At 46.9% G+C, this 140,212-nt stretch overlaps 7 protein-coding genes and 1 non-coding gene across 12 annotated transcripts; 4 read left to right on the top strand and 4 right to left on the bottom strand.

The window, feature by feature from the left end:
• The first annotated feature begins 22,683 nt into the window (after positions 1–22,683).
• CNR2 (cannabinoid receptor 2) lies at positions 22,684–23,757 on the top strand. Its single transcript, XM_069479156.1, has one exon. It carries the CDS (start codon positions 22,684–22,686, stop codon positions 23,755–23,757), a length of 1,074 nt encoding a protein of 357 aa, XP_069335257.1.
• A 9,445-nt stretch (positions 23,758–33,202) lies between these two features.
• FUCA1 (alpha-L-fucosidase 1) lies at positions 33,203–48,078 on the top strand. The gene is made up of 9 exons (XM_069477467.1): positions 33,203–33,598; positions 35,797–35,931; positions 37,855–37,992; positions 41,360–41,465; positions 43,751–43,951; positions 45,046–45,236; positions 46,560–46,659; positions 46,878–47,163; positions 47,521–48,078. The coding sequence occupies exons 1-8, from the start codon at positions 33,216–33,218 to the stop codon at positions 47,016–47,018; spliced, it is 1,395 nt and encodes a 464-aa protein (XP_069333568.1). The 5' UTR covers positions 33,203–33,215; the 3' UTR covers positions 47,019–47,163; positions 47,521–48,078.
• Positions 47,474–47,618, bottom strand: LOC138390986 (U4 spliceosomal RNA). The gene has a single exon (XR_011234635.1). It is a non-coding gene; the product is annotated as a U4 spliceosomal RNA (small nuclear RNA).
• A 6,844-nt stretch (positions 48,079–54,922) lies between the features above and the next one.
• HMGCL (3-hydroxy-3-methylglutaryl-CoA lyase) lies at positions 54,923–77,818 on the top strand. Of its 2 annotated transcripts, XM_069479535.1 has the most exons (9): positions 54,926–55,027; positions 62,302–62,385; positions 64,902–65,009; positions 65,717–65,812; positions 67,887–68,035; positions 70,585–70,648; positions 72,074–72,262; positions 75,873–75,998; positions 76,967–77,818. In XM_069479535.1, exons 1-9 carry the CDS (start codon positions 54,968–54,970, stop codon positions 77,066–77,068), a joined length of 978 nt encoding a protein of 325 aa, XP_069335636.1. In that variant the 5' UTR covers positions 54,926–54,967; the 3' UTR covers positions 77,069–77,818. The 2 variants fall into 2 exon arrangements, with proteins under 2 accessions (XP_069335637.1, XP_069335636.1); XM_069479536.1 differs by lacking the exons at positions 67,887–68,035; positions 70,585–70,648 and having other exon boundaries at positions 54,923–55,027.
• Positions 77,819–79,553: 1,735 nt separating this feature from the next.
• Positions 79,554–84,167, top strand: GALE (UDP-galactose-4-epimerase). 4 transcript variants are annotated; one of them, XM_069477464.1, is made up of 12 exons: positions 79,599–79,615; positions 79,882–79,915; positions 81,279–81,404; positions 81,581–81,696; positions 81,784–81,897; positions 82,149–82,325; positions 82,626–82,739; positions 82,832–82,898; positions 82,991–83,076; positions 83,186–83,263; positions 83,511–83,625; positions 83,769–84,167. In XM_069477464.1, the coding sequence occupies exons 3-12, from the start codon at positions 81,284–81,286 to the stop codon at positions 83,825–83,827; spliced, it is 1,047 nt and encodes a 348-aa protein (XP_069333565.1). In that variant the 5' UTR covers positions 79,599–79,615; positions 79,882–79,915; positions 81,279–81,283; the 3' UTR covers positions 83,828–84,167. The 4 variants fall into 4 exon arrangements, with proteins under 4 accessions (XP_069333564.1, XP_069333565.1, XP_069333567.1 ...); XM_069477463.1 differs by lacking the exon at positions 79,882–79,915 and having other exon boundaries at positions 79,554–79,615; XM_069477466.1 differs by lacking the exons at positions 79,599–79,615; positions 79,882–79,915 and adding an exon at positions 79,927–79,995.
• Positions 84,168–84,232: 65 nt separating this feature from the next.
• LYPLA2 (lysophospholipase 2) lies at positions 84,233–88,605 on the bottom strand. Its single transcript, XM_069477462.1, has 10 exons — positions 88,496–88,605; positions 87,004–87,107; positions 86,731–86,762; positions 86,538–86,603; positions 86,005–86,052; positions 85,837–85,907; positions 85,635–85,708; positions 85,459–85,560; positions 85,182–85,355; positions 84,233–85,096 (listed from the first exon to the last, which is right to left on the bottom strand). Exons 2-10 carry the CDS (start codon positions 87,079–87,081, stop codon positions 85,046–85,048), a joined length of 696 nt encoding a protein of 231 aa, XP_069333563.1. The 5' UTR covers positions 87,082–87,107; positions 88,496–88,605; the 3' UTR covers positions 84,233–85,045.
• A 2,170-nt stretch (positions 88,606–90,775) lies between these two features.
• PITHD1 (PITH domain containing 1) lies at positions 90,776–97,657 on the bottom strand. The gene is made up of 6 exons (XM_069477461.1): positions 97,356–97,657; positions 96,566–96,609; positions 96,100–96,177; positions 93,075–93,179; positions 92,266–92,374; positions 90,776–91,720 (listed from the first exon to the last, which is right to left on the bottom strand). The coding sequence occupies exons 1-6, from the start codon at positions 97,551–97,553 to the stop codon at positions 91,619–91,621; spliced, it is 636 nt and encodes a 211-aa protein (XP_069333562.1). The 5' UTR covers positions 97,554–97,657; the 3' UTR covers positions 90,776–91,618.
• Positions 97,658–108,113: 10,456 nt separating this feature from the next.
• ELOA (elongin A) lies at positions 108,114–125,708 on the bottom strand. Its single transcript, XM_069479534.1, has 11 exons — positions 125,309–125,708; positions 120,669–120,725; positions 119,816–119,922; positions 117,253–118,447; positions 116,527–116,638; positions 115,246–115,401; positions 115,041–115,138; positions 113,670–113,850; positions 113,124–113,235; positions 112,381–112,562; positions 108,114–110,672 (listed from the first exon to the last, which is right to left on the bottom strand). The coding sequence occupies exons 1-11, from the start codon at positions 125,381–125,383 to the stop codon at positions 110,611–110,613; spliced, it is 2,337 nt and encodes a 778-aa protein (XP_069335635.1). The 5' UTR covers positions 125,384–125,708; the 3' UTR covers positions 108,114–110,610.
• Positions 125,709–140,212: the final 14,504 nt, after the last annotated feature.

Below are 140,212 nucleotides of genomic sequence, written 5' to 3'. Positions count from 1 at the left end.
TGGCAGAGAGACATTGGAATGGAAGATTCTTTTAGGTGATCTGTTTATTGCAAGGCTGGTGCGTTATCCCCATTTTACAGATAAAGAAACGAAGCTTTAGGGAGGTCAAGTGAATTGCTCACCATCATAACATCTAGGCTGGATTAGAACCCATGTCCCTTGACTCTAGAGCCTGGGCCCATGCCCCACCCTGGCCAGAGGTCCTCGTGAGAAAGAACTCAACTGCAGGGGCAAGAACATTGTGGCACTGGGGACCCGGAGGGGAAGTGGTGACAGGGACGGAAGGCCAGACCTCCTCACACTCACTCATCTGTGAGAAAGTGAGAGAAAGCTGGCGAGAGGGCAGCAGCTTGTCAGGAACTCCGCGTGGGACCCAGGGCCAGGCCTCCGGAGCAGACGCAGGACAACCAGGAGTCCTCAGCCCACGGCAGCTCCCCGTGCCCAGCCACAGCCAACCGTGAGTAGCTTTTTCTGTTGTTTTGTTTTAGGCTTCTTCCTCATTCCAGAAAACCTGTGTTCTTACCTTATCCCTTCCCTCAAAGCATGTAAGAAGCTAAAGGGGCCAGTCTGGAGCAGGGGATTGATGTCACATCAGGACACCTGAGGTTTGGGAGGACCAGTCGCAGGAACGCCCAGCGCTGGTGGGGTCCTCCTCCTTAGACAGGACCAGAATCAGGTCTTGGCTTTCATTTCATCACAGAGACAATAATCACGAACACACGGTAGCCTTACTGCGTGCCAGACACCACTCTAAGGGCCTTTCGTGGTTTGATTTATTTAATCCTCACGACAACTGTATGCAGCAAGTGCCATCACTATTGCCCACTTTACAGATGGGGAAACCGGGTGACTTACCTGAAGTCATGCAGGCATTGAATGAGAGCGTTGGCTGGAGCCTAGGCCCACCCACCCTCCAACCACCAGGCCGTCCTGCCTTACGAGGTGCAGGCTGCAACAGCAGATGGGGGCCAGGAAAAGACCCCAAAAGACCAGGGCTGGCAGAGGCCTTAGAGATCACCTGGTGAATCCAGCGCCCTCGTTTTCTGGAAGGGGAAACTGCTAGGTGGTGTTAGGGGCACACTAGACCCAGGAGGACAAGGGTCCATTTCTGTGGAGGTTCCCTGGGTGGAACAGCAGTGTTTACAAGTGCACCCTGGGGTCGGTGCCCGGGTTTGAATCCCAGCTCTGCCACCAGGAACTCTATGGCCTAAGGCGAGGCACTGTACTTCTCTCCTGCTCAGCATCGTCTTCTGAGATATAGGGACCCTAGGCCCGCCATGAGGGTCAACTGAATGATGTGGCACAGGGACGGGTCCTGGCGCTGGGCCCAGTGAATGGCTGTGAAAGAGCTTGATCCTCACCCCATCTGCCCTTGCTGTGCACAGAGCTGGGGATGAAATGGGGCGTGGACTCTTCTTCCCTACAGTGAGTGGCATATAGACACTTCGGGGGCGTGAAGGCCAGGACTGAAGCCGAGGAGGGGCTGGGGAGGCATCCGGGGAGGCCCAGGGAGGTGGTACCCCAGTGACCCTGGCCCCAGCTCTGTAACCACCTGTGGCTCACAGGAGGTGGCCCCCAACCTGCCCTGGGCCCAGTGAAGCCCATCCTATATGCTTTGACCACCTGCAGCCAGGCTAAGGCAGTGGCGGTGGGCGCAAAGGCAGCTGGGCTCAGCTGAGCAGATCCCTCCAGCGCCAGCCTCTTCTCTTCCCTCCTCCTCTCGCCGCGCCTGCTACCCTTACTGCACACCCTTGCCTGGGCACGGTGTTCTTCTACTTATTCTGATTTAGTCACCTTCAGCAGGACTCTGAGCCCTCATCCTACTGGGCTCATGGGAAATTGAATCTCCATGTGCACTGAGCTTCCCCCACTCCCACCCCCTCCTCCCAGCACCCTACATAGCCCCTGGGTTCACACACCGAGCATGAGCTTGAGGGAGGCCGCTTGCCCTCGGGCCACCCTGCTCCTACTACGATGGATGCCCATTGTCCAAACAGGCATGATCCCCCAAAGGCCAGCCTTGTCCACTCCCCTGGCATGCCAGAGTCCAGATTCTTTGCCACGACTTGAAACCACTGTGCCTTGCGTGCCACCCAGAGACTTCCCCTAGAGGTCCTGCCATCTCCCCAGGGAACACAGCCCAGGCCCCTGTGATCTCTGGTCCCCTCCCAGTCTGGGGCAATGTCTCCTCTGTCCTTGGCTGTGGATGCCAGATGCACGCTCCCCTCCTCCTACCCACCTGGTCTAACCTCACTCACTGAGCTCAGGTTCTCACAAAGAACAGGAAGAAGGGTTGTCTTCGACTAGCTCGGCTTCCTACCCGCACCCCTGCAAAAAGTCCCCGAGCCAGGAGACACAAAGAGCACCCTTTGAAGGGAGACAGGCAGCTCTATCTCACAGATAAGGAAAACCAAGGCTCTGCGGCAATACTGACTTGCTCAGCATCACGTGACCAAGGAATAGTTAAGCCCGTCCGAGGTGAGCTTGGAGCTGGTGTCACAATGCCAATCATGTGGAATCCCGTGGAAGCCCCGGGTCTCCCTCACCAACTAGTCAGGTGACCTTGGGCGAGTCACATCACTTTTCCAGACCTCAGATTCTTCAACTCTAAAAATGAAGCTATAATCGCATCCCCAACCTGCCTCAAAGGGTGCTTGTTTTTTTCTTAAGTTAACATTGCTGGAGCATTTACTAAGCACTCAAGCTCTGTGAACTTCCCTCGTTCAATCCCCACAACAGCCCACAGGGAGATGCTATCACTGCCCACATTTGTGAGGTGGGAAACTGAAGCTCACACAGGCTTACCACCGTGCCCAAGGTCACAAGACTGGTGGCACGTGGCAAAGCCCCCAAACCCGGGTCGGTCTGTGTCTAACCCCATGCTCTAGCGTGGTGAGAACCAAACAGGGGAAGGGTGTGCAGAGTGTCTCGCCGGCCCCAAAGTGCAATGCAGGCTCGAGGAACTGTCACCGCTGTTGTTGTCCTTACTGTGTCACTCGCAGTGCTGTGTTTCAGATGCCACAGCACGGACAGCCTGAGAACGTGTGCTGGGGGTGAGAAAGGGGCACAGAAAATGAATCTGGCTGGCTTCACTCCCCTCCCCAAACTGGACCATCCAATCCAACAGTCCTTCCATTTGTCTCCTGTGCCAAGCCCTGAGTCTCCAACCCTTCGGCCAGGAGACTCCCCGTTTCCACCGTTAACTCTGGCAGATCTTCCCGGCCTGTGCTCAGAGCTGTCACCGGTATAATCTTATTTAATCCTCACCTCCGTCCTGTAAAGGCATTTCTCTTTCTCTGTTCAAGCTATAAACAAGGCAGCTGAGGTCTAGGGAGAGTAACCGCCTCGCTGAGGCTGAAGAGCACGGGGACAGAGTGGGAACCCAGGCACTGCGGGGGTTCTCAGCTCCCAGCGAGGCTGTGGGGATCACCCTGAGGAGCAACCCCGCTGAGGCCAGGTCTCAGCCCTCTTCCAGCAGAGCCCAGGAGAGGACAAAACCGCTCCTTCTTCCTTCCATCTCCTGGGGAGAAAAAGGGTATATCCTGCCCCTACCCCATGCAGCGAAGACCCCAGATACCAAGGAGAGAAAATGACAGACAAGGGCAGACAGTGGGGTACATCACAGGGGCAGGAACTGCACGGCAGGGCTAGGGCCAGGCAGGGAGGGAGGATTCCCCAGCAGCCGAGGGATCCCATCCAAACAGGGAGCATGTGTTATCTTTACTGTGTCACCTCCGCAGAAGTGACTCTGTGGGTGGGCATCCGGTGAGCTTTGTGGCTTCTCTTGTCCTCCCTGCCTGCTCCCCCTGCCTAGAGGGGAGGCCTCTGATCTTCTGCTCACACAGTGAGTCAGAGGCACCCCCTCCCAGCATCCCACTTCAGTGGCTCCCCCACCTCCCAGGGGGTTGAGGCCACCCCTAAGTTCCTCTTTGAGAACCACAGCTGCATTCACGTTCATGGTGTTGGCTCTGCCAAAATGCAATGAGTCCTGCTGCATGTGGGTCCTGGCAATCTGATGGAGCTGGAATCAGAGGGATGGGGCCTGCTGAGAACAAGGGAGGCCAGGAGAGAGCTGCACCCCCATTCTCTAGTCCTCCCTCCATCCAGTGGGCCAACCTTAATACACCCATTTGACAGATGAGGCCACTGAGGCTCAGACACAACAGGTAAATGACAGAGGCAGGAGTCAAGCCCAAGTCTGTCTCCCCTATTTACCGGCTTTTCCCACCAGGGAGGGAGATATTCCAGAAGGTTGGCATCATTACAAGGTCATGGCACCTGTTTCCATTTTTTAAATTAGTGAATAATTATTTTATTTATTTAATAAAACGTTTAATATGAAAATGTACCTGACCTGATTTTGACATCATAGTAAAACTGGCCCTTTGGAGAAGGGACGTGGATTTCTCTGCTGGGCTTTGCTCATGGTATCTACACTGCAGAATCAGGGACGACTAGAGTCGATCATTATTTTAATATTTAAAAGGTATTTTTCTCAACGTGAGAGCTTCCTAGGATACATGGAAGACTCGAAAGCAGCAGTGAGTGGTAATCAAACAAACAATTATCTCATGACTGACAACCAGGCTACTTATTCATCATTTGGCCACTGGAGTGGCTCTGGCTGCATACGGCTTCCCATGGTTTTTATTCTTAACCTTACATTGTTTACTTTAATGAACCAATGATTAATTACCTTAATGAACCAATGATTAAAGACAGGAAGCATAAGGAACTCTGATGTCAAACATACAAGGAAATAAGGAGAATGAAAATGATAACTCCTTTGAAAATTTGCCTTAGGATTCATAAATTGCATTTGTCTGATCAAATTTCTTATATAACATATCAGAGAAATTCTAGTACTTCACAAAATTTCCAAGATTGTTAACAATAGAAAATAATATGTAGTCTTCCTTTTCCTGCGTTGGGCACACAGGAGCTCTGTGCCGGCAGGGCGGCTGCAGAGAGGTGCTTGCGCGTAGGGACCTGAGACCTGTTTTATCTCACTGCATAACAAATATAAAATGGTCTCTCTTTTTTTTTTGAGACAGAGTCTCACTCTGTTGGCTGGGCTAGAGTGCCGTGGCGTCAGCCTAGCTCACAGCAACCTCAAATTCCTGGGCTCAAGCGATCCTCCTGCCTCAGCCTCCCGAGTAGCTGGGACTACAGGCATGCACCACCATGCCCAGCTAATTATATATTTTTTTAGTTGTCCAAATCATTTCTTTCTATTTTTAGTAGAGATGGGGTCTTGCTCTTGCTCAGGCTGGTCTTGAACTCCTGACCTTGAGCGATCTTCCTGCCTCAGCCTCCCAGAGTGCTAGGAATATAGGCGTGAGCCACCGCGCCCGGCCTAAAATCCTCTCTAAAACAGAGGTCCCCAACCTATGGTGCGTTGTGTAATTATTTCATCATATATTACAATGTAATAATAATAAAAATAAAGTGCACAATAAATGTAATGTGCTTAAATCATCCTGAAGCCATCGCCCCACCCACCCTGGTCTGTGGAAAAACTGTCTTCCATGAAAACGGTTCTCGGTGCCAAAAAGGTTGGAGATCGCTGTTCTAAAAGGTTTAAATTGACTTTTTAGGCACCAACACGAGAAGTCAAACCCTCAGTTCATGGAAGAAGTTTCTGTCCTCTTGCCACATTTCAGCACATTTTAATGTACTTTAATGTACGTTTAGCCCGCAATAAAGCATCACCTTAAAATTTTTTAAGCAACCATGCATTTTCTTCTGTCAAGAATTTAAAGTAATCAAGCCCATAGGCCACATGTCAAGTGGAGAGAAGCCACTGTTTTCATATATCATGCCTATAATCTAAGGGTTTAAAATAAATGTTAGAGCAATTTTTTAAATGATACACCTATTGAAAATAGTGCACTTGACTTAAAATCACTTCCTTTTTTATAGACCGTAGAAAATTATGAAATGGCTCAAGTAATTCCCACTGGGGTTTGTAAAATTACATACTACTGTGAAACGTGTTCCTGGGTCAAAAGAGATTGGAAATGGTCTAGTCCAACCCCTCCATTTTATTTTATTTTACTGTTTAAATTTTGGATATGACAAGTTAGTGATCTGACAGGGAAGGGCACACACAGGCAATTAACATAAACGCGTAGCATTTACTGACCAGTAAGCTCCTGCCAGGCACTGTGCTGGGCATGTCCTAAGTGCCATCGATTCCATTTAATCCTCAAAAGACCCGAGTGCAGGTACTTTGGTTATTCCCATTTCACAGGCGAGGATACTGAGGCTCCAGGAGACAGGGTAATTTGCCCAAGAGACCACAGTTTTAATAAGGGGCAGAATCAGAACTCACAACTGTGACCGGGGCTGCCTTTTAAACCTCTGTCTACGTATTTCCTTCTTAATCTCAGTTGGTTCTGAGACTAAGTTCAGAATAATAGAAATAAAGTGCAGTTTTTTGGTTAGTTCTGAGAATAAGTTCAGAACCAACTGAGAATCTGTGTGTTCTACACAGAAGAGGAACAGGAAATGGACATCCAGTCACCTTGCAAGTTAGTGGTACTGCTGCGCCTCATCCTGGGCCAGAGATCGTCACACACTTTCTTCTTTGTGGTCCCAGGGACCAAGAGCCTAATGGACCTGCAAATATACATTCATTAATTCTATTATAAAGAAGTAGATGAAACAGGAGGATCAACTCCCCGGATGGCTGGCCCATCGCTGGCCTTTCTCCTCATCTCTCCACGGCCCGAGTGTCCACACACCAGGTTTAATTCATCCATCAGCCTCTGCCCGGCCATCCCTGTGTCCCCTCCAGCCCCTCTGCCACCACTCACAGATCTCAGCAGCCCCAAGTCCTATGGAGTCAGCCTCTCTGCTCGTGCCAGTTTCCTCAGTTATAAAAAGGGGGTGATACTTATCCTCCTCGTTGGCCCGTTGTGTGGAATATGTGAGTTAGTGTGTAACGTGCAAAGAGTACTGCCTGGCACACGGTATACAGTAGACACTCATTCAGTGGCAGTTGCTGCTCTTGTCATAATCACCAGGGTATTTCACGAGCCGAGCCTCCACCGCTCTCCACATGCCTCACCACTTCCCCTCTCTGTTTCAGGAACAAGCCTGAGTTGCAAGCCCCCTCCCCACTCCTGCAACCCTCTAAGCAAACCAGAATGACCACTAGGGCAGGGAGCCCTCCCACACTTTGGGCCCTCGCCAAGCCACAAAGAGGCAGCGTGATTCAGAATGCCCACCGCATGGTTAGCCCTGAACTACTCCTGCTGTTTAGAGAAGCCACTTGGTTATAATGCCTTGCTTTGCATCAGCGAGATCACTGCATGGACGGAAGGGGCAACCAGCCAGTTCCAGGTGTGATCTCAACAATGCTCCCCAGCCCTCCTGCACGCCCACCCCCACCACACACTTCCCAACGGCTGGTTGAGATTTCACCAGTAGGGAGCTACCCCCAGGGTGAGGGAGACCCACACCGAGTATCAAATAATTCTCTGTAGCCGGCTTCCTTTGAAAGAGGGAAATAGGCCGTTTAGTTCCTATTACAAAGATGAAGGGCAGCAGATGCGAGCGACATTCCCTGGATCACAAGAGCCAGAGCTAAGATGTGTGTCTTCAGACAGGGCGTCAAGGTGCCCTCGGAGACCCTGAACCCTGGGATCTGGTGAAGCAGGAAATGGGGAGACTTATGCTACTTATAATGTGTCAAAAGGCCTCCTAGCAAGAGTAGAGAAGCTGCAGGAGCCCCCTGAGCAGACGGGAAGCAGGACCTGGGCTCTGCCCTTTGTACGACCTCAGGCAAGTCACTGCTTGTCTTTGTGCCTAGGTCTCCTTGTCTGTAAATAGATACTAGTGCCACCCTCCCTGACTTGCTGGGAGGATGAATTGAGCTTACACAACGAGCTGGTGTTGTTGAGGTGTAGCCCCCCACAACCCCACTCTCACCCGTGCATTTAGGGCCCGGCAGGTTAGGCTCTGTGAGGCTGTTCCTGAGTCCTCTCGCCACAGATCCTTTGAGGGGCATTTTTGAAATGTTAAACCAGGCACACCCTTCTTGCTTTTTGCACATTCTATCAGCCAACTTCCACCTCCCCCAAATAGGTCAGCGATACCCACTTTGAAAATCTTTTTCTTTTTTTTTTTTTTGCCCATGAGTTGAGAGAAGGCAGACTTTGAAAATCTTGAAGAAAGTAAGCCTCCTTGGGGATTTTCACACGTGTCAGAGAGAACACCTTCAATCCATTCAGTCAATAAACGTTTATTGAGCAGCTACAATGTGCCAGGCAGCTGCACATAAGATACAGCACCTAAAGCACTTTGGGTACGGCGGTGAATGAAACCGTGAGTCACTACTTTCTTGGAGTGGACATTCTAATGCCCCAGCAGCTGATGGTGGTGCTGCAGGCACTGGTTAGATTAAATGGTCCAAGGAGGGAAGGATGAAAAGAAGAGACCCCCTGCGCCTCCTTCTAGGCCGGCCTGCCTTCCGTGGACAGGGCCTGGCACCAGGTACACCTGAGCAGCCTGGGTTTGAATTGTGACTCCGCCACTTACACACCCTGTGGCCTTGGGCAAACCCATTCTGGCTGAGCCTCGGGTTTCTCATCAATAAGATGGTGAGAATAAGACCATCCACCTCCAAGGGCAGACTGTGCATTTCTTTGTGGTGAGAACGTTTAAAATCTACTCTTTTCGCGATTGTGATACATGTAGCATCATAGCATATTGTACTCCATAAATATTAATATATGCAATTATTATTTATCATTTAAAAATAACATTAAAACAAATTTCAAAGCCAGGCATGGTGGTGCACCTGCCTGTAGTCCCAGCTACTTCTGAGCCCGGGAGTTCGAGGCTACAGTGAGCTGTGATCACGTCTGTGAACAAGCTAGTGAGACCGTGCCTTAAAAAAAAAAGAAAGACTATACAATGTGGCTTGGAAGCCCCCCAAAAGAAGACAGTGCTTGTGAAAAGCTCTCACAGTGCCTGCCACAAAGGAAGCACTCAGGGAGAGCGGCCAAGTCATTTTCTTTCTGAATTTAACCGCAGGCCGAGCGCGGACGCGGATACAAGAATCCACTACCTTCTGCTAACACAGACAGTGAAGAGGTTTGCCACAAGAAAAGGTTCTTTTCATCTAAAAATATGTTATTTTTATTAACATATAAGAGGCTTATTCATATTTTTAAGTTCTCGGTTTTATTTTCTAATACAGTGAAGTGTTGATAGGTGTAACCTACAGCCGCAGAAACTCTTCAGGGTCCAGGTGACTTTTAAGACGGTAAAGGGGCGCTGAGACCACGAAGCTTGAGAACCGCCACCCCAGGCTGTCCCAAATGGCCTTTCTCACCCCAGCTCACTTGCAGCCTGACGGCACCCCCAGCCCCTGCCGCGTGTGGCTGATTGCACAACTCCCCAGTTGGAAGGAACTTTTGAGATCTCATCACAAAACCCTTCCTGAGAAGGGGGCCGTTGTGCCTGAGGTCAGTCACATAACCATCAGTTCCATGCAGGACTAGAACCAGCGTCCAGATGCCTGTCTCCTTGGCCCAGGGCTCTTGGCAGGGGCTGACTTCTTTACCCCTAGCCTGGTTAGTCATCACGCAGGCCCCCGGCACACTCAGCTTCCTGTCCCCGCAACTCCAAAAGAGCCTGGGACAGGCCCTTCTTCCTCTGTTCTTGTACCACCTGCCCTCCTGCCTCTCACCTCCCACTTTGGCCCTCCCCCCAGCAGCCCAAGGGCACAACAGAGATGACACTGTCTCTCTCATTCATTGCCAAGAACTTGAGAAAGTGAGGGGAAAGCTATGATATGTACATGTATTATCTACGATATATACAAGCTGCCGTTAATGGAGGGCTTAGCGTGTGGCAGGCACCGTATTAGGCATGATGGTACCTCAGTGAATCCCCACAGCTCTCCACCACTGATGAGACAACTACTATAATATTTATTGTTCCCATTTTACAGATGAGGAAACTGAGGGGAAGTGATGAATAAAGGGAAGGACTTTACTCAAGGGCACGAAACCAATAATACTTGGCTAAGCCAAGACTGGAGCTTGCATCTGTCTGACTCTAAAGCCCAACAGCCTGACCCGCAAGGTTTGTGGGGGGAGGTGAGAAGGTCAGGACTTCACCAGGCTGGTGGGGACAAGACCAAAATCTAGTGCCAGCTAATCGTAGCAGTGGAGGTATTATTGAGAAAAATGGGTCAGAAGAAGAAAACGTCAAAAAGAGAGACAAAAGAGATGTGATTTGCCCCTGGGAATAAAGAGGAAAGATTGTCTGTGTCCATCTGGGCAGGGTCAGGCGCTCCATCCTGCCCCTTTACCAACCCGACCTTGTCATAACACAAGGACGCAAGTCCTAGTTTTGCCTGCCACTTGCTGTGGATTTTGGGGCAAGTGACTTGCCCGCTCTGAATCTGTGTGTTTGAGGGATGCTGTACCTGCCTTACGTAATAGCCGTGAGCCTTCCCAGGCTGTGTGAGTTGTCAAGTACGTTACGAATGTGGGCACTATCAGTCCACTCTCTAAAAGGGAAGTTGCTAAAGTATGAGATAGTTTTACGAGGAAGAAGATAGTTGAAAAAGACTCAGCCAAACTGTCCTGCGAGCAGATTTCAAATTAATTTTAGTTAATTTACCAAGTATGTCTTTGACGGCGGGTAGGGGAGAATGCAGAGCCATAGGATGGAATCCTGTGTCTTCAGACGGCTGGACAAGAGCTCGGATTCCCAATGTCCCCAGCAAGTTTCTTAACAGCTCTGGGCCCCATTTGCCTCATCTATAAAATATGGAAAATAATAATAATGCCAGTCTTGCCGAGTTGTTTTGAGGTTTAAATGAGATAACATGTAGAACATGCTAGCACTAACGCCAAGCACCCATCGTCATCGTCCTCTAGTCTTCTTTTCAGATGGCAACACTTGGACAAGAGAAAGTAAGTGGCTTCTCCATGGAGCCCGCTGGGGCCAGAGCTGGGGCTCAAACCCTGAGCACCTGACTCCTAACTTGGGACCCTTTTCTTTCCTCCACATCACACACTCTCTGGGGACTGAATTTCTTTGATAACCAATAGCCGTTTGAGAAAGGAAATATAGAGGACACGTTACTAATGCTCCTTTGCTCTTGTCCTATAAATTACAAATTCTTTCCTAAAAGGACTGGAGGTGGCTATATTATAAACTGGGGCCAGTTAAAATAAAAGCAAAGCATTAGAAACCACCAGAAGAAGCAGTAAATGAACCAGGAACCAACCTCGACGGGCCCTGGGACTGCGGTTCCACGTTGCCCTTAGCTCTGAGCTTGCCGGCAGCCGAGGGATAAGGAAGCACAAAAGTCAGTCTGAACAAGAAGCTTTTTTTCTAATAGGCATTTGTTTGTTCTTTTGTTCAATAAGTTAATTTAAAAACATTTAAGTGCTTTCTTTGTGCCAGGCCTAGCCCCAGCTCAGGTGCCAGGAATCCCAGGAGGGATGTGTTAAAGGAGTTGATTCAGGAGACAACCCCTTTGGCAGCCCTTTCTGCCTCCCCTCTGGGAGTCTCTTCTGTTCGTCCTGCATCAGTGAACTTCTCCGGGGACTTACATCACTGGAGAGATTTTAAGTTCCTTCTCCCCACAGTGCTGTCCCACCTCCTCTGCCAAACCCACTCTAGGAGTGACTGCCCTGCTGGTCTGCCCACAAGGTCAAGAGCATGGACAGGTGCCAACCTTCCAGTTCACCTTCTGCTTTGGAGCTGCTACTTGTGGTTCTCGTGTTTCTGCGAGTCTGGTTCCCAGGCCGGGAGCACTGAGGGGAGAGGCACAGTGAGGCTCGGGGTGCACGAGGACTGGGATTGGTGAGCAGTGTCGGCCACGGGCTTGGGATAGCGGAGAAGGAGCTTGGGGGCCACCAGCTTGCCTGGCCTGGCTGGGCTGAGTTCCATCCCCACGAGATGGCTCTGCTTGCCTCTGGCCGCTCATCAAAAGACCCCCACCAAGAGTCTACTCCAGGCCTGACATTGTGCTAGGAGACACCTTTTTTGGGTGAGGGGTAGTGCAATACAAAGATAACTCCGCTCCCAGACCCAGATCCTACTCTCAAGATTAGAAGTTCACAATCCAGAAAGCAAGATGCAGAATGGACACAAATAATACAAGGTGGACAGTGATCCACGTGGTAGGACTCAATGCGTTTTATCCAACAGGAGGGGAGATCAGAGAATGCTTCTGGAGGAGGTAGCTTTTGATATAGAAATAGATATAAAAATAAATACAATTTGGGCAAAGGAATACAGTCTACAGCCCAAAACTCCAGAAAACTTTATTGCAACTACAATCAAGGGCTACCAAGAACAGAGGGGGAGTAGGAGAATAAATGTGGTAGGAAGGTCCCATGACACCCTTTTTACGGCTGGACACAGGGCCCAGCCAGCTGGGGACCAGGTCCAGAGCGTCCCCTTGTTCTATTTGAGTTTCTATATGGGCTATTCTTGCAGGTCCAACAGCTTTTCAAAAATGTGATGCTTTGGCCTCAATGGTGGTAAAGTGTCAGCTGAGAGTAAGTGGGGATCTTTCTGTCTGCGTCGGCTCTCAGACCAATGTCGGGCACGACTTGAACTCAGAATCCTGTAAGAATCCTATAAACTAATTCTATTGAGCATTTTCTGCCTTTCAGTAGGCACCTACTGTAAACCAGGCACAGCACCATGAATTTAGGAAATAACTATCATTAATCTGCACAATAATGTGCTATGGGTAGTATATCCCGCACTTTACATATGCATGAAACAGAGACTCAGAGAGGTGCAGTAACTTGCCCGAGGTCACACAGCCCATAAGTTGCAGAGTTGGATTTCAAATCCAGGGAGGTCTGGTTCTAAAACCTGTGAAATTGGGATCCAACGTGCTAAGTTTCTTGGAGGAGACCATGGGAATCTCCCCATCAACCTACCCACTTTGAAGATGAGGAGAGAAAGGCCAGAGGGAGAAGGCATCTGCCCAAAGTCATTCCATGGCAGGACAGGGACTCGAACCCAGGCCTCCCACTCCCCATCAGGCATCAAATCTCAGCTTCCCACTGCAGGTGCAGTAGCTACAGGCAAAGAGTCATCCTCCTCCGCGCCTTCAGCTCCGAGGACGACTTTAAACACAGTGGCCATGGTGGCGCCAGCTGCGACTGTGCCATTCTTTCACTTCACATTTTCACTTCGGGTCAGAAAAACCCCCAGGCACACCTTTTCCTGAGCAGTTTCCCAGGCCTCAGGTTCCCTTCTCAGATGCTCAGCATGAGTTAGGTTCCCGGCTGCAGCCCCCGACACCAACCCCAGCATGGACACCAACCCCAGCGTGGACACGCTCCCTGTGGAAAGAGTGTCAGGTGGTTTCTGAGCTTTGGCATTTTTGTTAGGAGGAGAAAGCACTTGGTTGGTTGGTTCTCTTCTTATCTTACATTTGTACAGCGTCAGATCACAAAATGCTTTTGTATGCATGAGTGATTTTTAATATGTGGAACGCTATTGACACACTGATAAAAAAAAAAGTATGAATCCTTTCCCCTAAAATACGCACAGACATAAAGTCGTATATACACGTTGAAAGGACTGATACCCCATCAGAGCCCACCCGTGACCCTGGTTAAAAAGCCATGATGGAAGTCATCAGCCCAGATACCCATTTGGTATCACAAGCAGAACGGGACAGGTATTGTTATTGTCATCTCACAGATGAGAAAAGGGGCTCAGAAAGTCGAAGGGACTTGCCCAAAGTCACATGACAAGCCATGGCAGAGGTGGAACTAGAGTAACCGCTCAGTGTGGCAAGTACCGGGTCTCTCTGTGCCGGGCATTCAGACATAGCCCTCGCCCTGGAAGAAGGCCCCATCTAGAAGCCAGAAGTTCTGACTCCAAAAGGGATTTCTGCCTCCCCAGAGAGAAGACAGAGAGCTGGGCTTCCTGCTGCTCTGTGCTTCCTGTTGTCGGATGTCGTGTTGTCGGGACCTCTGTCCTAACGCCTGCATTTCCTGCCCTTACCTACTTTGGACAATAACCACGTTTTGGTGACCACGCCAGGCTCGAGTGAGGCACAAATGCCAGCCGCCACCACCCCCAGCATCTCTCTTCTAGGCTGGAGTCTACATGGGGTAAGCCATTCCCTGCCCGGAGGGGGCTGTTTTCCAAGAGCAATAAGGGAAGAGAGTTCTTGGAGGGGGCTAGGGCAGCCAGGGTGCAGGGAGCCTCTTAGCCCCCTGAGGTGGAAAGAAGCTTCCAGAAGAAGTAGGGTGGGGACATGGGGGCTGAGAAAGGCTTGTACTGTCACTCGTGACCAAGGTGGAGAGGTGGGCTGGCCCTGCTTTCCATCTCAGCTCAGACGTGACCTTGACAGCACTCGGCAAGGGGCGTCCGTCTCAGGGAAACACCCTGCCCAGCTTCTCTGCGTAGGGTCACCTCCGCGCCTGCCACACAAGGCTTCTGCCTTGTGACTCGGGGATGTGGAATCTAGTTTCAGCTCTGTCACTCAATATGTTGGGCGACCTTAGGCAAATTACATCCCCATACTTGGTCTGTTTTCTTGATGGTAAAAATGATGAAATTAGATGAGAGGTTTTCAGTCTGTTCCTAGCGGAACGTGGGCTGCCTTGAGGAGAGGATACAGATGATATGAACTCAGATTTTACCTGCTTTATAAGTGAATTCATTGATGTAACACACATTTGCTCTCTTAAAAATTTTGAAACTGCTAGTTTGTAATAAGGACTGCTACTTTTTAAGCTCTCGTGATGGGCCACGCGTGTTATCCTTAACAACCTCACAGGATAGGTAGAGCATCCTCCATTTGAAGCTACTCCTAATAACAACAGCAACAATGGCAACACCTCCATGTAGTATATTCATTTACTTAAATCCTTGCAAAAAATCCATTTTACAGATGAGAAATGAGAAGACTGAAGCATTGGGTATTTTGAGCGAGGCCACCCAGCTGGGATTTAAACCTACATGGTCTGCTCTCATCTCCCTCCCACTCTTACTTGGGGTCTACTCCATCCGAGATAGTCCCTTTCCATCCAAGTGGATTTCATTCATTCATTAATTTATTTTATTTTATTTTTTTAGAGACAGGGGTCTCGCTAGATTGCCCAGTCTGGCCTAGAACTCCTGGGCTCATGCGATCATCCCGCCTTAGCCTACCCAGTAGCTGGGACTGCATGTGTACTCCACTGTGCCCAGCTTGGTTTTTACTAATTAAATAATTTTTGAGCACCTGCTACGACGTAGCAGGCATTGTGCTGAGACACTGAAGATCCCGAAATAACAAAGGCTCAGTTCCCGACCTTCACGAGCCAAGTGGTGTAACCTCGTTGAGCTTCCATTATCTGTGAAATAGTAACAACCATAATTCTTACATCACGGAGTTGTGTGGATTCCATTAGATGATGGCTGCGAGAAATAGTTCGTAGAGTTGAAATGCCACACAAATGTTGGTTCGTGCGGTTATTGATCTAGTGGAGGGGAAAGATGAGCGCAGAACCGGTCACCATCTACACAGGGTAAGGCTGGGCGCCCCACGTGTGACCGTGGGGTGGGGTCGGCTTCACGGGCCGGGAGATGAGCCCAGAAGGAAGGTCAGGAGGGAAGAGAGGCCAGGGAAAGGGCCCAGGGGCAGAGGTGCGGAGGCCAGGAAGCGGGACGACCTGGGGAATGACCTGGCCGCAGCAGGCAGCACAGCACGCTCGGGGCTAGCGCGGCCCCCCAGAGACAGAACAGGAGGCCCGTATGTCCTTTAAAATTTTCCCACAGCCACATTCAATAAATAACTAAATGAAAAGAAGCAGGTGAAATAAATTTTTATTTAAGCCAATATATTCAAAATAGAATCATTTCAACTTGTCACCGATATAAAAAATTATTGAGATGTTACACATTCTTCTTTCCACACAGTCTTTCGTACAGTCCGGTGTGTCTCTGACACGGCATCTCTCAGTTCAGACAAGCCACGTTCACACCGCGGATGTCGACAGAACTGGGGTGGAATCCCAGTTCCCATACTTAAAAAACTAGGTCATCTTGGCCAAGTTCCAAAGTAGGGTGTGGTTGCCCCCTCACCCCCGTGTCAAGCTCTCTTCTAAATGCATTTTACATATGGATTCCCTCAACCCTCATAGCAGGAATTATCTATACAGGTGGATGACCATTGTCATCCCCATTTTACAGAGAAGGAAACTGAGGCACAGAGAGGCCAGGGAGCTGACCGTTCCTAAGCCTCTGCTTCTTCCTCTGAAAAGGAGCACACATAAGGGAGGTTTGAAAATGCTGGAAAGATCTTCTTACCAGACACACCAAGAAGCCACTGCTCAGGAAGCCACAGACCTCTCTTTGCCCCAACTCCCAATCCCTAGGAGCCTCTAGCAGGGCCAGGAGTAGAGTAAGGACAGTGAGGCACTCGCTGCGGGCACAAAATTTAAATGAGTGCCAAGAAATGATAATTATTTCTGTTTCAAATATAAATAAAATATTTAAACTTTATAAAATAATAGTATGAGTTTTAATATACCTGCCTTTTAACTTTTCAATAGTAATTAGTGTTTTAATGTTTAATATTTTGAATAAAAATAACCTCTAAAAAATACACAAAGACATCTGTAGAGAGGCGCACATGTCTCCCTTGGCCTCGGGCAAGGCACCGGCTTCCAGTCTAGTCTGGGGAAAGGCCGCTCTCCCTCCTTCTTCTCTAAGATGTTCCACTGAGGCCTGCGACTTCTCTTCGATTTTATCTACTCACAAGTCCTCTAAACTCCCCTAAGGGATGAAGCCTTTGGCTCAATGTTGTGTTTTCACTATTGATCGTTTTTGGTACATATCATTCTAGTTCATGTTCACTACTTCACAGTATTCCTTTGTACGGATGGACTACAATGTATTTATCCATTTTCCAATTGGTGGACATTTAGATTATTTCCTTTTGTTTTTCTTTGCTATTTCAAAAATGCTGAAGCCTGCACAGTGGCATGCGCCTAGAGTTCTAGTTACTCTGGAGGCTGAGGCAGGAGAATTGCTTGAGGACAAGAGTTCAAGACCTGCCTGCTGGGCAACATAGCAAGACCCTATCTCTAAAAAAAAAAAAAAAATCCCAAACATGCCAAAATGAACATTCTTGTACATGTCCCCTTGGGCACCCGTGCATTTCTCTGGAGCATATTCCCAGGAGCGCAACCGATGAATGCAAGGGAAGCAGGCACATCTTCAGCTTCACTGGATTTTGCAAAACTGCTCTCCAGTGTGGTTGTGCCAACTTATACCCCCATCTCAGTGAGAGTTCTTGTTCCACATCTGCTCCAACACTCAGGATTGTCAGACTTATTTTTTATTTTTGCCAATCTCATGGGAAACTTGTATTTCTCTGTCTACTACTGAGGATAAGCAACTTTTCAAAGGATTGTTGGCCACTTCTCTTTCATTCCCACCCTTTTTTCTGCATTGAGGTTTCTCTTCTTTTTCTTAAGCAACCTTGCCTGTGATCATCTGTTTTATTATCTTTTCAAAGAACTAGCTTTGGTCTTTGTCAGCTCTTTCTAGTCTCTGTTGCTTTGCTGTGTCATTAGTTTCTGTTCTTATTATTTCTAGCTTCTGCCTTCTTTGGATTTATGCTGTGGCCCTTCTTATAATGTCATGGGTTGGATGTTGGTTTATGGTCTCTTTTCTTTTGTAATAGGACTGTTGAGAGCTATAAATTTCCCTTTCCCTACCACTCAGTTGCATCCCACACATTTTCATGTGTCACAATTTTATAATCATTCAATTCTAAGTATTTGCTATTTCCTTTATGACTTTTTGACCCAGGAATAATTCAGACCTGTGACTTTATTTTATTTTTATTTTTTGAGATTTTTTTTTTTTTTTTTTTTTTTTTGAGACAGAGTCTTGCTCTGTCACCCAGGCTAGAGTGCCGTGGTGTCAGCCTAGCTCATAGGAACCTCAAACTCCTGGGCTCAAGTAATCCTCCTACCTCAGCCTCCCAAGTAACTGGGACTACAGGTGCAGGCCATGACACCTCACTAATTTTTCTATTTGCAGTAGAGACAGGGTCTCGCTCTTGCTCAGGCTGGTCTCGAATTCCTGAGCTCAAGTGATCCTCCTGCCTCGGCCTCCCAGAGTGCTAGCATTATAGGCGTGAGCCACCATGCCCACCCCATATGTGTGATTTTAAATTCCCATACCTATGAAGTTCGTTAGTCATATTTTTTTTTAATTCTTAATTTCTAAATAAATTGCATGTGTTCAGAACATGGTTTGTATATTACAGATCATTTTAAGTTTTTTGAAATTTACTTTTCACCTAGGACTTAGACAATTTTGGTAAATGTCCACATTTCCTTCAAAATAATGTGTATTTCCCAATTATTGGGTGCTAAGTTCCATATATGACTATTACTAGATCAAGCTTGTTAATCACGTGTTCAAATATTATATATCCTTAATTGTAATATGTTATCTGCTTAATCTATCAATTTCTGAAAAAGAGATGTTAAAAATTTCTCACTATTCAATTTGGATTAAATTCAATTCCACAAATATTTATTGAGTACCTATTATGTACCAAGACACTATTCTAAGCCATCATGATATATCAGTGAACAAAACAGTCAAAGGTCAGCCAGGCGTGGTGGCTCACTACTGTAATCCAAGCACTCTGGAAAGCGGAGGCAGGAGGATCACTCAAGGTCCGGAGTTCAAGACCAGCCTGAGCAAGAGTGAGATCCCCTTCTCTACTAAAAATAGAAAAAAAAGTTAGCCTGGTGTAGTGGCACGTGCCTGTAGTCCCATCTACTTGGGAGGCTGAGGCAAGAGGATCGCTTGGGCCCAGGAGTTTGGGGTTGCAGTGAGCTATGATGATACCACTGCACTCTAGCTGGGGCAACAGCATGAGACTCTGTCTCAAAAAGAAAAAAAAAAAAAACAAATAGTCAAAGGTCCTGGACCTCATAGAGCTTATATTCTAGTGGAACAGATAATAAATGATGAAACATAATAAATAAGTAAATTATGTAGAATAAATTAAATGTTAGGAGATGATGAGTGATATGGAAAAAACAAAGACTAGATCAGTGCAAGGGGAAACAAAAGGGCTGGAGGTTGGGGTGAGCTATGGTGTGAGATGGAGAGGTCAGGGTAGGTTATCACTGAAAATGTAAAATCTGAGCAAAGACTTGAAAAGGCAAGAGAGCAAGCCAAGCAGGTATCTGGGGAAAGGGTGTTCCAAGCAGAGGGAGCAGCCAGTGCACAGGCCCTGAGGCACGAGGGAAGACTGATCAAGAAGCTGATGTGACTAAGGCTGGGTGACAAGGGAAGCATGATGGAAGGGAGGTCAGGAAGGTGATGGGACCAGAACACATAGGCCTTTTAGGCCATTGTGAGGTCTTTGGCTTTTACAGTGAATGAAATGAGGAGCTATACAGGGTTTAGGTCTGAGCAGTGATATGAGCTGACTTATATTTTAAGAGGATCTGGCCAGGCACTGTGGCTCATGCCTGTAATCCTAGCACTCTGGGAGGCCGAGGTGGGAGGATTGTTTGAGCTCAGGAGTTCGAGACCAGCCTGAACAAGAGCGAGACCCCATCTCTACTAAAAATAGAAACAAATTAGCCAGACAACCAAAAATATATGGAAAAAAGTTAGCCAGGCATGGTGGTGCACACCTGTAGTCCCAGCTACTGGGAAGGCTGAGGCAGGAGGATCTCTTGAGCCCAGGAGTTTGAGGTTGCTGTGAGCTAGGCTGACACCACACCACTCTAGCCTGGGCAACACAGAGAGACTCTGTCTCAAAAAAAATAAAAAATAAAAAAAATAAAAAGAGGATCACTCTGGCTGCCTGGCTGCTATGTTGAAATTAGACTAGAAATGGGCCTTGATAAAAGCAGGGAGCCCAGTTAGGAAGCTATTGCAGTAAACCAGGTAAGAGATGATGCCTGAGTTTTTTTTAAACCTAAAAGTTAATCACTGTCTTTGCCTACTTCCTAAATAAAGCTTTACCTCTATTCAACTCTTGTCTTGAATTATCATTCACAATTTTATTTCCACTTTGTTTTATACGCTCTAAATTACTTACTATTGTTGTTTTATACAGATGTGTGCTTTTATTTACTTACATATTCATCAACTTACTTGCTCACTATTCCTTCTTACCTTTCTTTCTTCCCTCTAGGTTGAATTTCCTTCTAAAAACTACATCCTTTTGATGTTCCTTCAGTAAAGGTCTGGTAGTGAATAATTTTCTTTGTTTTCTTTTCTTTTTTTTTGACCTCATTCTTGAGTGATAGTTTAGGTAGGTATAAAACTCTAGGCTGACATTTTCTTTACCTTCTGGCTTCTATTGTTGCTACTGGGAAATCTGCTTTTAAAATTAATTATGGTTCTCTTGCTGATAATTTGTCTTTTCACTCTTATTGCCTTAAATTTTTCTCTTTGTCTTTGTGGCATTGTGATATGTATGATATATGATATATGTGAATGTGGAATGTGTTTTTTTAAAGTCTTCTTGGGGTTCTCTGTGATTTCTAAATCTGAATAGTCAATGTTCTCATGAATTTTTGACAATTCTTTCCTATTATCTCTATGACTATTGCCTCCCCAATGCCCACCACCAATTTTTTCTATTTGTTCTAATACTCAGATATAAATTTTTTCATGCAATCATTTATGTCTCTTAACCCCTCTTTCATATTTTCTATCTTTTCCTCTCCTTTGTTGTGAGAAATTTCTTCAGATCTAGTTTCTAAATCAATGCTTTTGCTCTTTAGCCCATCCTTTAAGGGCATCTTTTTTCAATGATTTTATTTTTTATTTCCAGAAATTCTACTTGATTCTTTATCAAATCTACCCAGACAGTCTCTCATTCTGCACTCATGTTTTTTATTATTTATTGTTTAATCAGATTAAACATTTTTATAAGATATACCCAAGAATTATATTATATGAAGTTCTTGGAAGTATAATTCTACTGTCTGACATTTCTACGAACTCTTGCTCATGTTTACTTAGACATTTTGTAATTTTGCATTGTGAGCTCAAATTTTACTGGCCTTTATATGTGGTGATCCTGTGCAACCTCTTTAGAAAGTGGACCCTTCTAGAGAAATATTTAGTTTCCTTTCTAATAATGTCTAACAATGAACAGTACAATATTTAGGTTCCTGAGATTTTTCTTCAATATTTGGGACATACTTATACCAAAAAAATTATTTAGTATCTGACATTCAAATTTAACTGGACTCCTATATTTTATCTAGCACAAAAAAATTTATCTTCACACCACTTGATATGAAGCCAAAATCTTATCTCCTATCCCCAAATAATTGTTAAAACTTCAGTACTATGGATAAAGAAAATGTGGTATATGTGTACACCATGGAGTACTGCTCAGCTATAAGAAAGAAGAAAATAACGTCTTTTGCAGAAACTTGGATGGAACTGGAGACTATTATCCTAAGTGAAGTAACTCAGGAACAGAAAAATAAATGCCACATGTTCTCACTTATAAGTGGAGCTAAACTGTGGCTACACAAGGTCACTCAGAATAGTATAATGGACATTTGAGACTCACAAAGGGAGAGGATGGGAGGGGTGAGAGATAAAAATTAGCTATGGGGGCTGGGCATGGTGGCTCCAATTGTAATCCCAGCACTTTGGGAAGCTGAGGACAGAGGATCACTTAAGGCCAGGAGTCCAAGACCAGCAGCAACAGAGCGAGACTTCATCTCTACAAAAAATTTTAAAATTAGCCAAGTGTGGTGGCATGCACCCGTAGTACTAGCTACTAGGGAGGCTGAGGCAGGAGGATCACTTGAGCCCAGGCGTTGGAGGTTGCAGTGAGCTGTGATGATGCCACTGCACTCCAGCCTGGGCAACAGAGCAAGACCCTGTCTCAGAAAAATTTTTTAAAAATAGTTACCCATGAGGTACAATGTACACTGTTTGGGTGACAGGTGCACCAAAAGCCCAGACTCCACCACTATATAATATATACATGTAATGGAATTCAACTTGTACCCTCTAAATTTATTAAAATTTTTAAAAAGAGGAAAAACAAACCCGAAAAACAAATCATTTCATGATTAAAAAAAATTTCAGCACTTTACTTACTAAAACTGTCAAACAAACAAACCAAAAATAAAAACAAAACAACAAAAAAAGCTCTCTCAACCTTATCACTGCAGATTCCATTTCTTCTTGTCTTTGATTTTCACTTTGTTTTTTGACCTTTGGGGATTTCCCTTGCTTTCAAAGGGAAGTCCTGGGATCAGCCTTCTGGAAAACAAAAGGCCCAAAATCATACAGATCATTTCTGCCTGTTGCATTCCCACACACCTTCCCTGAAGCAGTCACTGGGATGGAGCAAGGGCAAAATACAGGGGAATAAAATATAAATTGATGTATACCCTGCTACACCAATTTCTGTGAATTTGGAAGTATTGCATGGGGAAAATACTATAAAGTCATGTAATCACTATTAAAAATATTTTATATAAAAAATAAAAACAGGCAAAAATATAAACTGACTTTCCAACATATGCTCCATCTACAGGTAGAGGTTGTGGCTAGAGTCAGTTATCAGATGAGATCATTAATGTGCTGACTACAAAAGACTCTTTTCTTCTCATTGTACTGCAGCAAAGCCTTCTTGGCAAGCCCAGCGGAAGCCAAAGGACCCACCCCATGGAGGATTGCTGGGTGATGGAGATAACCAATGGCTCCAAGGATGGCTTGAATTTCAACCCCATGAAGGATTACATGATCCTGAGTGGCCCCCAAAAGATAGCCGTTGCGGTGTTGTGCACATTTCTGGGCCTACTAACCGCCCTGGAGAACCTGGTTGTGCTCTATCTGATTCTGTCCTCCCACCGGCTCCGCAAGAAGCCCTCATACCTATTCATTGGCAGCTTGGCTGGAGCTGACTTCCTGGCTAGTGTGGTCTTTGCATGCAGCTTTGTAAATTTCCATGTCTTCCATGGTGTGGACTCCAAGGCCATCTTCCTGCTGAAGATTGGCAGTGTGACCATGACCTTCACAGCCTCTGTGGGCAGCCTACTGCTGACCGCCATTGATCGCTACCTCTGTCTGCGCTACCCACCTGCATACAAAGCTCTCCTCACCCGTGGGAGGGCACTGGTGACCCTGGGCATCACATGGGTCATCTCAGCACTGGTCTCCTACCTGCCCCTCATGGGATGGACTTGCTGTCCCAGTCCCTGCTCTGAGCTTTTCCCACTGATCCCCAATGACTACCTGCTGGGCTGGCTCCTGTTCATCGCCTTCCTCTTCTCTGGCATCTTCTACACCTACGGGCACGTCCTTTGGAAGGCCCATCAGCACGTAGCCAGCCTGGCTGAGCACCGGCACAGGCAGGTGCCAGGAATGGCCCGGATGAGGCTGGACGTGAGGTTGGCCAAGACCCTGGGGCTGGTGCTGGCTGTGCTGCTCGTGTGCTGGTTCCCGGTACTGGCGCTCATGGTCCACAGCCTGACCACCACGCTCAGCGACCAGGTCAAGAAGGTCTTTGCCTTCTGCTCCATGCTGTGCCTTGTCAACTCCATGGTCAACCCTGTCATCTACGCCCTGCGGAGTTGGGAGATCCGCTCCTCCGCCCATCGTTGCCTGGCCCGCTGGAGGAGGTGTCTGAGGGACATTGGGCCTGAAGGAAAAAATGAAGCCCCAAGGTCCTCAGTCACCGAGACAGAGGCCGATGTGAAAATCACCCCATGGGCAGATTCCGGAGACCTGTACTGCTGATTGCTGATGCAGCTTCTTTCACAGCTTAAACAACTCAAGTCAGAAATCATTTCACTCCTTGGAGGAGAGAGAGGGGTCTCGGCCCTCTCATCCTACTCAAACCAGGCCAGAGGTCTGGACACTTCCCTATTTTTCCTGATGAGTGTTGGGGTGACTCCGGGAGAGTGGCCTGCCCATGCCCACCTGCGCACAGCTGCGGGGTAGCTAGGGCCTGCGGGAATGGCAAGGTGGGCAGCAGGCAAAGGCCTGGCACAGGCTCAGTTTGTGGGACCTTCCCAGCAAGACGGCTTAGTGCCCGCGTCCTCCAGAGACCACAAGAGCCAGAGGGAGCCTTCAGTCCCAGTGATGAGAAACTTGGAGGACATCTGAGAAAAGAATGGATTTTTCTCTTGGGAACTCAGGGTATCAGAAGGGATGGCTGGCCAGCCCTTGCTCCTGCTCAACTGCCGGGGCCTCCTTGGTTCTGGACCTATGAAAGGCCCCACTTGCAGGTCACCCTTGCCGCTGAGGACCGAGAACTGTGATGGGATGAGGATCAAGGGTGTCGACCTGGCTCTTTCAGAAATAAATAACAAGACTTCAGTTGAGGGCCTCTTGTTATTAGGGCAAGCGCCCTGCCTGACATCCTGAAAATCCTCACTCACAGCCACTGTGACCTCTTAGGAGGTCCCTGGGGAATGCGGAGGAAGCTGGGATCACATGAGACACAGACTCTTCAGAGAATTTTATTGACCCTGTGAGGTCCTGCCTGGCGGTGCTGCTGGAAGCAGATGGCATCCCAGTCTAACCTGACTCTGAGAAAAAGGGCAATATTCATGAAGATTTTATAAACCCCCGAATTGTTCCCCATCCCCCCTCAGTCCATCCCCTTTGCCTTTTCCATGCCCCTATAACACATAGTAAGCAGAACAGGTGGGAGGAGGGGCAGTTCCCATCCCATCTGCCAGGCACAGGCTGACATTCCACAGTCCGTGATCCCCAGCCAGAGCACAGCTGCGTGCTTTTGAAGGTGTCCGTGTTTTACATATCAGGGAGGCTGGGTTCCCGCTGCAGGGGCTTGAAACAGTAGACAAGAGAAATTATTGGTGGCATGGAGGATTGCAGAGGAATTCTAATGCAATTATTTGATTACACAGATGGAATAAAAGGAATGATATTGATTAAACATGTCTTCGTTTAATACTCTCAAGACAAAGTATCCACTATCCGTTCACTTGTCTATCCGTCTCGTAAATACATGCCGGGCTCTGTGCTAGGTCCTGAATATTCACCCATAAATGAGACTCTGCCCCTGTCCTGTGGGGCTTACAATCTACAATCTGGTAGGAAGAGAGCCAATAAGTAAATAAAGAAGATAATCACAGGTGATACAATGAAGGAAATCGGCAGGGTCATCTGACAGGGATTTGAACTAAGACAACTTCAGGTAGGGTAGACCTACTGGGTGCTCTGGTCCTACATGCTGGCTGGCTTTTATCGAGCTTTTACTATGTGCATTTTATCGCCCAAGCCACACTTGACATTAGACACAAACTTAAAAAATTAGAGGATGGTCCTCAAACCCCGCAAAGAGATCTGTTACAAACCGCCTTTAAGGTATTTAATAATAGGGATGAGGAGCAACAACTTCAAAAACAAAAGAGGGACCAGGCTAAATAGCAGATGTTGGCAGCTGTCATCAACTGACCCCCGGAACGTCCTCAGTCTGACTGGGGAAAGGGGCAAGTGACGCCACCAGGCCCGTGTTTTAAATGTAAACAAACAGGCCACTGGGTGAGACAATGTCCTAGTCCTCAACCACCCCCAGGACCTTGTCCCCTCTGTGGAATGAGGGACCACTGGAAGGTGACTGCAGCTTAGCCCCTCAAGACAGAGCCACCTCCCTTCCTCCCAACAAACCAGACAGTCCTGATCTCGCACTACCGAACCTCTCAGGCCTGGCCGCAGAAGACCGACGGTGCCCGGGCCTGACAGCCCCCAAGCCGATCACCACATCAGATCCCCGGGGAACTCTGTGGGTGGCAGGGTTTCCTCATCAACACTGGGGCAACCTTCTCAGCCCTGCCAGAATTCCATGGACCTACGCGCCTCTCCTCACTCTCTATTGTGGGAGTTGACCGCCTTGTCACCCATCCTCTAATAACCCTCCCTTTGACCTGCCATCTAGGCTGAAACATCTTCGCTCATTCATTTCTAGCTCTCCCTCGATGCCCAACCCCACTACTAGGAAGAGATATTCTCTCAGAATTACATGTTACTATTTACCTACCTGTTGATCATGGGCCACAGGCAAACACTGCCCTTCTCCTCACAAATTCCCCCCCATCTCCTATACCTTTTTCTAAATCTGAAGTCAACCCCAAAGTCTGGGATATTTCAACCCCCTCAAAAGCCACTCACCACTCCCCCATCCAAATACATTTAAAAGACCCTTCCCGGCCGGGCGTGGTGGCTCACACCTGTAATCTAGCACTCTGGGAGGCCGAGGCGGGAGGATTGCTCGAGGTCAGGAGTTTGAGACCAGCCTGAGCAAGAGCGAGATCCTGTCTCTACTAAAAATAGAAAGAAATGATCTGGACAGCTAAAAAATATAGAAAAAATTAGCCGGGCATGGTGGCACATGTCTGTAGTCCCAGCTACTCAGGAGGCTGAGGCAGGATTGCTTGAGTCCAGGAGTTTGAGGTTGCTGTGAGCTAGGCTGACACCAGAACACTCTAGCCCGGGCAACAGAGCGAGACTCTGTCTCAAAATAAATAACCCTTCCCAGTTTCCTCGCCAAGCCCAATACCCAATTCCTTCACAAGGTTTTCAGGGATTGAAACCTATCATTCTCATCTTTCCTCCAAAGGCTTACTTTGCCCTGCTAACTCCCCATATAACACCCCTACTCTGCCAGTAAAAAAGCCAGATGGATCATACAGGCTAGTCCAAGATCTAAGACTCATTAAGCAGGTGGTGAGACCCATCCACCCAGTAGTCCCTAACCCTTACACTATCCTATCTCTTATCCCACCCTCCACCAAACACCATACAGTACTAGATTTAAAAGATGCCTTTTTCATGATCCCACGACATCCTAATTCCCAAGACATCTTTGCTTTCCCGTGGATGGACCCAGATTCTGGTCACAACAACCTATTTGGACAGTCCTTCCCCAAGGATTTAGGGACAGCCCCCACCTCTTTGGACAGGCACTAGCCTCCAACCTAATCCAACTAAATCTTTCCACATCTGTCCTCTTACAACACGTAGATGATTTATTATTATGCAGTTCCTCTGAGACTATTTCTCGCCAACATACTATACAACTCCTCAATTTCTTGGCAGAGAAAGGCTATAGGGTATCTCCCAAAAAGGCACAAATTTCCTTACCTCAAGTAACCTATCTAGGATTAACCCACTCCCCTGGAAAGAGAGAAATGATGGTAGATAGAAAAAAGTCTTATTACCTCCCTACCTCTTCCCACCATTAAGAGAGAGCTCCTCTCTTTTCTGGGATCAGCTGGATATTTCTGTATTTGGGCCCCTAATTTCAGCATCCTAGCTTGACCTGTATATCAAACAACCAAAGGGGATCTCAATGAGCCATTAGATCCTACTATAAATATTCATCCCTCTTTTGAAGCCTTAAAGAAATGCCCTGACCTCTGCTCTGACACACTTCCCAACCTTACCCAACCTTTCCTACTAAATACTGATGAAAGACAGGGTGTAGCAGTGGGAATGTTAACACAAAATAATGGCCCAGACACTCAGACAATAGCGTACTTGTCCAAACAGCTGGATTTAGCTGTCAGGGGCTGGCCAGCCTGCCTGAGAGCCTCAGCTGCGGCTGCTCTTCTCACAGAGGAGAGTCAGGAACTCACTGTGGACAGCCCATTGCTGTCTACTCCTCTCATTCCCTTGCCGATCTTCTTTCACACCGGGCCCTACAAACTCTGACATCTCGTGTTCAACAGTTTCATTACTTTTCATAGAAACTCCACATATATCCCTGGCCAAAAGCCCTCCTTTAAACCCAGCCACTCTCTTACCTATCTGATCATTCCATGCATTCTTGCACAGAAAGCCTATATTATAAAATTCCCCACTTCCCCAACATTTCTCAATAGCCCATACCTAGTTCCACCTTCACCTGGTTCACAGATGGCAGTTCCTACCTACATGAGAAACAGAGGAGAGCTGGGTGTGCTATGGCATCCCGAGAGAACATTATTGAAAGCAGGCCACTGCCCATAGGGACATCTTCTCAAAAAGCTGAACTGGTGGCACTAATCAGGGCACTAACACTCTCAGAGAAAGCAACAATTATCATTTATACAGACTCCAAATATGCCTTTCACAGCCTACACTCACATGCCTCTATATGGGAGGAGCGAGGCTTTCTCACTACTAAGGGCTCCCCCATAGTCAACGCACCTCCCATTCTTAAATTCTTACAAGCGGCTCAGCTCGCCTACCAAAGGCAGCATCTGTAATATATTGCAAAGGACACCAACAGGGCCATGGCGCCATTACAACTGGCAATAACTTAGAAGATCAAGAGGCAAAAAGGAGCTTTGCGAAATCCTCCCGCTCCTGCCAACCAAATGATAGCTACCTCTCACGACTCCATTAACTCTTCCCCTGAAGAAAAACATTCCCTACTAGAAGCTGGGGCCGCTCAATTTGGCCCCTGGCTGGTAAACCAAGGAAAATGCCTCCTCCCACGAGAACAAACATACACTATACTGAGAGATATACATAATCCACTACATGTAGGATTTAAACCTCTACTCCGACTCCTAAAACGTCTCATCACTGTCCAAACCGATCTTCTCTTCTACAAGACATAACCCGCAAATGCTACATTTGTTCTTCAGTCTCCCCTCAGGGGGTAGCTAGGCCGCCCTCCTTTCCTACTCATCAAACGCGGGATGATAGTCCTGCCAAGATGGGCAGATGGACTTTACTCACCTGCCCCCTGTCAAAAGAACCAGGTATCTTCTCACCATAATTGACACACTTTCTGGATGGGCAGAGGCATTCCCCACAGCTTCAGAAAAGAACTCAGAGGTCTCACATGCCCTTTTAGGACATATTATTCCCCGATTTGGACTCCCCACCTCAATTTAGTCAGACAACGGGCCGGCCTTTGTCTCCCAAGTCACACAACAGGTCATACAAACCCTAGACACACACCGGGTCCTTCATCCCCCAGAGACCCCCGTCCTCGGGAAAGGTAGACAAAATGAACTCCAGCCTCAAGGCTCACTTAATGAAACTCACCTCAGAAGCGACAGAACCATGGGCTTCCCGGTTACCAATAGCCCTCAGGCGAATCCGGGCAGCGTCGAGGGCCCCCACTTTCCTGGGCCCTTTTACACTAACTCAGCTGCCACACTCAGACCCCTGCCCCTGGAAAGTACCCTGGGGTTGGTTAGACAGCTACGTAGAGACTTTGCTAACGAAGCTTTACCACAATCACAGAGTCCTACTGCACACAATCTGACCGTACAACCTGGAGATTGGGCTTTATTAAGAACCCCACATCCCAAACCACTCCAACCAAAATGGGGGGGGGGGCATATCTTGTTCTGTTGACTACACCAACAGCAGCAAAACTCCAAGGTCTCCCAACCTGGATCCACATTTCCCGTCTTAAACCCTACAACAAGGGAGTTATCACCTCTACCCCCTCTTTCTACAGGTTGTTAGGTCCAGAGCAGAGAGAGAGGGACACAGACACAAAGCCTCATGTGTAGCAAAATGCTGTTTATTTTGAGCATCTGGGTGCAGACGGGTGAAGGCCGAAAAAGGTGTCCACGAGAGAAAAGGGGAGAGCCTTGGGTTTTACATAGGCATCGTCCTTATCAGGAGGGAGAAGGAAAATAAGTTCCCCTTTTGCATTTCATTCCAGTTATCTCCCTAGGGGTCTGGCAAAGGTTACATGCCTCATACACCCCTAGGAAGGGGAGAGCAGCAGGTTTTATAGGAGGTTTGGGTGGAAGTTTGGGGAGGGTGAATTCTTTAAGCCTAACACAGGTCTACTGTAACAGGACCCACATCCGTCCAGCTCACCTGCATACCAGAAGAACTGGTCTCAAATCTCCAAGTAAATAAACAGAATTCAAGCCACAACCCACAAATCAATCTCTTCCTGGTGGAACAAGCCCTTCCATACCTCCAACTCAATACCCGATCCTGACAAAGTCCTTCACCAGCAGGAAGTAGTCAGAAAGACAACGCCCACTTCCCAACCTTTTAATTTTTTAAATTTTGTTACCCATGCCTTGCTCTTCCTTTTCGTATATGTGTATAATAAAAAGGGTGGAAGGTTAGGCTTAAAGAATTCACCCTCCCCAAACTTCCATCCAAACCTCTTATAAAACCCACCCCTCTCCCCCTTCCTAGGAGTGTATTAGGCATGTAGCCTTTGCCAGACCCCTAGGGAGGTAAGGGAATGAAGTGCAAGAGGGGCATTTACTTTCCTTGTCCCTCCTGGTTGTTTGAAAAGAATTTATTTACTCCTCCCAGAAAAACCTTCTATAAAACTCTTCCCTTTTCTCTAGTGGACTCCTTTTTTGGCCTCCACCCATCTGCACCCAGATGCTCAAAATAAACAGCATTTTGCTACACATGAGGCTTCATGTGACTCTCTCTCTGCTCCAGACCCAACGAAGTCCACCCTCCGGGCCATGTTAAGCAGCAGGCACTAGGTTATCCTCCCCCACTAGATGAGCTGTGGGTTTGCCTCAGCGTTCCCAGTGCTCAGTGAGGACACAGCACAGTCTGAAGAGGTCTGATCAACATCTGTGGATGTGAACTGTCTGAAAAGCTCTTTAGTGTGATTTTGAAAATGAAATTATGTTTTAACCCACATACCTATCTTTTCGTCAAACAAAGAAATGGCATAAATTGTTGCTGTTTTGTTTTTCTTTGGGGGGATTATTATTTTTTTTTTTCTTTTGTTTTGTCTTAAGACAAAGTCTCACTGTCTTGCCCAGGCTGGGCTTGAACTTCTGGGCTCAAGCAATCCTCCTGCCTCAGCCTCCCAAGTAGCTGGGACTAAGGAACACACCAGGCATACATTTTTAAAGGTGATTTTGCATGTTCACATATTTGTGATTCCTTAAATTTGGAGCATGCCTTTCTTTATTCACTAGTGGGCTCCTTTCTTATTTTAGCAAAGAAAGTACCCAACTGCCTAGCACAAATTGGCACTCAGTAAATATTTGTTGAATGAGTAAAACTAGATTCTAAAAAATCCTTTAATTCAATGCACTTCTACACTTTCTACTTTTACAGTTAGTTAAATTACACTCTGTTAGAGTGATTAAATTTTGTACTCTATTTCTGATTTAAGTAGAGAAGCAGAGTTTAAGGAGGGGAAGAGCAAGGGAGCAAAAGGAACCCTAGATATCACTGGGAACTGCTCTCGTTTACATGAAGAAAGAGGCCCAGACAGTGGACAAGACTTGTCCAAGGAGACCAACAAGGTGGTGACTGGTGCAAGAAATCCAGGTTTCCTAACTTCCAGTTGTGCCCACTCTACCACGATGCCTCTTACCTGCCCCTGCAGGTTTACATGTTGATTATGTGGCTAAGGAGACATAAAGGTCATTTAACTCCCTTGCGACAAGCTCTATAACATCGTTATGCACTCTGATCACTAGATAAGTGTGGACGAGTGATTGTGGTTTTTTAAGGTGTTCGTGCTTACTGTTTTGAATAATATTTCAACATAATCATGCAGAGGAAAAAACACAGAAGATAAAGAAAATAGTTGTCTATTCAGCAACAGCCACTGTCTTTCCTTATCACTGGCAGAATGAGGAAGTTCATGGTGCAAGAGAGAAGTGGTGGGGGGTTCGGTGCAGAGAAAAACAGAGAGAGAGAGAGAGAGAGAGAGAGAGAGAGAGAAGTGGTATGGACAAAGGCATAGATTTCACATATGTAGACCTAGCTTCTAGTCCTACCTCTAACCCAGACTAGCTGTGTGGTCTTGAGCAACTCCTTTTCCCTCTCTGGTCCTCAGCTTCCTCCTCTGCAGAAGTGTCAGGGATGGTGCCACGCATCTCCAAGTCCCCTCCAACTCTGATATGCTGCCTTTCTCTCACCAATATGTGGGGACTGATTGTGCCGAGTGGCATCATGAGACTTCTGACTTGCATGCTTGCTGCACTGATGGCCTCACCTCCGGTTTGAGCATGTACAGCACGTACAAATTGTAGAGGGACTGGGCGACCTCCCTGCCAGGCAAGGTTCACACAGATACTCCTTCAGCCTGGGGTCTCTTGGCTCAAATTTTTCTGACCCTGATGTTCTAAAAATATTCCTCTGTGGCGACCTGTGCATGGGGGGTCTCATTTTTCTAGTTAGATGCTAAGCTCTTTGAAATGTCTCAGAATTCCCAAAGCAAACTTGATGCATAGTAGACAGACAGAATGAGCACACTGGCTCTCTCTCTTTCAGCATCCACTTTTTTTGCCTTCTCTCCCCTCATAGTGCTTCCCCCATCATCCCTCTACCTTGCTATTTCTGCCAGGGCTGCAACAATATCCTTTCAATCTGGTGGGGATACCAGATTGCTCTTCTACACGACAGCTCAAAAAAGACCCCTGTGGCTACCAATTGCCCATTAAATGAAACCCGCGATCTGACTTCCCCCCCAGCAAGATTGCTGCAGCAAAAGCGACTACTCCCAATGGACTGCCTAAGTGTGAGCTCTCCACACACACTAGGGCCTAGTGACTGTTAGGTCCGGAGCTGAGAGACAGACACATGAAGCCTCATGTGTAGCAAAATGTTGTTTATTTTGAGCATCCGGGTGCAGATGAGTGGAGGCCGAAAAGGCATCCATGAGAGAAAAGGAGAGAGCCTTGGGTTTTATAGAGGGTTTTCCTGGGAGAAGTAAATAAATTCTTTTCAAACAACCAGGAGGGCTAAGGAAAGTAAGTTTCCCTCTTGCATTCCATTCCTTCATCTCCCTGGGGAAAAACCAGGAGGGATAAGGGTAGCACTTACCAGGAGGGATAAGGAAAGTAAGTGCCCCCTTTGCATTTCGTTCCCTTATCTCCCTAGTGGTCTGGCAAAGGTTACGCGCCTGATACACCCCTAGGAAGGGGAGAGGAGTGGGTTTTATAGGAGGTTTGGATGGAAGCTTGGGGAGGGTGAATTCTTTAAACCTAACAGTAACTAGGCCTTCCCCACCTGCGTGATTTAACCCCAGAGTTAAGTCCCTTCTCAAGTTTTCGCTACTCCATCAGCGGAGCGCTGTCAACGCCTCCTTGCGTCTTTCCCCGCTAGAGCGCCAGAGGGCGCTCCAGGGAGGCCGCTCCGGAGAGGAAGCGGCTCGGTGGCCGGTCCGGGTTGACCCACCCCCTTTTCCTTCTGAGCCAATGGTTAGCCGGAGTGGGCGGAGCCGCGCGCCCAACAGCTGCGTGTTAAGGGGGAGCGGCGGCGCCCCGGCGGTAGAGATGCGGACTCCGGGGGCGAGGCGGTGGACGGTGGGCGCTCTGCTGCTGCTGCTACTCTTCGGAGCGGCCGAGTTGGCGCCTAGGTTCCGACGTGAGAGCGGCTACACCCCCGACTGGCCGAGCCTGGACTCCCGGCCGCTGCCTTCCTGGTTCGACGAGGCCAAGTTCGGGGTGTTTGTGCACTGGGGCGTGTTCTCGGTGCCGGCCTGGGGCAGTGAGTGGTTCTGGTGGCACTGGAAGGGCGAGGGGCGGCCCGACTTCCAGCGCTTCATGAGCGACAACTACCCGCCCGGCTTCAGCTACGCCGACTTCGGGCCGCAGTTCACGGCGCGCTTCTTCCAGCCGGAGGAGTGGGCTGGCCTCTTCCAGGCGGCGGGGGCCAAGTGAGTGTCGCGGCGGGGCTGGCGGGGCTGGCGGGGCGAGAGGCGGTGCGGGGCTGGGGGCTCGCCCGAGGCCTCTCGGCTGCCTGCCTGACTTAAAGGTGTCCCTGGGTCCTGTGTTTTGCCTCCCGAAGGATGCAGGATTGAAGGTGGCACACTTGGCCCTAATGAGAAGGTGCGTCTGCTTGGGGATGGAAAAATGAAGGTTTCTGGGAGGTGGTGGGCCCTAAAGCCCTCCCTGCCCACGTCTGCATATCGACAGGATTGAGGGAGGCTACACCTAAGGTCCCTTCTTGATCGACAAGACAATCAGGAGTCCAGGGTTTTAAATCAGTGGTATGGCGGCTGGTTCTAGTTCAACTATGAACTTGTCATTTCAGCCTCCTGTGGTTATAGAAAGGGATCGTATTAGTTTCTTTCAACTCTAATGTGTCTAAGATGGAAAGGAAGGGAGTTCTGGTGTGCAGTGTGTTTGGGTGACGGTACAGATTCTCATTCATCTGCTCTGCCCCGTGCCTTGCACACACAGAAAGTGTGAATGGTTTTGAGAACTGTTGGAGCTTGTGAGCGGTTGGTCAGAGAACTGATAGAGTGGAGAGTGCTGGGGTAGGGACAAGGGGAAGCAGTGGAAGGCAGGGGCCTGTCCCAAAGGAGTGATCCTTAAGCCTTGCCAGGTGTGAAATTGGGGAAATGGTTACTCTCAGCTTCTAGAAGGATTGGTTTGGCTGCTGGGAGGGAAGTGGGTTGGAGAAGGGTAATAATGGAAGCAGGGAGGGCTCCTCATCTGCTTAGAACAGTCTTCCCGCCTTACCTGGGTTCCTCAATCATCTGCCAGGTTTTAGTTTCTCTTGGACTTTAGATTCTCTTGGACTAAAGAGAAATTACAGCTGGCATTTAGTGTTTGTCATTAAATGCATGGGAATATAAGGCTTGAATGAACAGAGGAAGTGTTGCCTGTCTTCTAGGGGCTTTAGAAATCCATAATTTATAAATGAAAAAAATAAAATCTGGGAGACAGCCTCTTTCCATACCCTTTATTTTATGAATGAGGTGACTGGCCCAGAGAGAGGAAGGGACCTAACGTCCTAGATTCCAAATCTTATAACTCTAAGGTAAAGGTTCTTTCCACTACACCAGGGGTCTTCCAGCTGGCTGGAGGGATTGGTCTTCTGCCTATTTATTTAAGGCCCAGGAAGCGAGAATGGTTTTTACTTTTTGGGTTTTTTTGTATTTTTCTTTTCTGAGACAGAGTCTTGCTCTGTTGCCCCAACTGTATGAGTCCAGTGGCGTCACGATAGCTCACTGCAACCTCAAACTCCTGGACTCAAGTGATCCTCCTGCCTCAGCCTCCCAAGTTGCTGGAACTACATGCACTTGCCACTGTGCCCAGCTAATTTTTTCTATTTTTAGTAGAGACAGGGTCTTACTCTTGCTCAGGCTGGTCTCAAACTCCTGAGCTCAAGCAATCCTCCTGCCTTGGCCTCCCAAAGTGCTGGGATTATAGGCATGAGCAGTTTTTACATTTTTAAAGGATTGTAAAACTTTTAAAAAGAATACTAATATGCTACAGAGAAGAATGTGACCCATAGCCTAAAATACTATCTGGCCCTTAAAGTTCTGGAGTTTCCCACACCAGCCAGTGATTAAAAGAACATGTGTAGGCATTGTCTGTTTTTCTGCCATAAAAGCAAATTAAATGTTGGATGATTTGGTTGTTATTGCAACACTTGCCTTTTCTCCCAGTTCTTCGGATCTTTTGTCACCTCTGTAAATGAGGTGTGAATGGCAATTCATATAGGCAGTGGCAAAACAAACAACTTCTCTGTCATCTGCTGTTTCCAGTAGAGATCTTTCTCCTTCAGGGAAAAGGGTTAAAGAAAGTTAATCATTTATACCAGAAGAGTTGAAGAATCAGAGCTAAGATGTACTTCTTTTCCCTTACATACTCCCTCCTTCCCTCTGGGCCTCCTCCTTGGCCAGGTACTAAGGACTGTGACTTGCTCGAGTTTGGTTCCATTCTTGGAGCAGTACTCAAAGGGAGTCGTGATGGTAGCAACTTCCTGGGTATCACTAATAGAGCCCCTCTCACAAGTACCTTCCCTGTAGTCAGGTTCTCCCAGACATTTTAAAAGCCTCAGACATGCTGGACAAGTTCTTGCCCACTGCCTACTCCTTTGCTCATGTGGTTTTGATGTCCACAGGTATGTAGTCCTGACAACAAAGCATCACGAAGGCTTCACAAACTGGCCGAGTCCTGTGTCTTGGAACTGGAACTCTCACGACGTGGGGCCCCATCGGGATTTGGTTGGTGAATTGGGGACAGCTCTCCGGAAAAGGTGTGTGTCTATGGACAGTTACTCTGTCTTCTCTTTTAATCTAGCTGGCCGGAGTTCCATACGTTTTCTAGTAGTGTGTTTTTTAAGTTTGCAGTTAGCAAGTAACCTAAAGGGCTTCTGGCCTTTGAATTAGCAGTGTTTGATGCTTAGATTTCATGTGACCAAAGGTGACTCCATCAGAGAAGTTCATGGCCATGTCTGATTAGGCAAAGGATACCTAGCATGGACCATAATGTTGTATCTGCAACCTTTGAAGGATTCCTTCTGGGAAGGCTTACAACCCAGGGCCTTTTCCAGTGTCTGTCAGAGGCCAGGGACCAGGTCTCTCACCTTTCTGTTCTCCTTAGCCATCAGCACGAAGCTTTACATGCCTTCAGGGAAGGTTTGGATGAATAGTAGGTCACACAGGGAACTGAAACTGGCAGTTAAAGCAGAACAAAGTGAGGTACTCAGTTGATTCTAATTAATGCTCTCTAATATTACCCACTTAATTGGAAGTAACTTCCAATGATCAATGGGGTAGGAAGTGGCAGAGAGGGAATTTGAACCCAGGTATTCTGGCTTTGGACCCTACAGTCCAGGTATGTTTACCTATAAGAAGGAAAAGTATGGTATTTGTGCCATTCCCAACTTCAGCTCTGCTGTGGTTTGGTAAACCTGATGTCCTGTTTGCGGGGTAGGCCGGCTCCTCATTTGTGTAAATCATAGAGTTTGATTGGAACACGGCCATGCCTATTTGTGTACTGCCTATGACTGCATTCAGGCTACAGTTTGAGAGCTGAGATAGAGACCACATGGCCTGCAAAGCCTGAATGCTATCTGGACCTTTAGGAGTGTGCTGACTCACCTGTTCAATATTCAGTTTCCCAGCGCTGTGTTTTGTTCATAGTCCTGCTTTAAAACTCTGGGATGCTGATTAGATTTGGACTTTGTGACCCATGATTTTTACCTTTGTATCTATTTAGCTCTCAAGTCACAGATGAAATATTTCCAATTCCTTCCTATCTATACCATTGCTTTTTACTTGCATCATAACGTTTTTGTAACACTCCCCATTCTTAATCCCAAACAAGCTTTATTGTATATGAAAATAGATCACTTTAACCATATTTCATTTGGGGTATGTTAAGAACTCTTAGTAAATCTTAGATAAATAAAACAATAAACCTATATTCATTCATTTCAACTATGTAGAAAATGTCACTAATGATTATTTCTGAGTAATAGTGTTTTGGATATTTTATTTGTTATACTTTTCTCTATTTTCCAATATCTCTACAATATGAAATTTTATGATTGATTGGGGAAACATTTTTTAAAAATAGGACTATATGGCCAGGCATGGTGGCTCATGCCTGTAATCCCAGCACTTTGGGAGGCTGAATCAGGAGCATTGCTTGCAGCCAGGAGTTCTAGATCAGCCTGAGCAACATAGTGAGACCCTAACCCTACAAAAAAATAGAAAAGTTAGTTAGGCATAGTGGTGCATGCCTGTAGTCCCAACTACTCGGGAGGCTGAGGCAGGAGGATTGCTTGAGCCCAGGAGCTTGAGGTTACAGTGAGTTATGGTGACACCAGTGCACTCTAGCCTGGGTGACAGAGTGAGACCCGATCTCCAAAAAAAAAAAGGGACTATATGTTATTGAGATAATTGACTTAAGAGATAGAAGATGGCTTAAATGATATTTTGGTGTTAAGATATTTGTGTATAAATAGTAGCTGTGTGTATTATTGAAAACACAATAAACCCAATCTTTTTGTTTAAGTGAACGATTCATAATTTAAGGAAATGGTTTTGGATCCCACCACTTGCATGTCTTTATGGGTGAGTTTCACTAAGATGTAAAAAATGCTAGAACTGATTTTTCTTAAATTATTTGTTCTTTGCTTAGTAACAGTTTCTGTCCTGTTTTTCTGTTTAAGGAGCATACGCTACGGCCTCTACCACTCACTCTTAGAGTGGTTCCATCCACTCTACCTTCTTGATAAGAAAAATGGCTTCAAAACACAGTATTTTGTCAGAGCAAAAACACTGCCAGAGCTGTACGACCTTGTTGTCAGGTAATAAACAAATGTTTTTGGTCTTATGACTTTTATCAATGAAATCAGAGCTTCCTATAAGGTACTTGTAAAAGTTGGGGGTGAGGGAGGTATGAAAAAAGTCTAGAAGACATCAAAATCATAAAAGTGGTAGTTGTGGCCGGGCGTGGTGGCTCACGCCTGTAATCCTAGCACTCTGGGAGGCCGAGGTGGGTGGATCATTTGAGCTCAGGAGTTCGAGACCAGCCTGAGCAAGAGCAAGACCCCGTCTCTACTTAAAATAGAAAGAAATTAGCTGGACAACTAAAAAGATATAGAAAAAATTAAGCCGGGCATGGTGGTGTGTGCCTGTAGACCCAGCTACTCAGGAGGCTGAGGCAGGAGGATTGCTTGAGACCAGGAGTTTGAGGTTGCCGTGAGCTAGGCTGACACCACACCACTCTAGCCTAGGCAACAGAGTGAGACTCTGTCTCAAAAAAAAAAAAAAAAAGTGGTAGGTGTATTGCTTTTTTCCTCCTACTTTTCAAAACTTCTATAAAATCGTCATATTGCCTTTATAAATTGAAACAATCTTACAAAACCCAGGATGGTAGAAAGGCAAAACTTCAGTTCCCTCCTTGGATGCTGTTTTCCCTATGTCAGGACCTTGGGGAGGGGGCAGTATGGTCTAACTGTAGCAGACCCCATGTAGGATTTGGCATCAGACAGATGTGTGTTTTGAGTTCTGGCTTGTATTACTTACAAACCTTAAACAGAACACTCTTCTGAGCCTCAGATTCTCACTCTGTAAAGTGGGCATAATAATGCCTTCCATATCGAATAACACGTGAAGCATATCTGTCAAAGTGTCAGGTAGAGAGAGTAAGGGTGTTGTTATTATTATCATTGTTCTTTTTTTTTTTTTGAGACAGAGTCTCACTCAGTGGTATCGTCATAGCTCACTGCAACCTCAATCTCCTGAGCTCAAGTGATCCTAGGTCAGCCTCCTGAGTAGCTGGGACTATAGGGACACTACCACACCCAGCTAATTTTTTCTATTTTTTGTGGAGATAGGGTCTCACTGTGTTGCCCAGGCTGGTCTTGAACTCCTGGCACCAAGCAATCCTCCCATCTCAGCCTGCCAAAGTCCTGGGATTACAGGTGTGAGCCACCTTGCCCAGCCTATTATCATTATTCTTGAAATGATCACTTTGACTTTGGGATTTGTCACTAGTCTTCCCTATGTTTTATCCCTAGTTTGCCCTTATCCCTGGGGACTCATAGAGGATGGTAGACCCTTAAAGCTTAAGAGCCAGGTGCCTAGATTCTCATTTTAGAAAAAAGAAAATCTCCCCATATCCAGATTCTATCAAAATGACTTCTCTAAGGAAACAGTACACAGTTGTAAGAGACCAGCAGAGGCTTGAGCAGAGGTAGACATTACTGGATCTGAAGTCCCAGTTCTTTTTTCTTACTGGCCATATGGCCTTGAACAAACTTCTTAACCCTTCAAGATCTCAGTTTCTCTATCTGTGAAATGGGGACAATAGTACACCACAGAATTGTGAGAACTAATGAGCATAAATTGCCGAGTACAATTCCTCATACACAGTAAAATACAGACTGTTGTAATATATCTTGCCACTTAGACAGATGATCTTTTTCCTAGAGTTTACTTGCTGGCCTGATTATGGGGTACAGCGTGCAATTTGGCATCAGGCAGATTTGCATTTGAGTTCCAGCTCCAGTTACCTACAAGCTTTGTCACCTACAACATGTAGCCCTGCTGATCAAATTCTTGCTACTAAAATTGAGTTAGTGATGCTTACCATGTAGGTATTTACATATGTATTTATATACACACATCACTTACGGGGCTCAGAGTGAGAACACGGAAAAAGTACAACTGGGGCTCAGAAGGTTTCTGTAGATCCTTTACAGTAGAAATGTTGGGTAGTTGTAAAAAATGCCTTGCAGGGAATAGTTCCATCTCCTAACAAATCTTAAAAACAAAACCTGAGTCCTGTAGTTCTGGGCACCACTTTTTTTTTCCCTTCCACAAAAATTAGTTGTTAAGGGAAACCAAATTATGTATATACTGATGACCACTCTCATTTTCTAAAAAGGCATGAAGAAAAAGATTAGGAGGAAGTGTGCCAAAATGCTAGGTTTGTTTTAAACACTAGTTACATTAGCGAAGTGATTTGTTGTAATTGTTTTTTGTTTAGTTTTCCACATTCTCTGCATTGTGGTAATTTTTACGGTTGGTATGTGTGGGGAGTTAGTTACATTTCCAGTAAAAAATTGGGTCCTTCAGGCAGGGGTCATCACAAAGGATGAAAAAATAGTAGGAAATAAAATAAAAATAATACACTGAGGCAAAAATATAGTTTATAAAGAATAGATTTATGAAGATAGGCAAAGGAGGGTACTCGGAGGGTTACACGTCTTTCCCGTTAGAACATGTAACCTTGACTGAAGTTTTACACAGGTATTTATAGGTATAGTGTTTTGGTTGCCAGGGGTAACAGGATTTACATAATAACAGGTAGTTTGGTTTAGGTGCAAAGTCTTTCAAAAGGCTTTTACAGATTCCTTAATTAACTCTATCTAGGTGAACAAAGGATTACAAAATCTTTTTAGGGCAAACTTTTAAGTTTCAAGATAAAGTTATTACTTTAACAAAAACAGAGACATCTTTGGCTGTGGTTATTGTGTATTCGAACAGAGATTTTAGAAGTCAAGCATGAGCTGTCCCTTATGTTAATTACTTTAACCGCATGGGTCTGTCTGGGCCCCGGCTGGGGCGGCATATCTTATTGATCAGTTCTCATCTCTGATTAGTTCTCATCTCGGGTGGCCTGTCTTTGTTGATCAGCTCCCTATCCTGTGGCTCCATGTAAAACCTGCTTTGTCTAGGCCTGAGACTGTAGCGCCATCTTGGAAAATAGTTGTTACTGACCATTGAGACGCCTTCCTGAGGCGAGGCAGTTTTTGATATGTGAACTAACACGTTTACATTTTCCTTCAGGGTAAAGCCTTATAAGACTCCTGAAATCATTTCTGTCGCTAAAAATATAGGGGGCATTTCTATAAATCAATATTTCTTAGGCTCAACAGGTATGTACTTTCAAAATGGAGGGAAATTAATTTTTCAATATTGCAAAAATTGTTCCACAAACTGAGCACAGTGGCACATGCCTATAGTCCCAGATACTCAGGAAACTGAGGCAGGGAGATCACTTGAGCCCAGGAGTTTGAGGTTGCAGTGAGCTGTGATGACGCCACTGCACTCCAGCCTGGGTGACATAGTGAGACCCACTCTTAATTAAAAAATAAAATTGGTCCATAAGACTTTACTGTGAATGTCTTCAGATACTAAACTCTGTCCTCATCACATGTCTTCCAGCTACAAGCCTGATCTGATCTGGTCTGATGGGGAGTGGGAATGTCCCGATACTTACTGGAACTCCACAGAATTTCTTTCTTGGCTCTACAATGATAGCCCCGTCAAGGTATGCAATTATATAATTAATTTCTTATTTGTCTATGAGGATAAAAGGAAGTACAAGGAGCCAAGACCTGGAGTATCCCAACAACCCCCACAGCAGCAATAATAAACTGTAATATCAGCGTGAGGATGGCAGGGACTGGGGCACTTAGTGGATGTTACAGGTTTCTCCTGTAGTCCTTCCCCACACCCCTTGGAGTATGAGCTTTCTTTTTCTCTTTTAATTCTTGATTTTGACAATATAGGTTTAAATAGTGTTAAATTTATGTAGTAGAATAAATAGTATATAGAATTCCCAGACCACTACAGAGAAAATAAAATAAACTGTATTAAGCAAGCACATATTATAAATGGGAAAACCACCCAAAAGATATCAGAACACATAACAAAAGAGAAACAAAACATATGATATAAAAGATATACAAAACATATAAAATTAAATGGTGGGAATAAAATGCAAATATCTATGACAGCTCACCTATTCTATATTGATTATATAGTTTAACTCTCAAAGGGCAAGTTCATTTCCCTTAATTCTACATTCTTGGGGGAACCTTGGCTACCCCATTCCCCTCCCCATAACCAACACTGTCGGCCCGTGCGTATTGGCTCCCCATTTACAGATTCCATTTCAGCACACTTACAGGTAGCGTAAGTCTTAATCTTCACTATAGAAAGTTTCAAAAATTTTACATGTTCTAGCTTTGTTGTGGATTTCAAAGCAAAACCTAAGTATAAGACCAGTTTGAACTGAAGTACCTTGGTAGATTAACAAACCTCTAAGGATATTATTGGGTAGCTAATACTAAAGTCAGAAAATGAGAAGAAGGAAAAAAGGAAAGAGATCCTATGTAACGGGTAAAGACAGGTTGAGAGTGGTTTCCTGGGACTTGCGGAATGTGTGGGGACTCCCAGATACACAGTTCATCCCTAGGTAATAAATTCTGATACGATGTCAGGTTATAATTGCCTACATATCTGTCTCTGCTAGTCTCTGCTGAATCTTTGAGGGCAAGAACTGTGTTTTATTTACCTTGGATACCCTAGTCCCTGCCATGGTATGAACCTCATAGTAGTTACTGAGTGGTTATTGAATGAATGGGTATGTATGTACTAAACCAAGAATTGGATTGTTTTTTTTTGTTTTTTGTTTTTGAGACAGAGTCTCGCTTTGTTGCCCAGGCTAGGGTGAGTGCCGTGGCATCAGCCTAGCTCACAGCAACCTCAAACTGCTGGGCTCAAGCGATCCCCCTGCCTCAGCCTCCCATAGTGCTAGGATTACAGGCGTGAGCTACAAGAATTAGATTGTTAACACCCCCATTTTTCTCTGAAGTGGTTTTTACATACCTGTCCAGGGTGTATACCCATGGAGCCAGGTCATTTGCTGTGTGGCATTATAGTCAAATGTTCTTAATTAAGGAGCATCATGAAAAAAGAAAAAAGATTAGGCAAAGATGCACTGTTGGAAAAGGGAAGAAAATACCAACCCCAATCACCATTTAAAAAACACAGGTAGGCCAGGTGAGGTGGCTCAAGCTTGTAATCTCAACAATTTGGGAGGCCAAGGCAGGAGGATTGCTTGAGGCCAGGAGATTGAGACCCTATCTCTACAAAAATTTTTAAAAATTAGCCAGTGTGTTGGTATACACCTATAGTCCTAGCTACTTGGGAGGCTGAGGTGGGAGGATCATTTTTGCCCAGGAGTTGAAGGTTGCTGTGAGCTATGATTGTGGCATTGCACTCCAGCCTGGGCAACAGCGTGGGACTCTGTCTCTAAAAAGTAAGTAAAAAGGTAAATAAATAAAAAATAAAATAAATCAAACACAACTCATCAGGGAGCCTGAGTCTCTTTGGCCTCCTTTTTTTTTTTTTTTTTTTTTCCCCAAAAAGGAGAAAGGCCAAACTCACAACTCCTCTCCTGTGTCCATTTCTCCTCTAACAAAGTAGTTTACTAGATGATCTTTAAAACAGGCTCTCCCAGTCTCTATACCAGGGTTTCTCAGCCTCAGCACTATCGGTATCCAGGTCTGGGTACTTCTTTGCTGTGGGCTGTGGATGTTTAACAGCCTCTACCCACTAGATGGCAGTAGGACCACCCTACTTGTGACAAGGAAAAGTGTCTAGACTTTGCCAAATGTTCCTTCCAGGGAAAAATTGCCCCCACTTGAGAACCACTGCTCTAGACTAACTGTTCTTTGCTTCCAAACAGACTCTTAAGTTATCAAACTGCATTACATAAATCAGTAAGGAGTTTTACTCCTGACAACCTAGTACTCTTTCCCCCTTTAGGATGAGGTGGTAGTAAATGACCGATGGGGTAAGAACTGTTCCTGTCACCATGGAGGATACTACAACTGTCAAGATAAATACACGCCACAGAGCTTGCCAGATCACAAGTGGGAGATGTGCACCAGCATCGACAAGTTCTCCTGGGGCTATCGTCGGGACATGGTGATGTCTGATATTAAAGAAGAATCTGAAATTATTTCGGTAAGAGCACCTCTGCGTTAGTTTTTAACTACTGATCTCAAAGCAGCCTTCAAAGAGTGAGAGACGCACTCTGGCTGGAAGTACAGGTCGATAGGACCCATGAGAGCTGAACATACTAACAGAAACCTATCCTAAGGAAATTCAAATAGTTACAATTACAGAAGAAAGTTGTACAGACGACAGAGATTCTTCCCAGGATTATTTTCAATTGGACGCATGGGTAGTTTCAATTTCTTGTAACCATAAAGAGATAATTACGTAGATTTAGGGATTTTCCTTAATGATAAAAATGTTGATGAATGTCATTATAGGTTAGTTATTGAGTGAAAAAATAAGTTACATATTATTGCAATTACATAAAATTAACTGCATAGGAAAAAGACTGGAAGACATCAAAAGTTAATGGTGTGGTGTCATTTGGAGTACTGTAATGAATTCTCCTTTTTAAAATTTTCTGTATATAACCTTAGTTTTTCTGGGCCACCTGGAAGTTCACTTGTTCGAGGTCACAGTAAACACAGATACACCCCCAATTCCCACTCCAGAGGCCTTAAAGAATATATCTCTACATCAGTTTTCCCAAAGGGGCAGCATGTGCATTTATTGCAGCCCAACGCAGAGAGTGTTCTGAAATTCCTCACCTCTTCCAGCTTCCAAAATTTCCTCCCTCAGCAACTGTTCAAGGTCTCTCCTCTCTGGTCCCCAGATTCTCTGCATCACTCCATGTGATCCCTTCATGGCCAACTGCTTTCTCAGCTTCCCTGCTCACACCCTGCGTTTCTGAGACATGACCCTTCCTGCTGCGTCCAGCTCCCTGAAAAGTGCAGTCTCTCAGGAAGTGCCCTGTGACCACTCCCTGGAATACGAGTTAATGTATTTCTCTATCTTATAGTGGGATTTTCCAGTTTTCTCATATGAGCTTCTCCTGCTTTTATAATGACCAAAAAAAGATACAATTTTTCAAATGGAAAGGATATTCACAAAGCAGAGAATGTGCCCTAGATTATTTTTCTTCTCTTAGTATCTATGTGTTCCAAGCACAATGCCAGGCTTGGCATTCATAGCTAGGCTGTCATTGTTTTTGTTTTCTCCAGGAACTGGTTCAGACAGTTAGTCTGGGAGGCAACTATCTTCTGAACATTGGACCAACTAAAGATGGACTGATTGTTCCCATCTTCCAAGAAAGGCTTCTTGCTGTTGGCAAGTGGCTAAGCGTCAATGGGGAAGCTATCTATGCCTCCAAACCATGGCGGGTGCAAGTTGAGAAGAACACGACATCTGTATGGTGAGTCTTGTCTTCCCTTACAGTCCTCCCTTCCCTTCCCACAGTCGTGGCCCATCCTGCACTGGCATCTCCTTGAGTCCACAGTGTAACAAGTTAGGCTGGAAGTTGCCCCGAGGAAGCCCAAAACTGTTCTTTTCCTATAAAATTTGTGTCCCAGTTGAATTATACCTGGGCTACCAGGATATCTTTGACTAGTGAAGGAGGTGGTAGGCTTGGTGAAAAGGGAAGGAGCTACAGAGCATCAGTCAGTGTAGTTGAGATTGTCATCCTGCCTCCTAAAAATAGTAACAGCTAATGTGTGTATTATACCTACCATGTACGGGGCTCCATTCTAAATTCTTTCCATTCATACTTGTACTTCTGGATCTAGTTATTTGCCCTTGGGCCCCAGTTTTTTTTTTACTGCAAAATGGAGTGATGATATTTAACTTCATAGAGTTGTGGGGATTAAATGAGATAATATGTGTAAAGCACTCAGCAGAGTGCCAGGCACAAACTAAGTGTTCAATAAAAGGTAACTGCTGGTATTATACCAAAGAGCTTGGTCTTTGGATCAAGGGAAGCACATTAATCCAGCTCTGTTTTGGATGAATTTCTATTTAGTGGTTGTCTTAGTTTGTTTTCTGTTGCTATAGCTGAATACCACAGACTGGGTAATTTCTAAAGAATAGAGGTGTATTTAGCTCTGAAGGCTGGGAAGTCCAAGAACATGGTACTGGCATCTGATGAGGGCCTTCCTGCTTTGTCATGGCGTGGTCTTATAAGTCACCAGTCCCATCAGGGGGCCCCACCCTGATGACCTCCTCTAATCCTAACTGCCTCCCAAAGGCCCCACCTCTAAATACTGTACCATCAACATATGAATTTGGGGGTTATGTTTCCAACACGTGAAATTTGGGGGGAACATTCAAACAATAGCAGTGGTTTTCATCCTCTTCTCCAAACATGGTGAAATCTCAGAACAACAAATTTGTCTTCATTGCATATCTCGCCCTTGTTATCCTCGCTGCATTTGGAGTTGAAAAAAGATTTGAATAATAAAGTAAATGCTTCAGCGTGAAATAACTAATGTAAGAGTTAATTTTTAAAGAAAACTTAATCCAATAGAGAGGGAAAATAGAAGATATCACCAGAAAGAGTTTTATAGACTGCTTCCATCTTGCAGGTCTTAATTGGTATCGAGTTATGGGTGCTTCCTATTAATAGTAGCAGTGACAGATTCAAGGTCTTGAATTTGGTAGCTAATTGTAAGGGGAATATATAGGGTTATGCATCATGGTAACAAGCATCGTATCTTAGACAGTGATGTTTCTTTTTTCCCAGGTATACCTCAAACGAATCAGCTGTTTATGCCATTTTTCTGCAGTGGCCAGCAAATGGAGTCTTGAACCTTAAATCCCCCATATCTACCCCGACAACAACGGTAAGGAGCCTTGGTCAGTCCTAAGGTGTAACTTTTTCTAAAGGAATTGGCAGGCCTTCTCTACAGCTTCCTTCCCTGCCCAGGTTTCTCCCATATTTGCTTTTTTGACCATCTTTCCAGCCCTGGCCCAGCATAACCGTTTCCCACCATGTTCAGGCTATATCCTGTACTCGTTAATGCATTATTGGTTTTTTCCCATTTCTTTTTGTTTTTTGCAGGTAATGATGCTGGGAATCCAAGAGGATCTGAAGTGGTCCCCAGATCCAGATAAAGGAATCATCGTCCATCTGTCCCAGTTGCTACCCTCTGCTATCCCAGTGCAGTTTGCTTGGACTATAAAGCTGACAAGCGTGAAATGATCATTTGAGTTCAAGAGGAAAGGGATAATACCGCCTGTTGTTTGCTGCTTCAATTTTCCTCTTATAGTACCATCATTGTAATAAACTAACTTTTCTTCCCCACCCAAAGCTGGCTTTTCTAATATATTTTAATCAAAAAAATTGAGTACAGGCCGGGCGCGGTGGCTCACGCCTGTAATCCTAGCACTCTGGGAGGCCGAGGTGGGCGGATCGTTTGAGCTCAGGAGTTCGAGACCAGCCTGAGCAAGAGCGAGACCCCATCTCTACTAAAAATAGAAAGAAATTATATGGACAGCTAAAAAAATATATATATATAGAAAAAATTAGCCGGGCATGGTGGCGCATGTCTGTAGTCCCAGCTACTCGGGAGGCTGAGACAGGAGGATCCTTTGAGCCCAGGAGTTTGAGGTTGCTTGTGAGTTAGGCTGACGCCACGGCACTCTAGCCTGGGCAACAGAGTGAGACTCTGTCTCAAAAAAAAAAAAAAAAAAAAAAAAATGAGTACATTACACTGATATCTTTTTTTTTAATGTTTTCAATTAGCAATAATCACACCTCGGATTAACGTCATTGACTACGATACTGCCACTGAGCAAAGCTACACTGACATCTTAATCAACCAAAAATCTGAGATCCTTTGCTGATGTATCTATCCGTTCTGGAAAAGAAGGGATTGAACAGCTAAAGTCTTGAATTCATCCATTCTTATATTTGGGAATTGTCTACAATGGAAACTTCCCTCCATTCTTTGTGTTTGATAACCTACCTGCTTATTCAATGACTTTAGTAAAAGAATAAGCCAAGTCACCCTGTTGCCTATGGGAGGAGGTGGAAAGGATTTGGCAAGCTATTTAGTATCAGTTGTCACAAAGACTCCTCCCCCAAAGGGCAAAGAGCCTGGAGGAGAACGAAAAGGCTTGCCGGGCTGCTAATGGTCAACTCTTTGCTAATTTCTAAAGCAAACTAAGAGCTCCAAAATCCAGTATGTTTACAGTGATTATTAAGGAAATGAATGCGATTCTGCTGTTTTTAAATATGATCAAATAAATTTGTATTTCAAATCATTTCTATCAAAAACCATATATAGTGTAGCTTTCTTTTCCTAGTTTCAGTTTGTTTATGGTTTTATGATCAGTTTCTGTGTTTTTTTTTAAAGCTTGTCAAGTCTCAATGCTGAACAAAGAATAGAATTCCTTTGGTTTTTCTGCTCCTCACTTCTAGTACCATTCTTCTGAGCTGACACCAGTTCAGCCACTTTAATTGTTATAGATCTAATTAAGTTATCTTTCTTTTTTATTTAATAGATATATTTAGAAATCTTTACCTACCATTTAATGAATATGTTTTTCTCAAGCATATATGGAACATTTGCAAATCTCAAATACTGAAGAAGCAGTGCCATAAACTATGTTGTATGTCTACAACATAATTAAAGGACAGCAACAAAAACTTGGAGGAAAAAACCCTGTGTTTAGAAATTTAAAAACACTTCTAAATAACTCATTGATTAAAGAAGTTACCATATGGGGAATTAGAAAATACTTAGAATGATAATGAAAACACTTATGCATTGAAACTTGTGAAATGTAGCTTTAAAAAAAAGTACCCTTAGGAAAATGTATGCCCTTAAATGGGGTTTTTTGGTTTTTGTTATTTTTTTTTTGTAGCGATAGGGTCTTGCTATGTTGCCCAGGCTGGTCTGGAACTGGCCTCAAGCAGTCCTCCAAGCTCTGGGATTACCTGTGTGAACCACTGCGTAGATGCTGAAATGAAGGCTGAAAAGAAGTAATGAAAAGCAGAAACTAAAGAAGCTGAACACAGTAATCAACAGGGCTAAAAATTTATTCTTTGAAATACAAAATAGACAAATAGGAAAAGAGAATGCACAAATAAACAATTTTAAAAATGAAAAAAGACTGCACACCAAGATTAAAAACAATAACAGATAAAATATACACATTTCTAGAAAATAACACTACAAAATAGCTTAAGGTGAAATACACAATGTGAAAGTCCTCTAACAATAAAAGAAACTGAATCAGTAGTGCACAATCTTCCCGCAAAGAAAACAAGAAAACACCAGACCCAGGGGGGTTTACACATTAGCCCCACAAAACTTCCAATGATGTTGGAAGTCTTACAGTTCTTTAGACAATAGAAAAAGGGACACTCTCCAACTCATTAATAAAACTAATAACTTTGATACCACAATTAGATAAGAATAAAATACAGGGATTGCCCTACCCACTCATGAACAAAGATACAAAAAGTCTGTCATCCTAAAATAACTAAGAGGGTCAGAATACAATTTAAAGTTTAAGCATAAAGTGTGAGGACAGACCACCTGGAAATACCAACTCCAAAGGAATGGTGTCAGTGTTCCAAAGCAGGGAGGGTAAGATTTCATTTATATAGGCAGAGACAGAGGAGTTTTTAGCAGGATTACAACATTCATAAAAGGGTTAGCACATAGTTTTGCAATTTGCTTATAAGCAGTGTTTTTGGGAAGGACACATTAATAAACATCTTGTTTTTACAGAGGGTGTTATAATCTTGGGTTTTCTGTCATCTGGTCTAAGCAAAGAATGACAAAGAGGAAATTAATAAGAAGGCAGGAGGTTTTTGTTCCTGACATTGTTTAATTCTCTCTAGTCATTGTACAGAACAAAAAAAATAAGATAGTGAGTTAATCTGTAATCTTAGAACAGAATTGTAACTATATGTGACTCACATCATAGTCACATCTCTCTCAAGACTTAAAGTGTTTTTTGGGGTTCCAACAGCTTTTAAATTTTATATAGTTTCACAAGGTCTAGGCAAGCAATCAGCAAACTATATCCAAGTAATATAACAACAACAAATCATGTCAAAATTGGTTATATTTCGGGAATTCAAGGTTGCTTTCACATCAGAAAAATCTATCCATGGATTCACTGCATTATCAGACAAAACCCAGGTAATATTCTCAATAATTTCAGGAAAAATCTTTTGATAAAATTCAAAACATTTGTGATTTTAAAAAAATCTTTACGAAGCAGGACAAGTGGATACATACTAACAATTTACAGCAAACATCATACTCAAAGGCAAGATGTTTAGAAGCAAGCCTTTCTGTGAATGAGATGGAGTGCCCGGTATCCGTTTGTATTCAGTGTTTTTTGGGAGGTCCTAATGGATGCAGTAAAACAAGTAAAAGAAATAAGGGATGTAAGGAACAGTAAGGATGAAACCAAACTGTCATTGTTCTCAGATGATGTAACTGTCCACAGATAACTTGAAAGAATATACAAATGAATTGTTAGAATTAATAAGATACTTTAGCAAGTTGTTGGATCAATAAACAAAAATCAATTGCATTTCTACAGTACAGAAACCAGAAAACAAAACAAAACAAAATAACCCATTTACCACAAAAACAAAAGATATAAGGTAACTGAAACAAAATTAGCAAAAGTGCAAGAAACTCCCAACTGTTGCAGGTCCAATGGCCCTGAAGTTTCTAACTCCCGTTTCCCACCGGAAAGAGATGCAGGGGCCACGAGATGGTGCTGGGCCGGCTTCTCAGATGTTTTTGGAGGTTTCTCATGTCAGCGTCGCTGACCTTGTGGAATGTCTCCAGCAAATCCAGTTTAGTGAATCTGCTAGTAGAGCCAATTCCTGGCAAAATTATGGCCCCAGATGTGTCCCCAGCTCTTAATTCTTCTCGAAGATAGTGAACATATAGAGTGGTTTGGGGCGTGAGTCCAGGATGGTTTACATGGAGAAAAGTAGAACCAGCTCCGTGAAAATTTAATAATAGCCACGTGTGGCCCCAACTCTAAGTCTTCAGTATTTCATCCACTGTCTCAAGTAAATCAGTGCTCTTGGGTGTTATTCGAGAATGGCTGCTATGAAAACTGTTTTGCACAACAACTGCACCACTTTACATTCTCACTAGCAATGCATTTTTCTTTCTGAATTTTTTTAAAAATAGAGATGGGGGTCTCTCTCTTGATCAGGCTAGTCTTGAATTCCTGAGCCCAAGCGATCCTCCTGCCTCAGCCTCCCAGAGTGCTAGGATTACAGGCGTGACTAGCAATGTATTTAATATGAAGGTCCCAGTTTCTCCACATCCTTGCCAATACTTAATCTGTCTTTTTGATGATAGCCATCCTAGTGAATGTGAAGATTTTTTTATTTTTGAGCCACTTTTTTAAAGTTATGATTTCCTAGGAAATTATCCATTTTGACAAAATGTTCAGATTTATTGTCCATAAATTTGTACATTAAACATTTCAGTGCATTTTTTAGGACATTAAACATTTATGCCTTTTTTGTGATTCATCTGTTGGAAGGCTTGTCAATTTTATTAGTCTCAACTAATGAACTTTCCTTTTTTTTTTTTTTTGAGACAGGCTCTCACTGTGTCACCTGGGCTAGAGTGCAGTGGCATCATCATGGCTCAATGCAACTTCAAACTCCTAGGCTCAAGCAATCCTTCTGCCTCGGCCTCCCAGAGTGCTAGGATTACAGACGTGAGCCACTGAGCCTGGTCCCCATTTTTTTTTTTTTTTAGACAGATGATTCTCTCTATTGTAATTGTTTTCTCATTTCATTCAAATTTCTACCTTTTATTTCTTCGTTTATTTTATTTACTATGAGTTTTTTCTGTTCTCTTTCTCATATCTTGAGTTAGCATATTCATTCACTAATTTTCAACTGCCTTTTCCAATGTAAGTATTTAAGGCTTTTGATATGTTACATTTTCTTTTTTTTTTTTTTTTTGAGACAGAGTCTCACTCTGTTGCCCAGGCTAGAGTGAGTGCCGTGGCATCAGCCTAGCTCACAGCAACCTCAAACTCCTGAGCTCAAGCAATCCTCCTGTCTCAGCCTCCCGACTAGCTGGGACTACAGGCATGCACCACCATGCCCGGCTAATTTTTTCTATATATATTTTTAGCTGTCCATATAATTTCTTTCTATTTTTAGTAGAGATGGGGTCTCGCTCTTGCTCAGGCTGGTCTCGAACTCCTGAGCTCAAACGATCCGCCCACCTCGGCCTCCCAGAGTGCTAGGATTACAGGCGTGAGCCACCGCGCCCGGCCTGATATGTTACATTTTCATTATCATTCAACTCTAAGTATATTGTAATTTTCATTATGATTTTTTTCTTTGATTCATGAGTTAGGTTTTTTTCCCTGTACTTTCTAATAGCAAGGTTTTGTTATTTCTAACTTAATTGCATTATGGTTAATTAACAGGATATATATGTCACCAATTCTTTGAAATTTGCTTTATGGCCCCGAATATCATAAACTTTCACAAAAGTTCACACTGTCAAAATTACACTAGTGGGCCAGGTACAGTGGTTCACGGCTATAATCCCAACACTTTGGGAGGCCAGGGCTGAAGGATCACCTGAGGCCAGGAGTTCGAGACCAGCCTGAGCAAAACAGAGAGACCGTGTCTCTACAAAAAATACAAAAATTAGCTAGCCATGGTGACAAGTGCCTGTAGTCCCAGTTACTCAAGAGGCTAAGCCAGGAGGATTGTGTTTGAGGTTGCAGTGAGCTGTGATGATGCCACTGCACCCTAGTCCAGGCAACACAGTGAAACTCTGTCTCACACACACACACAAAATCCACTAATGTAAAAAGCCTGCTACCACTCTCACAGCTTCTTGCAGAAAAGTAGGTGTTATATTTAAACATTATTCTGACTTGCAGAAGGGAAGTCATCTGTTTTTAAGGAAGAGCTGTAAATAGAAATGTGCCATTGTGCATTAGAGATACAATCTGAGTACAAAAAAGTCTTTTTCATGAAAACAACTAGCTTTAGAATTATGGTCACCTTTGGAGTTACATACAAACCCCTGGGCTCAAGCAATCCTCCTTCCTCAGCCTCCCAAGTAGCTGGGACTACAGGCATGTGCCACCATGCCCAGCTAATTTTTTCTGTGTATATTTTTAGCTGTCCAGATAATTTCTATTTTTAGTAGAGACGGGGGTCTCACTCTTGCTCAGGCTGGTCTCGAACTCCTGACCTCGAGCGATCCTCCCGCCTTGGCCTCCCAGAGCGCTAGGATTACAGGCGTGAGCCACCACGCCCGGCCTCTAATACTTTCTATTCTATTTATTTTTAAAAGCTGGGACCCACTGTTTGAAAAAGGCATCTTTAGAGCAACCTGATTCCATTTAGAAGAATTCACTAACTATCCTTCCTCCAGACAGCCTGCTGGCCCCACCTACTGCTCTGACGCTGCAACGTCAGCTCTGACCTGGTTTCCTTCATTTCTACCCTACCAGCTCGCCCTACAGACCTCAGGCAGTGGGTGTGCTGGTGTGCTTGTAGTCCCAGCTACTGGGGAAGCTGAAGCAGGAGGATGGCTGACCCCAGGAGACCACCCTGGACAAAATAGTGAGACCCTGTCTTAAATATTTTTTAAAATAAAACAAGTTGTGTGAGCTAACTCCTTGTTATTTCAGAAATTAGACAATTATATTCTGGAGTGAAATTGAGGGAAGGGGACGGGGTGCTATGGCTCATGCCCGTAATCTCAACGGTTTGGGAGGCGGAGGCAGGAGGATTGCTTTGAGCCCAGGAGTTCAAGACCAGCTCATGCAACACAGCAAGACCCTGCCTCTACCAAAAAATAACTGAGGGAAGGAGAGAAATAGGCAGGATCCTGGGACTGAGTCTGCTTATGCCTGAGTAGGAAAGGCAACACTTGAGGGGGTGAGTGGTATCTTGTTTTCCCTAAAGGGAATTATTTTGGGGACCTTCTCCTGAGCTGGTAGACTAACATACAGAGCTGACTTAGGATTGGCACCCTCAGCTTTGGGGATGATGCCACATTCTCTATTCCTATTTTTCACATCCTGGTATGGTCCTTAGTACTCCGTGCCATGGGCATTTATGTCCCACATTGATTAATTGGCATCCCTACCCCCGAAGCTATCATACAAAGGGAATTCTAGGTTTCTGCCAAGTTATAAGTGCTCCCAAGGTTCCAATGAATATTCCAGTGGATGCCATAGAACTATTAAGGGTGATGAGACACAAACCAAGAGGATCAGCCATCAAGATTTACATTTGAAAAGGGCTCAGATTCTGAAAGAGGGGGAGCACACACACCACTCATATTAGCCCAGCAACATAGGCTGGACTAGAGAACAGGAAATCAGTGGGCTCACAGTCTGCCAGATTTCTTTTGTAAAAATTTTTCAAAAATCTCTTAAGTATCAGACATTAGGTTATCAGCAGTATTTTGTGTTTGTTTTTCATCCACTCCAGGTAATTTCCTCTTAAATTTTTATTAATGTCCCTTTTAATAAATTTATGTTTTAGTAAAAAAAAAAAAAGCTGGCACCCACTAAATTGACATCATTTTATGGGCACAACGTAAAGTTTGAAAAACATTACTCTAACCATTCAATTTCTTTGCCTCAGGGCCATTGCATATGCTATTCCCTCTGCCTGGACAGCTTTTCTTGTATCCTTTTCACCTAGATAAATCTTACTCATTTTTCAAGATATGAAATCAAACGATAGTTTCCTCCCTGGAGCTGAATGCCTGCATTTGAATCCTGAAGATCGTGATAAATAATACGTGCAAAGAACTCAGATCAGTGAATGTTAAACAGTAACGCTGCTTCTTATCGTGACAGTTAAAAATTATACAACTCTTTGTGTGATGATTAATACCTGTTTTCTCACGCCTCCCAGACTCTAAACTTCATCGTTATGTTCCTGACGTCTCACTTGGCCTGGCACAGAAGAGGCTCTCACAAAACAGTAAACGGACGAGAAGGAACTGGCAAGAAGGAATAAAACAGAGAGGCTGGGGGTGGAGCCAGCGCAGGGCATCACGCGTCACTCCTGAGGCTCCGCCTTTGGGCGGGGCCATGTCTGCTTGCAGAGCGGCGGTCACGTGAGGCCCACCTGGGTGGCTGCGTGGGAAGCTGGCCAAGATGGCGGCGATGAGAATGGTGCTGCCGCAGCGACTGGCGGGCTTGGCGTCCCTGCGGGCTGTAAGTGCCCCGGGCCGCTGAGGGGGCTGTCCTGCAGGCACCGTGACGGTCGGGGTGGAGGGCTTGGCCCGTGGCGGCTTCACTCGGAGAGGCGAATCCGGGCAGCTCTTCAAGCTGTAGTTGGGAGGGCGTTGGAGTCTTGGACCCTCCCTGTCCCACCGAAATCCTTTTTAAGGGTAGGAGAAAGCCGAGGCAGGAGAGGTGGAGCGACTTGCTTGGGTTTTAGAGGCCTGGGACGCCATCGCGGGGGTCCCGATTCCCTGTCCGCGGCCCTTCCCGGTGACCCTGGTCCGTTTGTTCAGTTGAGCTTCAGACCTGTCCAACTCTTAATTAGTGAAAATCACGAACACTCCTCAAGTTTCGCGTGGGAAAAGCAAAGTCACCTCTTCCTCAGCTCTTGTAACTGCTAGAGACGCTTGGTTTATAGCCCATCGAACCCAGCAGGACTTGGGTCTCGCGGAACCAGACTGTCATTCCTTGGAATTATACTTTGGGCCGGTTGGATCGTGATGTTTTCCCCTGTCTCTCATGCTCAGTGAGTGGCCGAAAAGTGTGGGAGAGCTAGCTGTATAAAGGGTTAAGCTGTGCTGGTCAAAGCTCAGCCTATGGTGTCCCAATGGTTCTACCACTGTCTAGGCTGAGTGACATAGTTATTTACTCTCTGAACTCAGTTTTCTCATCTGTAAAATGTATAACATTACCTTGGGTTTGTTTTGGAAATTAGCAAAAATGTAGGTAAAGTATTTGGCATTGTTCTGGCTCCTAATAAGTGATCAGTCAGTGGTGGTAAAAACCACTGTAACTGTTGGTGGGGGTGGACGAAATTACACTCTTCTGGCAGTGGGTCCCTCTCAGCCATTTTACTTTACTAGGCCACCCACCTCCACCAATTGCTCATGTGTAAAATGCAGATGGTAGTTCCAACTTGGAAAGTTAAGAAAATTAAATTAGATGGTAGATATTAATGTGCTCTTTAAAAAAAAAAATCACTGGTTGAAAATATATATATAATTTTTAAAAATAAATAAAATACATTTTTAAATGAAATAAAAAAATTTAATCCTTGGGTTACTGTTAGAACGAGACCTGGGTTAAAGTCCAAGCTCCGTCACTTTCTAGCTATGTGATTTTGGGTGATCTTTCTGAGGCTCAGTTACTTCCTCCATGGAGTTGGAATAATGACTGTCCCTGTCTTTAGGTACTGATGCCTGTAGCTTAGCGCTGGGTTTTAGTCAGTATTAGACTGACTAATGTTGTTGATACTAATGTTGTTGATACTGATGTAGATACATCATACCTTGGGATACTGTGGCGTAGTAATTGTGTGGTTGGGGGGATCCTCCTTGAGCATAACTTTACAGAGAGAAGGAAGTGGATGTGTGTTTAAGACAGGATCTTACTTTCTTACCTGGGCTAGAGTGCAGTGGTGTCATCATAGCTTAACTCCTGCAACCTCAAATTCCTGGGCTCAAGTGGTACTCCTGCCTCAGCACCCAAGTACGCCACCATGCCTGGCTACTTTTTTTGTTTTTTGTAGAGAGGGGTCTCACTAGTGATCAGGCTGGTCTTGAACTCCTGGCCTCAAGTGATCCTTCTGCCTCGGCTTCCCAAAGTGTTAGGATTACAGGCATGAGCCACCACACCCAGCCAGAAATGAGTGTTTACCAGGAAAGGAGAATGTGGACCAAAGGGCAGTTTTGAGGCAACAATTGCTAGGGGTTAAGACAGGCGTGGGGAACCTTTTCATGTTGGAAGGCCACGTTAATTTAGCTGTAATCAAATAAGGCTGAATTCAAGAAACTTCAATTAGATATACTTAAAAATGTACATTATTTTGTAAAAATCTATGTACTTAATAATTTCAAAAAATGAAAACTATTTTATTTATTTATTTTTTTGAGACAGAGTCTCACTCTGTTGCCCGGGCTAGAGTGAGTGCCGTGGCGTCAGTCTAGCTCACAGCAACCTCAAACTCCTGGGCTTAAGCGATCCTACTGCCTCAGCCTCCCGAGTAGCTGGGACTACAGGCATGCGCCACCATGCCCGGCTAATTTTTTGTATATATATATTTTAGTTGTCCATATAATTTCTTTCTATTTTTAGTAGAGATGGGGTCTCACTCTTGCTCAGGCTGGTCTCGAACTCCTGAGCTCAAATGATCCGTCCACCTCGGCCTCCCAGAGTGCTAGGATTACAGGCGTGAGCCACCACGCCCGGCCGAAAACTATTTTAAAGTTAACTAACATTTTAATGACTTTGTGTCTGCTTTTTGTTGGAAAGCATTTGAATATTTGGTTGCAGCGTGCATGTCCGCAGTTTCAGTTGATCCTCTAATATCAGTCATTTGTGACCTTCAGGGCATCTTGATTTGGGTTAGGTAGGAGAATGTAGATTCACAGCAATAAGTGGTTGAAAAGCAGGAAGGCATTTTTCGGCATGTTGCCGAAGGAGTGGGTATTCTACTGCATTTTTCCATATTTCAGTTGGATCTTTCTTAGCATGAGACAATGACTTTAAGATGTCATCTACCGAGAGCTCAGTCAGTTCCAGTTCCATCTGTAGTTCTTTTTTTTTTTTTTTTTTTTTTTGAGACAGAGTCTCACTTTGTTGCCCAGGCTAGAGTGAGTGCCGTGGCGTCAGCTTAGCTCACAGCAACCTCAGACTCCTCGGCTTAAGCGATCCTACTGCCTCAGCCTCCCGAGTAGCTGGGACTACAGGCATGCGCCACTATGCCCGGCTAATTTTTCTATATATATTTTTAGTTGTCCATATAATTGCTTTCTATTTTTAGTAGAGACGGGGTCTCGCTCTTGCTCAGGCTGGTCTCGAACTCCTGAGCTCAAGCAATTCTCCTGCCTCGGGCACCCAGAGTGTTAGGATTACAGGCGTGAGCCACCGCACCTGGCCCATCTGTAGTTCTTAATGTCTTAATATTTCAATTTCCTTTTTTTTTTTTTTTTTTTTGAGACAGAGTCTCACTCTGTTGTCCTGGGCAGAGAGCAGTGGTGTCATCATAGCTCATTGCAGCCTCAAACTCCTGGGCTCAAGCAATCTTCCTGACTCAGCCTTCCAAGTAACTGGGACTACAGGTGCAGGACGCCTGGCTTATTTTTCTATTTTTAGTAGAGACAGGGTCCCTTGCTCAGGCTGGTCTCGAACTCCTGAGCTCAAGCAATCCTCCTACCTCGCCTCCCAGAGTGCTAGGATTATAGGCGTGAGTGGCCCCATCTGTAATTCTTTAGGTTGCCTTGGTGATATCAACTAGGTGAGGCTTAAATGCTAATTTCAGTGTGATGTCATGATTCTCAAAAGTCAGTGAACCTTTCATTGTACTCTCCAATTAATAAGTCTATAACAGCTGTGTATTCTTCAAATGATTTGCATATATCATCCTGTTCATTAGTGACCTTTGCTAACTGGGGAAAATGTTCATTCAAAATTTCATTTTGAAGGCTGGGCGTGGTGGCTCAGGCCTGTTATGCTAGCACTCTGGGAGGTTGAGGCAGGAGGATCGCTCAATGTCAGGAGTTCAAGACGAGCCTGAGCAAGAGTGAGACCCCATCTCTACTAAAAAAATAGAAAGAAATTATCTGGACAACTAAAAATATATAGAAAAAATTAGCCGGGCATGGTGGCGCATGCCTGTAGTCCCAGCTACTCGGGAGGCTGAGGCAGGATTGCTTGAGCCCAGGAGTTTGAGGTTGCTGTGAGCTAGCCTGACGCCACGGCACTGTAGCCCAGGCAACAGAGCAAGACTCTTGTCTCAAAAGTAAAAATAAAAAAATAAAACATTTCCTTTTGAAGAAGAAATGTTTTGAAAAAAAGATAGCTTTTTTCGAAATGCTTGGATTTTTGCCACATACCATGTATAGACTTAGTTTTACCTTGCAGAGAAATATTCAAGTCATTTTGATTTGACATATCACACAGAAATGCTGCATTCCTATAAAAATCTTCTTTCAATAATTCACATTGCTGATTCTGTTCTTCATGCAATTTAACTATCTGTTCTCACAGAGATAAAATTTTGGCTAACACCTGTCCTTGTGATAGCCAATACACTTTAGAATGATATGGCAGATCCACACTGAATAACCTTATGGTTCAACTTTGGCACGTTATGAAACTGACACTGACAGATGCCATATTGCATTTGCAGGAATATAGTTATAATAACAATACTTATAACTTGTTGCAAATTATATCACTTAAAATAGTAGCTTTAGCACAGAGATTTTGCTGATGCAAGATACAGTGAAAAGAAATGAGAGCATCTGGATCTGTTAATACTTTTAATCTGTGCAACAAACCCTTCATGTTTTCCTGTCATGGAAGGTGCACCATCTATACGTACACTCACTAAATTTACCAAATTCAGTCCAACTTCACATTTATTTTGAAAGTTATTGAAGATATCTATTTCCTGTCTTCTGTTTGCAAGAGCTCCCAAAGCAAGTAATTCTTCATAGCAAAGAAAATCTTCTGTTATGACCCAAATGAAGTATAAAATCTGCACCAAGTCAGTATCAGCTGATTCATCCAAAGCGATTAAATAATATATATTTTCCTTTTGAAGTATTACGTGAAGTTGTTCTGTTAAGTTGAAGGGTAATTTATATTGCCTATCAGTTAAGTTCTCCTTGAAGGAGGCAGTTGCTTGTACTTTGAAACATTATCAGGCCCTAAGCATCCTACAACTTTGACAGTGCATTCTTTCACAATTTCTACATCACTGAATATCTTGCCTTTTTTCCTGAGTATATAAGCTACTTTATAAGTTGCTTCAGTGGCATTATTTCCAGGTCTTATTGCTGCTTGAAAGAATTGTCTTTGCTTTTGCTTTTCATCTTTTAATTTCTGCAATACAACCTTTTGCGCCATTGCCTCTAATTTAAAATATCTGTGGTCCTTATGAGTGTTATAATGCTGATGAACATTGAATTTCTTTAATGTCAATATTGCAGTATCACAAGCAAATCATCTTATCTTTAGCAGAAACAAGATAATATTGCAATTCCCAATCCTCATTAAAAAAATCTGTTTTCTTCCTTCAGCGTTCTCTTGGTCTTCTTTGACATGATGGGCTGTTAAGCAGACAGAATTAAAAAATACTGTTGACCTGTGCAACTATTCACAAATTCCACTTCAAACAGAAACACAGTGCACCACTGTCAAAAGCTGAAAACAGACTGGCATACTTGACCCCCATAAACTCTCACCAACCAGCTTGCAGTAGTGGTGCCAGTTAGGCAGGGAAGTTAGAACTAAATCATGAGCATAGCAGCCGTCAGTTTAGCCCTTATGGCTACTAATGTTCTAATTGTGCCATTCAATCTGGGAGGATTATTTCATTGAAACTTATTTTATCCTTTGGTGTTTTAAATACGTTTATTTCAAAAATAAAATAAAAACATAAAAGACGAACAGAATGTGTTAATAAAAATAAAAGGATTTGTTCTGTAAAATTTGGATTCAGTCAAAAGGCCACACTGAAGAACCTGGAAGGCCACATGTGGCCTTATGGCCGCAGGTTTCCCAACCCTGGGTTAGAAGCATGTGCTGTAGAGCCACACTGCCAGATTCAGATATTGCCTCATTGACTAGCCATGTGACCTTAGGAAGGTTACTTAATCTCTTTGAGCCTCAGATTTCTCACAGTAAAATGGGAATTATGATAGTTCCTACCTAATAAAGTTGTTGACAGGATGACATGGTTTAATATGTAAAAATCCTCTTACATGTGCATGGCAAATACTTTTACATTCTTTCAACAACATTCAACAGTTATTTATTGGTCACCTACTATGTCCCAGGGCCTTGAAAATATATCAGTGAGTAAAACAAAGTCCCTGCTTCATGAAACTTACGTTTCAGCGAGATAGTTTTAGGGTGGTGCACTAGCAGAGGCTGTATATCCCTTTTGGAGGGAGATTCAAGTTTCAGGGACCTTGCAGCAGAGGCTGTTGACTTCCTGAAATGTCTCTGAGAAACACTGCTGCCTAAAACCAAGGCCAGTTCCGGTTTGGGTAAGTCATTCAAATTCCAGCTGGTTCCAAGCAGGGAATTCCTTAAGGGTGCAGGGGGCTGGGATCCTTATTAGATGACACAGTGTACCTCTCCCCTTGCCCCCCTGCAGTATGTTTATCCAGATTAAATCTGGGAAATGAAAGTTAATTTGGAGAGTTACAGTATCAAGAAGGGTAGAGGAAGACGGCACAGAAATTTTACATCACTTGGGAAGAAGGTTGAGATTTGAGGCAGACTTTATGCAGGGGAGACTCAAGGTTTTTTTTCTTTTAAATGTCTTAAGCTACTGGGAGTGTCATCTCCCCTCAGATTCATTCTCCTTGTCGTCACCCAGCTTATGATTGTAACAGAACAGAGTCCTGCATCCCACCCCCTGCAAAGTCCAGGAGGACTCCCCACATTCAGTCATTACCCTCCTCTGGGACAGCTATGCCCTCATGCATTTATTTGTTGTTTCAGTAACTTTAATGAGTGCCAACTTTGTGCCAAGCACAGTGCCCAACCCTGGTGAACAAGTAGAGGTCGAGACAGACAAGGTCCCTCATAGAGCTTGTATTCTACTGGCGAAAACATTTGCAGTGCTTTGAGGAAATGATTATGATCCCAAAATAGAAAATAACGGGGGTAGGGTGAGTGCCAGCTTTGCAAAGCGTGGTCAGAGCAGGCCTCTGCAAGATGAGAAGGTGTGAGAAGAGCCAGGTGAAGAGCCTTTGGGAAGGGGAGGCCCTGCTAAGCGAGAGAAGGCCAGGGGGCTGGGGCTAAGCCATGGGGTGGGGTGGGGGTGGGGAATTGGAACTGGGACTGTAGGGGCAAGCGGTGAGTTCAGAGGAGCCAGATCACAGTCTTGTGGGCCATGGCGAATAGGGGAAGAGGACCGGTCAAGTTCTGGCTTAAGCAACAAGGTGCATGTGATGCCTTTTACAGAGCTGGACAGGCTTTAGGAGAAATTAAAGAGTTCTGCTTGGGGACTGCTAAATTGGAGAGGTGCAAATAGAGCTGTCAGGCAATTGAAAATGAGTCTGGACTTCAGGGGAGAACCTGTACGGAGAGCATGAATCTCTTGCTCATTCCGGTTCTGAGTGAAATATTCTTTTTGTTCTTAATTCTAAAACAAACCAAACATGAACTAAATGGTGAGAAACATGCGTTTTGTCTCCATTCTTCAGATCCATTCTTTCAGATTGGTCCCTGCTAGGAAATTGTGACAATCTCTTCCTGTTCATTTTTGTTTCCTCTTTTAACCAAAGGTCAGTACCTCATCTATGGGCACTTTCCCGAATCGGGTGAAAATCGTGGAAGTTGGTCCCCGAGATGGACTACAAAATGAAAAGGTAAATGAAAATTAACCCAAATACGTTTTTCAGGCATCTGCTTTGATATTCCACGTGGTAGGTGTCGGTGGGGTGGTCAGAGCTATGCAAGACGTGATCACTCTGCCTGCCTTAGGGCCGAGCTGAGGAGGCCGGGCAGGCACCTGTGACAGTTAAATGATCTGAAATGGTGGTGCACAGGTGTGCCCCTGTGTCACAGCCTGGTGGGATGGGGTGGATGGTGTAGATTGAAGGCTAGGGCACGTTTTTTGATCTGCCAATCCACATAAGGAGATTTATCCAAAGGAAGTCACGAAGGCCAAGTGCAGAGATGTAGCACTGGGGATGTTCCTTACGAACCCGTTGGTAATAGCAGAACAGTTGGAAACAACCGGATGTTCAGTATGGGGAAGGGTCAGATGTATTATGAACTTTTCATAAAATGAAATATGAAGCCATTAATAATAAAGGTGTATGTTAAGTGATTCAATCAGGTTATAAAATGTGTGTATAAATATCTTAATGTTACACTTTTATGTAAGAAACAAAAGGTAGATCTGTGGGAACATCTACCTAGAAGAGGATCTTGACCAGCACTGTCCTATAGAACTTTCTGTGGAGACGGAAATATTCTAGACCTGAGCTTTCCCACATGGTAGCCACTAGACGCTTGTGGTTCTTTTTTGGGGGGGGGCACAGTGTCTCACTCTGTTGCCCGGACTAGAGTGCCGTGGCATCAGCCTAGCTCACAGCAACCTCAGACTCCTGGGCTCAAGCCATCCTCCTGCCTCAGCCTCCCAAGTAGCTGGGACTATAGGCATGTGCTACCACGCCCGGCTAATTTTTTTCTATATATATTTTTAGCTGTCCATATAATTTCTTTCTATTTTTAGTAGAGACGGGGTCTCGCTCTTGCTCAGGCTGGTCTCAAACTCCTGAGCTCAAACAATCCGCCTGCCTTAGCCTCCCAGAGTGCTAGGATTATAGGCGTGAGCCACCGGCCCACTTGTGGTTCTTTTTTTTTTTTTTTTTTTTTTTGAGACAGAGTCTCACTCTGTTGCCCAGGCTAGAGTGAGTGCCGTGGCGTCAGCCTAGCTCACAGCAACCTCAAACTCCTGAGCTCAAGGGATCTTCCTGTCTCAGCCTCCCGAGTAGCTGGGACTACAGGCATGCACCACCATGCCCGGCTAATTTTTTCTATATATATTTTTAGCTGTCCATGTAATTTCTTTCTATTTTTAGTAGAGATGGGGTCTCGCTCTTGCTCAGGCTGGTCTCGAACTCCTGAGCTCAAACGATCCGCCCACCTCGGCCTCCCAGAGTGCTAGGATTACAGGCGTGAGCCACCGCGCCCGGCCCCACTTGTGGTTCTTGAGCACTTGAAATATGACTGGTGTGGCCAAGGAACTGCATTCTTATTTTTATATAATTTTAAGTAAATTTAAATAACCACATGTGGCTCGTGGCTAACATGTTAGACCGTACGGATGTAAAAAGTCACAAAAAGGGTGTTAGTATTATATCACTGGGAGGTTTTAAGGGTAGTTTTCTTTTGTTTTTGGCATGTTTTTCTGAAATAGTCATGTATTGATTATTTTTTCAATAAGAAAAACTTTTTATGTTTTTATTTTTTGAAAGCATGACCACCCTAGCTTTAATAGTGCTTGTTGGAAACAAGAGTCTGTAAGCTCCATGAGGGCAGAATCCTGTTGGTTCTGCTTACACTACATTGCGGTACCTGACACAATGCCTGGAACACGAAGGGCTTTCAGAAATGACTGGAGTAGACTAAGTTAAAGCAGTGGGAGAGAAATTTGAGAAGAGGGGTGGGGTGGGAGGGCATACTGAAAAGGAGCTGGAGTTCTTAGAATTTTTCTTACTTAATCCTATAGGTATTAGGGAGCCATAGAAGGGTTTTGGGAAAGAGAGTGAGATAACAGAAGCTGCGTTTTAGGAGGATTCCTGTGCAGGATGGATTGGTTGAGTGAGTCTTTGCCATAAGATATGTGGGATAATGATGGTAGGTTTGGAAGAGGAATCCATAGTCTGGTGAGGGACTAGACATGGTGGGGAGGGGGAGAAGCTATAAGCCAAACACGTGAGGATGAAGTCCTGTGCAAGTGGGGAGGCAGAAAAGAGGAGGGTGTGATATTTGGGGGCCCCATCCCAGGACCCAGAGGGTCAGTCATCTCTGCCCTTTCAGGCCATTGCACAATGTTCTCAATTTGTCTGTGTTGGGGTCATAAGCTAACAGACATTTAGTTTAGGAAAAGTCTGCATGGCAGAAAAATGTTTCCATGTAAATGTTAACTCCTTTTCAGTGCGAGGCTGCGTCTACTGCAAAACACCACCTGTGGAACTCAAAGCCTTGTACCCCACCTATAGGTGGGGGTTACATGTGAATTCCTGTTAGTATGTGGAAGTTAGGGTAGTGAAGTGCTTGCTCTAGCAAAAGCTTTGAACTCACAGGCACTGCTTTCTGAGGCCATTTTATTACCAACTTTGCTGACCTGTCTTCTGCTGTTTCTCCTCGATAGAATATTGTACCTACTCCAGTGAAGATCAAGCTCATAGACATGCTTTCTGAGGCGGGACTCCCTGTCATAGAAGCCACCAGCTTTGTGTCTCCCAAGTGGATTCCCCAGGTGAGACCCAGCCCTCGATGAGAGAGGCCTTTCTCAGTGCTGGAAACTTTTGCATTTTCCCCTAAAGCAAATAGAAGTAGGAAACGTAGGTTTCCGGGTCCCTCACTTTAAGAAGTCTCAGGTGATTCATAGCTCTGTGTTGCAGCAAAAGCACGTGAACTGGGATTCAGGGGTCTTGGACTCAGTCTCGGCCCTGCACCACTTGCTGGGTGACCTTGCTAGGACCTTCCCCTCTGCAGGCTTGAGATGACCTCTTAGGTCTCTTCTGGCTCTAAAAGTCCAGAATCTCTATGCCTGTCTGTGGCTTCTGTGTTGGTAAAAGGGGAAGAGAGATGACTGCTGCTTCACAGAGATAGTCAAGTGGGGAAGAAAGATACAAAACGAGTGTCAGATAACACAGAGAGGGCTGAGTGCAGGGCCTGGCTCCGGGTGTGTCCTCAGTAAATGGCTGGTCCTAGATTACTGCTTTTTCTGCTTCTGTAAAGCTGGCAGTATGGGCCACATGGAAAAACTAGGTATCACCCAAACCTAGGGCCTTTCTGGCTCATGAGCAGTCAAATAGTAAATGCATTGGGGATACTCAGCTTGGCAGGAGGCATCATTCTAGGGCTCTGGAGAACAGAGATTTTGTGCTAAAAAGGATTTCTCTAACTGAGCACTCTGCCTGCTCCTGGTGACGACTTGGCAATGTCTCCTTTGGCTCCTAGATGGCTGACCACACTGAAGTCTTGAAGGGCATTCAGAAGTTTCCCGGCATCAGCTACCCAGTCCTGGTCCCAAATTGGAAAGGCTTTGAGGCAGCGGTAAGAGGATAGCTTATTGGTGGGGGCTTTAGAAAAGAGATTGATGGCATGGGTCCCTGCCTTGTCTCGGGGCATCAGTCCCCTATCCTGGGAAGTCTACCTGACCATCTTGTCTTTCATTCAGACCCTGGGACAGACCCGGTCCTGACACTCACCATTCTCTGATCTTGACAAGTTGCTTAATCTCTCTGAGTCTCACGTTCTGCCTATAAAATCAGGCGATGGTAGTGCCTAATGTTGTGGGTATGTCAGAAGATAGAATGCACACACACTGCTGAGCATAGCTATGGCCTGGTGTAACACGGGTGCCTAATGAACGTTAGCCCTTGTTACTACCCACTGCTTCAGAGAAAAGTAACCAAGCTGTCCACATGAGTTTCAAGCATCTACCAGCTTTCTTATAATTTTTTTATATCAGTTTTCTTTTTTTTTTTGTTTTGTTTTATTATTTACAACATGGTGCATTCCCATTTTATATCAGTTTTCCTTCTTTTATTTCTAACTTTATTCTTCGGTGTTCAGAGAAAATTCCATTGCATGATATCCATCTCTTAAAACCTACTGAGACTTAATTTGTAGTCCAACATATGTTTATTCTGGAAAATGTTCAAAGTACACTTGAGAACAATGTGTATGTTCTTGTGGCATAGAGTGTTCTGTATGTCTGTTGGATCTAGCTGGTTTATCGTATTGCTCAAGTCTTCTGTTTTCTTCTGTCTGGTGGCTCTATTATTTTTACTGAGGTATTAAAGTCTCCATCTGTGATTGTGGAACTGTCGATTTCTCCCTTCTATTCTGTCCATTTTTGGTTCAATTTTGATGGCCTGTTACTAGGTGTGTAAATGTTTATCATTGTTATATCTTCTTGCTGTTTTTGATCTTACATTAATATATCATTTTGTCACTTAGAATCTTTTCTCTAATTACTATTTTCTTAGAGACAGGGTCTCACTGTGTTGCCCAGGCTGGAACTTCTGGGCTCAAGCGATCCTCCCACCTCAGTCTCCCGAGCAGCAGGGACTATTGGTGCGCACCACCATGCCCGGTTAATTTTATAAATTTTTTGTAGAGATGAGATCTTGCTATGTTACCCAGGCTGCTCTTAGACTCCTGGCCTCAAACAGTCCTCCTGCCTCATCCTCTCGAGTAGCTGGGACTGCAGGGCATGAGCAACTGCACCTCTCTCTTAGAACCTCTTTTGGTTTAATGTCTGTTTGTCTAAGATAAGTACGGTGACCCCTGTTCTCTTTCAGTCACTGTTTATGTGGAACAACTTTTTCTGTCCATTCACTTTTGACCGGTTTGTGTCTTTGAATCTTTTTATAATTTTAGACAAGAAACTCATTGGAGGTGTTGGTTCTGCATTTAGGCAAAAAGCTTCTTTTAGAGTGACTGGTGTCTCCATCTCAGCCTGCTGAACAGAAAAAAAAAAAAAGTGACTGGTAATGGCAGTGGCAGGTTCCTTGGGGGAAGTCAGAGGTGGCTTTTCATTGAGATATAACTCGCTCTATTTGTTTCCTCATGCCACCGTAAGAAAGTATAATACTATAAGCTGAGTGGCCTAAAACAACAGCAATTTATTCTCTCACAGTTCTGGAGGCTGAAAATCCTAAATCAAGGTGTCGGCAGGACTGGTCCCCTCTGAGGGTTCTGAGACAGAGTCTGTTCTGCGCCTCTCTGCGGGTTGCTGGCGTGGCCCGCTCCTCGGCCTTGCTTGGCTCGCGGACGTGTCGCTCCAGTCTCCGCCTCCCTCTGCACGTGGTCCTCCTTCTGTGTCTCTGTGTTTTCACATGGCCGTCTTCTTTGAACAAAACCAGTCCTACTGGGTTAGGGGCCCACTCTATTGCTGTATGGCTTCATCTCAACTAATTACATCTGCAATGACCCTGTTTCCAAATAAGGTCACATTCTGAGGTACTGGGGCTTAGCACTTCCACGTATCTTTTTAGGGGACACAGTTCAACCCATAACATTCACATACCACACAATTTACCACAAGACAAGTTTTCTGCCACCCTGGTCGGTGTTCCTTGAAGAGAAAAGTGCTGAAAGGAGTTCTCCTGGATGTTGGCAGGTTGCTGCTGGAGCCAAGGAAGTGACCATCTTCGGAGCTGCCTCAGAGCTCTTCACCCAGAAGAACATCAACAGTTCCCTCGAGGAGAGTTTCCAGCGATTTGATGTAATCTCGAAGGCAGCGCGGGCAGCTGGTATTCCTGTGCGGGGGTGAGTCAGACCACACTGGTGTCTTCTCCTCAGTGCCGTTCTGGAACAGTACTGACCGTTCTGGAATGGTTCTGACTCAGGCAGTCCTCCCCACCACAAGCCCCTTCTCCTGCGTGGGGTAGCCCGGGCTCCACACCTAGGCATCTTTTCCCAAGTAAATGTGGTCAGAAGAAATCCTAGCAAGTGCTTTCTTTCAAACCTGAATTTTGGGTCAGTTCACCCGAGGACGGGACACTAATTGGGGTTTGCAGAGGTAGTTTAGTCCTGGCTTCACCACCAACGCTTCATGCATCCCTGAAGAATCCCCTAGGCCTCTTCAGTTTCCGGCATTGCGTCTCTAACAGCAGGAGTTTCAGGCATTGTGTGCATAGTATCTAATCGAAGCCTCACACTAGCCAAGCAAGGAGGGAGCTGTCCCCACTTTACAGGTGGCACAGCTGAGGCTCGGGAAGGGTGAACAGTCTCCTGCAAGGTGACACAGCTGGCCGTATTGCAGCCGGAGTGATCTTTCAAAAGTGCACATGTGATCACATCACTTCTGGTTAAAACCCTTTCAGTGACTGACCAAGTTCAGACTTTGTAACGTGGTTTGCAAGACCCTGCATGTTTTGGTCCCTGCCACTCTCTGCAGCCCTATTGTGCACTGTTCCCTTCTGGCGCCTCTTCCTCTACATGGTTCACTCCAGCCCAACTGGAACTGCTTTCCATTTGTCACGTGCCCCGCTCTCTCTCGCTTCTGGGCTTTTGCATGTGCTTTGTGTAGACAGAGAACACTCTTCCCCTACATCCTGCTTTTTGGAGCTGACTTCTGCTCACTGTCAGGTTTTCTTGTGGATGTCAGTTCCTCCGAGAAGCTTTCACTGTCCCTCAGCTGGAGTCGGTACCCTTCTCTGGGACCTCATAGGCCCCTGGACATCCTCTGACATAGCACTTGGGCTGCTTGTTAAAATCCCACCCACTAGACCCCAGGGCCCCACTGCCCTCTCCATGAAGACAAAGCCCACATCTCTCTCAGTCCCTGGTGTGCTCTGCTCGCCCAGTGCAGGGCCTAGCGTGCAGGAAACGCTCAGTAACTGACAGGCAGATGGATGGAGGGGAAGCAGTAGCTCGAGTTGTGCCTGCCCGACTCCCAGCCTGGGCTCGTTTCTCAGTGTCTCTCTCACCTTTTCCTTGCTCAGCAGTGTTTGAAGAACAGGTGGAAGAATTAAAATGGAAAAGGGCACTGAGATCTGTGAGTCTGAAATTATTCATCCAGCAAACATTTATTTTGCCTCTTAATATGCAGAATACTTTGTTTGACTCTAAAAGGCTTTTAAGACTCCTCAGTTCCGACAGGGCAGGTGGGAACAGAAGCTGTTGCATCCAAAATCCAGACTCCTCACCATAGCCCGTAAGAGCCACTGTCGGGCCTGTGCCCACCTCACTGACCCACTCTCAGACGTCTCTGCCCTGTCCTCTCTGTGTCTCAGCTGTCTGTACTTTGTCCTGTCTTGGCCGTGCCTGGCTCTTCCATCTCAGGGCTCTGCCCGGCCTCTCCTCTCGGCCTGGAATACACTTTCCACAGACATTCCTCTTTCTCAGCTCCAGCGTCCTGTCCTCAGGGGTCTTTCCTTAGACCACCGTCGCTACAGTTGGCCTTCTCTAGTTGCTCCTGTCTAATTTCCCTTTCCTTGCCTTTGTAGCACATCACTTTCTGGGATTCCTCATCTGATTATTTGGTTGCGTTTTCATTGGCTATCTCCCTAACTTGAAGTAAGCTGAGAGGGCTGGGACCGCACGCATCAGCCTTGCTCTGCTCAGTCCCTGTGCCTGGCCCATAGCAGGCAACTCCGCAAACCTCGGATGAATAAATGAATGAGTGACTCCTCTGGCAGCTCACTGCAGCAGCCAGCCCCTTGGCCCTCAGGCCAGCCCCGCCTATCCCTGACGCGAAGCCAGCTCAGCGCTTACTCTTTGGTTTCATCCAGTCCTTGGTCTCCCGTGAGCACCAGCCTGGCTCCCCAGCACATAGCTCTGCTGTGCCTCATCTCATTCTGCCCAGCCGCCTGCTCACAGTGCCTGCTTTAGCTTCTCCCCTCCTCTTACTCTCTTCTTTCTTTTCTTTTTTTTTTAAGTAGAGATGGGGTCTCGCTCTTGCTCAGGCTGGTCTTGAACTCCTGAGCTCAAACGATCCACCCGCCTCGGCCTCCCAGAGTGCTAGGATTACAGGCGTGAGCCACCGCGCCCAGCCTACTCCTACTGTCTTCTTGTCAATCCTCTGCTCCTTCTCCTGAGGCCTGCACCACCCCTGCTTCCTGATCTGTAGGCCCATCAGCGCCCTCCCCTCCCCGGGTTCTCCACGGCCTCCTCCTGGCACTAAGCTGTGCCACCTCCATTCTCATTCCACCTCGTTGAATTCGCCTTTCACACCCTGGTTCTTGGCCTGCTGCCCAGCTGCAGGTGCTGGCCGCACGCTGACCAGGAATGCGTGTCCGTCAGCCACCCTGCCGCAGCCCTGCTGGCCAAGAGCTCAGGAGCACTGACCTCCCTCCTCCCCTGTTTCCCCACAGGTACGTCTCCTGTGTGCTTGGCTGCCCCTATGAAGGGAAGATCTCCCCGGCTAAAGTAGCTGAGGTGTGTGTGTGCCCGGCAGCGTTCTGTGCGGGTCAGCTGCCCCGTCTGCCCCTGAGCGCACCGCGCCTCTCCCCACCCTCTCCTGGAGGTCACCGATTCAGTCATTCACCCGGCTCTGTCACTGCGCCCCCTGCGGGCACAGCCTGACTTGCTCCCTGGAGGCCTCCCCCTGGCCGGGCGTGTAGTCTTTGAAGCCCCTGGCCTCTACCCCAGCCTGAAGGCCTCCGATTCCATTTCCAGTCTGGTCATTCGACTGGCGATAATCGAGGCGATAATCCTCTGCGGAGGGGCTGCCCACCCAGGAGTTCCCACGGTTCCTCCCACCCTTGACGTCCTCTGAACAGGGACCACGTCAAGACTGAGAAGAACACAGGGTGGGAACCCAGTGGGAGCAACCCAGGAGCTTATGTCATTCGGCCCTCAAAGCCACTCTGCAAATTTGGTATCATTGTTCCATTTCACAGTTGAGGAAGCCAAGTCTAAGTAACGTGCCACGCAGGTTGCCGATGGTGAAACCAGGTCTCAAACCCCAGTTTGTCTCCCTCCAAAGCCCACTTGTCCTCCCCACAACACCACGTAGCAAGGACGGACGGCAACAGTGGCAGCTGCTCGTTGAGGTCTTAGCCTCACGTTGCCGCCAGTCCTCGCCATAGCCCTGCAGAGGGTCCTCACCATTTTTCAGGAGCAAAAGTTGAAGCTCAGGAAAGGTAAGTCCCTTGCCAAGGCCCACAGTTCCGGAGTCCTGGAACTGGCACTGACTCCAGCGTCAGGAGACTGAGGCCTGCTCCTCCCGCTGCGCCCGCCACCCTGCGGCTCAGCCCCTGCCACTCCGCTCTCCGAGTGCAGGGGCGCTGAGGGAGGGGATGTCGCCATTTCATTCACCTGGTAGATCACTGGTGAGTGTCATGTGTCCCCTGCCGTGCCACATCCTTCCTCACTTTGTCCAGCAGCCCGGTGAGGGCAGCGTCTCCTCAGGTGAGGCGTGTGCCACTCCCGCTCGCAGTGTTTTCAGGGCTTTGCAAATGGGCTTCTTAAAATTGTAAATAGTTGTGTGCCTCTGTTATTATAAAAAATATAACTAGTCTCTCAGATCCGTGATCTCACAGATCTTATTGCTGAGGATAAAACTGTGGGAAAGGAATCAGTTTTACTGGTGCCACACCTGGGTCTGACACCGTGCGTGGAGGGGGCAAGCGAAGGACTGGAGTGAGAGGGACACAGGTGGTAGGAAGCACAGTGCTGTCTGCCCCGTGTGTCGCAGTGTCCCCGTCAGCAGAATGAGGGTATCACTCCGGCTCACAGTTGGAAGGAGCCTGCGGTCCAGCAGGGATTTAGTGCTTCAGACACGGAGCTGTGCAGCCTCTGAGCACTGGGACCCCTGGCTGCCGGAATCTGGTGTCTCCAAGTGCCTGCTTGCTTCCCCAGGTCAGCAAGAGGATGTACTCGATGGGCTGCTATGAGATCTCCCTGGGGGACACCATTGGTGTGGGCACCCCAGGGGCCATGAGAGACATGCTGTCTGCCGTCATGCACGAGGTGCCCCTGGCTGCCCTGGCTGTCCACTGCCATGACACCTATGGCCAAGCCCTGGCCAACACCTTGATGGCCCTGCAGGTAATAAAAGGCACATGCCCGTTCTCCCAAAGGGCGTGGTGGCAGGACAGCTTGGTTTCATTTATTCTTTCAGCAACGTTTACTGATGCCAGCCTGCCAGTTCTCGGGCTGGCAGTGCTGGACACAGACATGGTGACTCTGCCCTGAAGGTGCGCACATCTGTCTGTTGGCGAGACAGTCAAGGAAGTAACATGATAATCCTACTGCATTATGACAGATGCCACAAAGGGTGGAAGCCTAAAGAGGGTCCCCATCCCAGCTGAGGAGGTCAGGGAGGATTTGCCAAAGAGGCCTGACTGAGCAGGGCTTGACGGACATGAAGTTAAGCTGTTGACAAAGGAAAGAGGAGAGCTGACTAGGCAGGACTGTACCTTAAGACTGAGGTGGGCGTTAGGGAGGGCTCATCTACCGCAGCCCCACGACCACACACAGGGTTGTGAGTGTGTGTGCGAGTGTGCACTGGGGCCTTCAGTGCTGCTCCCCCGCCTGGGCTAAGACCGCAGATGTGCTTGCCCTCGAGGTTTGCTTCTCATGGCCTGGCCCAGAATGGGGATCCTGTTGGCTGGCAGCCCCCTAGAAGGAACATTCTTGGTGTTTGACCACAGGCCACCTTGCTGTCTCTTCACTATGGTGACGGCAATCCCCGGCCCTCTTTTGTTTCCTCGGTTCCCTCCCAGAGGTTCACGTCTCGGAGCCAGATGAATCTATTATTAATACTTTCCGGGTCTGTTTCCTTGGAGTTGTGGTTGTAGCTCTGTGGCCTCCGTTTCTTGACTTGCTGTGACACTCTGGCCCGGGCCCCCGGGCTTTCCTGCAGCTCACGAGTTTTTGGCATGGCAGGCGGGGAGAGCAGACCTCCCCTTGCACACCTTGCCAGGTAGGTAAAGGATTTCTGCACAGCCATGTACGCCTGAGGCCAAGCTTCCCCCTGACCGTGCTCAGAACACTCCTGCTTCTCCGTGCTTCTGTGTCTTGGCACCTCATGTCCTCATTATCTCCTCTTTGAAAATTTCTCAGGGAACAGGATCAGCCGTGTAATGACTGCCAGTAGCTTCCTGTGGCCTCCTTCTTCCGTCAGCTATTTCAGAAATATGTATCATGTGACTTCTCTGTGCAGGGTTACCCTGTTAAGTGCTAACTAGACAATAGGAGCAAGAGAGGCCCAGTTCTAGCCCTCTGGGAGCTCGTGTGGTGGGGAAGACAGATGAAGACCACAGATGTGTAAACACAGATTGTAAGGTCACTTATGCAACTATTAAAACTGAACTCTTTGTGCGTGTGCCAGACTCTTCTCTCGGCGCTGGGGATTCTGCTGTGACCAAACAAAATCTCTGACCTCATGAGGCTGGTGCTCTAGAAAGACAGGACAGACGATCAACAAGTAAACCTAGGGTAGGCCAGGTGCTCATAAGAGCCATGGAAAAAGATAAAGCAGATTAAAGGGAGCGCCAGTCTTTACACAGAGCGGCCTCGCTCAGAAGGCAGCATTTGAGAGACCAAGGGAAGCCAGGGAGTGAGCCATGGCGGGGGGCGGGGGAGCAGGGAGGGTAGTCCAGTCCAGGAGCGGCAGGTGCAAGGGCCCTGCGGTGGGGCATGCTTGCTGTGCTCCAGGAACATGAGGAGGCGTTTGGTGGGAGATGTGTGACCGAGAGGAGGAGTAGAGGCGTTGGAGGTAGAGGAAGGCCAGATCAGGTAGGACTTGGGCTCTTTCGGACTGAGCAGGGAAGCCGATGGAGAGTCTTGGTTTGGGGGAAGGAGGGGATACAATCTGAAACTGTCCCTTTAAAAGGCTCCCCCTGGCTGCTGGTGGTGAAGGGACTATAGGGGGACAGTAGTGGGAGCAGAAGAACCAGTTTGGAGCCTCCAGTAATCCCGGAAGCAGCAGGCGGTGGGCGGACTGTCAGGAGTTCCGGAGTTTGCTTTCTGGCCTGTGAAGCTGGAGACATCTGTCAGGCGTCCCAGTGGAGCTCCTGACCGTGTGACTCTACACTTCAGGGAGTGTCTGGGCCGGGTGTAAACATTTAGAGCCTTCAGAACGTAAATGGGTATTTATTTAAAGACAGCACAGTCACTTGGGAGTGAGCGTAGATTAATAAACTGAGGATTGAGCGGTGAGGGCTCCAACCTTCAGAGGTCAGGGAGGGAGGAAGAGCCAGCGAAGACTGGATCGAGGCCTCAGGAGAGTCGGGCTGTTAGGAGGAAACCAGAGGGAGGTGGAGCCCTGGAAGCTCTGTGAAGAAAGGGTTCCAGACAGTGATGCTCATGGTCCTGCACAAAGACGAGACTTGGCCTTTGCATTTAGCTACATAGAGGTCACCAGGGACCTTGACTGGAGCTGTTGAAGTGGAGGAGTTGTGGAGACACAGACCTGTTTAGCATGGGTTCAGGTGGGAATGGTAACAGATAAGAAGTGGGGAAAGCTCTTTTGAGCAGTTTTGCTTTGTTTTGTTTAGAGATGGGGTCTCTGTCCCCCAGAGCTGAAGTGCAGTGGTGCCATCATAGCTCACAGCAGTCTTGAACTCCTGGGCTCAAGTGATGCTCCTGCCTCAGCCTCCCACATAGCTGGGGCTACCATGCATGGCTAATTTTTAAAAATTATTTTTTATTTTTAAAAATCATCTCACACAGTGAGATGGAGTCTCACTATGTTGCTCAGGCTGGTTTCAAACTCCTGGCCTCAGGCAATCCTCCCACCTTGGCCTCCCAAAGTGCTGGGATTACAGGCGTGAACCACCACGCCCAGCCCAGGCACAGGGCAAAGAATGGGGGCAAAGAAATGGGAAGTTGGAGGGTTACAAAAAGAGTTTGTAAAAGGTGGGAGAGATCTCAGGCTGCTTATGTGAGAATGGCCAGGTAGAAGGAATAACAGGTTGCAGGAAAGAGAGAGACTCTACTGGATCAGCACATCCTTGAGCAGGTAGGACGGGCCCATGCAGAGCTGGAGGCGTTGGCCTTGGCTCGGAGCTCGGAGTCCATCCCAGGTAGCATGAGGGATGGTGGGTCTGTGGGCCCGGATGCAAGCAGGTGGGAGCTAGTGGAGACATCTGTTCTGATTGCATCTGTTTTGTCTTTGAATGAAGCAACTGAGGATGAGGAGGGGAAGAGGGTGATAGAGTGTTAAGGAGAGAGAAGAAAGAAAGCAAAATATTAATCTAGGAGAGTGGGAAGCAGCTGACCTGGGGAGATGGGATATGGCCCTCATGCAGTTAGAGGCCCCGATTTGGAGTGAACAGCCCTTGAGTGGGGAGGTGTAAATGAGCCAGAGTGAGCAACAGGGGTCTGCAATCTCAGCAGTGGGTGGGGGTTAGGCTGGTGATCAGGAAGGGTCTCTCTGAGCAAGTGGCTTGTAGACTGGGACCTAAAGGGTGAGAAGGAGTCAACCATGAAAGGAATGGGGAAAGACACTCCCAGCAGAGGAAACTGTTCCAGGAACTAAAAGAGAAGCACTGTCTCTTTCAGTGGGGTTTTCATGTCAGCAGAATAAGGCAAAGGACAGAATGACTCTCACGGTAGAATTTCAGACAACAGATGATTGGGAGGTTTGCAAGGACCGGCTTTGTGGGCTCTGGTTCCCAGCGACAGCCATGTTTCACCATCCTTATGTTTCCAGATGGGAGTGACTGTCGTGGACTCTTCTGTGGCAGGACTTGGAGGCTGTCCCTATGCACAGGGGGCATCAGGAAACTTGGCCACTGAAGACCTCGTCTACATGCTTGCAGGCCTGGGCATTCACACGGTAAGCCTGCCTGCCCCCTCGTGGTCACAGCCTTGAACTGCCCAGAGCTCGGCCTGAAGCCGAGGACAGAAGCTGGGGTGGGTTGCAGTGGTAGAGGGGAGGGGTGCAGGGGGATTATGGATATTTTATCTAATGTTTTTGAGGTAGCAGAGTATGGTTGAACGGGGCCACGAGCATGGGCACAAGGAGTCCAGCGTGACTTTGGCAGTATGACTCTGGCAGTTCAGTTCTAGTAGGCACCAGAGCCCCGAAAGGGGTCAGGTTCATGACCTGAAATGTGTCAGTCTCTTTAGGGCCTTTGTTTTGTTCTCTGTAAAATGAGGGCAGCAGAGTCAGCCCACCAGGGCCCTACAGAATCCATAAGGGCCCTCAGTGGCGAGGTGGAAGCAGTGTGGCGTCTGTGCTGAACTGGGTTTAAAACCTAGTCTTGCCACTCGCAGGCTGTGTGATCTCAGAAAAATTATTTCATCTCCCTGGGAATTATAATAGCACCTATCTCATAGGACTGCCGTGCGGGTTAAGGAAGAAAATGTAGAATGCTTAGCACAGAGCTGAGCACAGAGTGCACATCGGCAAATCTGAGCCATGGTTATGAACAGAGGTTTCCTGCCTGGCCCGTCAGTTGGTATTTTTATTCCTGTCTCTGGCTGCCTCACAGTCCTCACTTGAATATGCAGTTTTCCACCTCTGTAGGCCACCCCCGTGCTAGGCCCTGGAGGTACAGTATTGAACAAGACTGTTGAGACCCCTGTCCTGGAGGGACATCTTACACGGGGGAGTCAGAGAGGTAACCCCAGATGCCAGACGGACACGAGCTCACAGGCAGCTGGTGCGCTGCTGTCAGGGGAAAGAGCCCGTTTGTCTTCACCTTTCTTTGTTCAGTATCACAGCTGTCTGTTCTGAACGGTGTTGCCCTGGTGTTCAGGTCACGTCATGACTTTGTGTATCCCCTAATTTGTTTCCTGAAGGGTGTGAACATCCAGAAGCTCCTGGAAGCTGGGGACTTTATCTGTCAAGCCCTGAACAGAAAAAGCAGCTCCAAAGTGGCCCAGGCTAGCTGTAAACTCTGAGCCCCTTGCCCACCTGAAACCCTGGGGACTAGGAGCACGCACACATGATTCGTGGAGGATGGGGACTGGGAAATGAGAAGGGGATTAAAAGAAGCAGGCACCCCACAGCCAGCTCTGCCCAGAGGTCTCTGCTGGCAGAAGGGAGGTGACGGGTGAGAGGAGTCAGTGTAGTGAGAGGCCTTGGGGGCTGAACTCTCCCTTCACCGTAGACCTGATGGCCCAGCAGTTGAATGCCTGCGGGCACTTGGGAACCCCGTTCCCAGCTGGGCATGATCCTCAAGGCTCTTCTGTAGATGAAATCTGCCAGCTGGCTACCCTATACCAGGGCTCCCCAACCTATGGTGAGTTGTATAATTATTTCATTTTATATTACAATGTAATAATAATAGAAATAAAGTGCACAATAAATGTAATGGACTTGAATCATCCCAAAACCATTGCCCCCCTCCCCAGTCCGTGGAAGAATTGTCTTCCATGAAAATGGTCCCTGCTGCCAAAAAGATTAGGGACTGCTGCTCTATACCACTCACCCGGCCATGGCCTTGGGGCCATTGCTCTCTGACCCCTTAGGGTAAATGACACAGCGGAGATTTTCCCCAAGCTGACAGAGGGCATGTGCAGAAAGAGGGGAGGGCTGAGCTGCCGTGGTGGCCATCTGCCAACTCCAGCATCTCTGGAAAGTCTGAACTCAACATGACTTTTGAAAACAGCTTATATAATTAAAGGTTTTATGACAGAGAAGCATTCTGGTATTCTGTTGTGCAGATGTGTGCATTTATTTATTTATTATTTTATTTTATTTTATTTTTGGAGACAGAGTTTCCCACTGTTGCCCAGGCTAGAGTGCTGTGGCGTCAGCCTAGCTCACAGCAACCTCAAACTCCTGGGCTTAAGCGATCCTCTTGCCTCAGCCTCCCAAGTAGCTGGGACTACAGGCATGTGCCACCATGCCTGGCTAGTTTTTTCTATATGTTTTTAGTTGTCCAGATAATTTCTTTCTATTTTTTAGTAGAGACGGGTGTCTGCCTCTTGCTCAGGCTGGTCTCAAACTCCTGACCTCGAGCGATCCTCCCGCCTCGGCCTCCCAGAATGCTAGGATTACAGGCGTGAGCCACCGCACCCGGCCAGATGTGTGCATTTATGAGAGTGGAGGAATAAATATCTTCACAGCATTGCACGTGGAGAAGACAGACTTTGAACTAGTTTATTACTGGCTGAATTTCCTCCCTGTTTTCCCACCAGAGCCTCAAATCCACAGTGATTGGAAATCAATGGCTTTGGGCTAACTCAGAAGGCTGCCTGCAGCGGTTGCTGGCCAGCACACCCCAGGGCTTGTTTCTGTGGCTTTGGCTCTGTGACCAGGGCTATTGCACAAGCTCCCCCGAGGACAGCAGCACTACTTGCTCCTCCAGGCCTCTCTGGTTCAGTACTCCAGGCCCTTCCGGGCAGGCTCAGGACACCCGCTTCCCCCTCCTCCCCCGGCCCCCCCCCCCACCCCCAGGAGGAGAACACCTGTGCACTTGTGCATTTATGGCTTCTTTGTTCAGATTCATCACTCAGTATGTCATGGCTTCCTGCGCATCATGCCCTAGCCCTGCCTTGTATTGTAAACAGAAGCAAAATCATTTTCTAACCACTGTTATGGCAGGCTGGTTGCAAACCATTCCCAGCAGGTGAGGGCCACAGTTTGGGAGGGCTGAGAGCACTTGGCACTGGGATGGCTATTGTGGCTTTAGAGCTTCCTGGTGCAGCTCCGTGGTTTATTTTCAAACTAGATTTCCTAGAACCACAGTCCCCTGGGGGCCTCCACCCATTCCCTTCACTCAGTGCAGCCCTCTGTGGCTTTAGATCCGCGGAGTTTGAGATATATATATATATATATTTTTTTTTTTTTGAGATAGTCTTGCTCTGTCACCTGGACTAGATTACCCTGGCATCAGCCTAGTTCACTGCAATCTCAAACTCCAGGGCTCAAGCAATCCCCCTGCCTCAGCCTCCTGAGTAGCTGGGACTACAGGCGTGTGACACCACGCCCTGCAAATTTTTCTATTTTTAGTAGAGACGGGGGTCTCGCTCTTGCTCAGGCTGGTCTCCAGCTCATGAGCTCAAGCAATCGGCCCGCCTCGGCCTCCCAGAGTGCTCGGATTACAGGCGTGAGCCACCGCGCCCGGCCGTTGTCGGATATTTCATGCAAGGGTTTGAATTAAGGATTTGGCAGATACCGGAAAGTTTGAAAACTGCGGGTTAGAACGGGCCCCTCTGCGCCCAGCTCGCGGCGCGTGGGCGGGGCCCGCGGCTCCCCGCCCCCTCGGGGGTGGCACCGCCCACTTCCGCCCTCCGAGGGAGAGCTCTGCGCGATGGCATCAACACCGCGCAGGCCTTTTGTCCGCCCGGCGTCACCGTAGTGGCCTCAACCCAAGTGACACGTTTCCTTGGGGGCGGGAAGGGGCGGGATCAGTTTGGGCCGCCTGCTCTTAAAGGGACCGCCGCTCCGGCCGCGGGAGGCGGCGCCGCTGGAGCCAGCGCGGGGCGCGGGATCCTGAGCAGGTTCGGGAGGCGAGACGAATGGCCGGGTGGGCTCGGGAGGAGCCGGGTGGTCCGCGGGGAGCGAGGGAGTTTAAGGAGGGCCCCGGCTGCCCTGCGGGCAGAGTCTCGCCAGGACGGGCCCGCCCCCTCTCCCCTGTTCCCCGCTGCCGTGGCTGGGGCCGCCCGGGTTCATTCATTCCCGGCCTGGGGACTTCTCGCTCGGCCCCCTTCGGCGCGACGCCCAAAGCGCAGCCCAAGGCCAAGCCGCCCTCCCCTCTATCACACAGACTGGGGAAACTGAGGAAGCGACAGCTGAGCTAGGTCACTCCGCGGGTCCGGAGCGAAGCCGGCCTCGCTGCAGCCTTCCTGCCCCCACGGCCTCTCCGCGACCACTTTCCCGAGTCCGCACAGTGCGCGGGCTCTGCGGGCCGGCCGGGGTGGGGGCAGTGTCGGGGGCAGAGTCCAGCAGGGAGCGGTGGGGGGAAGGGCGAAGTGGCCGGAGACGGGCCGGGCTGCCAGGCGGGAGATCCCGATTCCACCCGGCTATCAAGAGCTGTGTGCTCGCAAGCAAATGCTTCACCTCTGACCCCAGTATCTTTCGCTGTAAAGTGCCAGTAATAACACCTGCCTCATCGAAATGCTGGGAATTCGGGAAAATAAAGCAGAGGTGCCCGGCACGCAGCGGGCGCTCAGTCGAGTGGGTCAGAGCTGAAGGGGCCCAGAGGGGATGGAGGCAGCCTGGAGGAAGCGGCAGCGGGCCAGGTCTCTGGGAATGAAAGGCCTCAGTGTCTGGGGCGTCCGCCCCGCCCCCTCTGCCCGCAGCTGTTTAGGGCGGACATGCACACCTGGCCAAGTCCACGTCTACACCGGCCGACCAGGGCGGCATTAAGTTGGGTGGGATCCCTAGCTCTGAGCCAGGAGTGGCCAGGAATGACCAGCTGGTCCTGGCATGGGCAGAGGCTCAGCCGCGGGCGGGATGGGGTGGGGCCCACTTCAGGACTGTGGTGCTGCAGCCCGGGAGCTGGGCTTGGCCGCCTGGCAAAAGACCCCACCCCTGGGGCCATCTGGATATTTCCTGCTTCCTCCCAGCTGACCCTTGCGGGAAGTCGGGGGCTGCCTAGAGCAGGAGGTGTTAGTCGCTGAGGGTAGGAGCTGGTTTACACCTAGTGCTGGTGGAGGCGCTGGGGAGGCCTGAGACTGAGCCCGCAAATCTCCTTCTGGGGCCCCGAAGTCCCAATCCTGCTGCCGTGTTTCCTTATGCTTGGGACTCTCCTGTCCCCAGTCACCTTGGGGAAGGGAGTGTGGATCCTCAGATTCCACCTTCCCAACTCCGGGTCAATAGGAACTAGAAAATATGTTACCTGTACCTCAGTCTCCCCCACCTGTACATGTGGCAGCCCTTAAAGTCACCTCATTTAACCCTCACACTACCACATGATGTTTGTACAGTTATTAGCTCCATTTTAGAGATGGAAACTGAGACCACGAGGGGTAAGTGATGTCAGAAGCCTAAGGCCAGAAAGTGATGGTACCCAGACTTGACCCAGTGCTAACTCCAGACCCACCTGTTATCTAGGGCACACTGCCACCTCCAAAGTGAGCTCAGGGGGCCAGATTCCGGAAGGGAAAGGGACCCTGAGCAGGCGGCCTCAGCTACCTCTGAGAATCCGTGTCCTGGGCACAGGTGCCATGGCAGAGAAGGTGCTGGTAACGGGTGGGGCTGGCTACATCGGCAGCCACACGGTGCTCGAGCTGCTGGAGGCTGGCTACGCACCTGTAGTCATCGACAACTTCCACAACGCCTTCCGTGGTGAGCAGTGATAGTGGGGCCGGGGCTTCTGGAGGGGGTGGCAGAAGGAACACCCTGGGTTCCACCTCCACCACCAAGGGGGTGTGTGTGTGTGTGTGTGTGTGTGTGTGTGTGTGTACTCCCTGGGGACCCAGCACCCCATTCCTGATTTTGGTGGCCTCCATGTGCACCACCAGGAGGGGGCTCTATGCCTGAGAGCCTGCGGCGGGTACAGGAGCTGACAGGCCGTTCTGTGGAGTTTGAGGAGATGGACATCTTGGACCAGGCAGCCCTACAGCGTCTTTTCAGAGAGGTGGGTGCCTGGCAGGCAGAGAGGCAGGGGGCACTTCAGGGGCTAGGGCCAGTGAAGCAACCTCTGACCCCGGCTTTGTCCCTGCAGCACAGCTTTATGGCCGTCATCCACTTTGCGGGGCTCAAGGCTGTGGGCGAGTCGGTGCAAAAGCCTCTGGATTATTACAGAGTTAACCTGACAGGGACCATCCAGCTTCTGGAGGTGAGAGGCATGGGGCAGGGACACAGACACTGGGAAGGTGCCTAGTTGGCCCAGTCTGACAGGCAGTGTGAAACACAGGCCAAGCTGTGTCACCTTGGACACCCAGCTCTACCTTCCAGCCTCAGTTTCCCCACCTGTAAAGGAGGGTACTCATCAGCTCAGCCCCATCCTCCTGTGGAGGAGTAACAGGGTGTGACAGGTGGGAACAACATGTGAGGCAGAGGCCACTGACACCTCCCCTCCACGGCCAGACCATGAGAGCCTGTGGGGTGAAGAACCTGGTGTTCAGCAGCTCCGCCACCGTGTACGGGAACCCCCAGTACCTGCCCCTGGACGAGGCCCACCCCACGGGTGGCTGTACCAACCCTTACGGCAAGTCCAAGTTCTTCATTGAGGAAATGATCCGGGACCTGTGCCAGTCAGACAAGGTGAGCGCCCCCTTGACCCAGCCCGCACTCTGCTCGTTGACTGGTCGACTGACTCCACACAGCCCCCTTTGCCCCCAGTGAGCCTGAGGAGGGGATTCTGAGCACCGCCTCCAAGGAGGAAGCTAAGCTTCAGGAAGTGGCAGTGACTTGCCCAAGGTCATAGCACTGGCAGCGAGGGCCCCAGCCCCTTCTCATTTCTAGAGAGAAAGGACAGGCATGGGGATGAGGTAGAGAGCTCTGCATTCAGCAGGGACACGCTGCCTGCGTCCCTGCCCCCCACCTCTGACCTGTGTCCCACAGGCCTGGAATGCAGTGCTGCTGCGCTATTTCAACCCCACGGGCGCCCATGCCTCTGGCTGCATCGGTGAGGACCCCCAGGGCATCCCCAACAACCTCATGCCTTATGTCTCCCAGGTAAGGGAGAAGGGTAGGGACAGAGGGGGGGGCCCTAGGGTTACAGCTGGTGTCGGGGACCTGGAAGGAGCTGACCTGACCTCCACCTCTAGGTGGCGATCGGGCGGCGGGAGGCCCTGAATGTCTTTGGCAACGACTATGACACAGAGGATGGCACAGGTGAGCCTAGGACCAGGAGGACCCAGGAGTGGGAGCCAGGAGGGAGACTGAGGTAGAACAAACTTCCCACCCAAGCCTGCCCTGCCCTGCAGGCGTCCGGGATTACATCCACGTGGTGGATCTGGCCAAAGGCCACATCGCAGCTTTGAGGAAGCTGAAGGAGCAGTGTGGCTGCCGGGTAGGCAGAGAAGGGAGAAGCGAGGGTGGGGAGGGGCTGCATCCGGCGGACGGGCCCAGAGAGCTGGTCAGTCCAGCCCCTTCCACAAAGCCTGTTCTCTCCTGGGCAGATCTACAACCTGGGCACTGGCACAGGCTATTCAGTGCTGCAGATGGTCCGAGCCATGGAGAAGGCCTCCGGGAAGAAGGTAGGCCGGCCACCCACCCCACCTGACGCTCAGCAGCAGTAAAGCCTTGGCCCTTCCCCCTCGCCTGCCCAGTGGGTGCCCCAGCATTGCCCAGTCTCCTCAGCCCAGCTGGCACCCCAGTGCCAGGTGCCCGTGAGCAAGACACTGCTCTGCACTTCTGCTTCTTGAGGACCTGGCTGGCAGCTGGGCAGCTGGGCAGGTGGGGCTCAGGGCCAGCTCAGCTGAGCCACACAAGTTCCTCTTGCAGATCCCGTACAAGGTGGTGGCACGGCGGGAAGGTGATGTGGCTGCCTGTTATGCCAACCCCAGCCTGGCCCACGAGGAGCTGGGCTGGACAGCAGCCTTAGGGCTGGACAGGATGTGTGAGTGCTGCCCGAGCCCTGGGAGAGAGGGACCAGGGAGGGGCTGATCAGATCTGGGCATGCCCACTCAGGGCTGCCCGAGAGGTCGGGGCGAGGCCCTGCATTACAGTGTGGACCTGACCACACACCTTGCTCTGTCACAGGTGAAGATCTATGGCGCTGGCAGAAGCAGAATCCTTCAGGCTTTGGCACGCAGGCCTAAGGGACCCACCCCAACCATGGACCAGAAAAGGAAAAGACAAGCAGCTGCCTGCTCTCCAGCCTCTGGCAGGACCCAAGGCCCAGAGCCTCTGGGGCCAAGTCAAGGCCTCCCCTACCTCAAACCCCGGCTGGGCCCGCGCAGCCCACCAGGCACGAGGCCAAGGGCTCCACTGACCAGGAGCCTAACTCTCACCTTCCACAGGGTCTGGGAACTCACTGGGACCACCAAGAGCGAGTGTAAGGGGTCAGGGCTCTTCCACAAAAGCCCCCTCCTCCTAGGCACTAATTTATACTGCTCTGAAGAAGCTTTCCAAAGTATTTAAAATAAAAAGTTTTCTTACATTGGGGCAGATGCTTGAGGATGGTCGCTCTCTACCCACTGGATAGAATCAGCCAGGCCTGAGAGTTGAGGAAGCAATTAATTTCTTTAATTTTATCGGAATCCAGGATACAACAAGAAAAACACCCAAAACCACATGGAGACAGAAGACGAGACACAACTCCTCCCCCACCACCTCCCTGCCCTAGAGTGGGGACAAAGTGGGGGTGAGACAGCTGGGGGAGACCTTGAGCCTCAGTCCAGCCCTGCAGGCTCCAGGCCTGCAGGGAGGAGGGTAATGGGGAGGCAGGGCCCAGCCCCCAAGTGGGGGGGAACAGCTGAGGGAAGGCCCCCTCGAAAGATGCCACCTCCTCACCAGCACTCCTGCCCAGGGCAGGGAGCCCACAGCAGCAAGGGGGCCCCGGGGCCATGGCCACATTCATGATTGAGAAGCAGCTAGAGTGGAGGCAGAGAGACACACGATTATCTGGGCAGAATCAGTTGGGGTGGGGGCCTGGGAGGGCCCCATGGGCCAAACCCTGAGGTCGCAGGAGGGGGCCCAAAGCGGGGCTCGTGAGTGAGGTCCTGAGTGAGTGGGTCAGCGGCTGGGCCCCTTTCTCCAGCTGCCTACAGCCCCTCCAGTACTGCTGCCAGGGGCGCCTGCCTCCAGGGAAATGGGCAAGCAAGCAGCCCCCCGCTGCTGCAGACAGGGCCAGGAGGCTGAGGCCAGGAAGGAAGGCCTGGCAGGTCTTGCCATCTGCCCCAGAGGCCTGTGGGAAGAGGACGGGGAGAGGAAGGGTGGGGACAGGGGCTCGACCGGCTCAGATCCAAGATGGTGCCACGCTTGCTTGCTGGATCCCCCATAAACTGGGGGACTGTGCTGGGGGCCAGCAACTCTGCTTAGACAGGAGGTAGCAGCTTCTCAAGAAATTCCTTCACAGCTGCCATCTCCTGTGGGGAGCAGAGGGGGATTGTGAGAGGCCCCTGGCTGGAGAGAGGACGGAAGAAGATGGGTGGGTGTGGTCCCCCCACTGACCTGAGGACAGGAGCTGTGCATGACACCCGGATACGTCTTGAACTGGACCCTGGCAGGTGTGACAACGGACCGGAGTTTCTCAGCTGTCAGGGCCCCAAATCGTACAGGCACCATGGGGTCCAGCTCCCCATGGCACTGAAGGATGGCCAGGTCCTTGGCACTGCCATTGGCTGCCTGTGGGCCAGACAGGACCCAGAGGGCAAAGCCAGTGTTGGAGCTCAATCTCCAAGCCACAGGAGACGCAAAGGGCAGGAAAGGGGTCTGTGGGGACACTCACCTGGGGGAAGGCCCGGTGCAGAGGCAGCCAACAGCTCAATGCCACAATGCCAGCCAGAGGGTGGGGGCAGGTGAGGGCTGTGTAGAGAGACAATGCCCCACCCTGGAGCAGGGAGAGAAAGAGAGGTCATGAGGGCACAGCTCACCTTCCCAGCCCCACCCCCTCTCTCCCCTCACCTGTGAAAAGCCTCCCAGGACGATGCGATTGGCAGGGATCCCATTCTTCATCTCGTGCTCAATCAAGGCCTTGACTGGGGGGAGGGGTCAGTGGGTGGGGAGAAGCTGCTGAGGGGCCCAGAAAGGAAGCCTGGCAGAGGCACTGCCAGTGCTTTCCTGGGGGGCGGGAGAGGGAGGATGCTGACGGGGGCTGGGGCCTTACTGTTCTCTGCTGCCTTCTTGATGCCAGCCTCGTCCTCTGGGGCATCTGGACTCAGCCCCATCAGGTCAAACCTGGGAGAGCAGAGGTGTTGGCAGCTACTGGAAGACCCCAACTAGCCCCCCGCAGCTCTCTCAGCTCCAATCCCATCACCAGCACCCCCAAACTCACCAGGAGGGCATCACCATCTTCATGTTGAGTGTCACAGGGATCCTAGGCCTGGGGAGGGACAGCCAGAGGGCCATGATGCTCAGGAGGGATGAGAAAGCCACAGCAGAGAGCCCAGAGAGGGCAGAGCCACCCCCAGGGGGCCCCTCCCAGCAGGCAGGGCCTGTGTTTAAGGTGTTGCCAGGCAACCTGCCACGTGGGGCTGGAGCCTGTGGTTGGGGCATCAGCGCTAGGAAGGAGAAGCAGAGCCCAACACTCGGCGTGACGGGGTCCCAGCAGCCGGTGAGTGCTTGGGGAAGGGGCACAGGGAGGTGCTGGTTCTAGGAGACCTCAGGTCTAGGAAGCCCTAGGGCTGGGGGCTGGTGCTAGGCCCCATGCCTGGGGTGCCGCAGCAGCTGAGGTTGAAAATGGCACTTCTGGCTGCCCTGAGCCCCAGCCCCAGGATGCAGCTGACAGGAGAGAACAGCCCCAGGGCCACAGGACCACCCCTGGCTGATCCCCAGCCCCAGCCCCTCCCTTGCCGGGGTGACACTCACGCATGGGGACAGATGTACTTGACGTGAGGGAGCCGGATGGTGGAGAGGGCGTCAGCCCAGCTGTGCCTGTAGGAGGGAAGGGAGAAAGGGACGGATGTAGGAAGAGAAAGGGAGAGGGAGGCCGGCAGCCTCTCCAGCCCTGCCTGCTGGGCTCGGCACCCTCCCCCAGGAGCAGCCCTCCCGGCTCACTCACCCTGTGTCTCCAAGTCCATGTAAAAAAATAACCTGGAAAAGGATGAGAAATGGGGAGATGGGGAGCTTCCCCCAGGTCCTGAACTTCTGCCCACCCCTCCCCAGTGCCCAAGGACCTGGCGGGACTAAGGTGGCAGCCAAACAGGTTATGAACCCCGAGCGAGCCTCCTGGCCTCAGGCTACTCCCTTCTCATCACTGCCACCTGCATTTTCCCACACCCCCTCCACACCGGGTGAGCCCTGGCAGCTGCCACGGGTAAAAGGGGATCCTTACCGCAGCCGTTTCCCGCTCAGCTCCAGACACAGTGGCAGCATCGGTGAGCAGGGGCACAGACATGGTGTTACCACACATACACCGCAGGGCTCCACGGCGGGGGCCTGCACCACGGGGGCAGTGGTCAAGAGCAAGGCCAGGCAGAGGACAGACTCCCGGCTCAAAGGGCCCTCCCAGGCCATCGGTCCCCACACAGCACCCAGATTCCTTCCCGGGCACAAAAAGAAGTAGGCAAGAAGTCCCCGGGCAGAGGGGTAGGAAGTTTGCTTCTGTTCCAGGGCTGAAAGGCAGAGGCAGCCACCCTAGTGGCCCAGAACTCATGTCCCTGAGCTTGCTGGAGATAGGCAGAGGCAAGGCTTGGGGCTGTGGGGTGTCCCGGTGGCCTGCCCGCCGTCTCCTCAGTGGCTACCTGCCTCCTCCCTGCTCTCCAATCAGCCCTTCTCTAGAGCCCTTGGGTCCTGTCCTCCCCAACTCCTGGTGCTACTGGGAAATGAAAGGGAGAAAAATGACAGGTGCTTCCAGCCCCTACTCCCCCTACACCCCCAAATCTCCAACCTCCCTCCTCCCATCCAGTCCCCATCCAACCTGTACAGCAGTTTCTGGCTCAGCCATTCTCACAGCCCCTGGGGGCTGCCCATGTCCCCAGGAAGCATAAGGACTCCTGTCCACCACCCGCTCCAAACTGGTGCTCCACACCCCCCTGAAGGAGCTACCTGCTGCTGCTGCCACTGACTCCGAATGGGCCCCCAGTTTGACCACACTCTGGGACTCCCAACACAAAAGAATGTCAGGCTGGCTGGCCCCTCCCCTTCCTTAGCATCCTCCAAACTCCCCGGAAGCTTCCACTACCTGCCTCTAAGTGCCTGCCCTTCCCACCCGCGCCCACCCCTCCCAACTGGCTTCCACCTTCTATCTCAGGTGCCCCTGAGGCACCTCCCACGGTGGGATCTTTCACCTCTGACCCTGGGGTCCCTCTTCCCACTGGGGAATGCGCCTCCCGCCCTCAGCTGGGATTCCCTTCCTTCTCCACTGTGGGGACTTCCACCTCTCAGCGGGGTGCCTTCCCCCTCGGCCTAGTGTCTCCCTCCCCACGCTTAGAACTTTCAACCTGACCCAGGGTCTCCCACTCCCCACAACGGGAACTTCTGTTCTGAACAAGGGTCATCCCCTCCCCACAGTGACATTTTCTACCCTGACCCAGGACTCACACCTGCCCACAAAGAGGATCTCTACCTTCGACCCTGGGGAAGCTCCTGCCCCACGATGGGATCTTCCACTTCCGACCCCAAAGTCCCTCTCATCAGACCCGGGCACTCCCTTGCCTAGCCCCGCCCCACTCCCAAAGTCCCCAAGACTGGACAGCGCCTTCGCACCTCACTCCCCGCCCCCATTCTTCACAATCGCGTCTCCCCCTCCCCACTCCCCGGACCCTCCCGGCGCTCCGGCCTCCTCCACACCCCCTCCGTCCGCCGCTGGCCCCGGCCCAGGGTACCTCCACTCCCTGGGGCTCTCGAGACCGCTCGGGCGATTCTCCTCTTTCTCCCGCACAGACACACACTCTTCCCCCTCGGCCGCCCCCGCCGGAACTTCCGTTCGAGTCCCGGGAACCCAGCCATCGCGCTGCCGGAAGTAGCCTGGCCAGCGTTACGGAACCCGGAAGTGGGGACAGGGCTTCGCTGAGTGGAAGCTGCCATGTTGGAGACGGTGGGGCCACTCCCTGTCATTCAGCCGCGGGATCGCAGAGTTCTTACCCGCTCCCACCTGCAGAATCTAGACTGCCACTTGCCACCACCACCCGTGCGCCTCCTGGAGGAAAGCTGTCTGGAAGGAGAGGCATCCCTCATACTATTATTGGCATAAAGTTCATCACCTTCCCATCCCCGTGGGACACACTTCCTATGGCCTTGGGTATACGTCGCTGGTTTTCATGCCCTATTCCAGGATCATGAATGGAATCATACACTCTAAACCGAAAAGACCTTAAGATCATCTAGTCCTCCAGTCTTCTTAAAGATGAGGAAACTGAGGCTTGGGGAAGGGAAGTATAAACAAACAGCAACCTCAGATTACACCGTAACGCTGCCCCTCCGGACGGGCTTCCTGAACTATAAAATAGTAATAACCACTTTCCTGCCTACTTCACAGCTTTGCTGGTAGTGTCAAATGAGGTCGTGTGAACATGTGTTATACACTGTAAAATCACAGCGTGAGGCCTTAATCACTTTGAAAAGGACCCTGAGAATATATGCAGGCTCTATTAGGATAGCTGGACAGATACTGGCTGGGTTGTTAGCACTGCCCTCCATAAGCAATGCCATGCAGACAGTGCACAAAATGCCACCATCAAATGAGCTCCATCAAACAAGAACAAAAAGGGCTTCATGTGGTCATCATTGAGTCACCTTTGCTCCTTGCTGCACTGGTAAAGTGGAACTAGGGCTTAGAGACCACAGAAAGGCTGGAAGGGAGGCAAACGAGTTGAAGGAGCAAGTCCCTGAGAGAACATGTGGGGATCTGCACACAGGAAATGAGTCACATTTGTCTCTCAAGCTTAGGACTCATTCTCCCAGCTTAACCTATTAGTTTTTTTTTTTTAACCCATCTCACTGTACACTGATACTAGTTATTTCTTTAAACTGAAAGAACACAGTACAAACTTGGTAGCAACAAAGTACTTTTCTCCAGGCCTAAAACACCAGGATTCTGGGCAGGAAAACTTTGGACCCAGGGAGCCACAGCAAGCCAAGGACTCAGGACTGGATGTCAAAAGAGAGAGGGGATAAAAGTGTAAAACAATACATCCGCCCCCACTCCCAACACAATCCCTGCTGGGTTTGCTCATGGAAGAATGAGCAGTTCCTCCTGCATCCCAATCACCTGAGACTCTGTAGCACTTTCAGCAAATTCTTCACAGTGAAGCTTCAAATTCAGAGGCTCAGTCCTGCTGTAATTAGTGGAATTAATAAAAAGGCAAGTCTGCTCTAAGATTTCCAACTTTATTTTCCCACCCCCCACTCCAAATTAAAACATAGCCCTTCTGACATCTCCAAAATGATCCAACTGAAATAAAATAGGCTGTGGCTGAGTGAGTAGGACTCTAAGTGCATCAAGAACTGTTTGCATTCTGGTTGACTTGACTCAAAGTTTTGAAACTTTGAGCCCTGACAAGGCTTGGTGGGGGCAGATTTTTCCCAGGACAGGCTGGAGAAACAGTGGTTATATCCTTCTAACAACAGTGTGGGCCAATTCCTCAGAGGAATTCTCTCAGGAAGATCGGATTCAACACTAATTCCCTTTATCACCTGTTCCTATTTTCTGCAAGGGAAAGAATACTGACCATCATCTCAAATCCTCTTTTTAGATACTTAAATTATCTTGAATTGCTGCACTGACTTTCACAATTTAAGTCCAGAGTCTTTGGTCCACCTTCAGACAGCATGTGCTGCTCACTTACTTTCCTAACCTTCATTTCTTCTGATGAGCTCCAGAATCTGTCCTCCCTTATTTTTGCAAATGTCACTCCACAAATTACTTCCCTTTGTGAGAAATGGAATGTACGTTTTTATAGGTGGGTGTCGGAGTGTTTTTAACCTACTGTACAGAATTAAGCTTGGCCTTTCCAGGAGAAACTGACCTAATCTTGATTTAATCGTGGCATTTCTTAAGATCTACCTAGTCCAAAACAATAATAAAAATTTCAAAGTTCAGTACAATTCCCAGTAAAATGAAATTTTCATCAACGCTATCAAGAACTCAAAAGAAAATATAAACATTAAGTCTGGCAAGGATTTATTAGGAAGCTTATCAGTCACAGTGAATAAAAGCCATTAAAAGAAAAACTCAGAGATCTCCAAATTCTGGCATTGGGCTTACAAAACTAGTTAGAAGCTAATAAACATTACGGAGGTTCCAAGGGGAATCTTAACTAAGTCTCAATCTTACCCCAACCAAGCTACCCACAAACACAGAAATGATTCCCATGCTCTCCCTAGATTGCTTAGCTAGGCAGTGGGAAAGGAGACCTTCTCCCCAAGCTATCACACATCAGGGCAAGAGACTCCTGCCCTTCTAACTGTAACCACAGGACACTCGTGTGTGACAGACAACTCCAAGCTAGGCAACTTAACAAGAATGCTGAATAATGACAGGGAAAAGGAGCAAGCAGGAACAAGCGTTTCTAGTTGGAGACCCTCCTGATGGCTAATACAAACACGATCCTGTGGCTTCAGAAAGTTTCCTGCAGCCCAGAAATAGTTTCCATTTTTTAAAAAAAAAGTCGCACAAAAATCCTGCCACAAAGCAACAAGACACTTGGAATCCCATGGCCACATCGACTGGAAAAGCAAGCATTATCCATGACTGCCAGATGCCACCCGGCCCAAGCCCCGATTTCTGCAGTGCCCTAGAGAACCACAATTGTCCCTCAGTACCCACACAACCCTCCCAGTGGTGTGGTATCTTCTGTAGGTCAGGTTTCTGCAGCAAGCCCCAAAGACAAAGCTTGGCAGAGGTGGTGGCAGCCAACTCTCTCTGGAGCCTCGTCCCTTTGTTCCTCCCAACAGGTAGTTGTACATCTTCACTGACACAGCGCCTCTGCGGGAGCCTTGGCCAGCACTTAGGAAATGAAGTGTGTCTGTGGGGTAACCTGATGGACCCTGTGGTCTGCTGGGTTGGCCGATGCTTCATAATTGCAGATGGTCACCTCATGTCGACGAAGCTGCAAGAAAATCGAGAGGCTGGGTCAGCGAGCCATCAAAGAACTATCCTTTCCCAGAATACACACGCTGCAGTAGTCCTCATTCAGGCTCATTTCCAGAAATCATCATCTAATATCACCCCTCTTCTGATACTTTTTATCTTGAGAAGCTTACAAAGATCATTATCTCTGATTCGCCCTGTGACTCTAAAGATTCATTCCCCCTACTGTAATGGGGGTACCATGAGAACAGGAACTTGCCTGTCTTGTTCATCATCCTATCTCTGGTGCCTGAACAAGAAAGAATATAAAAAATGTTGAGTGAAGGGAAGAATTTGAAAGTGAAAAACTGAATGAATATAAACTACATAATTTCAACCCCCTTAATACCTGTAGTCTGTCAAATGAGACAAACAGTTTATAGTGATGAAACCATGAAAAATTATAAACAGACTGGGACCAACTGATATCTCACTTGCTCTTTTCTCTTCCCTGAAAGCTCCCGCCACCAGAGAGAGAGAGAGAGAGAGAGAGATGAGGGGCCAGCCTTTCCAAACCCATCTTACCTCAGTCCATTCTCCTCTCAGGCCAATATAAAAGACCTTTGTGGTATCTGCTCCAAAGTTTTTTGAAATATGAATGGAGAGATGATACACATTTGAAAAACGAGAAATTCTAGAGGATGAAAGGAATAGGGAGAGGAGACATAGGTTACATTTTTGTGAGTGTCTCACCATCATGTCAAACAACAATTCAGCTCCAACTTGTGGTAAAACCCAGGCAAATGTCAAAGAACACTCTTGGGTTCTTCCTCCTCATTCTTCTATGGACAAGCAATTAATTCAATGAACATTTACTGAGCCATCTGCCAGATTCTGTCAAGGAGTAAGGACAGACAGACAGATGAATAAACACTGCTCTTGCCCTCAAGGAACATGAATGAGAAATGCTGCATAACTCAGGGATTCCAAAGCATTTAGTGTTGAGCTTTTTCCCTTAGGAAAAAGGGAAAACTAGTGAAGAGATGAGGTGGTCCCGTATAACTCAGCCTGCTGTAAGCTCAGTATACGAAGAGGAATTCTGAAAACATCTTTCCTAAGATCACCCTAGGAGCTCATTCAAATCAGCCAATTGCTTACAAGTTAACAAGTCTGTGTCTTCCACTGAATCTCTGCCAAAAATTGACCAAGCCAAGGATCAAGCCTCCTGCACTGTTTAAAGTCATTTCTAATACCAAGAGAAGACAGCAGGAGACTGGCCAAAAATAAATGGCAAGCCCTGTAAGCATCGATGCATACATGCTCTTTGCAAATGAGGGAGCACCTGTGTTCCTCAGAAGCAGCCACAGACAGTGGAAGACAGGCCCCGTGCTTACTTTGTGGCGTACTCTAATTCTCCTGTAAGATCCCGGTTCAGACTAAAGGTCTGGTCTGGCTCCCTTTCTGTATCATCAAAGGACATCTGTGGAATGTTCTTGTACCTGAGAAAGGAAAAGGAAAAAAAGTTTTAAAAAATGTGCACTATCATGCTTTTCAGCTTTTCAAAACTTCCTACTGACTGCTCAACTGCCTTTGGTTCTATCAAAAGGAGATTAAATTTGAGAGTCAAACTTTCGGAATGGCATTTTATTGGCATTCATATACAAATGTCTTTAATTACAACAAGAGAAGAGCTGAGATCTGCAACACAACGCCATGGCATCTTTGAGTGGGTTAAGATCACATGAGAAGCAATACACAAAGAAATGGCTCAAACTAGGTCACGTGCAGCAAATGCATGGAGAAAACAAGCAACTCAGCACATTCAGACCAAGCTGAGGATGTTATTAAATAAAACAGCTTACTCATGGTAAAAAAAAAAAAAAAATACATACTTTGGCAGAAACATGTTACACACAGATAAGAGTTAAGATCAGGTGACCCTAGCGCTCAAGCATTTTTTGTATCCAAAAATTACCCCATAAACTCAGTCATTTTACAGTTCTTAAAAAAAGAACGCAATTTGGGAATTTACCTTTTGAAAGAGCACAAAAGGCTACAACCTCAAAACAGGTTTTAGAAAGTCAAAGTAAAACTGCCAGTGAAGAAAATATTTTTTAAAAATCTAAAAAAACAGCTGTCTATAACCCACAAATTCTCAAGGACTAAGCAGCACATCCCCACCAACTCCAAGGTGTTTTATTAACACACCCACACAGAAGGGGCCTAGATATTAGCTGCAGCAAAATGCATATAATTTAAGAAAGCAAATATTTGCTTCAAAGGGTTTCTAAGAATGATGCACAGCAGAATAATAACAAGAGTGAACATTTATGGGCAGCATTATGAGAGGCAGTATATGCACTGAGGTTAAAGGCAGTGTCTGGAGCTAGACTTCCTGGGTTTCAAGCCTGGCTCTGTCCCTTACTTACTAGCTGTGTAAATCTGGGCCACTAATTTAACCTGTTTCCTCACCTGCAAAATGGGGTAGTGATAGTACATACTCCATACAGTTGATGTGGAGATTAAATTGAATCAATTCTAAGTGATGCATATATTTTTAAAAAGTTTTTACTATGGGAAATTTTGTACACAAAAGCAGAAATAATGAATCTTCACATACTTATAATTCATCTTCAATTAACAATATTAAGAGTAATTCTTTAATATTATTTAACACCGAGTCTGTTCAAACTTCCCTGACTCTCAATTTAACTTTTCTGGGCCAACTAAAATATATATATAGAAAAAATTAGCCGGGCATGGTGGCGCATGCTTGTAGTCCCAGCTACCCGGGAGGCTGAGGAGGTAGGATCGCTTAAGCCCAGGAGTTTGAGGTTGCTGTGAGCTAGGCTGATGCCACGGCACTCACTCTAGCCTGGGCAACAAAGCCAGACTCTGTCTCAAAAAAAAAAAAAAAACAACTTTTCTGGAGGTGTCCATGGCATGTTATAGTTGAGAAGATAGCATTTTTTTCTTAATTGTACAGAAAATAATGGTGTATTTTACAATCAATGACATCCTAGATTCCATAGTGTATAACAAATGTAGTGTGCTTAGAACTGAAGGCTATGTAAATATTTGTATCTGCTCCCCCAAAATTGGGCACTTAACTATGTTCCAGACCTATTGTAATGTCTTTACATGTTGTATCTCATTTAAGTCTCTCTACAATCTTATGAGGTACGTACCACAACCTCCCTCCCTCACTCTTGCTCTGTTGCCCAGGCTAGAGTGCCATGACATCAGCCTAGCTCACAGCAACCTCAAACTCCTGGGCTCAAGCAATCCTCCTGCCTCAGCTCCTGATTAGCTGGGACTACAGGCACCTACCACAAGGCCTCACTAATTTTTCTATTTTTAGTAGAGATGGGGTTTCACTCTTGCTCAGGCTGGTCTTGAACTCCTGAGCTCAAGTGATCCTCCTGCCTTGGCCTCCCAGAGTGCTAGGATTACAGCCACCATGCCCATTCCTATTCCCATTTTAGATATGAGAAAATTGAGGCATAGAGAAGATAAGGTCACGTCCCAAAGAATGGAGTTAGCAAGTGGTACAGCCAAAATTTGAACCTAGTTTACTCCAGAGCTCGCACTCTTAACCACAATGCAACATAGATGTCTATCTAGTCTTTGGAAGTCAATCCATCATCTTCCAAGTAAATGAGTTTCCAAAAACATCAGATCAAAAGTACTATTTCCTTAAAATTAGTAAATATGTGGAATTGCTTTCAAATTCATGTTTCTAACATTCAAAAATATCAGTATCTTAAATATCTCTCTAAAATCCATTTAAATCTATTTTTCAGATGAAATTTTTTAATGTAGTTCTGATATTTGTTTCTCCAACACTCAAAAAGCAGTTTCCCCCATCTTTTAGTAAGGCTATCCTAGAATAAGGTAAGTCATCAAAAAGAGATTACTAGCTCTGGTGGTAACAGACCCAGTGTTGCAAGAGGTATACAGAACTTTGCTAACTTAAGCTCAGATGGAGTAATTCCATGTCAACAAAACACATGCAAAGATTATGAGTGTATGAAATAGCAAGGGGAAATTTTAGAAATTTTGAAGCTAACCCCAAGAGTATAATCCATAGAGATCATTTGAGATCTGCAGTCGGTTTTAAGAAAACTGCAAAGTCATCAACAAATGGCATTTACAAAATGCTCTCTGAATAAATGGTGCCCTAGTAAGCACTTTGAAAAAAGAGACAAGCTGTTGGTCCCAAAGATGCTTAACCTAAAAAAAGTTATTAATTCAGGAAGAGATATGTATATTCCAATGCAGAAAGAGAACAAAACCAAAATACTTTAAAAGGAAAAATATTAAACCTAGTAAAAAGAAAAACAGCATTATTCTAGATTAACGTGTAACCAGAAAAAGAGAATTAGGAGCTTTTTGAGGGCCCAAGCCCTTGCCACTTACAGTCTCATCTCAGAGGGGTGTGACTCATCATCCTCTCCCATTATAATGATGCCTTTGAGCTTGACATTGCCCGTAAATCTGCCAGAATGCAAAAGAGAAGGTTGTCAAGCTGGGTTTGAATACCTGCTTAGCTGCGTGACCCTGGGCAAGACCCTTCCCTTTTCTGGGCTTCAGTTTACTCATCTGTCAGACTTGTACTAGATAATTTCTAAGATCCTGTCTACCTCTGGCATTCTGCAATTCTAAGAAATCTGCCTCAATATCTCAGTTATTGTTCAACAAATACATCTGTTTCCAGTCTGCACCAAGAAAGCTATGATGCTTTCCTCCTCAAACCCACCAAAGTAATTTACCCCATCTCTAGAAACAGATGTGTGCTCTTGACACAACCAATGAATGAATGCATCTGAGTAGGCAACTGGGTACAGCCTATTTAGCCTGAGGCAGGCACCAAGGAGATACTTACGGAATATTAAACAGAAGCTCTTCATCTGCATCACTTTCAACAAACTGGAGGGGATGGGGAGTGGGGAGGAGAAAGCAACAAATATTTGCTGAGAGCCTACAATTTCAGGCATCTCCCACCCTATTCTACAACTGGTGTGCAATGCAAAAAGTCAATCTTCCTCGGTTCTCCAGGACTTATTAACTTGAAGCTAATCAGTCTTATCCACAGTGTCCTAAGAGCCACAGACCATCCAATTAGAAGGTTCTTAATGAGGAGCTCATGGATGGATTTCCAGGGTCGAAGAGCCTCTTGAATTGTGAATTGAAAGACAGGTGCTTATGCGCATTTTTCTGGAGAGAGGGTCCACAGCTTTCAAATGGCTAAAAAAGGAGCCTGTCGCCCCACAATGGTAAAGAACCTGTGCTCTAGATAGGAAATACCCTTCATCCCCCTACGCTGGTCTTCACCGGGTGATATGATGAGGCAGCCATCGGAACCAATGGTCAAGTGGAAGGGAAAACGCCCTCACGACCATCCTCCCTCAGTAACCCACACGACACTAGAATAGAGCGTTAGGCTGTGTAAAGACAAATCGCCCCCTTTCCCTATCTTGGCCTCAGTTTCCCCATATGCAAAATGGGGAGACTCAACCCTGCTCGCCTCCCAAAGGGCTGGCAGGAGACCGGCACGGGAAAGTACACGGCGACTGAGCTGTCATTATTTTTAGCATCAGGAATGAGGCTGACGAAACAGACGGACGGCCTGAGGCCCCACGCGGATCCCTCCCCGCCCGCCCCGGGCGGCCCACCTTGGAGCGGTCGGTCCGCTCTTCCCACGGCTTGAAGACGCCGCGGCCGCTGCCCTCGCGGCTCTCGTTAAGGCACTGCAGCCGCTCCAAGTCGATGCGCAGGTACAGGCCGTAGGCCAGGCCGCGCTGCTCGGGCGGCTCCTCCCGTTCGGCGGCACAGCGGCAGCCGCCCCCGCCGTGGCTGTGGCCGTGCGACATGGCGACGCCACTGCCCGCGCGTCCCCTCCACCCCGCCGCCGCCGCGCTCCCGCTGCTCCGCTCCGGCCGCCAAGCGCGCCGCGTCCGCCGCGTCGTAAAAGGCGCTCCTGTGCGGCGCATGCGCCTGGGGAGGAGGAGGGCGGGGCAGAGAGAATTGACGTTTGACACGCGCCTTCCAGGTGGCAGAGTTAGCGTCGGCTGCCGCAGTCCCGGAGGTGGGTGCTCTCACCGTCTCAGCTCCACAGATGTGGGACCCGAAGGGCATAGAGGTTAAACTTGCGTTCCGAGTAAGCGGTCGGGCTGGGGTTCGAATCCTCTTCCCCTGAGGCTCAAGCCTGTCCTCTCGTCCTGGACCAGCGCGTTTCTTTAGGAGCTGAGGGAGGAATCGTGCGGAACGATAAGGCCTTGGAGGCTAGAGAACGCAGCCTTATCGCCGCCGCGCACGCTTAGGCGTCGAGAGCTCTCAAGCCCACTTTCGTAACAACTTTCCTGATGGCGGGCTTAGAGCTGGAGAGCACCGGCTTTGTGGACGGCCAGACCTGGAGCCACGTCCTGGGTCTGCCACTGACCATGTGACTCTCTAAGTCATTTTCCCTGGTCTGAGACTCCATCTCCTCATCTGTAAAGTGGTAAGAATAATATGTTTCCTAGGATCACAGTGAGCAGTAAATGAAATAAAGCAATTAAAGAACTCAAGACATACTGTAGGCATTCAGTAGCTGTTGGTTATTACAGCCAAATCCGAGCACTGCCACTTACTAGTTGCCTGGCCGTGGGCAAGTGACTTCACCTCCCTGAGGCTCAGTTTGACCCCTGTAAGGTGAAGGGATTGGACTAGATGGTCTTTATCTTCCCTCCCCCATGTGATATTTCAGAGCTTTTTCAAGTGGCTGGTTGTGACCCATTAATATGTCTTAAAATCCACTTAGAGGATTGTGACCATAAAACCAGGCTGGGTGTGGTGGCTCACACTGTTAATTCCAGCACTTTGGGAGGGGGAGGTGGGAGATCACTTGAAACCAGGAGTTGGAGACTAGCCTGGGCAACACAGTGAGACCCCATGATTGCACCACTGCACTCCAGCCTGGGCAATAGAGCAAGACCCTGTCTCAAGAAAAAAAAATACAAAAAATATTCAGAATGTATCACACATTTTAAGTCTCAATCGATGGGACTTTCAGTTTTGGGTTTGTGTACTCAGGCACAAGGTAAAGTGTATTTCATATTGTGGGTTGAAGTCAAAAGAATTGAAACCCACTATTTAGAGTTGAAATTATTTTGTTTTCAGAGTAGAATGCTTTCTTACTGCCTGGTGGGGAGGAAGAAAGAGGATGCAGAGAGAGTTTTGGGATACCCTGGATAGCTCCTGCCCTTCACATCTGGCTCTGGAGTACCCAGATATGAATGGGTACTGGTGAAATACAAACCAAAGTATCCATCTGTTCAAGTTCCATTCAGAAATATTTTGATGTCCTACTTCAGTTACTTGTGAAACAGGCAAGCTTAGTTCTGGTTCAGAATAGCTCAGTGTCATGAATTATTCCTGCTCTCACATCACAGTTTCAGGTAAGGGGCCTTGCATGTGGTGAATGCCTAGTAAATGTTTGTTTAATTGAATGGTACACTCAGTAGCCTTTCTTTGGAAAGAGTATGTCCCATCGAAGGACCAGGCCTTACCCAGGGCATCAGCTCACTTTGAACTTTCTTCCTGTCTTCTGCCTCAGTGACATTGTTTCATGATTTATTGAGTTCTCTGTGCCAGACATTGTGCTAAGCACATTATGTAGTTCATCTCAATTATTTGTCACATGTACTTTAAGAGGTAGGTACTGTTACCTAATGTTACCTCCATTTTGAAGATGAGGGAAACTGAGGCTAAAAGAGGTGAATTAACTTGCCCAAGACCAGATAAGGTTAGGAAGTAACCAGGCGTTGAGCATCCCCTGCACTGTTCCTGAAACACATCCTCCCATAGTTTCCTGGGAGGAAAAAGGTATGCCTGAAGTAAGTTTGTTGTATTGATTAGCTTATTCTGTGTAACAAATTGCCTGAAAACTCAAAAGCTCTATACAAACATTGATTATTTCTCATGATTCTGTGGATTAGCTGGGCAGTTCTCTTCTGGGTTAATTCAGCTTGGGCTAGAAAGTTTGGTATGGCCTCACTCATATGTCTGGTTGATACTGGCTGCCAGCTGGGGTGATGGGCCACATGTCTCCAGCAGACTGTCTGAGCTAAGTTACATGGTGACAGTCACAGTTTCCAAGAGCAAGAGAGGGCAAAAAATTGCATAAGCACTTTTTTTCTTTTCTTTTCTTTTTTTTTTTTTTGGAGACAGAGTCTCGCTCTTTTGCCCTGGCTAGAGTGCTATGGTGTCAGCCTAGCTCACAGCAACCTCAAATTCCTGGGCTCAAGCAATCCTTCTGCCTCAGCCTCCTGAGTAGCTGGGACTACAGGCATGCGCCACCATGCCCGGCTAATTTTTTTTATATATTTTTAGTTGTCCAGATAATTTCTTTCTATTTTTTAGTAGAGATGGGAGTCTCACTCTTGCTCAGGCTGGTCTCGAACTCCTACCTTGAGCAATCCTCCTGCCTTGGCCTCCCAGAGTGCTAGGATTACAGGCATGAGCCACCACACCCGGCCTGCATAAGCACTTTTTAACCCCCACTTCTGTGCTTTTTCTGTAATGTCCCATCAGCCAAAACAAGTTTCATGGCCAAATCCAAATTCAAGTTTCATGGAAAGATAGACTATCTGCTGACTTCACCTCTTGATTGAAAGAACTACAAAATACTGTGGCTCCTTTCCCTTACCCACTTCCAGTATGCCTATGTTAGTTATCTTTTGTTGTATAACAAATTGCTCCTAAACTTAATGACTTAAAACAATAATTAACATGTATAGTCTTACAGTTTTTGTGAGTCAGGAATTTGGGAGCAACTTAGCTGGGTGGTTCTGGCTTTCAGTCTCTTGTGAGCCTGAAGTCACCTGAAGGCTTTTCTGGGGCTGGAGGATCCACTTCCAAGATGGCACACTCACAGGGCTGGCCAGTTCATGAAGGCTGTTTGCCATGTGGACCTCTCCATAGGACTGTTTGTGTGTCCTCATGATATGGCAGCTGGCTTTCACCAGACCAAGTGATCCAAGAGAGAGCAAGGTAGAAACCACAATGTCTTTTCTGACCTGGCCTTAGAAGTCACATACTGTCCATTCGGTAACATCCCATGGTTCAACCACATTCAATGTGTAAGGGAACTGCATAAGGGTGCAGATACCGAGAGGCAGAAATCATTGGAGGCCACCTTAGTGGCTGGCTATCACACTACCATACATGTTAAGTGGCATTGAAAATGTCTTTATTCTACTCTTATATTTAATTGGTAATTTGTAGATCAAACTCTTTCCTAATTTTGAAGATATTGCTCTGTTTTTTTCTAGCTTTGAAAAATACAATGCTGTTCTGATTCCTGATTCTTTGTATGAGTTTCCCCTTCCCTTTTCTGGAAGCATTTAAGATCTTCTCTTGGTCCCTGGTATTCTGGAATGTGATGATGTTGTGCTTTGGTATGACTCTTTTGTCATTCGTTGTGCTGCTTACCTGCTGGATGTTTTCCATTTAGAAACCTTAGAACAGTGTGAGCAGGCAGGTTAGGACATCTGAATGCATGTGCACAAGGCCCCCTGCCAGGTACATTTAGGGATATGAAGTGGAGGGGGGGAGGATTGGGGTCCTGCTCTCTTCTTTCCACCACCTTCTAGTGCAGAGTTCTGAGAGGCCCCACAATTTGAATGTGGTCTTCCAGGTCATTGTGAAGGTTTGTTTATCAAAATAGCAGAATAGACTATCTTTTATTTAATAGTTCATTAGCTTCACTTATAACTTTTTAAGTATGCCTCCATCTGTACTCCTGCCTCAGTCCCACAAATATTAGGTATGGCCTGTTAGGCAAGTTGCTTAACCTCTCTAGGCCTCAGATTTTTCTTATCTAAAATGGGAATAGTAGGAGTACCTACTTTGTAGACCTTTATTATGACAGTAATGTGAGATAACACCTGAAAAGTGTTTGATGCAACATCTGATACTTAGGAAAAGGCTATTACAGTAGTTCCTCCCACCCCCCCATCCATGGTTTCACTTTCCATGGTTTCAGTTATCCTCAGTCAAGCATGGTCCAAAAATATCAAATGGAAAATTCCAGAAATAAACCATTTATAAGTTTTAACTTGCACGCCGTTCTGAGTAGCGTGATGAAATCTCATGCCATCCCATCCCATCTCACCTGGTCATGAGTCAACCCTTTGTCCAGCGTCTCCACGCCGTAGATACTCTCTGCCCGTTAGTAGCCCTCTCAGTTATCGCATCAGCTGTCGCGCTACCGCAGTGCTTGTTTTTAAGTCGCCCTTATTTCACTTAATAATGGACCCAAAGAGCAAGAGAAGTGATGCTGGCCATTCGGAGATGCCAAAGAGAAGCGTAACGTGCTTCCTTTGGTGAAAGTTCTTGACTTAATAAGAATTTTAAAAAGGTATGCCGAAGTTGCTAAGATTTATGGTAAGAACGACTCTTCTATCTGTGGAATTGTGAAGAAGGAAAAAGAAATTCCTGCTAGCTAGTTTTGCTGCTGCATCTCAAACTGCAAAAGTTATGACCACGATGCATGATAACTTCTATTACAGTATATTGTTGTAGTTCTATTTTATTATTAGTTGTTAATTGCTTACTGTGCCTAATTATAAATTAAACTTTATCATGGGTATGCATGTATAGGAAAACCCACAATACTCGCTATATACGGTTCAGTACTAGCCGCGGTTTCAGGCTTCCCTTGGGGGTCTTGGAATACATCCCCCACAGATGAAGGGGGACTATAGATAGTCCCCACCTTATGATGCTTCGACTTAGGATTTTTCCACTTTACAATGGTGCGAAGGTGATACGAATTCAGCATGCGCCCCAACTTAAAATGGGCTTACCTCGGGATAAACCCGTCGTAAGTTGGAACTGTCCTAAGCGGACGAGCATCTGTGCTGTGCTTCCACGGTGGCTGTCACTATTGCCAAGAGCAAGGCTGTCGGCTCAGCGCCCCCGCCTGGGAGAACGGAAAACTGCAGTTGCTAAGGGAGCTGGATTTGGAAGGAGCTGGCTGGGGGTTGCAGGGTGGTTTAGCTGGGATTGGGGAATAATGCCTTGTGCCTCTACTTACTGTCCCTCTCTTGCACGCCTATGTTGCAGGAATGCCTGAGGACAAGTGGGAATTCTCACTGATTTCCAGGACTACCCTGGGGCAGGTAAGAACAGCTTCTAAGTTTTTTCTTTCTCCCACCACCACGTTCCATTTCCGAGCTCAAGGACTGCTGAATTTGTATCCATTTTCGTTTTCCTCTCTCTCATCTCAATTAGGCTGGGAGAAAGTGTGTTTTGTTGTTGTTGTTGTTGTTGTTGTTACTTTTGACTGCGTCTTTGTGGCAAACTGGCATACAATGTAACAGCTAAAAGCCCTATGGTACTAATAATGTGCCAAAGGCTGTCCTAGGAGCCTTTTCTTTTTTCTTTCTTTTTTTTTTTTTTTTGACACACAGTCTTGCTCTGTCGCCCAGGCAAGAGTGCAGTGGCATCATCATAGCTCACAGCAGCCTCCAACTCCTGGGCTCAAGCAATCCTCCTGCCTCAGCCTCCCCAGTAGCTGGAACTACAGGCATGCGCCACCATGCCCAACTAATTTTTCTATTTTCTGTAGCGGCTCTTGCTCAGGCTGGTCTTGAACTCCTGACCTCAAGCAGGAGTTCCCCTCCTCCTTGGCCTCCCAAAGTGCTAGGATTATAGGTGTGAGCCACCACGCCTAGCCTAGATTGTTTTTTAATCTTCTTAATTGCTGGTGTCCTATTATCTTCATTTTATAGATGAGAGAACTGGGGCACAGACAGGCTAAGTAAATTGGCCAGGGTCACACAGGTGGTTAGTAGTGGAATTAGAATTTGAGCTCAGGAATTAGAATTTGTTCGTCACCACACTGAACCTTCTCAAAATATTAATTAACATTTATTGAGTACTTACTATGTGACAGGCTGAGACCCCAGAGCTTAGGAGCTTAACCACCATGCTGCACTTACCAGCTGTGTTACCTTGGACAAGTCGTTTTCCTCAGAGTTTAGGTTATAACAACACCCCTCTCCTAAATGCCCACTCCATGCTTGGTGTCCAGCCTAATTCATCATCATCATCATCCTGGCCAACATGTCCTGAGCCCTTTCTGTGTGCCAGGCACTGTTCTAAACACTTTACAAGTTTTAACTCACCAAATCATTACATGATAGTTCTGCAAGGTTGACATATTTTCCTCATTTTTGGAGGAAGAAACGGAGACATAGAGAGGTTAAGTTGCTCAAGGGCACACAGCCAGGAAGTGTGGGATTCTAAGTCGGGTCTGACCACAGCCTGTACCCTTCGCCACCCTGCTCCTGGCCCTGTGGATTCCCTACAGCCCAGGCTGCCATTATTGCCTTTGGAGTCTTTGGTACCGTTAGCAAATATTTCCAGTTCTCTGCTCCAGGCACATGATGGATTGTGCTTCCTTTCCCCCTTGAATTTAGGTGTGGCCAATGAAATATGGTGGACATAACCTATAGGCCAGTGCAGTATTCTCCACTTGCCTTGAAAATCTTACAGGCATGGAGATGGCACCTCCCTTAACCTGGACCCCTAAGTGAGGATGACATAGAGCAGATCCCCAGCAGACCCACAATGGACGTGTAGTGAAACCCTTGCTGTTGCCAGCCCCTGAGATTCAGAGGTTGTTACTGCAACATAGCCAAACCCAGGGTTTCTCAACCTTGGCACTATTTATATTTCGGGCCAGATAATTATTGTGCGGAGGGGCTGTCCTGTGCATTGTAGAATGTTTAACAGCATCCCTGGCCTCTACCCACTAGATGCCCATAGCACCCTGACAGCAGTGACAACCAAAACATCTCCAGACATTGCCTAGTGTCTTATTGGGAGAAAAGTCACCTCCAGTTGAGAATACTGCCTGAGCCTATTCTAATAGTCTGATTGTCCTGGTAGTCCTAAATAAACCCCATTTGGGCATGGTGTTGGGGGAGTTTTGTTTGTTTGTTTTTGTTTCATTTTGTTTTTTGCTTATTTTAATGTGCTGTTGATTCTGCTAATATTTAGAACAGTCACATCAATGTTCATAAATTAAATTGATCTGTGAGTTTCCTTCTTGGTGTAATCTTTATCTAATTTCAATATCAATGTTATTATACTAGCCTCAAGAGCATTTTCCTTCTTTTTTTTTGTGCTTCGGAATAGTAAGTGGCATTGGTATTATCTGATCTTTAAAGGTTGAAAGAGTTCCCCTATGAAACCATCTTGGGCCCAGAGCTTTCTTATGAGGGAGGCTTTACAACACTTTGTTGTTTCTATGGTAATTAGTCTGTTTAGACTGCCAACTCTACAGGGGTCAATTGTGATAAGTTGTATTTGTCTGGAAAATTGTCTACTTACCTACTTCATTTAGGTTTTCTATTATATTGTATATAGTTGTGGCAGCACAGGATTTTAAAAAGTGGGAAAATTTACATGGAAGTCTAGGCTTTTGCCTTTTTTCTTTTCTTTCTTTCTTTTTTTTTTTTTTTTAGAGATGGGGTCATGCTATGTTGCCCAGGCTGGTCTCAAACTCCTGGCCTTCAAGTGAGCTCCCCAGTAGCCGGGATTACAGGTGTGATCTGCCACCCCAGCTCTCTGCCTTCTCTTTAAAACTCAGAAGATGTGGCAACACCGGGCCCTGCATTCCACCTGGAAACAGTCAGGTAGAGCTGTGTACATAGCTCTTGTTTTCCTTCTGCTCCCATCACTGCCTGTTGTCTTATACCAAACCTCTTTGTGACCCTGAGACAAGAAGAAGTTAGAGTCTGCTTTTTTGGTGGTTGTTAGGGGCCATAGTGTAAGCAGCCTGAAAAAATAAGATAAGGGTCTAAAAACAGAAAAGTTGAACTCTGTCTGGGGCAGCAGGGACTACGATTTCAGTTATCAGGAAGGACTCACTGACCTCAAGACAGCTCTTAGCTTGTGACCCTAAATCTTCTATTCCCATCAACAGGAAACAAAAACTTCGTTCCACATTTAGAGGGAATGAAGGAAAGACACGAAAATTTATTTAGCTCCCCTTCTGTCACTAAATCTTCAAAAGAATTCCTGTGGGGTGTCATTATTCCCTTTTTGCAGATGAAGAGGCTCAGTGAGGTGTGGGGAGTAGTGAGGTCAGGATTTGAACCTGGGTCTCAGTCCACAGGTCATGCATGGTTTTTCTACTATACTGGCATTCCCAAACCGGGCTGCTCATCAAACTCACTGGGGAGGCCTACGAAAGAATACCTATTTCCACATCCTACCTCTGACCTATTCAACCAGATTTTTTCAGTGGGGCTGAGAAATCTGTATTTTAAACAATGATGTGTGCAGTTGTTTGATTACTGTCTTCCTACTAGATGAAGGCTTCATGAGGACAAGAGGCATATCTGTCTTATTCAGTGACATAGCATTGGGGGCAACACAAATATTTGCTGAGTGACTAAATATACAAACTTCCTATCCCTGACCCACGGACCAGCTGTGAAGAGCTATTTATGACGAATTCTCTGGCACAGTTCTCTCATACTTCAATGCACATTTAAAGAATCGCTTGGTATCTTAGTTTGGGCTGCCATAACAAATTACCATAGACCGGGTGGCTTAGACAACAAACATTTGTTTCTCACGGTTCAGGAGGCTGGAAGTCCAAGATCAAGGCGTGAACAGATCCTGTGTCTGGTGAGGGCCCTCTTCCTGGTTTGCAGACGGCGGTCTTCATATCTTCACACGGTAGACAGCAGAGAGCGAGAGCAAACTCTCACTTCTCTTACGAGGGAGAATCCTAGTCATGAAGCCTCCACCCTCAGGACCTAATTACCTCCATAGGATTTCAACATAGGAATTTGGGGGAGCGGGGGCAGGAAGGAAACCACAAACATTCAGTCCATGACACTTGGGTTGCTTATTTTTAAAAAATGCATATTCTGGGGCTCCTTCCCCAGAGGTTCCATGCTTGAGAAACAGGTTAGCTACATAAAATTTTGATGGCTAGAATTTTCCTTGGTCTTTGAAAAGGGTTGAGACAGTAGGTATCATAGAAGTCCAGGGACCTCTGAAGACAATCCAAGTCACCATTTAGCCAAATACCCAGGGAGAGACTCAAGTGGATGAGAAACCCTGTGACAGGGACACCTGTCTAGGTGATAAGCCAGGTGGAGGATTCTGCTGGGACCAGTTACACACAGCAGACAGAAGAAATTATTCTTAGATGTGACTATGGCTTGGCCTCGGCATCTTTTGCACTGGAGGTCGGCTTTGCTTCAGAATCCTAACTGGGTGTGCGTATGAGATGATAAATGTGACTTTGCAGTCAGGCCAATACACAGCACCACCACTCACTGATTGTGTGACCTTGGGCAAGTTGTCAATCTCCTGTGCTTTAGTTTTCTCATGTTTAAAGTGGGGCCATGACTGCTTACCCCACAGGATCACTGTGGTATCCAAGACAGTGTACACAAGACAGAATGGTGCCTGGCACCTAGTAGGTACACAATCATTAAAGTCAATTACTCCTCCTCATCTGTGAGTACCAGAGTGTTATTCTGTATCCCAGAGTCTAATACAGGCCCTGGCTCAGCAAATGTTGAACTAATGAATAAAGGACAAAGGACTAACTTACAAACTATGGATAAAATCATCCATCAAATATCATGTTCCATAATTAACTTCAATGTGTAGTAATTTCTAACAGTGAGACTACATCCAGTAAAGAATTGGGAAATAAGGCTGTACCATATGCCAAGAATGCCTTGTTTAGGAGAGGAGGAGGGATAACAAAGCTGTGTTGCTGTGAGATGCTGTGGGTTTGACGTACAAACCCACTTGATGTGTGCAGGGCCGAAGCAAGCCCTTGGCTCATTAGCAAATGCTGAAACTTCTGCAGCTCAGCCAGAGCCAGCGGAGCGGGTTCTTAAGTCCTTGCCAACATGACCTTTCCGCATCAGTGTTCTTACGCTGTCATCAGGATGCCAATGTAAGACTGAGTAGGCCTACCTGGGCCCGCTCACCCCTGGAGACTGAAAGGTAGGGTGGCATAAACCTTGCAATCTGGGTGTCAAATCCTTCCTTTGCCACCGACTAGCTATGCGGCTTGGCCATGTGATTTCATCGCTTTGAGCTGCAGTTTCTAACTGTAAAATGGGGTTGCCGGCTCAGTCCCAGGGTTCCAAGTATAACAAGGGGCAGTGCCTATCCCCAGCAAGTGCCTGTTACTGCTGAGTTCCCTCCCTTTGCTCACGGGGTCCTTTCCCCCTGAAATTCCCTTCTCCTGGTCCTGCTAAGCTACCAACACAAGTCCAACATCCTTCAAGGCCCAGCCCGAGGATCAAGACCTCTGCCTCACATCCCAGGAATCAGAGACGTTTTGTGACCAACTTCTTTTCCCTGACACAGTAAGGAAGAAAGACACAGTATGTGGAGTTTTTCTGTTTTTTATTTAGACATGGAATCTTCCTTTTCATATAACTTATCTAATTAAAATATTCATCTTGGTAGTTACCACAAAAAAGTAACATAGAAAATTGTATTTACATTTTGGGACCAAAATACAAATAAAGAGCAGGATGACACCTTGCTCCTTTCCCTCCCACTACCCAGAAAGAAAGAGAAAGCCCCAAAGAAACTGCTCATTACTCCAAGGATCACAAAGGGGTAATCTGTAATTTGTGATTTGTATGTAGTGTAGCACAGAAAAAAATTGCACAAGTTTTCACAAATGAGACCAAAAAGTTCAACATTATCCCGTGTCTGCTCTGCAGCCATTTCAATAAGCCGGGTGAGGATTGTTTAGAAATTTGGTTTTTCCTCTCCCCCCTTACTCTTCATACCACGTCACATCCCTGATGCAGACACTCTTGGGGGGGGGGGGGGGGTCGAGGGAAGATCTGGCTCTATGCAATCAGAATTCATCAAAAATCTTTATGTGCCCCAAACAGATACTGATGTTGGGATGAACAAATATGTGTCCCTTCTTCCCTCCCTGCCTAAAGATTCCTAATAAGGGAAACTAAATCATACACAACTGAATCTAAAATATGAAAAACTGGTTTCAGTGACAAAGACTTAGCTAAGAGACAAATTCAAGGTGGTGGACACCTAGAAAAAGCTATTCTAGGCAACAGATGTCTGGCACCTGACCCAAATGTTCACTTGGTTTCAGGTAAGAGGCTTCCTAATAGATTTGGGGAACAGGCTAAGGGATGGGGTAGAATGGTGGTATCAGCAACCAGGAAAAATAATGCTTTATCCAATTAAAAAATACAGCAAATTAAAACACAGCAATATTTGTGTCCTGTTGCAACAGGCACCCTGCACAGCAGCACACACTGACCAACGCAGAGCTCTTGCTGTACGGATTTCTTGCATTGCTCTGGAAGCCAAAGGAGGCCTGAGTCTCCAGGATGGTTAAAAACAGGGGGCTCAGTGTTCTGGGCTTGGAGAAAACTTGTCAAGGGGACTGACTGCTGACCTTGTTAGGCCGTCACATCAACCATCCCCTCATCTGCTTCTCAGGTTCCTTAAGGATGCATATCTCAAAGTCATAGCCTCTGCCTCTGCCCGGGTCACAGCCAAGCAGGTTTCTGCTAGATCTGTGTTCTTCAACAGCCAGGAAGAGGGCTGACGCTGCCCTCCGAGTTCTGATCTTGCTCCTATGTCAACAGGAAAGTGAGAGCTGCCCTTCCTGACCTTGATGGATGCCTGTGTGGTTTCCCCCATCCTGATGCTGCAGCTCAAACACTTTCCCTAAGCTGGTCCTTCCCTCCAAATCCTGGCTTAAACACTTAAAAGGCAGAGAGCTTCAGCTGCAAAATTCTCTACCAAACACAGCCAACTGTTGTGCTCTTCCAGTCACATGATCTTACCTTTTAAAGAAAAGGCAAAACAAAGCCAATTTCCAACATAGCATTGCAACTTTTAAAACCATTCACTTCTCGTAGCAATTCACAGAGCAAGAGATTAAAGTGCTGGCTTTTAAAACTCTAAAGTTGTATTCAGGGCTATGAAAAGCCCTGCCATGTGTTTTTTTTCCCCCCATGCTGGTGAGAAGACGGAAAAATAGGAAAAGCAATGAAAAAAGGAAAAAAAAAAACCCTAAAATTTTGGATCAGAAACTGGAAATTATAAAAATGCTGGGGTTCTGTGCAAATTAATCTCTGAAGGTTCTGTGGCCTCAAAGAAAAAAAAAAGGTGGGAATTGGCCAAAAGTATGAGAGAAAGACTCTAGACCTTTACAAATAACTTCCCTTAATAAATATCATTTAATGAGTAAGAAAGAAATGCACGTGCACAGAACGCAGCAATACTGAAAAGGGTCCACGGCGGAGCCCACATGAATGCTCCTGTCCCCGATCACAGCGCCCTGCGGGACAGGCAGTCTGGCACTCACTCCTCAGCCCAGGAAGCAGACACTCTGCACGATTTGGGGACGCTCAGCCCTCTGTCTAGACCAGAGTCCACTCAGGAGAGCTGAGCTGGGACAGGGCAATGGCTTTCACTAGGTTTTTGTCTAACTTTAATAAAGGACCAGAAAATAAAAGGCTAAGTGTGTGGTGGTGGACAAAAAAACAGAAACAAAAAAACCTGGGGGTAATATAAATACAATCAGGGGGCAATATTTATTAATTAAAACTATGTCTTATAGTTTACAAAGACGCTAATGAACAACAAAAGTATAATTGACCTTAAAATCCTCAGTGAGCCTGAGGCTTCACATCTTCTTCAGAATTCTGAAGTGTGCTCCGAGCAACGAGGCAGGGCCTGCGGCACGCAGGCTCCCGGGGCAGCACCTGCAGACTGCAGGACGCGGAGACCAAGAGGTTCCTCAAAGCAAAAGATTCCGGTCTCCTTTGGAAGTTCCATTCCCCAATCCCCATTGTCCTTGTATTCCTGCCCCCCAAATTCCATCCAAGGCAAGTCCTCAGTTTATCGGCGGGAGAATCTGTTCTTGAAAGCTTTAATCGTCTTGGCCATCATCGGGGCAATTTCTGTGAAATGAGGCAGTTGTTTCAGATCTGTGGCAGCTCAGACACACCCCTGGTGGTTTATAGTCAAAGCCAAGCCTACGCTTGGCTGTGCACCATCAGAAAACAGACACAAATAGTAACTATCTGCTAACACTGCAGTAGAAGCAACAGCTCATCACAAACACTTTCTGAGGATCTCTTGGGTGCAAAACAATCACTCTCCGATTCTAGTGACCTGTACCAAAGCTCAGAGAGACCGGCCAACTTGCACATAGTGGTACAGTACGTGGCAGAACTGGAATTTGATCTCTGCCAGACTCAAGGCCATAATCAACCACACTTCAACTCTGCCTCACAAATAGCCAAACTGGTAGACGGCCGCCCAGGCCCCTAATCTGTCCAGTGTAGCAACAGGTCTAAGATGAGCTATACAAATACCACCAAAGGAGGGCTAGCCTGCCTCTTGACTGGCTAACCTAAGCACAGCAGAAGCCCAAGCCAGGACCGCCACCCTCCCTTGGGCCCCACAATGAATACAGAATAATACTTTTCTTAAGTTAGGACACACCCTTCGGATACTGGGGATAGTCTATGGTAATAAAGTTAATAAAGGCCGGGTGTGGTGGCTCACGCCTGTAATCCTAGCACTCTGGGAGTGCTGAGGTGGGAGAATTGCTTGAGCTCAGGAGTTTGAGACCAGCCTGGGCAAGAGTGAGACCCCCATCTCTACTAAAAATAGGAAAATTAGCTGGGTGCTATGGTGTGTGCCTGTACTCCCAGCTACCCAGGAGGCTGAGGCAGGAAGATCACTTGAGCCCAGGAGTTTGAGGCTCCAATGAGTTGTGATGATGCCACTGCATTCTAGCCTGGGTGGCAGTGAGACTCTGTCTCAAAAAATAAATAAATAAATAAAATACAAAATAGACCCAACTAGAACAAAGAATAAATATTTGGAAGCTAGGGTTATAAGGTTAAAAAAACTGCAGTGAGATGGACTATCATTTAGCTGTTAATAATAGTGATTATGAACTGTGTGTTATCCAGAGAAACAGGTTTATATTTAGGTGAAAAAAGCAGAATGCCAAAATTAACATTCACTATGATCATTATTTAAAAAATACACATCAGCCTGGGCAACATGGCAAAACCCCATCATCTCTACAAAAAATTAAAAAATTAGCCTGAGCAAGAGCGGGACTCCGTCTCTACAAAGAAAAAAAATGGAAAAATTAGTCTGGCGTGGTGGCACACACCTGTAGTCCCAGCTACTCAGGAGGCTAAGGTAGGAGGATAGCTTAAGCCCAGGAGTTTGAGGTTACAGTGAGCTATGATGACACCTCTACACTCTAGTCGGTGACAGAGTGACACCCTATCTCAAAAAAAAAAAAAAAAAAACTTAAAAAATTAACGAGGCTGGTAGCATGTGCCTATAGTCCCAGCTACTCAGGAGGCTGACGCAGGAGTTCCAAGCTGCAGTGAGGTATGATCACACCACTACACTCCAGAGCAAGACCCCGTCGCAAAAAAAAACAAAACAAAAAAACCACCACGGGTGCTATGTATGGACAAAGCAGGGAAAAGGAGGACTAACGTTTAGACCAGCTACGTACCTATGTGCAGGGCACATACACATGCCACAGCCAACACAGTGCAATACAGTGATAATGACATTAAAGGGGCTAAAAAACTTAGTTTTGAAATATCCGAGCAGGAACTCCAAGTTACTTACTCTTCACAGTGGGTTTCCTAGGATCATAGGAAACAGTGCTGCTGACCACCGGCGCCAAGTGGGCGCTGCTGGTGCTCGGGCCGTCGTAGGCTGGCTCCTCCGGGCTGGGGTTAAAGCTGTTGTTGCTGCCGCTGCTGGCTGGAGCATGGCTGTTTCCTGTGGGGTACGGGGCTGGCTTAATCCTGCAACACAGAACAAAGCTGGCTAGTCATGAGTACGAGAAATCTGCCCTCAGCTTGAACAGCCTGAAGCCGGCCTGTGTGAGGACGACTCACTTTGCAGTTTAGACAGTGCACTCCAGCACTCTGGATTTTGGCAGTGGCTCAGAGATGTCTGCCTCAGCCTTTCAGAATAAATGATCATCTCAATTAACTGTCCACTGTTTAGATGTAAACTCTGTATTTTGAAAATGCTAATGTGGCTCACACAAAAAATAATTTCATCATCACAGAAATATGTTTTTTGTTTACGTGGGGAAATGGGAAATATAAGGGAACATTTCCCATAAGCCAGGCCCAGTTCTCCATTTACTCTCGACTCCCTGGGGCACGAATAATTAGAGGCTCACACTGCAGCGAAGTGCTGAGATGGTCGGGGTCGGCCTCCAGATCCCACATTCCCTTACTTTTGCCCCCCAAAATGAGTCCCTTCCTGCCCCTATGGCAACCTCTTGAGGTTGATGACAGGCTCTTGGGGCTCTCCTCCCTGAGCAGGCAAAAACCTAGTAGGATTAGAGATCTTACTTGACTCTCTCCGGGACAGCCGCTCCTCCTGTTCCAAACTTCTCCTGCCTTCTCCGGACGTCACGAGGTGGCTTGGCCACAGAGTTGACAAAGGCCATCTTTGCTTGTCGGCCTGTGGAGAAATATGGAGATTAACATCTGCCTTCTTGAGCTTAAATAACAGGTGCTTCTGTTATTTAAATAACCTATAGGATTTTTTCTTGGAAAGAGAGAGAGCAATTTATTTTAAGGAATTGGCTGACGAAATTATGGGGACTAACAAGTCCAGAATCTGCATGGCAGGCTGGAGACCCAGGAAAAAGTTGATGTTGCAGCCTTGAGTTGGAAGACAGTCCGGAGGCAGAATTCCTAATCTACAGGATTTAAGTGCCCCGAAACCCCACTGTTGAGTAGCATGGGCTGTGGCACAAGAAACATCTGCCTGCCTACTGCAAATGCAAGAGATTTAGGGGCCAGCAATCCTACATCAGTGGGGCCCACCAAGACCCTGTGCCGACCAGAGCATCCTTCCTGCCAGTTCTTCCCTGGCTACCCCCTTGCCTTTACCTTTGGGCTTATTGGCATGTGCGGATTGGATGTTCTTTGTCAGTACTCGTAGCCGCTGCTCTCGGGCATCCTGAAGCCGCAGGTACATCTCCCGCCAGGACTCATACTCTTCTGGTCTTTCTTCCTTAAAGTCTCGGTGACAATGAATTTTCCATAATTGATCTGTTTCTTCAATTAATACCTGAAACGAGAACCAGGACACCACTTATATACATGCGCTCTTATATGTCTTTTCTCCATTCTCTAATCATCTAGGAATAAACACTTTCCTAATGATTTTTTGGTCTTCATAGTGGCATTATAATACCACAATTCTACAAAAAATCAAATCACTAAATTTAAAAAATGTTAAGTGTGAAGCACTACGCTAGTTGCTTTCGGGTGATTGTGACAGAAGATAACACAAAAATTAGTTTAAGATTAGTCTTTTCCTTTAGAAAAATCAGTAGAGCCGGGCGCAGTGGCTCACGCCTGTAATCCTAGTACTCTGGGAGGCTGAGGCCGGTGGATCGCTCGAGGTCAGGGGTTCGAGACCAGCCTGAGCAAGAGCGAGACCCTGTCTCTACTAAAAATAGAAAGAAATTATCTGGCCAACTAAAATATATATAGAAAAAATTAGCCGGGCATGGTGGCGTATGCCTGTAGTCCCAGCTACTCAGGAGGCTGAGGCAGTAGGATCGCTTGAGCCCAGGAGTTTGAGGTTGGTGTGAGCTAGGCTGACGCCACGGCACTCACTCTAGCCTGGGCAACAGAGTGAGACTCTGTCTCAAAAAAAAAAAAAAAAAAATCAGTAGAGGGTAGAGCTGGGATGAACACAAATCCGGTACTTCCCAGCGCGACACTCAACTGTGATGGCAAGGGGGCCCCCTGAGAAGGATGTTGGGCTATGGAGCTCTCAGGATTAGAGAGAGACAGCTGATTCTCTCTCTAATGTGATCAAATGAGCACATCCACACCCTGAGAAGGATTTCTGGATAGATCCCATGTCCTAGGAGATGCTGAGACACCCAGCCAGGCTGCTTTTGTATTTACCTGAGTGTCAACACAAAGCACTGTCCCTACCCTGGATCCCAGGTGCTCTGCTGCCAGAATTCTCCCTCGACCTTTATGACTAGGCCCAAGGGAGGTGTTGGAAGTGCCCCCCGCCCCATTTGAATGCCACCTTGATTCTAGCCCAAGAAGTCCACTTAAGATGCCAGGAGCAGGTGCTAATAACTTGCTTCTTTAAAGGCCCACAGGCAACCCAACATGCCCAGAACAATGCTCGGACCACTGCTCTGTCCTTCAGCCACAGCAGAGTCACAGGGATAAAGCTATTTCTGGAGACACAGCCAGAAAACTGCCCTCTTCCCACCCAAACAGGATACTCACATGATTGCATTCCTCTATACGATATAGTTGATCAGGTGTACACCTCTCCAAAACAGGTTCAAGAACAGAATATGGGACTCCTCCCACTTCAAAGATTGCTGCGGAGAAATCAAAGGTGAAAGCGTTGAATAGCGGCTAAACCACCCAGTGATAAGGTCTCAGTGCTGCGACGTGTTTGAGAGCTAGAGAGAAGCGTGTGACTTACAATCGATGTTGTTTTTAAGTACCCGGATGCACTGCTGGTGCAAGGTCATCATTTTGGGGAGATAGGCACATTTGGAACCAGAATACACCTGCATTTTGGAATTCATTCTGCGTCCAGTGAATCCGGCTTCTTCTTCCTCCAGGGGTGAAGAGAATGCTACAGGGCAAGAAAAACCCGAAAGGAAATTACAGAAGGCTCTAAGTGATACAGTAAAAACTCTCCGTTCACCCCAGTCCTTGGCCTCCCACTTCCTTCAAAGGCAACCCATGCTAGCAGTTTCCTGTAGATCCTCCCAGAGACTTTATCCAAAAATAAGCAAATATGTACCTTGTTCCTTTTTCAACCAATTAATAACATACTACACACAGCACTATTTGTATTTATTACATCTTAGAGATCGTTCCATGTCCATACATAGACTTCCCAACTCGTACTCCCTAATTCTATTTTAAAAAATTTTTAAAGGGAAAAATAAATGAATTAAAAACATAATTTCCACATTTTTTACAGTGGCACAGGATGCTGCTGTGTGGATGAACCATGATTTATCTGTTAGTCTCCTGCTGATGGACACTTACGTGGCTTATAATTCTTTTGCCATTATATTAGACATTTTTTTCTTTAAGATGAATATGATATTTAACAATTATAGAATTCAAGTGCTGCTAATAACAGCAGCAGCTAAGATTTATTGAACAATTACTATGTGAAAAACCCAGAGCTAAAAGCTTTACCGGCATTATCATCACTTCTTTTTTTTTGAGACAGGCTCTCATTCTGTCACCCAGGCTGGAGTGCAGTGGCATCATCACAGCTCACTGCAACCTCAAACTCCTGGGCTCAAGAGGTCCTCCTGCCTCAGCCTCCCCAGTAGCTGGGACTACAGGCGTGAGCCACCACGCCCAGCTAATTTTTCTATTTTTGGTACAGACGGGGTCTCGCTCTTGCTCAAGCAATCCTCCTGCCTCAGCCTCCCAGCGTGCTAAGATTACAGGCCTGAGCTGCCACGCCTGGCTGCATTATCACTTTTGAATCCACTAAACTGAACACTATAAGGCAGCTGCCATTATTACACCCATTTACAGAATATGAAACTGAGGTCCGAAGAAATTAAGATATTACCAAGGGTCACATAACTTATAGAAACCAGAGTTGGGATTCAAATCCAAGCCATCAAACTCCAGGGTCTATGCTGTTAGAAATGTACCAAAAATATGATAGTAGGTGATAGACCATGAATGAATTTTTAAATCTTTTTCCCTTTTTAAAAAAGAAAATTACCTTTTCGCTTTGGTTGGAAGGAGGACATCAACTCAAGGGAAGGCAGTGGACGGTAATTGGCCTGTATCATGGGTAGCGGGAGGTCTGGCAATACTGGCAACACATCAGGGACCTGCAGAGGACAGGCTCGTGAATAGAGAGCCACTGAGCAGGAGCATAGCTTTCCCTGCTACAGTCAATGCCTAGGAGTGTTACCCAGGCACACTCCCCAGCAGATCCAGGCTGGAAGAGGCACAGTCACGTCTGACAGATGGGCCCGTCACAACAGGATACCTCAGAGTGGTTTTTTTTTTTGGAGACAGGGTCTCACTGTGTCTCTCAGGCTGGAGTGCAGTGGTGTGATCCTAGCTCACTATAACCTCAAACTCCTGGGCTCAAGTGATCCTCCTGCCTCAGCCTCCTCAGTAGCCATGCCACCACACATGGCTAGTTTTTTTTTTTTTTTACTTTTCATACAGATGGGGTCTCACTTTGTTGCCCAGGCTGGTCTCAAACTCCTGGCCTTGAGCGATCTTCCCATCTTGGCCTCCCAAAGTGCTGGGATTACATGTGTGAGCCACCATATTCAGCCCAGAAAATTCTTATCTGGGGTACCATCTACCCTGACAGCTAGCAAGGCCCAGAGGAAATTACTACAACCTGAAATCCAACAGGCCATGTAAAAGCAAGCCTCCCTGTTTAGTGGCAGGGAGGATACAGGAAGCCACCAGGGGCTGAAGGGGTTACCTTTTTCAGCTTGGCTGAATCGGCTCCAGCCGGCTGCAACTTCTCTGACTTGTTCTCGTTCACCTTAGGTAATTTCCGAACTGAGTCCAAGTTTTTACTAGTGCTTTTAGAATCACTTTTTTTAAGTCCTTTTGCTCCAAGTGCTGTGGCTGAAGTTTTCACAATCTTTTTCTTTTTCTTCCGGGGCTGGTCATAGCTGAGGTAGGATTCAAAAGACATGGTGGGCTGCTCGAACTCATCCTCCATATCTGCATCCTCACCTTTGGGGAAGGAGCCCAGTGACTTTCTATCCAAATTAGAAGTTTTTACTTTCCCTTCTTGAGTCTTTAGGTTATTAGAAACCTTCTCTTTTACCTTGGGCAACAGGTCTCCTTTTCCTATGTCCAAGCTGTCCAGACTTTGCTTGTTTTTGTCTGATTTGGTTTTCTCCGAGTCTCTGTGCTTTGGCTTTTTAAGGTGGTTGTCTGAAGCAGTCTCCAAAGGGGGCAAAAACTTCTTCTTGACGCTGCTGCTCTCCCTTTCCTTCTCTTTCTTCACACCACCTGAGGGCAGTTTCTCCTTTGTGCTATCCCCTGAGGGCGGCCTTCGGTTTTCCTCTTTGGAGAGGGCCTTGTGTGATTTCTCTCTGCTCAAAGCAGAAGACTTCTCATCACCCTTGGCATCCATGGGGCGTTTTTCCTTGTGGGAAGATTTGTGCTCCTTATTTTGATTCATAACCCCTTTCCCCTGGGGTTCACCCAGGTGTCGTTCTTGACCGACTCCCAGTCTGTCCTGAAAGGCATTACTGTGGCCTTTTCCAGGCTTCTGGTGCGAAACGATGGGCTCATGATCCTCCTCTGCGAACCTGTAATGGTCCACATACATCTGACGAGGACTGGTATGAGATGGAGGGGACTGAACATGGCCATAATCAGAAGATTCATGGTCTGAGGAATAAGCTGGTGACACTCTGTGACACCTCTTTCGCTCCTCTCTCCTCTCATGACCGTGAGACACTTTGTGAGGTCTCTCGAGCTCTGAGATTTTCCTGTGTTTTTTCTGTCTGTGCTCAGGGCTAGGGCTATAGGAGCGGCTACCAGAGGCTTTCCAGTTCTCTTGGTAGTCCACCTCCATCTCCTCCTCCTTCTGAAGAGCATCCCGAGGGCGCTTTCGGGAATTGTTCTTCTCGAAGTCTTGTTCATCAGGCTCAGTGTTTCTAAAACGAAAGAAAAAGCAGATACAAATCTCAGTGTAATCCTTGTTCAGAGGACAAGTCATAGAACCTGCATTCCCAAAAGAGATGAAGAAGATGGAGACTTAGGACCAGGCACAGTGGCTCACGCCTATAATCCTGATACCCTGGGAGGCTGAGGTGGAAGGATTGCTTGAGCTCAGGAGTTCGAGACCAGCCTGAGCAAGAGCAAGAGACCCCCATCTCTACTAAAAATAGAAAAATTAGCCGGGCATCATGATGCAGGCCTATAGTCCCATTACTCAGGAGGCTGAGGCAAGAAGAGGATTGCTTGAGCTCAGGAGTTTGAGGTTGCTGTGAGTTAGGCTGACACCACTGCACTCTACCCAGGGTGACAGAGTAAGACTCTGTTTCAAAAAAAAAAAAAGATTCAGAGTTAGAAACAACAAGGTCTTGGGAAGAAGGTAAGTGGGTTATGCTTTTCTTTAAAAAAAAAAAAAAAAAAAAAAAAAAAGCACCTGTACTGTAAGAAGGTTATGCTTAAAGATACTGAAGTTTATTTATTTATTTATTTTTTTGAGACAGAGTCTCACTCTGTTCCCTGGGCTAGAGTGCCGTGGTGTCAGCCTAGCTCAGAGCAAGCTCAAACCCCTGGGCTCAAGAGATCCTCCTGCCTCAGCCTCCCAAGTTGCTGGGACTACAGGAATGCACCACCATGCCCAGCTAATTTTTTCTGTATATATTTTAGTTGTTTTGGCTAATTTCTTTCTATTTCTAGTAGAGACGGGGGTCTCGCTCTTGCTCAGGCTGGTCTCGAACTCCTGACCTCGAGCGATCCTCCCACCTCGGCCTCCCAGAGTGCTAGGATTACAGGTGTGAGCCACTGTGCCCGGCCAGTACTCAAGTTTTAAAACTGGGAAAACACAAATGGGAAATGACAAGCTTAACTGCAACATACAAAGAAGATCAAATTTCTTATAAACATGAAAATTTGAAGATGTTTTTAAACATGGGGACATGTTTAACGTGTTACATTAAAAAAAGGGCTGCCAATTTTTATCTAGTTCACAACTATATAAAAATGCCTTTTAAGAAGAGGTTAGAAAGAAACATACCAAACTGTTAATAATGTTTATCTTTAGAAGATAGAAATAAGAGATTTTGATTTCTATTTTTTAATATTTTCTAATATTCTGCAATGATCATGGATTATTTTTATAATTGAGGCAAAGAGGGTTTTTTTTTTTCTCTCTATACCAAAGGCATCCTGAACAAAAGAGTTTAAATAAGAAGGTAGAAAAGGAATAATAAAGAAAAAGTTTCCAATCTGTAAACACTGAGTACTAGATTTAACCATGAAGCTGAATGAATCTAAAGAAAAACGGTTCTTACCGTTCCACTGGAACCAGCTTCTTCCACTGAGCCACTAGGTCTCTGGCAAAGTTTCCCACGTGCTCGTGTTTCCGCAAGCTATTTACTGTTTTCCCAACCCCAGTCTCCTACAAATTTGACAAAGAAATTGTTAGAGGGTTATGGAACTAGGCTGACATTTTTCTTAAGAAATAAGGCCTCCTGCTTTGAGAAACTCAACAACAATAAAAACTTCCTTCCTAAAACATACAAGTCTCGATACTAAATTACTTTGTGCCTATGCCCCAAACCTCTAATGACACATAGTAGCAAAGCACACCAAATTCAGAACAGGAAAACCACTTCTAGAACTTTAACAGTAACAAGAGTGATTATGGCAGATATTAGGTACTATTAAGACCTTTGCTTACAGTATCTGAATCAGTCTTTGTAATAACTCTGTGAGGCAGGAATCAGCCCCATTTTACATAGGAACAGCTGAAAGTCAGAGAACTGGGATTTGAATCCAGGACAAGTTGATGCCAAAGTCGATGTTAATTCTTTTAAATTTTTTGAAATAAAAGTCACATAACAACTCACCATTTTAACTAAAGTGTATAATTCAGTGGATTCCGGAACACTCACAGTATTGTGCAACCATTACCACTACCTAATTCCAGAACATTTCCGTCACCCTAAAAAGAAATCCTGTTCCTCCCAATGCCCCAGCCCCTGGCAACCACTAATCTACTTTCTGCCTATGGATTTGCCCATTCTGGACATTTCATGTAGCCTTTTGTGTCTGGTTTCTTTCACTCCAAAGCTCACGCTCTTAACCTTACCACTACACTCTCTGGTGGGAAGGGGATGGGATATAAAGTTACACAACTCTTACCGCGAGAATGTCTACTGTAATAGGCAAGGTGGAGAGTTTCTTCAAATATTTCAATAGCTGCAGAGAGAATAAAACAAACATTAATTCTAATAGTCATAATCATATCCACTGGAATAAGAATAGTATCTGACGATTAAGTGCTTACTCAGTGCTAAGCATTTTACAGTAATAAGTATTATCCCTATTTTACGAGTGCAATAATAGGCTCAGAAAAGTTATTTTACTCTCCCCAGGATGCAAGCAGGCAGGATTCACTCCGGTCCATGGCTTTCGATTCCCTGCTTTCAACCACTTGGCCACACCAAGGGGAAGTAAGACACAGGGAAGAGGATCAAAACCTACCAACTCAGATAAAAGTCATCAACAACTGTCACTTTGTCCCTGTATTGACAGAATTTATGAGAAGGATGCCAATTTTAGGAAAATTACCCATGGACCTGGCACACAGGAAAGTAGAGAGAGAAGAGGCCTCTGCAGGGAAAGAGCACCATGTTCCCAGGGGCCTGCAGTGGGAAGCCAAGAGCAATTTCAAGTTGCTAGAATCAGAGCTTTGCTGTTAATGGTGAACACACAATGCCTAGGTAGATTAAAAAAGTGATCTGGGTTTGGCCACATTTCCTTTCTATAGCCCCTAAAACTAGGTCAAAATCAGTAGAGCAGAGCTGTTAAGATGGAGTCCCAGAGTCAGAGACAGGCTTCACAGTCTAGCTCTGTCACCTCCTTGCCAGGTGATCTTGTACAAGTCAGAAACCTCTCCAAACTTCAGGAACTAGATCCTGTCTCTACTTCACAAACTGTGAGAACTCACTGAGACAAACCATGAGCAGTCCTTAGTCATAGTGCCTGGAATAGTCTGAAAGCTCAATAAATGATTATTAATCATTTCATTCATCAACTGACAGCTCTTTAAATATTCTACCCTTGATCTTCGGCCAGATATTCTTTAGCCAATCCCTACTTGCTCTGTTTCTACCAAAAGTCATGATTGGCTATGCCTTTCTCTAGGAAATGTTTATGTGTATATAAACATACTTAGCATACAAGGAGTGGTGCAAAGTACAAGTAATTAAAAATAGATAACTGGGGCTACCTTTGCATTTAAATATTAGATAACAAGATCAGTTCTTTTTCATGTGTGGCCCAGGCTATAATTAGTATGCCATATTGCTATTAGGTGGAGTAACAAGTATGTTTTTCTGGTCATTCTACTTCAATCATTACTTAACATGGTCACTAGGCAGAGCAATTGGATCACAAGTGATAATCTTGTTTGACTAGGAACAAGTAAGAGGCCAACTGGTGTATCTAGGGAGTTTCACTGTCATAGTTGGGTGAAAATTATCTTCCACTTCAAATTCGATCACCACTATATCTAACTCAGGAAAAATTTTGTGTTTCTTGTTGCCCAAGCTATAGGTGCAAAGATTAATGCCAATTCATTTTCTTAAAGGAAAATTTAAATATCACCAAAAAGGTGAAAAACAAGTGGTTCTCCCACAAGATGCCATTCCCTGGAAGGGGTAGGTCGGAAACATTTAAATTCCATTTACGGCATGTTGGTTGCTGTGCTAAGCACACAATGTGTTACCTCATTTCATCCCCACCAACCAACTCTATAAAGTGAATATAATTCTCCTCATTTTACAGATATTAAAACTGAGCCTGTGAGGTTAGGTACCTTGCCCAACGAGCTAATAAATCAAATGTGTCTACCATGGTATGGATTACAAAGCCAAGAGAAGCATCCAGCGTAATAACACTGTCCTTAGGAAAAGAACATAGAGCAGTAACTCACATACCTCTTGGCATACTCGGAATAAAGCAGAAGAGCTCCTCCTCAATATTATGTTGTTAGACAGTTTAGAGTTCACATAGTAAAGGAAGTCACCAGGGGGACAGAGTCCCAGGACCTCTACAAAGCCATATGTAAGGATGAGGCTAGAATTCACTGTGGGTGTGTTTATCTCAAAGCCTAGCACTAACTGGAAGAATAAAGGCTGCCTTTCTGTTTTTCTTTGGGTCAGCAGAGGTGACTTAAAAGCAGACAAAACTAAAACTCTCAAGATTTTCAAACAATGTAGCCCAACAAAAGAGAAAAGGGGCTTCACAATGCTTCTATTTTCAGTAAATTTCAAGAAAGAACAAAGCAGTAACAAGGCAAAAGCATATTGGGCATCCTTAGGTGTATGAAAATTTGCTGTTATCAGCAGGGTACCAATTACATAGCTTACAATAAGTGATAACAGACAATTGAGAAGTATCAAACATTTGCACAGTACATGCTTAGGAATCTCAGTTGTCCCTTGCACACTGCTTTTGCAAAGAGCAAAAATGTTCTTAATGTTGATCTCCTAGTTCTCTCCCTGCCATCAAACTGTGTTCTTCGTAGTTTTCACAGTCAAAATGTAACATGGGACAGGTAACTGTTATCAGCCATGAAAATCAGAAACATAAAAACAGAAACCAAATGGCCCTGGTGTGCCTGATACCTTCTCCCCCAAGGAAGCCTAGATCATAGAGAAACTCAAAGATGAAAACAGAGTTACAGCACGTTTAATACCAGAAGATCCATGAACATAGGTGTGGAATCACCCCTTTGGCTAATAATGGTTTGAAAGCAAGAAATGGTTGCAAATTCAACACTGCTATATAATCATCTTGCAATTTCACAAACAACCTGTGGGAGCTTGTTGGGTTAACAGAAGGTTGAAAGGAGCAAGGCCAGTGTGCCAGCTTGCAATTTTCTCTCTGGAGTTAACTCATTTCTGAATGCCAACTCTTATGCTCTCTGCAAAAATGATCTCTCAACATTTTCTCATCTTCATAATGCTCACTTCACAATGCAAAGCCAGAAATTCAGGGCGATTTTCTATCTGGGAAGAGAAAGCCCAAATGCTCAAAGTATCAATAAATGTTCAAGTAGATTGAGAAGCAAAATGAGCCTTTTCCCGATTTGATATTTCATGCACAGGGCTACTTCAAAATTTAAATTCTAGTGGAGAAATGACTATTCATACTACAGACAACTTTTTTTATCCGATAGAAATAAAGACCAAAGCGGGGTGGTGGTGGTTATATAACCTTGCTTTAAGATTTTGAAAGTCAGTCACAAATCTTACAGTGTTTAGGAAAACAAACTAGTACTCAGAAATAATGACCATTTATTAGATGTCCACAAAGGGTTATTGTAAAAAGAAACTTGTAAATATGCCTGGCCATTAGGTACTGCAGGCTTAACAGATAGCATAGCACAATTTAAAGTATTTAAGTGTTCACAGATTTAGAACTAAAATGGCTTCCTGAAGAAGTGGATCTTGGAGCTAGGAATGAGTGAGGAGAGTTGGAAAGTGGCTTGACGGCGAGAGGCTGTGTGCAGCCTTTGGAAAGCGAGAAGCGTCCCCTCTCACAGGCCAGAACAAGGTAAAGAGAAAGGGGCTCTTCAAGAAGAAAGATCTGAAGAATGGCAGCTTATATCTGTGAGCACATACATCGAGCGTGGCACTTTAGCCTTTCAGTTTAGTAAGAAGCAGGTGAGTAAACACGCTCAGCAAAGAACCGCCCCCAAAGGCCCTAGCAGATGCCTCCCTCCATTACTTCCTCCTCCGCCAGGACGCCGGCGCTGACTCGCAACTCCGGGAACCGCGCGCCCCAGCTAGAATGCGGATCGCGAATGTCAAACACCCTAAGTGCTTTCATCCATGTATTTCAATTTAAAAAAAACTCTAACAGCCACCAGACACTCTCCTAGAGGCAGTGGAGAAGCTGGATAACAAAGATGGACAGAGAGAAGAATGCATTAAACTTAACGTTCAGTTTTAAAAAGAAACAACAAAAACTAGTTAAGTACAATTAAAAATGGTTGCCCATCACTCGAACAACGAGAAATGGTAGCTCTTACTTTTCCATTAATGCCAGGAGGAGATCTAGCTGCAACTTCTACCCCACCCCCTTCCTTCTCGATTCCGACCTAAGTTTTAGGAGTACAGCGAGGTGACGGCGGCTCTATCTTGTTTTGAAAGCGAAAGGTCCAGGCTCTAACATCCAGCCAGAAGCAATAAAGACTAAGTGGGAAACGCAGGACCACACGCCGAGCCGAGGCTCCGAGGCTCCATCACCACAGGCAGCACCTCTTCCTGCTCCTCCTCGCGACAAGCGTCCCGGGACTCAGAAATCAGAGCCGACTCGCGGGGACCGGTCCGGAGCCGGGCGCCGCAGGACCCGCGGGCGGGCAGAGTTACTCCCAGGCTGGCGCCGTCCCGCGCCCTCGGCGAGCTCCACCGACAGGAAACAGCTGGCGCGGACGCGAGGGGAGCGGCTCGGGAGCCGCCGGGCACGCGGTGTCCGCACCGGAGCGCGCCCCGGCCGCCGGGATCCCGCAGGCGCCCCCGTCCCGGGCCCGAGAGGGAGGTGGGCCGGGCCGCCGAGTCCCGACGCCCGCCGTGCGGGGTCCCACCGCGCGGGCAGCGGCCAGTGCCGCGAACTCGGCGACCCCAGCCCCGCGAGCCCGGCGGGGCCTGGCTCGGGGTCCGAGCCCCCGTGGCCCCGGTGGGTCGGGGACCGGCCGCGCCCGGGCCCGCGACCGTTACGGGGCCCGCGCCGCGCCCAACGCCCGCCGCGCTCCGCGCAGCCCACCCGCTCACCTTCTTAGGGTCCGGGTTCGCGGCCAGGCGTGCCTGCAGCTTCTCCACAACTTGGAGCGCCGACTCCGCCGCCATCGCTGTCACTGGCCGGCCTCCTCGCCGGAACTGGGCTCGCGTCGCGTCCTCGGGCCGCAGCTCCGCCCTCCGTGCATCCCCGGCGGAGACGGAAGCGCGACTGGCCCCTTCCGGGCCTCGGCTAGGGGGGCGCGGGGCGAGGGGGGCTGGCGGGCCTCAGGCCCCGCCCCCAGATCGGGGGCCGGTTCGTCTGCGCCCACCCGCGGCGGCGCCCGCCTCGCGCCCCGGGCCCAGGTGCGCGCGCCGGGAACCTGGGGCCCCTGGGGCCGAACGCGCTGGCCGCAGCCTGGGCGACCCGCTTCTGGTCCTCCGTGTGCCAAGCCGAAGCCTCTGGGAGACCTCTCGGTGTACAGTCCAAGACGGAATGAGGCCGCGGCGCCAGAGCCCTGGCTTATAAAACCTACCCACCCACCCCCCACGCCCTGGGCTGAGCCACGCCCTAACTAACACCTGTCAGTGGGCCCTGGCTGGTGCCTGGCTCGGGGAATCAGCGGGCGTACCGACGACAGCGGCCACCCTAGGTTAAGCGCACTGCGCGCCAGCAGTTGGACTATCTTTTTAAGCCTCGATACAAACTGATGAAACGAGTTATATTATCCCCATTTTACAAACGAGGAAACTGAGGCTCAGGGAGATGAAATTAACTTGCAAGTGGTCACATAACAGGGAAGAAGTGAAAATGGAATCTGAATCTTAAAAATCTAGGTCCAGTATGAACGCACATTTCTGAATAGGTAGAGAAACTGAAGCCCAGAGAGAGAAACAGATGTGTCAAAAGTCAAACAGCTTAGTTCTGTGAGGCAGTGATAGCCTGTGTGTATCGTTTTCCCCCAAACAGTGTCTGGCACATAGGCACCAAATATACTTCTTGAATGAATGAATGGATAAATGGATGGGTGGATGTTTCCTCTGATGACCTGCCCATGAGCAGGAGGACCTAAATCAGAACAGCCCAAGACACTGTCCTTGAGGCCACTTACCCTCATCCTAGAAGCACTAAATTTTACAGATTACTAGTATTCCTACTAAAAAGGGCAACTAAACAGTGGAAAATTGACTTAAACACCAGCATGTCTCTCATTTGATTAGATCAGATCAGAGTAGATCCTAATCAGATCTTCAGCTGTTGGCCAGGGGGAGGCTGCTCACGCCTGTAATCCTAGCACTCTGGGAGGCCAAACTGGGAAGATCCCTTGAGGTCAGAAGTTCGAGACCAGCCTGAGCAAGAGGGAGACTCCCTCCCCCCACCACCACTAAAAATAGAAAAAGTAGCTGGGCATGGTGGCGGGGCCTGTAGTCCCAGCTACTTGGGAGGCTGAGGCAGGAGGATTGCTTGAGCCCAGGAGTTTGAGGTTGCTGTGATGACCCAGCACTCTAGCCTGGGTGACAGAGCATGACTCTGCCCCCCCCCCCCCAAAAAAAATACAGATCTTCAGCTGCAAACTGACAATGCACCTAGACTGACCTCTCCCCCAAAGCAGGAAAGCCCAGAGATTCTTCCAGGTCCCACCTTTGGAAGAAAAAACAAAAACAAAACAGACAAAAAAAAAAAACAAAACCATGAAAACAAAAACCCTTAAATATAAGTCGTTTCTTCCAATGAACATTCATTCACTGACTGTGCTAAGAAGCCCTCCCCACCATGTCCCACTCCTCCATCTGGTGCCCCTCCCCAAGTTACCTAAGCAACTTACCCTTTTCAGAATGTAAATTGTGTATTTATCTGTCTTGCCAACTGGGCTTTTTATTTATCAAGTACAGTAACCGACCTGTCCAACTTTGAGTCTTTGCCACCTAGCATAATACAGACAATACAATATAATCAGCATTGGATATAAAGTCTATACAAGATTAATGACCACCCACCTGGTGACCTAAGACCCAATCAGGTGTAATGAAAAAGGGATTGAACTGTGTGTGAGGAGACTTGGATTCCAGTCCCAGCACTAGAATCTCCCTCCTTTGCACAGCAAATACTTTTACATTTTAAATTCCTTCCATTTTGAAAATGTAGCACTGGTATAATGGAATACAGGGCGATTCTTGAAGCAGAATTGCTGACTAACTGACCTGGCACATGCTCGGGATACATGGGACATTTTGCAAATGTTACCCAGGGAGATCTCAACAACCAAAATGAAAAGAAACAATGAATGCTGCTGGGGGTTCCTGGAGAGGGTGCATCACCCCCTGCCCCATCTATGTCAGCCTGAGTCAGGCTTACCTGCAAAGTACTGCTACATTTGAATATATGACTTCTCAGATGAACAGTTAATTATATATGCATCATACTCTAATTTTTTTTTAAAGTTTTTAACCAGTTCTAAAAATGATACTCTGTATGAATTCACTGGGGAATTACCATTGTAATCCTTGGTTTACACAAGGCTGTTAAACACAGGAATGAGTTCCCTAAGGTTAGAGGCTGTTTTGTCCACCTTGAATCAGCAACATTTAGCACATAGCTGACATTCAATGAAAGTCTGTTGAAAACTGAACTAATTATTGTTACATTTACAGCTAGCCCAGAGTATTATCTGAAAACCTGAGAGGGGCGCCTGAGCTCTCTTATCAGCACTATAGAGCCCCCATGGGAGTAATTAAAAGACCTTTCGTATTTGGCCCAGAAGACATGTTTAAAGCTATACTGGGGGAGAAGACCGGGCAGGGAGGCTCTTATCTTCTGCTTTATACACTTTTTGAGTTTCTGCAGCAAGTATGATCTACTTTTAACATGAAAATAACTTAAAGGTATTTTAATTTTGAAAGAGAGTAATCCCTGGCTGGCTAGTATAAGGGTGATTTAAAACACTGAAAGACAAGTAAAAATAAAAACCAACCATCTTGTCCTCTGTAGCAGAAAGGAACCCTTTCACAGAATGGTCGAGTGAGAGTCTATGGGCTGGACAGTGTGCTAACTGAGGGATACTGGTTTGAGCAGGTGTCCCCCTTGGACCTCTCCTGCCGGGCTCTGCCGCTGTATCTCAGCAAGTAGGCAGCATCTGAGGTTGCTTGGATGGGGGGTGTAAGAACAGGGTCGGAGCCGAGTTCCAGGCCCAACTTTACCAATGCTAACCATGGCTCCTGAGCAGTTACTTAAACTTGCTGAAATTTTTTCCTCCTACTTTACAGATTTCTTGTGAGGCTTATTAATACATTAAGTAATTGGCATATAGTAGGTATTTTTGAAAAAGCAGCAATTATTAGGGAAAATGCATTGCCTTGGTAAAGAGAATATTGTGTTCTGCTGTAAAGCAGGATATAAAATCCTCCATCTGGGCCAGTTTTATTCTTCCCAGCTGTAGCCACTGTTCTCTTCCCCAGGGGCTCATGTTTCTGAATTGACTACATTCATCTTTGTTTCACATTCTTCAAATATGTTCAGTTGGTTATTTACTTAGGGGTGGCATCTTTCTGGGCTTCTCACATTGGATCCACTTACCCTTCTCAAATATATTAATAGTAATGCAAGTGGAGACTGCCAGCTCTAGGGAGTAGTGCTGAGATTCAAAATCCACACCTTTTGCAGAATGCCTTGAAATTAGATTAAACTTTCCACTGACAATTTAAGGATGTCAGACCTAGATACCCTCTTCGGCCCTTTGTGGAAAGAGGATAGAATGTAGCATTCTTCTCTCAGGGGAGCAGACTACTGAGAATAATGTTTACAAGGTAAAAAACTACCATAAAAGTTAAAAAATAACAAGTATACTTTGATACTTTTAAACTTTATGTATTTATATAAATTGTATCTGGGTAGTAATCTACATGCCTTCCCTTAGCTCTTTGTTTCACTTTTGTTACAACACTTAGTACAACTTGAAATTACCTTATTTAGTGGTGCATGTTTTTATAGTCTCTTTCCATTATGTAAGCTCCATGAGGCATCACTGTGGCTAAAACAGTGCCTGGTGCCTACTGGCACTCAATAAATATTGACTGAGTTGCATGAAAACTCTACCTCCCAGCCTTGTTGAACGGATTAAATGAGATTATGTGTAAAAACACCTGGCAAAGCGCTACCCACCAATAATGTTATCTTAGTTCATCTTCACTATCCACTTTACTGATGAGAAAATTGATGCTTAGGAAACTTACATGACACCATGTCCTCAGCCCCAGAAACTGAGACTGGTTGTGGTCTTTGCTGAGAATGCCCCTGGAGCAAAGTTGTTAGGAAAAATGTGAGGTAAAGGCAACTAGCCTAGAAATGATAGGGAGAACAGGAAAAAGAAAAAAGGGGGACTGGGGAGGCAGAGGAAGAAGGAGCAACTGACTGATTTAAGTTTTCATCCCCAGTGTCGGCTGAGGTCTGTGAACTCTCTGAGTTTGGGTGTCCACAGATGACAAATTCTCAAAGGGCTGTGTGTCTCCCTCCTCCCTTAAAAAAAAGAATGAAAGATTGAAACCCACTGAACAAAGTAGAGAAGAAGAAAACAGAAGGGGCTGTAGCTTGAGTGGCTTGTCAGTGGCCCAGCTCTGTGCTGTCATCTCTCCTCCTTCCAACAATCTCGTGAGGCATTTTAAGGAGCACTCAAGGCTCAGAAAGACTAAGTGACTAACTCAAAGTTGGTAAATGACAAATCCAAAATGTGAGCCAAGGTCTGCTCAGCCACAAGGCCCACTCTGGCCTGCATTCCATGTCAGAACACCTGGGGCCTGGGCAGTCCTCCCCATCCCTAATTACTACCAATTTTTGAGTGCTTACAATGTGCCAGGCATTGTGCTAAGCAATCTGCATTAACTCTCAACTCCATCCTTAAAACAATCCTGCAATATACATATGTAATCACCATTTCACAGATGAAACTGAGGCTCACTGAGGATTTGTGACCTACCCAAGCTCACAGAGCTTGTTTAAGCAGTACAGCCAGGCCTCAGAGGTAGGTTTGTCTGGCACTAAAACTCGAGCTCTTTGACCTTAAGCTGCCTTGCTGACTGTCACCTGAGAAGACACCTGCGAAGATACTCTCCAACACCTCATTCATTCATTTGGTCCAGCTTTGGTGCATGAGGCTGAAGTGGAATGAGAAAGGGGAAGGGTAGTAGAAGGTGAATTTGGCAAGGAAGGCAGAAGCAGATTATGCAGGGCCTTAGAACTTTACGTAGGGTCCAGGATAAGGAATTTGTATTTTATTGTAAAGGTTTGTGGATTCTAGCTATGGGAGAGACAAAATCTATAATTACTGGAACACTGTAGACAGTACAACAAGAATTAAGGACTACAATTAATCTGATACTGTACCCTAAAACAAACTCAACAATCCCTTATAACAGTCACCTGACCACAGAGCCCTTACCTAATCCCCCTATCTAAAATGGCATACACATCTCTGCCACTTTTTCTTCAAAGCATTTATCACCACCTGCCATATTTTATGTACTGTCTCCCTCACCAGCCCTAGAAATAAACTCTGTGAAAGCAAGAACGTTGCTTTGTTCATCATGACCTAGAACAGTGCTGAGAACATAGTAGTCAATAAATATGTAATGAATGAACAAATAACAAAGGTATGTTATACCTTCCCCAAAGAACAGTCTATGCTTACTGTCTATGCTTGTCTCCCAGCCACCCCTCAGTCCAATCTGAATTTTGGTTTCCATTCTCACCACTTTACTGAAAACAGTTTTTCTAAGGTCACTGATGAAATCCCAATGACAACATCTGAAGGTAGTTTTGTTGTTTTTTTTGGGGGGGGTTGTTTTTTTCCCTTGCTTGTTTGTTTTTGATACAGGGTCTCTTTCTGCCAGCCAGGCTGGGCTGGAGTGCAGTGGTGTGATCACAATTCACAGCAGGCTTGAACTCCTGGGCTCAAGGGATCCTTCAGCTTCAGCCTCCCAAGTAGCTAGAAGAACTACAAGTATGCACCACCATGCCCAGCTAATTTTTTTTTTTTTTTTCTGGAGACAGAGTCTCGCTCTGTTGCCTGGGCTAGTGAGTGCCATGGCATCAGCCTAGCTCACAGCAACCTCAAACTCCTGGGCTTAAGTGATCCTACTGCCTCAGCCTCCCGAGTAGCTGGGACTACAGGCATGTGTCACCATGCCCGGCTAATTTTTTTCTATATATATTTTTAGTTGGCCAGATAATTTCTTTCTATTTTTAGTAGAGATGGGGTCTCGCTCTTGCTCAGGCTGGTCTCGAACTCCTGAGCTCGAGCGATCCACCCACCTCAGCCTCCCAGAGTGCTAGGATTACAGGCGTGAGCCACCGCGCCCAGCCTGCATGGTTCTTTAACAATTGCTTAGGCTCCTTTTGTTTGTGGAAGGGGAAACTTATAGATAGAGCTTATGGGCAACAGGATCTAGCAAGAGTTTTGTTTTAATTGAACTTTATTACAATTACCTCCTTTGTACGGCAAGTGGTGATGTTTTTACATTTTTGGCCTAAAATTTTCTTTTAAAATAAATTTAAGTTAAAAAAAAGTGAATCTCTCTAAATAAAAATTAAGTTGTTCTTAGTAGGAACTCATAGAAGGTAAAAGTCATGAAGTTGGTTCAAGAATGACAGACGTTTGGGAAACACTAAAATAAGGTCCAGTACTCTTAGGGTGACATACTAGCTTGAGCCAATTGATGATATCTGACTATTTTTGACCCACAGAAAATGGCAGTTTCATATGGGTCAATCTAATGGAAAGTCCTACATTTTTTGGCCCCTGCCTATGTTTCAGCAAAACCAACTGCTTGTCATTGTCTTGCACACACCAAATTATTGCTCTCCTTTGTGCCTTTGTTCCTCTATCTGGATACCCACTCTTAGAACTCAGGTGTCACCATCTCCCAGGACCTTCCCTGTCATCTGTCCCCCAAGGCAGGTGAGGTGCTCCTCCAAAGTGCTTTCCTAATGTCTAAATGTTTGGGTCTGTCTCCCCCATTCACCTGTGAACTCCTTTAGGGCAAGGACTACTTTATTTTTGAGATAAGGTCTCACTCTGTTACCTAGGCTGGAGTGCAGTGGTGCAATCATAGCTCACTGTAGCCTGGAACTCCTGGGCTCAAGTGATCCTCCTGCCTCAGCCTTCCAAAGTTCTGGGATTACAGATGTGAGCCACTGCACCTGGCCATTTTTAAATCAATCCCAGTAGCCTCTGCCTGGTACATAGTGGATGCTCCATTAAATGGCAGCTAACCAACTGAGTGAGTGAACGAATGTCTACAAAGAAGGGAGGCCTAACTCTGCCTGGAGGGCCAGAGAAAGTTTCAAAAAGAGACCATTTGACCTAGATCTTGAAGGATGAGAAGAAGGAAGGAATTTGCGTGAGTGGAAGGATACTCCAGGAGAGGCCATAGCAGGTGTAAAGGGCCTGGAGGTCTGACAGTCTGTAGCGTTGGAGCAAATGGAAGTGTGGCTCGAGTGGAGGGTACATGAAGGAGAGCAGAGAGAAAAAGGCAGTGCTCACAGTGTATCCCCTCGCCCCTGAATCTTGGTCAAAATGCCCTGGAACTGATAAACACAGCTACAAATACTCCCAGTGGGTACCGATTAAACGGGTTGTGGGGCTAGAGTGTTCTTCTACCTTGAAGACAAAAAGCAGGTCATCTGAGCGCAGATGCAAAACCAGTCATATGGAACCACTATGTTCAAACTGGCGTGACCTCCTGCAGCCCTCAAAGAACTTACTCTCTAGAGAAGTCACTGTGTAACCAGGAAAGAGAGACTGCCACCACAAAGACCAGGCCTGACAGGCCATGGGCAGAGCATTCCAAACAGCAGGGTTGCCTAAGACGGGAAGGTTGACTCAGAGACAAATATGGTGTTAGATCCTCCCCCCCAGATAGGAAGCCCCTGTGACCTAGGATGAAAGAAGGCTAGTTATGATAACAACAAATAATCCAATGGGAGGCTTAGTACCATTGGCAGAGGTGGGTGCCTTAAATGTTTTCTCACTTAAAGAGTAGCCTGATAATGTGGACATTATTGCCCTCATTTTGCAGAAAAAGAAACTGAGGCTTGGTAAGGTGGGAACAACTTGGGCTGGAACTCAGGACTTCAGCTGTGAAAATGATACTCTTTGGCCGGGCGTGGTGGCTCATGCCTGTAATCCTAGCACTCTGGGAGGCCAGGGTGCGAGGATCCCTTGAGGTGAGGAGTTCGAGACCAGCCCAAGCAAGAGTGAGACCATCTCTATCAAAAGTAGAAAAATTAGCGGGGTGTGGTGGCACAAGCCTGTAGTCCCAGCTACTCAGGAGGCTGAGACAGCAGAATTGCTTGAACCCAGAAGCGTGAGGTTGCTGTGAGTAACGATGACACCACTGCACTCTACCCAGGGCAACAGAGTGAGACTCTGTCTCAAAATAAAAAAAGAAAAAGAAAAAGAAAACGATGGTCTTCCCACTTCACAAAAAAGCTTCAGGTGGTGGCCCAGGAAGGAGGGAGGGCCCTCTGTGTCATGGGCACTCACATCTCAGGCTTATCAGCATCAGCCTGACATTGGAATAATTTCTGTGCAGTGGGTTATCAGAGTCCCAATCTTGTACTCTCTCAAGCTCCAATGCCCCTTTCAGTAGACATTTCCCTATCACCCAAAAGAATCATTGTTCCCTTAAGGCCAGCCAGTTCCCCTTTTCACTTCCTGGTTTTAATGGGGCAAGACACAGACAAACCTTTCACAACGTGTTTTCTCATCAAAGTGGGGAGTTGTGATTGTTGAACAAGCTGATAGCTAAATCAATAATACCTGTGCCACGACTGCGGCATAAAGAAGAAATAACATGCTCACGAAACGGGACTTGACTCACAAGTGTTTATGGAGCCCCTATTCTGTGGCAGTGCTGGGTTTGATGCTTGGCCTCCTGAACTGTGCAGACAGCCCCAAACCTAAACAAGGAATCCAGTCTAGTGGATGTGATGTTATTCGAAAGCAAAATTCCATTAAGGAAACCCTAACTCTATCAGTACCTAGAGAATGGTCTAAAGACTTGAAACAAAAATTCTACTGAAGAAGAAGAAACTCCTATAGATGTATATAGAAAAAGAGATTCAATCCCATTAGTAATCAGGAAAATGCAAATTAAAACCACAATGAAACACCATTTCTAACCCCCCAAAATTGATTTAGCACCCGACAGGAGTACCGAGCCAGCAGGCCTGCAGTGGCAGAACAATAAACATGACCAGGTTCTAAGGAGCTACAGGTACAGCAGGCACTTAGTAAATATTTTGCTAAATCAAGCACAGAAAGGCTAGAGCAGAGATAGCAAACTGGCAGCTTGTGGGCTAAATACGGCCTGCTGACATGCTTTGTTTGCCCTCACAGTGTTTACCTAATTGAAATAATTGCCAAGAGTTTAAAATCAGGAGATTTCACAACTTCTCTACAAAACAGTAAGACCTAGCAGCTCTTGGCCCAATCTCCATGGGGCAATACGTGGCTGAGCTGAGCAGCAGCCAAGCCCCACCTCTCACCACATCCCCAGGCTCCCCCATTGGGCTGCTTCACCGTGACCGTGACCGGTAGTTACCGCTCGCCCTGGAAGCCTGGACGTGTGCTGCTCCCAGACTGGAGACTTAATGGGATCCACCCTCAGGGATGAAATCCAGAGACTGGTATTACCAACTCTGCAGTGGGGCCAGGAACTGCAGCCAGGGACAATTTCTCCAGCGAGATATTTTATTATATATATATTTTTTAGAGACCAGATCTTGCTATATTGCTCAGGCTGCATTCAAACTCCTGGGCTCTAGCGATCCTTCCACCTCAGCCTCCTGAGTAGCTGGAATTACAGGCACCTGCCATCGTGCCCAGCTCCTTCAGTGAGATACTAACATCCTATTATCCCAAATCCTTAAAACCCTACAGGGTTGATGCTATAATCAACAGTGTGTGCGTGAAGAAATGAAGCTCAAAGAAGTTAAGAAATTTGCCCTATGGGTAGCAAAACTGTAGTGCAAGCTCAGGAATCCAATTTAGCTAATACTGATTAAGTATATTCATATGCTAAGCACTTAAGTGTGTCACATGAGCTAAATAATTTGTCACTTCGACCCCATGAGATAGAAGCAATTACTATCCCCATTTTACTTGTGAAGAAACTAAGGCAATAGAACGTTAATGACTTGTCAAGGGGCTCACAGCTAGTCAGAGGTGGAACTGGAATCTGAACCCAGTGATCTCACAGCAGAGCCTGAATCTCAGCAGGACATTGGCCTGCCTGCCTCTGGAAGCTTCTGGAGGGCAAGTCCCCCCCTCCCCAACCTCCCCAACTCCCTCTTTGTACTCACCACTGTTAACAGTTCAGTGCCTTTCTTTTTCTTTTATTTCTTTCTTTTTTTTTTTTTTTGTTTGTTTTTTTAAAACAGAGTCTCGCCCTGTCACCCTGGGTAGAGTGCAGTGGCATCATCATAGCTCACTGCAACCTCAAACTCCTGGGTTCAAGCGATCCTCCTGCCTCAGCCTTCCAGAGTGCTAGGATTACAGGCAGGAGCCACTGCACCTGGCCCAGTGCCTTTCTTTCAAGACAGAAGCATTTTCTGTGTTTCCTTTTAATACCCAAATGGGATACCACATACCATCCTGCAATGTGTTTGCTCCTCTCTTAACAATATATGGTGGGGCACCTTCCACATCAGCATGCTATTGGACACTGTAATTTATTTAACTTATCATATAAATATTTAGCTTGTCTCTAGTTTTTCCTTATTTAAAAAAATTGATCCATCAAACATCCTCATTCATCTAAATTTGAGCACTTGAACATTTATTTCTGTAGGATAATCCTAAGTTGAATTCTGGGCTCAAAGTCATGCATATATAAGATTTTGATAGGTATTGTCAAATTGCCCTCTAGAAAGGCCCTACCAATGTACATTTCCGCCAGCGTGGTGTGAAAGTGCCTGTTTTCCACACTCTTGCCTTCACTGGGTATATTTTCCTATTGCTTTCTCTGAACCACACTCAAACTGCCTTCCTTAAGCTGCCTTCTTATTTTTATAATCAGCTCAGTTTCACCAATATGATTACAAGTGTAGAAGGAACAAAACAAAATAATCCATGTCTGGGAAACACACCCAAATGATGGCAGTGATTGGGTTTATGTGGGCATAATATTAATATCAGTCACTGAAATTTTTTTTTAGTATTTTCCAAATGTTCTTAAATAAGTGTTACTTTCATAAACATTCTCCCTGCTGCTCCCTCTTCCCCAACCCATCCTTTTATTTTTTTATTAAAAAAACAAAAGATAGGCTCAGAGTGTTCATCTCGGGGCAGCATGGAGGAGGGAGTCTGAGAGGCCAACCCCGGTCATGGCAGCCAGGTTTTGTGAGAGAAGTGACGTCCTCACACACAAATGGACGGAATGAAGAGGGAGGGTGGCACAGAAGACATGAAAGTCCCTAGAACGCTCAGGGCCTGAGGCAAGGTGAAGAAGATTAGGGAAACCCTGGGATTAACAGTAAGAAGCCCAATAAGAGATCAGACGGCTGTTTATAGAGGCTGGTGAGAGGTCTACTGGGCAAGGAAACCTCTGCCCATACTTCCCATTCCAGGAAAGGGCATCGTTATTTACCAATTGCTCAAGTCTGAAGCCAGGGGCCATCCTAGCTTCTTACCCACACACCTCCAGTCACCACACCCTGTTGGTGGTACCTTCCTAAATTCTCTCAAAATCCATTTGCTTCTCCCGTCTCCTTAGTCGGGACTCATTCTCTCCCCTGAACTGCTGCAGCCACTCTCGGTACCTGCCACCTCTGCACCCAGCCCCACTCTCCGGAGCTGTCAATTCAGAGCGATTCTCACATGCAAATCTGATCTCCAGTAAAACCTTTCGAGGCTCCCCTGTGGCCTGCAGCCCTGACTCAACCCCGGCCCGGCCCGCACATTAGGATCACCTGGGGAGCTATTAAACTGACCCCAACACCAAGTCCCCGTACCTTGAGATTCAGACTAAAGAGTTTTAGTTCGCATGTGCAGCCGGGGCTGAGACCCGCTGGGCTCCGGGCTGCAGAGAGCAGGTTCCCCTTGCTCAGGACCCCCGTGTCCTGTCGTCCATTCAGCACCTGCTGTGTCTGCGGCATCTCACCGGCATTGAGGCTCAGCGAACAGTCACCTTCAGGCCCCTCATGAGGCCTGGCTCTGTCGGGGCCAAGGGGCTCTGAGAGTTTTCAGCCTTACTTCTGCCTCCTCTCGCCTCTTACTCCTTGTTTTAGTCATCACGACAGAGGCGGGATTCCCCAATCTTGCCCCGTTGCAGCTTCAAGATCTATAAATATGCCACGATCTCAACCCAAAATTCCAGCCCTCAGCCTCCCGGCCTAGTTAAGACTCACTTGAGCATCACTTCCTCTGAGCAGTCGCCACCTCACCTCTCCCAGCCCTGCCCAGATTATCGCTGTGCCCATCACTGCAACACAGTCTCTCATTGTCATCGTCACTGTCCACTTCATTGTCCGGTGTTCTCACTAGCCTGTGAGCCCTTTGAAGGCAGGGATTGTGACTAAACCACCTCGGTATCCCCGGTGGAGGTGCTAAATAACTGGTAAACCCCTAAATCAACGAACTTGAATGGTCCAGAGGAGGGTCCGTGTAAGAGGTATCCACACAGGACGATACACGGTGGGAGAGAAGAACCGCAGGTTCGGGAGGGCTGGGAAGCCTGGTTCTCAAAGCAGGCTCAGAAGCCGCGGCCTGGAGCCACCAGGGAGGCAGGCGGAGACACAGGCATCAAAGCTGAGCCAGGAGGAGCTGCCTGTGCCTTACTTCCCCTTGAAGAGTGGCCTTGTGTGGCGGAAATAACAAGATCTGTGTTCTAATTCGAACACTCACTTGTTGTGTGACTTTGGGTTGGGCCTAACATTCGCAGGGCTAATGGCAAACGTGCAAATGGAGGCCCACACACTGTTCATCTACATATTTAAAGGTTATGAGCTGGCCGGGCGCGGTGGCTCACGCCTGTAATCCTAGCACTCTGGGAGGCCGAGGCGGGTGGATCGTTTGAGCTCAGGAGTTCAAGACCAGCCTGAGCAAGAGCGAGACCCCGTCTCTACCAAAAATAGAAGGAAATTCTATGGACAACTAAAAATACATATAGAAAAAATTAGCCGGGCATGGTGGCACATGCTTGTAGTCCCAGCTACTCGGGAGGCTGAGGCAGGAGGATCGCTTGAGCCCAGGAGTTTGAGGTTGCTGTGAGCTAGGCTGACGCCATGGCACTCTAGCCTGGGCAACAGAGTGAGACTCTGTCTCAAAAAAAATAATAATAATAAATAAAAATAAAAAATAAAGGTTATGAGCCAACAAACCATTACATATCATTTTTATTCTATTCTATTGGCGACCTGGAAGCTAGGTTTGAATTTAGAATTCTGGGATTCCCAAGAGTTTTGGGGAATGTGGTGGCACAAGGAGAGGGAGCCCTGACCTACCCCTTCTCCTCCCACCTGCAGCAGGCAGTGATCCCCTCACCCCACCCCAGCTGTCCACACTCTAGTCCCAAGAACCTGTGACTATGTTATCTTACATCTTACTTGGCCAGGGGGAGTTAAAATTGTTAATCAGCTGACTTCGAGATAGGGAGATTATCCCGTATTACCGGGGTAATCACAAGGGTCCTTTGAGTGAAAGAGGAAGGCATGAGTCAGAGTCGGAGGATGTGATGACACAGCCAGAGGCTGGAGTGATAGTACTGCTGGCTTTGACCATGGAGGAAGGGGGCCACCAGCCAAGGAACATGGGTGGCCTCTAGAAGCTGGAAAAGGCAGGTAGACGGATTCTCCCCAAGAGCCTCCAGAAAGGATACAGTCTTGCCGATACCTTGATTATAGCTGATTTCTGACTTCCAGAAATATAAGATAATAAGTTTGTGGTAATTTTTTACAGCAGCAAGAGGAAACTAACACACTGCCCTAGTCTCTGGCCTGTGCCACAGGGCCTCACGTTCACCTGGGGGGTCACATCAGCTCCTAAGTGCAAAGCTGCCCTCACGAATAGCTGCCCCTTGGTGCCCCCTTGGCCAAGGGGTACACACACCAGTGTACTTGGGAGGAGGGACCTAGGGAAGAGGCTTTGGAAGAGAGCAGGGCTTTGTTACTCTCAGCATGGTCTAGCTTGGGGTTTGGGCTCAGGGTTGGCACAGTACCGAGGCCACGTGGCCTCCACCTGCTTACTTGGGTCAAATGGCTTCGCCTCCTGGAGCCTCATCAACCACGTGAGGTTTACAACCACGTAAAATCAACCATGTGCATCACTGCTGAGCACCTCGTCTGTGCCAAGTGTTTCACTTAGTGACAGAGATTTGAGAATGCTGGGTTCCTGTCCGCAAGGAACTCATCTCCCAGTAATTTTGACCTCACAGGGCTTCTACCCAAGAAGGTATGGGAGGTAAAACAGCCAACACATAGTAAGCCTCAATAATTCCCTTCCCTTTTTACTCAATCTCAACCAAGTCAGTGGGCTTGTAAATTAAAAATAAAAATTGTTTGCTCAAACACTTTGATGGATTCCATCTTCTCCTGGTGGGAGCCTAAAATCCTTTGCGAGCGCAACCTCCCCTCCACGCTGTCCCGCCTCCTCTGTGCTCTACACACAAACCTGTCATTCCTCAACCGCACCAAGGGCCTCTCCCGCTTCTGCCCTTCGCCTTGCTGTTCCTTCTGCCTGGAATGTCCTGTCTCCCACAAACACCCCCCTCTGATCAGGGCTTGGTTGGCATGCCATTCTCTGAGGAAGCCCTTCTCGGTTTCCGAACCCTACTAACCAGGGCAGGTTCACTTGCTGTCCTCTCTCGCGGTACCAGCGAGGACTCTCTGTAGCACTTACCATGGTGGCTGTTCTATGACTACTATTTGTATTACCTTTTCTTGGTTAAATATAAAATGAATTTATTTTC

Source organism: Eulemur rufifrons, chromosome 8 (assembly GCF_041146395.1).
Source record: "Eulemur rufifrons isolate Redbay chromosome 8, OSU_ERuf_1, whole genome shotgun sequence".
NCBI classification, from domain to species: domain Eukaryota; kingdom Metazoa; phylum Chordata; class Mammalia; order Primates; family Lemuridae; genus Eulemur; species Eulemur rufifrons.
The sequence above is the reverse complement of the archived record's forward strand: the minus strand, read 5'-3'. Positions and strand labels throughout refer to the sequence as shown.

Bases quoted from the DNA above. Each gene is read 5' to 3' on its own strand.
- ELOA (XM_069479534.1), bottom strand. From the start codon at position 125,383: ATGGCGGCGGAGTCGGCGCTCCAAGTTGTGGAGAAGCTGCAGGCACGC. The intron at 119,923-120,668 runs GTAAGAGTTGTG...TCAAATTTGTAG, and splicing joins TTACAGTAGACATTCTCGCG to GAGACTGGGGTTGGGAAAAC. The intron at 113,851-115,040 runs GTGAGTATCCTG...TTCTCGTTTCAG, and splicing joins GTATAGAGGAATGCAATCAT to GTATTAATTGAAGAAACAGA.
- HMGCL (XM_069479535.1), top strand. From the start codon at position 54,968: ATGGCGGCGATGAGAATGGTGCTGCCGCAGCGACTGGCGGGCTTGGCG. The intron at 65,813-67,886 runs GTAAGAGGATAG...GGATGTTGGCAG, and splicing joins GGAAAGGCTTTGAGGCAGCG to GTTGCTGCTGGAGCCAAGGA. The intron at 68,036-70,584 runs GTGAGTCAGACC...GTTTCCCCACAG, and splicing joins GCTGGTATTCCTGTGCGGGG to GTACGTCTCCTGTGTGCTTG.
- PITHD1 (XM_069477461.1), bottom strand. From the start codon at position 97,553: ATGTCGCACGGCCACAGCCACGGCGGGGGCGGCTGCCGCTGTGCCGCC. The intron at 96,178-96,565 runs GTAAGTATCTCC...GCATTCTGGCAG, and splicing joins GAGCTTCTGTTTAATATTCC to ATTTACGGGCAATGTCAAGC. The intron at 92,375-93,074 runs GTAAGCACGGGG...TTCATCCTCTAG, and splicing joins GAATTAGAGTACGCCACAAA to AATTTCTCGTTTTTCAAATG.
- LYPLA2 (XM_069477462.1), bottom strand. From the start codon at position 87,081: ATGTGTGGTAACACCATGTCTGTGCCCCTGCTCACCGATGCTGCCACT. The intron at 86,053-86,537 runs GTGAGTGTCACC...GTCCCTCCCCAG, and splicing joins AAGTACATCTGTCCCCATGC to GCCTAGGATCCCTGTGACAC. The intron at 85,356-85,458 runs GTGAGTGTCCCC...TCTGGCCCACAG, and splicing joins TGCACCGGGCCTTCCCCCAG to GCAGCCAATGGCAGTGCCAA.
- GALE (XM_069477463.1), top strand. From the start codon at position 81,284: ATGGCAGAGAAGGTGCTGGTAACGGGTGGGGCTGGCTACATCGGCAGC. The intron at 82,326-82,625 runs GTGAGCGCCCCC...TGTGTCCCACAG, and splicing joins ACCTGTGCCAGTCAGACAAG to GCCTGGAATGCAGTGCTGCT. The intron at 83,077-83,185 runs GTAGGCAGAGAA...TCTCCTGGGCAG, and splicing joins AGGAGCAGTGTGGCTGCCGG to ATCTACAACCTGGGCACTGG.
- FUCA1 (XM_069477467.1), top strand. From the start codon at position 33,216: ATGCGGACTCCGGGGGCGAGGCGGTGGACGGTGGGCGCTCTGCTGCTG. The intron at 45,237-46,559 runs GTGAGTCTTGTC...CTTTTTTCCCAG, and splicing joins AAGAACACGACATCTGTATG to GTATACCTCAAACGAATCAG. The intron at 46,660-46,877 runs GTAAGGAGCCTT...TGTTTTTTGCAG, and splicing joins TATCTACCCCGACAACAACG to GTAATGATGCTGGGAATCCA.
- CNR2 (XM_069479156.1), top strand. From the start codon at position 22,684: ATGGAGGATTGCTGGGTGATGGAGATAACCAATGGCTCCAAGGATGGC.